Here is a 144,179-nt window from a genome sequence, read left to right as displayed (position 1 = left end):
AGCCCCTAGATGTGTGTTTAAATAAACCTTTCAAAGACCGTGTGCGGAGGATGTGGCATGAATGGATGTCATCTGGTCAAGCCCGACTAACAAAACTTGGAAATCTGATGAAGCCGGACATAGAATTAATTGCAAAGTGGGTTCGTGATGCATGGGAAGAGATTCCAGAGGACATGGTGCAACGCGCCTTCAAGAAATGTGGCATTAGTAATGCTATGGATGGCAGTGAAGACAGCGCTTTGTATGAAGACGACAGCAGTGGCGGTGATGACCAACTCAGTGATGATGACGACAATGTCTATGCTGATAACCTCTTACCAGCTGAAGCTGAAGCTCTGTTTGGACATACAGATGATGAGGAATCCAGTGACTTTGAAGGATTTCAACTCTTGTGTTTTAGATTGAGCTGAGGTTTTTGTACTTTTAAAGTGATTGCTGTTGCCATATTGGTTTTGTTGACCCTCTTTTGGACATACAGGGCTTGTTTAATGTTTTTCTTTTAAATAAATATTCAAAAACATTTAACCTAATGATTAGTGTTGAGCATTCCGATACCGCAAGTATCGGGTATCGGCCGATATTAGCGGTATCGGAATTCCGATACTGACTTCCGATACTTTTGTCATATCGGATACCGGAATCGGAAGTTCCCATCATGCTATGAGCCTGCTTGCTTTGATTAAGCCAATGGGAATCCTCCGAAGTGTGGGCACATCCTGTTAGGCATGTAGGCATGTTAACTATTGGCATGGCTGTGATTGGCTGCCGAAATGATGTCATGATGCACTATAAAAGCCACCGCAGCCGCCATTTCTGGTTCACTCTGCCGTGAATTCAGTTAGGGACAGGCTGCTGTAGAAGACTGTGAGAGACAGTTAGAAATAGCGATTCCACCAAACATCTAGTGCTTTACCCAGGCTACATAAACCACCACTGTAGCCTTCTTTGCCCTAGCAGCAGTGTTCACAGCTGTCTGCAAGGGCTGTGTGAGTGCAGCTCACGCTGTGGAGTGGGTCCTGCAGCCACGTCAGGCTGTAGGCCACCCAGTGTGATCACTGCTGCCTCATACATCTTTTAATTTTTGAGCTGCATTTTTTACATAATTTCAATCTAGTGTGCTTCCATCCGTATCCATATACGTTGGTTGCAAACACTAGTAGTAGACAGCGGAGCCTTTCTGCAGCCTTTCAGTGCTAGTGTCCACTTTGCTGCACTGTTCACGGCTGTCTGAGAGGTCTCTGACTGTGTGTGAGTGCAGCTCACGCTGAGTAGTGTGTCCTGCAGCTACGTCTGGTTGTAGGACGCTCAGCGTGCGTCAGTGCCTCACACATATTTGTATTTGAGTGCAGCTCATTTTTTCTTCTATTAGTGTGCATCCATCCGTCTCCATCTACGGTGGTTGCAAACACTATATAGGAGTACACAGCGGAGCCTTTCTGCAGCCTGTCAGTGCCAGTGCCCACTTAGCTGCACTGTTCACGGCTGTCTGAGAGGTCTCTGACTGTGTGTGAGTGCAGCTCACGCTGAGTAGAGTGTCCTGCAGCTACGTCTGGTTGTAGGACGCTCAACGTGCGTCACTGCCTCACACATATTTGTCTTTGAGTGCTGCTCATTTTTTCTTCTCCTATTAGTGTGCATCCATCCGTATCCATCAACATTGGTTGGTTGCAAACACTATATAGGAGTAGATAGAGGAGCCTTTTTTTCTGGCTTGTGCCCTGCTGGCGCAGCCAGATTAGTATTACCCAATTTTTTTGGAGCCTCATCTTTTGCATTGTAGGTTACCTGCCTGCATTGTAATAGCTCCAAAAAGTTGGTGATACTATCAGTTTCAATTCTTTGTTCACATACTTTGAGTTTGTTTCCAACAAAGAAACCACATAAAAAGTTCACCAAACACTACATTTGGAACTTGTGTAGGCCACATCAGCTCCTATTAAAGTGTAGTCCACACACACACACTTCATAAAATTAGTGTTTCTTGTACCTGTAACCAGCTGTTCAGGAATAAGCACACTAAGGCCCCCCTTTGTACTTTTCTGCCTATCTTAAGCAGTCTGGCAAGATGAAGAAGGCAGGGAGTAAGGCGCGTGGGCGTGGAGTTTCAGCAGGGAGAGGACGTGGGGATTCTGCAGGGAGAGGACGTGGGGATTCTGCAGGTAGAGGACGTGGGGATTCTGGGCCTGCTGCGGGCACCAGTGGATCAGCATCCCCCAGTTTTAGCAGGCAACAGTCCTTTATGCGCAGCTTTGTAGGACCTCAACGTACCCCACTGCTGCGGGAGGAACAAATTGAAGCCGTTGTCGGATGGATGGCAGCTAACGCATCGATTTCAATTACTTCCGCATCCTCTCAGGACCAGAGCACCGAAGAGCAACCATCTGTCTCTTCACCACCTGCCAAAGTGCCCAGGCAGTCAGAGAGACATGGACAGGAGCCATCACAGTCTCTACTTCTGTTCTCGGAATCTGTTGGCTTGGAAAGAGGGGGCCAGCCAAGCAGCATTCCTGAATGTGAAGAAGAGGGAGTATGCAGTGATGCGCAACTTCTTTGTCCCTCTGAATCTGAAGAGGCGAGTGGGCCAGTGCCTATGGTCAGCACACCTCAGTACGCATCAGATGATGACGAGACTCAGTTGCCACTTTCTGGTGCGTACGGTGCTGGCGAGACAACCCCGGAGAAGCAGCTGTTTGAAGAGGGGAGGGAAGATGATGAGGTCCTTGACCCATCATGGCGTGAGGAACAGGAAGGTGGTGGGAGCAGCTCAGAGGAAGAGATTCCCCTACCGGCCAAAACAGGAGGCAGAGGGAGGGGGAAGACTTGGTTGCCTGTACCCTCCACTTCGGCACCCGTTAGGAGCATTCCTCATTCCAAAGGCAAAACGGGCGCTCCCAAGACTTGCAGTGCGTGGTCCTTTTTTGACACAGTTGCAGATGACATTTGCTTTGTCAAATGCAAGCTGTGTCGTCAGAAAGTCAAAAGAGGGAGAAATGTCAGCAACCTCAATACCACAAATATGTGGAAACATGTGCGCACCAAGCACGAGTTGGAGTTGCAGAGACACCCTGAAGACGTAGGCCAACGTACAGCACCACCTACCACCTCTTCAGTTCGTGTTGGGGCCTCTTCCTCCAGCTCACACACTGCTGGTTCGGCTTCCTCACAGGATCGCCAAGGAAGAACCTCTGCCACTGTTGTCCGGAGACCCTGTCAGATTCCACCCATAGCAGCACGTTCCCATCCATCACAGCCATCGGTAGCACAGGCATGGGATAAAAGGCGCCCTTACTCGGCAAACCATCCCCGAGCACAGTCTTTGAATGCTGGCATTGCCAAACTTCTGGCAGTTGAAATGCTGTCATTCAGGCTGCTGGACACTGACACCTTCCGGGACTTAATGGCATTGGCAGTCCCCCAATACAACGTGCCCAGCCGCTTTTATTTCAGCAGGCGAGCCATCCCTGCCCTGCAGAAACATGTTGAGGGCAAAATAAAACATGCGCTACTAAACGCCGTTAGTAGCAAGGTCCACCTGACCACCGATGCGTGGACCAGTAACCATGGACAGGGACGATACCTTTCCCTCACTGCCCACTGGGTCAATGTTGTGGAGCCGGGTACAGATCTGGAGAGTGGCGCTGTACGTGTTCTTCCAACGCCACGGATTGCAGGACTCCAGTCTGTACACATAGACTCCTCCTCCTACTCAAGTTCCTCAGAAACAGCAGAGCAGGAGCCTGTTACGACCGATATGAGCACAGCCGTGGCCAAACGTCAACAGGCTGTACTCAAATTAATTTCTGTGGGGAATTGAAGCCACACAGCGCAGGAGCTCTGGAATGCTATCAAGCAGGAGAGCGATGTGTGGTTTGGGCCAGCGAATCTCCAGCCGGGCTTGGTAGTGTGTGACAATGGCCGAAATCTGGTGGCAGCTCTTGGCCTAGGCAACCTCACACACATCCCATGTCTGGCACATGTGCTTAACTTGGTCGTGCAGAGCTTTCTGAGGGACTATCCGGATCTTGATGCACTGTTGCACAAGGTCCGCATAGAGTGCGCTCACTTGCGGCGTTCCAGCAAGGCAAGATCGCGCCTCGCTGCTCTGCAGCGACGATTTGGCCTTCCGGAACATCGCATCATATGTGACCTACCCACCCGGTGGAATTCAACGTTACATATGTTGGAGCGGTTGTGTGAGCAGCAGGCAGCAGTCATGGAGTACCAGCTGCATCAGGCGCAAACAAGTCGCACTGTGCGCCGTTCACACTTCAGCACCATTGAGTGGGCCTCTATGAAGGACATCTGCCTCGTTTTGCGTGCCTTCGATGAATCCACGCGGATGGCGAGTGCAGATGATGCACTAGTCAGCATGACTGTCCCCCTTATCTGCCTGCTTCAACAAACACTGCAAGCACTAAGGGATGAGGTTTCGGAAGAGGTGGAGGATGAGGAGTCCCAAATGCCATCTGTTTCTGGACAGTCTGCGCTACGTGTTTCCTCACAAAGGCCTAGGCAGGGGACACTTTGTGAGGAGGATGAGGAGGAGTCGATGGAGGAGGAAGACATCTCTCCAGAGGAGGGAGGTACACAAACCTCTACTCAGTATGTACAGCGAGGGTGGGGTGATGCAGAGCAGGCCGAGGTCACGCCTCAAACAGGGGACAGCGGTACTTTGGCAGTTGGGAGTCTGCAGCACATGGTTGATTTCATGCTGCAGTGCCTGAGAAACGACCACCGCATCGCCCACATTCTCGTCTCGGCTGATTATTGGGTGTACACCCTCCTAGATCCTCGCTAACGGGACAGCGTACAAAGGCTCATACCAACGTTGAACCGGGAGCGTAAACTGCGGGAGTACGAAGAGTCACTGGTGCAGTCCATAATGTTTTCCATTCCACCCGACAGCATTGTTGCTAGTGCTTTACAAAGCAGCTCTGTGCGTCGAGGCAGTGGAGGAAACTCTGCACAAAGAGGGAGCAGAGGCAGCACCGCAGCACAAGGCAAGACCACTATGGCCCAAATGTGGCAAAGTTTTGTGTGTCCACCACAATTGTCTACACCATCAGCGACGCCTCGAGTCAGCAGGAGGCAACGCTTCCGTCAGATGGTGTCAGACTACATGTCTTGCCCTGTCGCTGTACTCCCAGATGGCTCTTCCCCCTTCAAGTTTTGGGTCTCTAAGCTGGATACATGGCCAGAGCTTAGCCAGTATGCATTGGAGGTGCTGGCTTGCCCTGCTGCCAGTGTATTATCGGAACGCATCTTTAGTGCCGCAGGTGGTGTACTAACAGACCGTCGCACGCGACTATCTTCCGATAATGTTGACCGGCTGACTTTTCTGAAAATGAACAAGGCCTGGATCTGCAAAGACTTTGCCATTCCTCTTACAGACTAAATTAGTGGTTGGCAACTGTATCCAGGTCTGCTGGTGTGTTCATTTTTCTACCACCTGAGCTATAATCCCTGTGCTTCAACACAGCCAGTTGTCGCTCAGATGTGTCGTCTGCACAGAGAAACACACTAGCTCCTGTGTTAGTGGGGTTCAGTAACGCCAGCTGATCCCCTGCTGTGTGGACGGCAAAGTCACCAGCTCCATCAACATTCAAACCACTACTGATTTTTAACCGTGCCCAACTTAGGTCTCTGGCTCCACTGTCTCTACTATTTCCCCTGGCCTCCAACCCCGCCATCTACATCTCTGAAGTGGCGTCAGCACAATCTACACTTGTTCCTGTGTTCCTGTGGCTCAGTCCCATCAGTTTATCCCCTGATGTGTGTCCGGCAAGGTCTCCTGCTCTGTCCACATTCCCATAACCAGTAGTGGGAATGAGGACAGAGCTGGCGAACTTGCCGGACAAACATCAGGGGATCAACTGACGGGACTGAGCACCAGTAACACAGGAACAAGTGTAGATTGTGCTGACGCCACTTCAGAGATGTAGCTGGCGGGGTTGGAGGCCAGGGTAAATAGTAGAGACAGTGGAGCCAGAGGCCTAAGTGGAGCATGGTTAGAATCAGTAGTAGTCAACAACCTCCATAAAAACCGCTGCCCATTGGCCTCTGCATGCGGCATGCGTAATCCTGGGCTCCAACAGCGTCAGTTGGTGTTCAGAAGTGTCGTCTCCACAGAGCCAAACACATTCGTTCAAGTGTTAGTGGGGTTCAGCACTGCCAGCTGTTCCCCTGCTGTGGAGATGGCAAGTCTCCTGCTGCCTACACCAGCCAAAATCCAGTAGGCCCCAGCCTGCTCCACGCCTGATCCTGGGCTCCAACAGCGTCAGTTGGTGTTCAGAAGTGTCGTCTCCACAGAGCCAAACACATTCGTTCACGTGTTAGTGGGGTTCAGCACTGCCAGCTGTTCCCCTGCTGTGGAGATGGCAAGTCTCCTGCTGCCTACACCAGCCAAAATCCAGTAGGCCCCAGCCTGCTCCACGCCTGATCCTGGGCTCCAACAGCGTCAGTTGGTGTTCAGAAGTGACATCTCCACAGAGCCAAACACATTTGTTCAAGTGTTAGTGGGGTTCAGCACTGTTGTGTGGATGGCAAAGTCTCCTGCTGCCTACACAGTCCTACTACTACTGATTTTTAACCGTGCTCCACTTAGGCCTGTGGCTTCACTGATCTTCGTATTTCCCCTGTCCTCCAACCCCGCCAGTTACAGCTCCGAAGTGGCGTCTGCACAATCCACACTTGTTCCTGTGTTCCAGGTGTTCAGTCCGGTCAGTTAATCCCCTGATGTGTGTCCGGCAATGTCGCCTGCTCTGTCCACATTCCCATAACTAGTTAACTGACCGGACTGAACACCTGGAACACAGGAACAAGTGTGGATTGTGCAGACACCACTTCGGAGCTGTAACTGGCGGGGTTGGAGGACAGGGGAAATACGAAGATCAGTGAAGCCACAGGCCTAAGTGGAGCACGGTTAAAATTAGTAGAAGTCTACAACCGATCTTAAAATTTCTTCAATGCAGCCTCAGCCTGCTCCGTGCTTGTCCCTGGGCTTCAACACAGCCAGTTGTAGCTCGGAAGTGCCGTCCACACGGAAAGAGACACTTGCTGCCGTGTCTCAGTGGGGTTCAGTAACGCCAGCTGTTCCCCTGCTGTGTGGATGGCAGTCTCTCCTGCTGTCTCCGCATTCCAAAGACAGTAGGCCTCTGCCTACACCCTCCTATTTCCTGGGCTTCAGCACAGCCAATTGTAGCTCGTAAGTGCCGTCCACTCGGAAAGAGACACTTGCTCCCGTGTCTCAGTGGGGTTCAGTAACGCCAGCTGTTCCCCTGCTGTGTGGATGGCAGTCTCTCCTGCTGTCTCCGCATTCCAAAGACAGTAGGCCTCTGCCTACACCCTCCTATTTCCTGGGCTTCAACACAGCCAATTGTAGCTCGGAAGTGCCGTCCACACGGAAAGAGACACTTGCTCCCGTGTCTCAATGGGGTTCAGTAACGCCAGCTGTTCCCCTGCTGTGTGGATGACAGTCTCTCCTGCTGTCTCCGCATTCCAAAGACAGTAGGCCTCTGCCTACACCCTCCTATTTCCTGGGCTTCAACACAGCCAGTTGTAGCTCGGAAGTGCCGTCCACACGGAAAGAGACACTTGCTCCCGTGTCTCAGTGGGGTTCAATAACGCCAGCTGTTCCCCTGCTGTGTGGATGACAGTCTCTCCTGCTGTCTCTGCATTCCAAAGACAGTAGGCCTCTGCCTACACCCTCCTATTTCCTGGGCTTCAACACAGCCAATTGTAGCTCGGAAGTGCCGTCCACACGGGAAGAGACACTTGCTCCCGTGTCTCAGTGGGGTTCAGTAACGCCAGCTGTTCCCCTGCTGTGTGGATGGCAGTCTCTCCTGCTGTCTCCACATTCCAAAGACAGTAGGCCTCTGCCTACACCCTCCTATTTCCTGGGCTTCAACACAGCCAGTTGTAGCTCGGAAGTGCCGTCCACACGGAAAGAGACACTTGCTCCCGTGTCTCAGTGGGGTTCAGTAACGCCAGCTGTTCCCCTGCTGTGTGGATGGCAGTCTCTCCTGCTGTCTCCGCATTCCAAAGACAGTAGGCCTCTGCCTACACCCTCCTATTTCCTGGGCTTCAACACAGCCAGTTGTAGCTCGGAAGTGCCGTCCACACGGAAAGAGACACTTGCTCCCGTGTCTCAGTGGGGTTCAGTAACGCCAGCTGTTCCCCTGCTGTGTGGATGGCAGTCTCTCCTGCTGTCTCCGCATTCCAAAGACAGTAGGCCTCTGCCTACACCCTCCTATTTCCTGGGCTTCAACACAGCCAATTGTAGCTCGGAAGTGCCGTCCACACGGAAAGAGACACTTGCTCCCGTGTCTCAGTGGGGTTCAGTAACGCTAGCTGATCCCCTGCTGTTTTGATGGCAATCTGTCCTGCTGCCTCCCAATTGACAGCACATCAGGCCTCAGCCTGCTAAGTGCTTGTCCCTGGGCTCCAACATCGCCAGTTGCTGCTCATAACTGACTTTGGCACGGGTACTCCCTCCTGCCCAGCTTGGTTCCAGCCCTGCCTGCTGTTTCCGGGAAGTGTCAATGTCAGTTTGCCACCCCAAGTTGCCATGTCGTGTTGCGGTTGGGTTAGCCGAGGCTAGGGTGCCAGCAGTTTAGGTGCTTCCTATGTGGACTGCGGGTTCTGGTAAGAAAGGCTTGTTCCGTAGTGCCAGTAGGACAAGCACCCCCTGTAGGACTGTGTGATTCGGTAACTGCGGCCAGCTTGCGGCATGCCAACTTTGCTTTTCAGGGGTAACTTCAGCTGCCCCTCCGGGTTCCAGCACCGTCAGCTGGTTCTCGGCAGAGCCTTTGGCCTAGGTGCCTCCATCTCGGTATCCGAGTTCCGGCAACTTCTGCTGGTCCTTGGTAGTGCTTTGTAGCACAGGTACCTCCTGCTTAGTAACAGGGTTCCAGCACCGTCAGCTGGTCCTCGGTTGTGCCATTGGCTCTTATTCCTTCTGCTGCCCCTCCGGGTGCCAGCACTGTCAGCTGGTCCTCGCTATTTCCATTTGCTCTTGCAGCTTATGCTACCCATCCGGGTTCCAGCACCGTCAGCTGGTTCTCGGCAGAGCCTTTGGCCTAGGTGCCTCCATCTCGGTATCCGAGTTCCGGCAACGTCTGCTGGTCCTTGGTAGTGCTTTGTAGCACAGGTACCTCCTGCTTAGTAACCGGGTTCCAGCACTGTCAGCTGGTCCTCGGTAGTGCCATTGGCTCTTGTTCCTTCTGCTGCCCCTCCGGGTGCCAGTACCGTCAGCTGGTTCAAGAGGACAAAGAACAGGAAGACAACCACCAAGATGCAGAACAACAAGAGAGAGAAGACAAAGAAGCATAAAAAAACAAAGCAGAAGAACATTAAGCATAAGACTAATACTCTGAGCAAATGATATTATCTTATTTATAAGCAGAAGAAGACTAAGCAGTGTATGGGGGTGAGTCCGTTCCTCCTCGTGGTGCCCCTGGAAAAGGCCAGCTGCTGCAGGCCAAACTGAACGCGGACAAATCCTGTTGTAAATCTTTTGTGACAGGCAGAATGGAAGGTGTAAACTTCTAACTTTTCTAGATAACAACTACAGGAATGCCTGACACAAATAAGAATATGATGAAGAAGAATAGGAAGAAGATGAAGAAGTTGAATATGTAGAATAATAATTGTTGAATAAGAAGAATATGAAGAATGTAAGAAAAGGAAGAAGAAGAAGAATGTAAAAAAAGGAAGTAGAAGAATTTAAAAAAAGGAAGAAGACGAAGAATGTAAAAAAAGGAATAAGAAGAAGAATGTAAAAAAAGGAAGTAGAAGAATGTAAAAAAAGGAAGAAGAAGAAGAAGAATGTAAAAAAAGGAATAAGAAGAAGAAGAAGAAGGTAAAAAAAGGAAGAAGAAGAAGAAAGAAGAAAGAAGAAGAAGACATACATGTCTGGCAAAATATAAATGAGGCTAACATAGTCAATATCTTTGTAACTCCTAACGTCTTTAAAAAAAAAGTTTAATTCCTGCTATTCCATTTGATTGGGCTAAACCTCTATGGCTTTAATGTCTCCTCCACCTCCCACAATACATTCTACATTATTCTTAGTTGTTTTTCTTCATGTAGAATTAACCTACAAGGAAAGAAAGGGTTTTTTTTAATTCCGATATTTTGGCCCCATTGACTTGCATTGGTTCCCGGTATCGGAATCGGCGATACCGATACTTTTTTTTAAGATCGGCCGATCCATTCCGATCCGATATTTTCAAGTATCGGCTGGTATCGCTTAACTCTACTAATGATGTCTCAATTAATTTTACTTTTATTCTTATCTATTTTTATTTTTGAAATTTACCAGTATCTTTGGCAATTCCCACCCTAGACTTATACTCGAGTCAATAAGTTTTCCCAGGTTTTTGTGGCAAAATTAGGGGGGTCGGCTTATACTCGGATCGGCTTATACTCTAGTATATTTCAAGATGCCAAATTTCAAGACGATCGAAAAATATTTAGAGGTTGCACTTTTATCAGTTTAATAAAAGTACGCCAAAAACAGATTTTCAATGTTAAGTATTTTTTATGTCTTGTGTATAAATAAGTTATTCTTCAGATTTTGTATTAGTCTAGCCTGATGAAGAGACCTGCGTAGTCTCGAAAGCTTGCAATGTGTTACCATCTTTTCAGTTAGCCATTAAAAGGTATCAATCACTGAGGACTCTCACTTCTAAATATTCTTCTATCTACTGACTAACACGGTACAAAGATATATATCTTTCATGTATTTTTTATTAGAAATTCAAACAATTAAAAACTTAGAATAATAGTGACAACAAACAGTAACATTGATAGGCAGTATCATACGTATTAAATGATTTACACTAATGTGCTGTGAAAGTTTCAACTCCTTCTTTTGTTCGCTTGGTGACAGCTTTTCTATGATACTCGACAACTCTTAACAAGAACTGTTTCTGTTGTTCCTCTCTGATTGAATTATTAAACTTCTTTATCAGAGCAATGCCCCTTTCAGCAGTGTCACTCACCATTCACCTTAAGAGCATTGATGGAGCTTCTTAGTGTATCACTGCAATATTCTTCTATGTCGTGGATCCCAAACAATTCAAAGAATGTCTTTGTTTTAACTTGTAACAAAATCGCTGAGATCTTTTCCTTCAAAAACTAGGATTTTACCTTCCAACTGTTTCAGTTCCTTTTTCTTTGCAGGTTTCATTCTTAAATTTTCAAATATCTTATCCTTCTCAGCCTGTCCGATACGTTCATCCAAAAATGCCAATCCTATGTTAGTTTCTGACAGATACCAAATGTGTCTCTTAAGGTACTGTCACACTTAGCATTGTACCAGCGATCCCGACCAGCGATATGACGCGGTCAGGATCGCTGGTACATCGCTAAGTGGTCGCTAGTGAGCTGCCACACAGGCAGATCTCACCAGCGACATCGCTGGGGATGGGGGTCGCTACTTACCTGTCACACTAGGCGATCCTGACGTCCTCCCGCCCAGCTCCACGCTCGTCTCTCCATAGGAAGCGCCGCAGGAAGCTGACGACGAGAAGCGGTCCAGGACGTTCTCGCGCGATCAGCGATAACCAGCGGGGGAGCGGGTCTTAGGTAAGTATCAGACACAGCGATCTCGCTAGCAATATCGCTATAACGTCACAAGTTATAGCGATATTGCTAGCGATATCGCTTAGTGTGACAGTACCTTTAGCTACTGTGAGGGCACTTTCTCTGACATCTTTATCTGGATAATACTGCAAAAGCTGTAGCATCTCCAAATCATTCTTTGGAGCCCATCGACTTTCAACTGCCTCGTGCCAAAAGCGGAAATATATTAGACAGACAAAACGTGCTACTTTTCTTATTCCTTTCAATTCGGTATTAGAAATATGCAATTGTTTAGTGAATAGCACAATTTTGAGTACATATATGGCCTTTTCCATCCACCTTGCTTCAGTCAGAGCCCCTGCAACCCTAAATTTGAAATCGTTTTCATCCCAACCTCAAGGATATAGAAGTGATAGTTGTAACCCACTCTCTATCTGAAACTTCCGCTCTCTATCTGAAACTCAACCTCTCCAAAACTGAACGCCTTCTGCTTCCGCCATCTACTAGCCTCCCTAAATCTGACATTTCCCTCTCCGTGGGTGGCACCATAATAACACCCCGGCAGCAGGCGTGCTGTCTGGGTGTTATGTTTGACACCAACCTCTCCTTCACATCCCATATACAATGTTTTGCCTGCTCTTGCCGCCTACACCTAAAGAACATCTCCAGAATTCGCCCTTTTCTCACCATGGAAACAACAAAAACCCTCACTGTCGCATTGATCCACTCCCGCCTGGACTACTGCAATGCTCTATTAATTGGCCTCCCCGCTACTCGACTTTCCCCTCTCCAGTCCATACTTAATGCAGCAGCCAGGGTCATCTATCTGGCTAATCAGTACTCGGATGCATCCGCTCTTCGCCAGTCCTCACATTGGCTGACCATCCATTATAGGATCCAATTCAAAGTACTTGTTCTCACCCACAAAGCTCTCCACAGTTCGGCACCCCCCTACATCTCCTCCCTCATTTCTGTCTATCGGCCTAGCTGACCGCTGTGCTCTGCAAAAGACTTTCGACTAACCTCTGCACTAATCCGCACTTCCCACTCCCGACTCCAAGACTTCTCCCGCGCCGCGCCAATCCTCTGGAATGCTCTACCCCAAGAAATTAGGACTATCTACAATTTGCACAGTTTTAGGCGCTCTCTCAAAACACATCTATTCAGAGCAGCCTATCACGTTCACTAGTCAAAGTCATTTTATGTGCAAGTGTGAGTATGTAGCCCATTCACTATCTCTGTCCCCCACCTTCTCAAGATGGCTGGACCATCATCATTGTAAATACACACCTGTACTTTTTATCTCCCCCACCTCATTGTAGAGTGTAAGCTCTCACGAGCAGGGTCGTCTTATTTTACTTTAATTACTGTATTGTTAACGCTGTTACTTATGACTTGTGTTTTGAAACTGTTAAACTGTAAAGCGCTGCGGAATATGTTGGCGCAATATAAATAAAGATTATTATTATTATTTTTTAATCTTCTCTTGGATGACTGCCATCTTTCAAGATATTGTTGAGGTAGTCCACCATTTTCACATGTTGTTCTTCTAGAAAACCTTGAATGGGATTTTCTTCATCTAACATTGTGAAATAGGGCTTCTTATCAACTGAATTCCACTGATTTTGGAACTTTCTGAAATTCTGGATGTCAGGACCACTTGATGGTATGTTACAACAGTTACCAAACACTCCTTTCAAGATTAATTCATAGGTGTGGTGGCGGCAAGCCAACCACAACAGTGGTCGCCCAAACTCAGTTTCAATTCTGATACATGCTCCTTGGATCATTCCTGTATTAAATGCAGTTGTATCGAAAGATATACCAATTGTCATGGTTAGGACATGGTTAATGTCCTGTTCTCACAGGGTTAACTTTTGCCAGCCTCTCTTTGGATCCGGGAGGGGTATTTATACTCACTCCAGACTAGGATTCCCTGTCAGCTATACTGTTATTCTGGCTGTGTGTCTGACCCCCCCTGGTGTGCGTGGATACTGCATTGCTTGTTTGATTCCCGTGTATGACCTGGTCTGTCCCCTCACTCAGTTCTCTGTCTCATGTTTTGGTATTATTGTCTTCTCCGGTTCTGACTTCCTGGCTTGGCTATTGTTACTCCGTTACCGTTTTCCCCTATTGTACCGTCCATTGCCCGTTCTGGTTTTCAGATCTATTGCTACGTCCTGACTATTCGCTCTGTCTAACCCTTTGGTACTGTCCTGCTATCTTGTGCTTTAACCCGGCTTGATATGGTTTTCGTCCCTGTCTATGCCCCTTGGTAACTTGTCCCGTAGTTACCTTTCTAGGAGTTTCCCTGCAGCTCCTAGCTCTGTGGATATGTGCAAGTTAGGATAAGATATGGGTTGAACTAGATGGACTTAAAGTCTTCCTTCAACCTTAAATACTATGTTACTATGTTACACTGGCCTGGGACTACAGCTCAACTTGTGGGGAGCTTCACCATAATGGCTGCAACCCACCAGAGGATCTGCATGCAGCGTCGGCCTAACACCTCACTTGCCGAACACCACAGGTGGCGTCACGAACTAACCATAAACTTTATTTCATTGTTCATTCATCCCCTTTTTTGCTATGGAGCCCCAGGGCCACGGACCGGGTCACAGCTTCCGTGACAACTCTGATTGAGATCAACAGGCTCGGTACCAAGTACCCCGCTAGGCCCTGGTGGGGTGCTCCTTTAGGGCTAGGGTTAGGGCTAGGGTTAGAATTAGGGTTAGGGTGAACTAGGATTAGGGTTAGAATTAGGATTAGGGATTAGGATTGGGATTAGGGTTGGGATTAGGGTTAGGGGTGTGTTGGGGTTAGGGTTGGAGCAAGAATTGAGGGGTTTCCACTATTTACCAACTTTGGGGGTCTAAAAATTGGGGTCTAAAAAATCACTTTTGTGGAAATAAAAAAGACTTTATTTTCACGGCTCTGCGCTTATAAACTTCTGTGAAGTGCTTGGGGGTTCAAAGTGCTCACCACACATCTAGATAAGCTCCTTGGGGGTTCTAATTTCCAAAATGGGGTCACTTGTGGGGAGTTTCCACTATTTAGGTACATCAGGGGCTATGCAAATGCAACATGACGCCCGCAGACCATTCCATCAAAGTCTGCATTCCAAAATGGCGCTCCTTCTCTTCCAAGCTCTCCCATGCGCCCAAACAGTGGTTCCCTCCCACATATTGGGTATCAGCGTACTCAGGACAAATTGCACAACAACTGTGGGGGTATGATTTCTCCTGTTACCCTTGTAAAAAAAAATTGGGGGCGAAAATATCATTTTTGTGAAAAAAAATGGATGTTTTATTTTCACGGCTCTACGTTATAAACTTCTGTGAAGCATTTGAAGGTTCAAAGTGCTCACCACACATCTAGAGAAGTTCCTTAATGGGTCTAGTTTCCAAAATGGGGTCACTTGTTGGGGGTTTCCACTGTTTAGGCCCATCAGGGGCTCTGCAAACGCAACATTATGCCCACAGACCATTCCATCAAAGTCTGCATTCCAAAATGGCACTCCTTCCCTTCCAAGCTCTTCTATGCGCCCAAACAGTGGTTCTCCCCCACATATGGGGTATCAGCATACTCAGGACAAATTGCACAACAACTGTGGTGGTATGATTTCTCCTGTTACCCTTGTAAAAATAAAAATTTGGGGGCGAAAAGATCATTTTTGTGGAAAAAAAATGGATTTTCTATTTTCACGGCTCTACGTTATAAACTTCTGTGAAGCACATGAAGGTTCAAACTGCTCACCACACATCTAGATAAGTTCCTTAAGGGGTCTTGTTTCCAAAATGGGGTCACTTGTTGGAGGTTTCCACTGGTTAGGCACATTAAGGGCTCTCCGAACGCAACATGGCATCCGATCTCAATTCCAGCCAATTCTGCGTTGAAAAAGTCAAACGGCGCTCCATCCCTTGCGAGCTCTGCCATGTGCTGAAAAAGTGGTTTACCCCCACATATGGGGTATCGGCGTATTTAGGAGAAATTTTACAACAAATTTTGTGGTTGATTTTCTCTTTTAACACTTGAGAAAATAAAAAAAATGGTTCAGAAGTAAATTTTTTGCAAAAAAAGTTAAATGTTAATTTTTTCCTTCCACATTGCTTTAGCTCCTGTGCAGCACATAAAGGGTTAATAAAGTTCTTGAATGTGGTTTTGAGCACCTTGAGGGGTCTAGTTTTTAGTATGGTGCCACTTTTGGGTATTTTCTGTCACGTACACCCCTCAAAATGACTTTAAATATTATGTGGTCCCTAAAAAAAATGGTTTTGTAAATTTTGTTGTAAAAATGAGAAATTGCTGGTCAACTTTTAACCCTTATAACTTCCTAACAAAAAAAAATTTTGCTTCCAAAATTGTGCTGATGTAAAGTAGACATGTGGGAAATGTTATTTATTAAGAAATTTGTGTGACACATCTCTCTGATTTAAGGGCATAAAAATTTAAAGTTTTAAAATTGCAAAATTTTCAAAATTTTCGCCATATTTCCGTTTTTTTCATAAATAAACACAAGACTTATCGAAGAAATTTTACCACTATCATGAAGTACAATATGTCATGAAAAATAATTCTCAGAATCAGGGGGATCCATTAAAGCGTTCCAGAATTATAACCTCATAAATTGACAGTGGTCAGAATTGTAAAAATTGGCCTGGTCATTAAACTGCAAACTGGCTCCGTCACTAAGGGGTTAAATAAACAAAAAACTTGATTTGCGAGTCTCAAAATTCAGAACTCATACTTTTAGTGACACACAAGCTTTAAGGTCCCGTTTCACATAGTGAGATAGCTAGCGAGATCACCTGCGATCTCACTACATGTGACACGCAGCAGCAACCGGCCCCCCTGCTAGATATCACTGGTCGTGCAGGAATGTCCTGGCCCATTTTTTTGTCGTCGGCGTCCCGCTGGCCAGCATGCATCGCTGTGTTTGATCGCTGGATCGTTGCTGCATCGCTGAAGAGATCTGCCTGTTTGGCAGCTTACTAGTAGTGTTGAGCATTCCGATACCGCAAGTATCGGGTATCGGCCGATACTTGCTGTATCGGAATTCCGATACCGACTTCCGATATTTTTTCAATATCGGAATTCGGCATCGGAATCGGAAGTTCAGTTGATTGACAGCCTGACGTCATCATGATGCGCGGTGTGTGCGCATCATGATGCGCCGTCATTTCGGGCCTTCCGGGGGTCTCTGCCGGCCTGCCGGGGGGCTGTGCCGGCCTGCCGGGGGGCTGTGTGGACTGCCCGGGGTCTGTACCGGCCTGCCGGGGGGCTGTGCCGGCCTGCCGGTGGTCTGTGCACCCTGTGGGGGTCTGTACCGGCCTGCCGGGGGGCTGTGCCGGCCTGCCGGTGGTCTGTGCACCCTGTGGGGGTCTGTACCGGCCTGCCGGGGGGCTGTGCCGGCCTGCCGGTGGTCTGTGCACCCTGTGGGGGTCTGTACCGGCCTGCCGGGGGGCTGTGCCGGCCTGCCGGGGGGCTGTGCTGATGTCCGGGGGTCTGTGCAAGCATCGTCCGATGGGACTACAAGTCCCATCTGGCGATGCCTGCTACCATGACAGTGATTGACACATTAGCCAATGATGGGACAGTAGTAGTCCCATCATCCGGCTAATGTGTTAAATGTTAAAAAAAAAAAAATACTACATACATACTACATGCATGCTACATACATACTACATGCTACATACATACTACATATATACTACATACATGCTACATACATGCTGCATGCTACATACATACTACATACATACTACATACATGCTACATGCATGCTACATGCATGCTACATACATACTACATGCATGCTACATACATACTACATGCATGCTACATACATACTACATGCTACATACATACCACATACATACTACATACATACTACATACTACATATATACTACATGCATGCTACATACATACTACATGCTACATACATACCACATACATGCTACATACATACTACATACATACTACATACATACTACATACATACTACATACATACTACATGCATGCTACATACATACTACATGCATGCTACATACATACTACATGCTACATACATACCACATACATACTACATACATACTACATACTACATATATACTACATGCATGCTACATACATACTACATGCTACATACATACTACATGCTACATACATACCACATACATGCTACATACATACTACATATATACTACATACATACTACATACATACTACATACATACTACATACATACTACATGCATGCTACATACATACTACATGCTACATACATACCACATACATACTACATACATACTACATACATACTACATGCTACATACATACTACATATATACTACATGCATGCTACATACATACTACATGCTACGTACATACCACATACATACTACATACATGCTACATACATACTACATATATACTACATGCATGCTACATACATACTACATATATACTACATGCATGCTACATACATACTGCATGCTACATGCATGCTACATACATACTACATACATACTACATGCTACATACATACCACATATATACTACATACATACAATACATTCATACAATACATACATAGACATACAGTACATATAACATAGAGTAACATACTTACCAATACTTGTCACATTGTTCCCCGAAGCCATTGTCTTTTCCGGAATAAATATTAACATAACAAACCACAAAAATACTCACCCACGATCCGAAGCAGTCCACGAGTGTGTCCCACGACGATCTTGGGTAGAGAACGGCAGCATCAGATGATGCTGCCGTTCTCTACGGGCTGCAGGAATCCAATGACGGAAGGTAGGTATCCTTCCGCACTGTATTCCTCCGCCACTTAAAAAAAAAAAAAGTCCCTAGTCTCACTTTATGCCATTGCTGTGTGGGAATGTTTTTTTACATTCAACACATTAGCCGGATGATAGGACTATTACTGTCCCATCATTGGCTAATGTGTCAATCACTGTCATGGTAGCAGGCATCGCCCGATGGGACTTGTAGTCCCATCGGACGATGCCTGCACAGACCCCCGAAGCCTGCACAGACCACCGGCAGGCCGGCACAGCCCCCCGGCAGGCCGGCACAGCCCCCCGGAGCCTGCACAGACCACCGGCAGGCCTGCACAGCCCCCCGGCAGGCCGGCACAGCCCCCCGGCAGGCCGGCACAGCCCACCGGAGCCTGCACAGACCACCGGCAGGCCGGCACAGACCACCGGAGCCTGCACAGACCCCCTGGCAGGCCGGCACAGCCCCCCGAAAGGCCCGTACAGACCCCAGAGAGGCTGTACAAGGGCAGGAAAGGGTTTTTCTTATTCCGATACCGGAAGTCCCATAGACTTGAATGGGACTTCCGGTATCGGAATCGGCGATACCGATACTTTTTTTAAAGATCGGCCGATACCATCCGATACGATACTTTGAAGTATCGGACGGTATCGCTCAACTCTACTTACTAGTGATCATTTAGTGACGCACCAGCAATCCTTACCAGGTCATATCGTTGTCGGGATCTCTGGTGCGTTGCTAAGTGAAACGGGTCCCTTACATTCAGAATTTTGCTTTTAGTTGCCCAACTAGCAATGAAGCCATTTACTTCTGAGCCTTCTTGTGTGCACTGTGTGAAAAAAAATTCAACTATTACGGTGCTATCACAGATCAATTAATTCCCAGTCACACTGAGTAGCTATATAGCTACAACAGCTCTGTATATAACACTTGAATCTTGGATTTCTATTCACAAACTGAGACTATCACTCTCATGTAAAATATATAGTAAATTACCACTGATGTAGTACACCACAATAGCATTAGGTCATTTTCTATTCTTATGCTGTATGCTCTGTATGCTCTGAGCTCCTATCTCCACAAAGTACAGGCATAAAATAGCATTCCTTGGCCAGCCCTTAATATTTATACTGGCTGGGATTGACCATGTGAACTTTTTTATGCAGGGTATTATGGGGACGCCATGCCTGATGCCTCACTCACACAAATGTGTAAATTGGATGAGTGCAATGCAAGAAAACATCTCTGCCCTTCACCTCTCCAAGCAAATCTATTTCAACACCCTCATCACCTCACTAGCAAATAACCCTAAACGTCTCTTTGACACTTTTTATTCTCTACTGAGCCCAAAAGTGCAGGCCCCAACCACAGATCTCCACGCTGACGATCTGGCCAATTATTTCAAAGAAAAAATTGACCATATCCGACAGGACATTATCTCCCAATCCCCTCATATCATGCACTGTCGTCCCTGCCCCACTGCATCTAGCTCATTCTCTGATTTTGAACCAATCACAGAAGAAAAAGTAATCAGACTCCTTGCATCTTCTGGCCCTACCACTTGCACCAGTGACCCCAATCTGTCACATCGCCTCCAGTCCCTTTCCCTTGCTGTCACCGCTCATCTAACAAAAATATTCAACCTCTCTCTCTCTCTTCCGGTATCTTTCCCTTTTCATTTAAGCATGCCATCAAGCATCCATTACTTAAAAAACCATCCCTCGACCAAAACTGTGCTGCAAACTATAGACCTGCAGTAGAAAATGATAACGGTCCTAGGAGTGCTGGAAATGAGACCAAGACAAGGATAATGGTGTTAAACCACAATGCGTTTCAACGGTTAAACCGTCTTCATCAGGTGGAAGTTTATTAAGGGCAAACAGGAAGGGGTATTTAAACAAATAGCAGCAAATCAAATTAATAATCAACAGGTCACATGATAAGAACAGATCACATAGTAAAAGACATGCCACATGGTAAAAAAACACAATAAGAAAGAGTAGATAAAAGTAAATAAAATAAAACCCCTAAGCCTGATTAAAATATGAACATAAAAAAAGCAAGGTGAAAGAGATAAAACAACATACAGTAAAAATGATGCGATATAGTAAAACATAAAAATAATATAAAATAAAATAAAATCATCTATTGACCTTTTCAATGGGTAGGTTTAACCCCTCAGGATCCCCCAACTTGAATATCCAAAAGCTTTCCCTGTTAATCAGGCTCCCATAGTGATCAGAAACATTGTCTGGTATAAAATCTATAACAGTTAATTTAAGAGATTCCAAGTTTTTCTGGTGCTTAGTTAATAATAATAATAATCTTTATATAGCGCTAACATATTCCGCAGCGCTTTACATTTTGCACACATCATCATCACTGTCCCCGATGGGGCTCACAATCTAAATTCCCTATTAGTATGTCTTTAGAATGTGGGAGGAAACCGGAGTGCCCGGAGGAAACCCACACAAACACGGGGAGAACATACAAACTCCTTGCAGATGTTGTCCTTGGTGGGATTTGAACCCAGGACCCCAGCGCTGCAAGGCTGCAGCGCTAACCACTGAGCCACCGTGTCGCCCTAAGCTTTGACAGGCTATGTAGTAATAAAACATTCATAATATTTTAACAATGTTTATTGAATCTTGCATGCATGGTTTGTATAGTGTGTCCTACATATTGGAGCCCGCAACCGCATTCTATTAGATATATTACAAATGTAGACTGACAGTTAACATGATAATTAATTTTATAACTTATATTAGTAGTATTAGATATAAATTCTTTAGCGCCATTTTTAACGAAATTTTAACGCAGACATTTTGCAGTTCTGCAAGCAAAACAACCGGGATTTTTTGTCGCCTGGGTCACAGATAAGGTACTGGGGCTAATAGCTGTATTAAAAGGTGCAACCAAGATGCGGAGTGTGCGACTACATCTATACCGTAAATTATTCTGGGGTGGGCACGGATGTGACCAGAGAGTATGGGGTCATCTTCCAATATAAATCAGTATTTTTTCAAAAGCTTCTGGATAGTCGCATGGGATTGGTTAAAGGTTGTAACTAAACTCCACTTGGTGAATTCAGAGGTCGGGGATTTAGCAACCTTATTAGTTTTGCTTTTAATCTTCTGTACACATTCATATTGAGACAATGTTCCTGTTTTCAAAAAGTCATCTTGGACCTATTTTTTAGGGTATCTGGATCGCCCTCCCAGGGCTGTGGGGTACTCGGTACCGGGCCGGTAGTTCAGAGGGAAGTGTCAGAGTAGCGGTGACCCGGTCCGTGGCCCTGGGTTTCCATGTAAGGGAGATGGAATGACTGGAATAAAGTTTATGAATAGGTGATTCGTGACGCCACCTGCGGCGTTCGGCAAGGGAGGTGTTAAGCCGATGCTGCAGACAGATCCGCTGGGACAGATGGTAGGGTGCAGCCAAGATGTTAGAACCCTCCACAGGCAGGGTTGCAGTCCCAGGGCAGATGAGATAGGGGTTGAGGAAGAGGGTGCAGTGCCAGGCACAGAGAGAGGGGTTGCAGAAAGTAGGCAAGGACACAGTGGGGTGCAGTTTCTTTACCTTTACTTGGCAAAGGCAGTCCAGGGTGCAGATTACAGGTGGCTCAGGAGCAGGCTAGCCTGGACGCAATTCAGGTATCTCTCTCAGCAGATGGGTTGTGTAGTCTCCTTTCTAGCGCAGTACTGAGATACACTGGAGTTCCTCCTTCTTGTTCTTATGGACTCTACTTCGCGTGGCAGACAGCCGTAGCCTCCTATCACTTCTGGCTCACTCGTCGCTGTTGTGCCTCCCAAGATTATGCGGGAATAGAGCATTTACAGCTTCCTTTTCCTCTGGTTTCTGTTGCAGGACCGTCAATATCCATACAACCTTGGAGACCAGGCTCCAGATCATGCGCGCTCGCTGGAACTGAGCTCTCCACTTTACTCAGTCCTCCAGCTACTCTCTATGCGTCCACACACTTCGCCCTCCTCACACTAACTGCCCATCTCCTTCTTGGCCCCCAGAGACAGCTCCTCCCCTCAGTTTTGGGTTCAGAGCTCCCTCTGCTGACCTGTAGTGGGAACTGTGTTGCATGCAGTGATTAACTGCCAGAGATCCCTTCATTGCTTCCAGGCATGACATCACACTCCCTGGAGGAAGGTGATGCCACTGTGGCGACCAGACTCCTGGGGGCGCCACACTCCCCCCTAGTGCAATTCAGCACTCCTGGGCTGAAAAAAAACCTATACAATATATAAACAAATAAACAATATAAGAGTACAAGATTTGAAAAAGAAAAAATTACAAAAACCAAAAGCTCAAAAAGAGTCCTATGACGATGCGTCAATGTCCATGGTCCCATTCCTGGGCAATTGGTGAACTATATACAAAGGTTCTTACAGAGTCTCTGTAGGCACAAAACTTAAACGTTACATATTTACATGTACAGGTTAATATTTACAGTACTTGCATAAATTACTTAGACACGAAACCTGAGAGGTGGGATACCCTGGGTACTTCGAACAGACCTGCATAGCTCTGGTGTAGGTAAACTGGGTAGTAGCCGTCTGTGAAGTCTTAGACTCACCATGGGCATGACAGATTCACCACTGGCAGGGCGAGGATTCTCTGGTTCCACTGCTGGTGTGGCATCTGCTGCCTGAATTTCCTGGTTTTCAGAGTTCTCTTGAGTCTCTGCTACTTCAGTTGCAGTAGGCTGGGGAAAGGTTAGGACAGGAACTACAATGGCTGGACCCATTGTCGTCCAGTTTGCAGGGAATTCTCCAAGCACAGTGCTGACCTTTTCTTCTTCCTCTGTGGGTTGAAGACTGTTTTGTTCTTCCATCCTTTCCTTTAGCTGATCAGGGCACAATTTCAAATGATCCCTCGATACTGCTGCTGAGGTTTACCCTCCATCCTTGCTGATAAGGCATACCTTGGCGTTGTCAAAGTTTGATGGTAAGACGGTGTAGGGTTCAGCTTCCCATTGGTCATCCAATTTATGCATCCTCCTTTTCCTCTTTAGGACTTGTTCTCCTGGTGACAAGGGAACTGCAAGTGCATTTTGATTATAGTGCTTCTCTTGTTTTTGTCTTGCTTGAGCTAGACTCTTTTCTACGGACTCTTGTACTCTATGGTACTGCTGTTGCCGTTCTGTATCCCAGTCAGCATCTGGTGATGTCACCTCCGGTGTCAAGATTCCCATATCCAAATCAATAGGCAGCTTACCAGGCCTCGCTCTCATCAGGTAGGCTGGTGTGCAGTTGTTGGAATTCACAGGAATGTGATTGTAGAGGTCTACAAGATCTGGCAACTTCTCTGGCCACAGATTTCTCTCTTCCAAAGGCAAGGTCTTCAGCAGGTCGATCACCACCTGGTTCATCTTTTCACACATGCCATTGGTCTGTGGATGGTACGGTGTTCTCCAGATCTTCTTGCAACCATACTGTGACGCTTCGGGGGTTTTGGCAGTGTCCGAGAGTGGACCCTCTTGGTCGCGGAACTGAGGCCCCCGGGGCGAGCGCACCAGGTGGAACCGACCCATATACAGGGACCGTTTGGGGCAGGCCCGTGGGGGATCAGACACCGCGACAGCTGAAACCAAGAGGGGCGGCTCAAAGGACCGGAGTGACCACAGGCAGGACTGGGAGACCGCACCGAGACCAAGGTGCGAGACGAGGAGACGTACAAAGCAAAAGTAACCGAGAAGATAAGGAAGACAGGAGGACAACAGGCTAGGAAACTGGACAGGAAGGGAACCAAACACAGGGAGTGAGTCAGAACTGACTACTAGGAGACACGGACCAGCAGGACGGTGGGCGGGCAGGGCAACCAGGAGAGGCAGAGACGAAAAGGCTAGGAAGAGTATAGGACAGGAGGAAAACCTATAGGAACCCTATAGGCGGCCAAATCAATGTATGGACTTCACACAATAACCAGGCGTCATCCCCTTATGGGAGACGCCTGATATATCCCCTGCTGGCAGGTTATTGGCTAACCGCTAATCGGCCGCCACCCACCGCAGGGTTAACCATCAGGACGGGCGCGCGCCCACGCCCTAGTGTGCATGTGAAGGCGGGGAGCTGCCCGGAAGCCAGCAAGAGGAGAAGCACATGAGCAGGAGGAAGGAGGGAGCGTGCGCGCTGCCGGGTGAGTGAGAGCTGCGGAGGGAGCCGGTGCCCGTGGGACGGCGGCGGCCATGGCCGCCGTTGTCACACATACAAGTTACAGCATTCCTGGAACACTTCTGCCTCAAAAGCTGGACCTTGATCGGTAAGCACTCCCTCAGGATATCCGTGTGGTCGACAAAAGTGCTGTTTGAATGCTTTGGCTGCGGTCCTGGCTGTTTGGTCCTTGACAGGCACTACTACCAGGAATCTCGAGTAGTTGTCAACGATGGTAAGAGCATAAATGTAGCCGGAGCGGCTTGGGACCAGCTACACATGGTCCAGGGTGACCAGCTCAAGGGGCTGTTTGGTTATTATTGGCTGCAAGGAGCTCGCTGGCTGTTACGGTCCTTTCTGCGCAGGTTACACTGTCCACACTCCCGGCACCAATTTTCAATGGCTTTCCTCATACCAGCCCAGTAGAATCTCTCCCGGAGCAAGACTTCCAACTTCTTCCACCTGAAGTGTCCAGCTCCATTGTGGTATGCTTCCAAGACCATTGATGCCTCCCTCTTCGAGACTACCACTTGCCAGACCAACTCATGAGTGCGGGCATTGATACTTCTCCGGCACAGTTTTCCTTCGTAGATGAACAGCCTGCCCCTTTCCTTCCACAACTGCTGGGTTTCTTCAGGAGCATCTGAATCTGGGCGTGAGTCAGCTTGTGACAGTAGCTCCTTCACCAGGTGGACTGCGGGGTCGCTATCCAGGGTTTCTGCCCAGTCATGGTGAGGCAATGGACTTAGGGTAGCCTCTTTCAGGATAGACCGTCTGTTTCTCACTCCTTGGGCACGTTGGGCCGCAATTGGCCGGTGGAAGGGCGGTAACTCTACTTCTTCAAGTGCCTCAGGGTCTTCTCCTGCATCTAGCAGATTAGGCATTCTGGACAGTGCATCAGCATTGGCATTCTTGTGCCCCACTCGGTACTTAATGGTAAATTCATAGTTAGACAGCCGAGCCATCCATCGCTGCTCCAGTGCACCTAGTTTTGCAGTTTCCAAGTGAGTCAACGGGTTGTTGTCTGTGAAGATGGTAAACTTGGCTGAAGCTAGGTAATGCTTGAATCGTTCAGTCACAGCCCGGACTATGGCGAGGAATTCCAGCTTGAAGGATCTGTAATTATCAGGGTTCCTTTCAGTGGGACGAAGCTTCCTGCTTGCGTAAGAGATCACTCTCTCTTTGCCATTCTGTACCTGTGACAGTACTGCTCTGAGTCCCATGTTGCTGGCATCCGTATACAGAACAAATGGTTGGTCATAATCCGGGTAGGCCAGAACTTCATCTCGCGTGAGAGCCATTTTCAGTCGAGTGAAGGACCTCTCTAGTTCCTCGTTCCATTCAACTGTAGAACTCTTATTTCGGGCTTTCTTGGGCTGGCCCACCAGAAGATTCTGCATAGGGGTGGCTATCTCAGTGAAGCCTTTGATGAACCTTCGGTAGTAGCCTACCAAGCCGAGGAATTGACGTACCTCATGGAGGTTGCTGGGCTTTTGCCAGTCCCGGATGACAGTGACTTTGTCAGGATCCGGTGCCACACCTTCTGCACTCACTACATGACCTAGGTACTGTACCTTGGGCTTCAGGAGGTGGCATTTGGAAGGCTTCACTTTCAAGTCAAAGTTGGACAAGGCTTCAAACACTTCAGCCAGGTGTTTCAGATGGTCTTCATACGTCCTGGAGAAAACAATGACATCATCAAGGTACAACAGGACTGTCTCGAAGTTCTTGTGTCCAAGACAGCACTCCATCAGCCGTTGAAATGTCCCTGGAGCGGTGCAGAGCCCGAATGGCATGTAGTTGAACTCGCAGAGACCCATTGGGGTGGTGAATGCTGTTTTCTCCTTGTCTGCCTCTGCCACGGGAACCTGCCAATACCCACTAGTGAGATCTAAGGTGGAAAAATAGTTAGCAGTTTTAAGTGCGGTTAATGAATCCTCAATCCTGGGTAATGGGTAGGCATCCTTATGTGTAATGCTGTTAATTTTCCGTTTTTCTGTTAATCAACACACATCCTCATGGTACCATCCTTCTTTTTTACAAAGACTATTGGGGCTGCCCAGGAGCTACAACTGTCCCTGATTACCCCAGCTTCCTTCATTTCCCTCAACATACTTTTAGCACACTGGTATTGTGTTGGGGGTATAGGCCGGTACCTTTCTTTAATGGGTGCATGGTCTCCAGTGGGGATATGGTGTTGAACCCCTTTTGCCTTCCCAAAGTCTAGGGGGTGTTTACTGAATACCCGCTCATACTCCTGAGTCACTCGGTAAACCCCATTCCTTTTGTATGAAGGGGTGGAGTCAGTCCCCACGTGCAGTTGCTGACTCCACTCTTCCAGCTGCTTTACAGAGCCATTGTCCTCCACCTGGTCGGATGAGGCCAAGGGCTCTGCTGCCTGTATTGCGTTGTTATTGACAGTAAGAAGCTTAGCAACTGTGGCATACCGAGGTATTGTGGCCTCCTCCTCCCCACAATTCAAGAGGCGTACAGGTACTCTCCCTTTGCGGACATCAACTATCCCTCTGGCTGTCAGGACAGTGGGTCGGCTGTTAGAGTACACTGGTTCTACCAATGCCTGGTAATCTTTTCCTCTGAGGCCTATGACTGCCCGACACCAAATCAACATTTCACACCTGGGGAGTATTGCAATGGGGAAAGAATCACTCACTCTGACGTTGCCAATTTCTCCGCCAGAGAGTTCTACCTGCTGTCTTTGCATCAGGGCCTTGATCTCCTTCTGCAGGACTCGTTGTTCACTGGAACCAGCAGTCTCAGCCACCTGTTGCAACAAGACAATAACCTCAGAAAGACAATTTTCAATCACATTGGTAACTAGAGTCATCATTGGGTTACATTCTCGTCGATCAATGTCTACAACTATCAGACCTTGAGATTTTAACTCTACTCTCCCCACTTTAATAGTAATCTCTTTACATCCTATCTGCGGCATAGACTGACCATTACTGGCAACTACTGTCAGTTCATCAGTTGGGCCACGGGTAAGTTCAGAGTCAGCCCAATGCCGCTTGTAAAGGATATACAGCATAGTGGTCAACTGCGAGCCAGTGTCCAGCAAAGCGTTCATGGGGATGCCGTCAATCACCACTGGGAGGACCGTTCGCCCTCCAACATACTTGGCTCGCCAGTTCCTTAGGCCTTGTGGTCCTACTCCTGGGGGTTGGCCCTCTGCCCCAGGGGTTACTCGTTTAAAGGACAGAATCTTGTGAGGTGGCCTGCCTTGTGGCAGTGACGACAGATGGGACGTCCGTTCTGGTCATAGCGATCGTTGTTTCTCCCTCGAAGTGGCGGGATCCTCTTTCGCAGCCACGGGACATCCTCTGGACTGGAGGCCAACTGGATCTTCTCCTTGGAGGACTCCTGCAGGGACTGCACGGTTTTAGCAAGTGCAACCATACCTTTGGTCAACTCCTGGACCTGAAGACGCAGCTCTGTAGATGGATCGTTGTCCAGAGTCAGTGCATCAGCCTCCACAGGGCTTGGAGAGAAGGATGTTGCCTCTTGATGGTATGTGATCGGTGGGCGCCTGGGGGGCGCTGGACGGCTGACAGTTGGCTCATGCAGTACCCGAATAGCCCTGTCCTTGAAGTCTGCAAAGTCCAGGTCAGGGTTTTGTAGGGTTATGATGCGCAGCTGTGCTCTGTGGGTACTGGATAGGAGTCCTTCAATAAACTGCTCCTTTAACAGTCTGTCGTCCTCTTTCACACTGTCTGGATCCATCTGCTTTATGTCTCGCAACGCCTCCTGCAGGTTAAGAGCATAGTCCCGTATACTGTCCTGCGCTCTCTGCTTACACCCAAAGAATCTCATCTTTATTTCAGCTGTAGTGCGAGTGTCAAAGGTGCTTCTTAAGGAATGTACGGGCGCACTGCTAATATACAGAAGTAACAATTGCCAGGGGGTGCAAATGGTCACATAGTAATATACTGTAGCAACAAGAAAAAAAAAAACTTCCCCTGACGAAGCCGTCTTGATACGGCGACACGCGTTGGGTTTCTCCCATTTGTTATCCTGCCGGCACTGGCACCTCGGTATGGGTCCCTCATGATTTTTATCATGTTCTGTTTCATACATGAGCTTTTACCTTCAGCTGTGAGAGGGCTGCTTTCATTCAGGCATATCTGCTCTTTCATCAGCATTTTCATGTCTGACATTCTGTAGCCTTTTATCTACACAGCTTTATTTTTTGCAGCTCCTCAGTTAGCGCGTTACTTTTCTCATTTTTATGGGATGGAATATTTTCTTGCACATTGTTTGCGTTATTTTCACTTCCATCTCGAACACTATGGTTGTTGCACATTTGGCATGGTTGTGTGGTATTTAGCTATTATGATTGATATGTTATCCGGCAAACTTTTCCTATCTGAGGGTCATTTACATGTTTGAATCTCTAATCAGGGCGATCTCATTAGGTTGCACACTATGAGGGGCATCTTGATGTAACTACATTGTCATACATTATTATGTGGATACGCCCATTTGTGTATGCCCTTTGTTACTTATCTTGTGTATGCCCTTTGTTACTTATCTTGTTGTTTATCCATGTTGATGGTATATATATGAGACTCTATTCTATTTTGTATGGACTAGGATATACAGTGGGATTGTTATTCATTTTTCTGCTTTTATGTGTTTTTAATGTAACATTATTGTTGTTAATAAAGCCTTCTCCTTGTATAATCATACATACTGGTGGTGTGCATTTTTCCATATGGTCCTTTTTTTTTTATTGTTGCTACTCAAAGGTGCTTCTTAGCTTAGCCAGGAACTTTTTAACAGTCTCTTTATCAGTGTCCTGCCAGGCTTTGACCGTCCGTGGCCCTGGGTGTCCATGTAAGGGAGATGGAATTACGGGAATAAAGTTTATGAATAGGTGATTAGTGACGCCACCTGTGGCGTTCGGCAAGGGAGGTGTTAAGCCGATGCTGCAGACAGATCCGCTGGGACAGATGGTAGGGTTCAGCCAAGATGTTATAACCCTCCACATGCAGGGTTGCAGTCCCAGGGCAGATGAGATAGGGGTTGAGGAAGAGGGTGCAGTGCCAGGCACAGAGAGAGGGGTTGCAGAAAGAAGGCAAGGACACAGCGGGGTGCAGTTTCTTTACCTTTACTTGGCAAAGGCATTCCAGGGTGCAGATTACAAATGGCTCAGGAGCAGGCTAGCCTGGACACAATTCAGTAGTACTCACATTACTGAGTTACACTGGAGTTCCTCCTTCTTGTTCTTATGGACTCTACTTTGCATGGCAGACAGCCGTAGCCTCCTATCTCTTCTGGCTCACTCGTTGCTGTTGTGCCTCCGAAGATTATGCGGGAATAGAGCATTTACAGCTTCCTATTCCTCTGGTTTCTGTTGCGGGACCGTCAGTATCCATACAACCTTGGAGACCAGGCTCCAGATCATGCGCGCTCGCTGGAACTGAGCTCTCCACTTTACTCAGTCCTCCAGCTACTCTCTACGCGTTCACACACTTCGCCCTCATCACACTAACTGCCCATCTCCTTCCTGGCCCCCAAATACAGCTCCTCCTCTCAGTTTTGGGTTCAGAGGTCCCGCTGCTGACCTGGAGTGGGAACTGTGTTGCATGCAGTGATTAACTGCTAGAGATACCCTTCATTGCTTCCAGGCATGACATCACACTCCTGGGAGGAAGGTGATGCCATTGTGGCAACCAGACTCCTGGGGGCGCCACATATCATTTTTGTAAAAAGCGCTGTTTTAAAACCTTAGCCTCATCATGGAAATCCTTATCTCTCGTGCAGTTTTTCCTGATGCGCCAATACTGCCCATAAGGGATGTTACAGATCCATTTGGGAAGGTGTCCACTATTAAAATTCAAGTAACTGTTCACATCCACCCTTTTGAAATGTGTAGTGGTGGAGAAACAGCCCTCAGCGTCAACATGTGCAACTAAATCTAAAAACTGAATTGAGGTGCGTGAAAAATTAGCTGTGAAGGTAAAACCCCATGAATTAGAATTGAGACTGTGAACAAATTCAAGAGCTTTCGATTCCGTACCTGTCGAGATTAAAAAGAGATTGTCTATGAAACAACGGTAAAAAACAAGTTTGCCATCAGCCAGGCGGGACTGCGCGATGAGGACGGACTCAAATGCCCCATAAACAAATTTGCGTAACTTGGGGTGAATCTCGTCCCCATCGCGCAGCCCTTCACCTGGCAGTAGAAAAATTGCTCAAAGGTGAAAATATTGATGTGTGGAACAAATTTAATGGCGTTTACTAGAAAGGTTCTTTGTAGTGCAGGCATTTGATCATCCAAGGACAAAAAATGTTTAACTGCCTCCACACCCCGGTCATGGGGTATATTGGAGTAGAGGACTTGAATATCCATTGCAATTGGGGACACGAGGGAAAGTATGAAGAATATCAATAAGGTCAGAAGAATCTTTAAGATATGATCCAAGACTAACAACATATTTCTGCAGGAATAAATCATCTACGAAATGTGATAAATTGCTGGTAATTGAATTGATACCGGAGATGATGGGGCGACCTGGGGGATTGGAGGGGTTCTTGTGTATCTTAGGTAAAAAGTAAAAGAATGGAATTCTATAAAGGGAGATATTGAGAAATCTGAATTCTTTCTTGTTAAACAGACCTGAGGAGTGGGCTCCTTCTATGAAACTATTATACTCAGAAAATTTTTAAAATCATTTAAAATTCTAAAACCCTCCTGGGTATACCAACTTCTGTTCATGACCACCACTCCCCCCCCCCTTTATCAGCATTCTTGATAATGATATCAACATTTTCCCTAAGGGATTTTATGGCCGCTTTCTCACCCACACTGAAGTTGCAATTTTTCTGTTTAAAAAAGGTAGAGACCAAACTTCTTTAAAGATGAGCTGCTGGAAAGTTTCGATGTGTGACCCTCTATGATGGAGGGGATTAAAATGGCTTGAGGTGGCTTTAGGGTTATCATGAAGAAAAGAATCAGCCACATCAATTAACATATTAGATTCTTGATTAGTTGGCTTATTCTTAAGCGGGAGTCACACACAGCAATCTCGCTAGCGATATCGCTGCTGAGTCACAACTTTTGTGACGTAACAGCGATCTCACCAGCGAGATCGCTGTTTGTGACAGCGATCAGCGAGCGGCCCCCCTGCTGGTATCGCTGATCGCTGTAAGAAACCTCTGGACATATTTTTCGTCGCTGGTCTCCCGCTGGCCAGCACGCATCGCTGCGTGTGACAGGCGGGAGACCAGCGATCAGCTGTAAAAAATAGAATTAAAATAAAAAATATTGTTATTCTCACCTTCCGACGTCCCGCGCAGCATTCCTCTCTCCACGCTCCGGTCCCAGTGATCCTTTGCACGAATGACCGCGGGACTTCGCAATCCCGCGAGACCGTGACTCTCGCGGTAATTCTCGCAAAGGAACACTGGGACCGGAGCGTGGAGAGAGGAATGCTGCGCGGGACGTCGGAAGGTGAGAATAACAATATTTTTTATTTTAATTCTATTTTTTACAGGGATGGCCAGCGATGCCGGGCGCTCGGCATCGCTGTGCTGATCGCTGGTGAAGCTGTCTGTGTGACAGCTCACCAGCGATCACATAGCGACTCACCAGCGATCCTGACACCTTGATATCGGTGTCGGTATCGCTGGTAAGTCGCTATGTGTGACTCCAGCTTTACCCTCAATCAAAAAATGTCTTTGTACTGTAAGTTTCCTGATAAAATCGTTAAAATCCAAATAAAGACTAAAGGCATTAAGCGGAGAATCTGGACAAAAAGATAGCCCCCGCTCGAGGATTGATCGATCTTTCATTGTTATTTAGAGTATAATCAGATAAATTAAAACTGCTGGAACAGTCATGATTTAAATCCACATTTGTTAATTGAGTAGTGGATTTGGGGGACTTCCATAGGTTTTTGTTGGGGGTTTTCCCTTGCCCCTACATCCTCTTGCTCTCTTTTTCTTTTTGACTGACTGCCCGATGCCAACTGAAAAAACAGTGATTTTAGTATTCTGCAAAATTTAATTAGAGGTAGGAGAAACCGATATAGCGCTAACAAAGGAAGAATCATGATGATTATTCCTCAGCAGACTAATTGGCTCAATAGTGTCAACTACTGGTAAAGTCAAGAGTGTATTGAGAGTGGTTGGCTCAATAGTACCAAATACTGGTAGAGTAGGGAGAGTGTTAAGAGTAACAGGGAGAGAAACAAAAGATGCGGATGGAGAGGTGAGCTGAGAGAGACCACCATCATGAAGAGTAAGCTGGGATAGACCCAAATAATGGTCCACCCCAGCCAAATTGTTATCAACACAAATATTATTCAAAAAATCCCCATTGTCCATAACCACCGACGAGATCACGTCTATTTCAGGACTCGATTGGGTAGTTGCAAGAACAGGACAAAGTGGGGGGGTGCTCTTTATCACTAAGGACTGGGGAATCAGAAATATTTGAATCATTGCTCTTAATTCTATTGTTATTAATGGTACTACCCTTCAAAATCTCTCTATGCTGTTCATAGTATAATTTCTGTTGTTTGTTTCTTAAACCCAATAAAGAACTAGGGGCATTGGAAGAAACAAAGGGATTTACTACTATAGGGGCAGGAGATTGAATAGACACATTAGTTTCCATGGGAACCACTTCAGTACCAGAGAATTGACCTTTTATATCCCTTAGAAATTTGGCTGCCTTTTTTTAATAAGGTCCTCCTCAAATTTATTTAGTTTAGAGAAGAGCTTATTATTCAGTTCACTAACTATAGACCTGTCTCTAATCTTCCCTTCATCTCTAAACTCCTGGAACGCCTGGACCACACTCGTCTTATCCGCTATCTCTCAGATAACTCTCTTCTCGACCCTCTTCAATCCGGTTTCCACTCTTTACTCTCTACTGAAACTGCCCTCACTAAAGTCTCTAATGATCTACTAACTGCTAAATCTAATTGTCACTACTCCATGCTAATTCTCTTGGATCTCTCCGCACCATTCGACACTCCATCGGCCTCAAGGACACCGTTCTCTCCTGGTTCTCCTCCTATCTCTCTGACCGTTCCTTCACTGTATCTTTTGCTCTCATCTTCCCCTTACTGTTGAGGTTCCTCAAGGATCAGTCCTAGGCCCCCTCCCCTTCTCTTTGTATACCGCCCCTATTGGACAAACAATGAATGTGTGGTTTGTTTGGCTGTTTTCTTGCTGAAGGGAGAAAGTTTACCTTTGAAATGGTGTATCGTGTGTGTGTATGGGGCGAAGTAATAAGCGAAAAAGCAGTGCATGTTTTCAAATTTCTTTATAGTGTGCTTTGAGGTACTGTGGTGCCACCTGCAGGTCATTTTTCCTTACTGCAGGTTTATGAAAATTAAAGTCTAAACTGTATTTTGTGATCAAATCGTGAATGTGTGGTTTGTTTGGCTATTTTCTTGCTGAAGGGGGCAAGTTTACCTTTCAAATGGTGTATCATTTGTGTGTGTGGGTGCAGTATGAACGGGGATTCAAAGGACTCACCGAATAAGAGTGTTTAGAAATAATAGAATAGATTATTATTATTGCACACTGACCAATGTTAATAAATGAGGCAATGCAGATCTGCAAGTTTTTCCTCATCTCTCATGAGCAAAAAATTGCAGCATGTTGTGAGTAGATGTGAGAATCAGATTGCACTCACCAATGCAAGTCTATAGGCATGAGAAAAAATTCTGACAGAACATGGACCATGCGTTTGCCGCCCGATTTTTATGCACACATCTTACTGGAAACCCAAACTTTCATCAGCCAAGTACTGTAAATAAACAGCTAGAATAGCATAGAATAGAATAGAATAGATAGATGTCCTGTAAAAATTTAATGACACATTTAATTGCACTAAAGGGTGTTTAACCTTATTTAATCCATTAAATTAATTTAAAAAAAATGATGTGGGGTCCCTCCTATTTTTTATAATCGGAAGTATAAAGCATACAGCTGCGGGCTTATGTTATCTGTCTGAGAAGGTTCCTGTTAATTGTGGCCTTTCTATCCCAAAAATACAAGCTCGCAGTCACCCCAGAATTGGCACATCGCATGAAATGCACCATTTCTGACACTTTGCGTGGCTGTTCCCGATTATCCTGGTGTTTTTTTTCTACAGTATCTATCTTTGTATATAAGATTGTTTTATTAGTTTTGTAGTTTTAGATTACATAGATAATTATAGTATGTAGAAGATGATGTTAAAAACACATTGCATACGGATTGTGGATACTAGGTGAAAAATTGCATTGTAGTCACATGACACTAGTCCTACTTTTCTGGAACAACATCGGATCAATATTTTTATATATTTTTTGCTAGTGTGACCCCAGCCTTATTGAGACTCAATCACTGTGTAAATTTGCGCAGTTCATATTCCGTATTTTTCAGACTATAAGATGCACCTTTTTCCTCCAAAATTTTGGAGGATGGTGGGGGATGCGTCTCATAGTCCAGATGTATCTTTTACATATGTTCCCTGTGGCTGGGGATAAGGGGGGGCAAGCAAGGGTGGAGGAGCGGGTCACAGGAGGCAAGAGCAGGTGCTGGGGCTAACATGTGTGTCGGCTGTTAAAGAGCATAAATATTCACTGCTCTCCACGTCCATAATTCCTCCCACCTCTATGCACTGCAGCCGATGCCGAGAGGTGGAAGGGACTATGGGAGTTGACAGCATGGAGTATGTTAGCCGCAGTCGCCGGCTTCCCGAAGCGACTTTGCGATTGGATGGATCCACTATTAAAGAAAATGAATAGTCACTGTTTCCTACACCCATGGGAGTGGAGAGCAGTGAATATTCATTTTCTTTAATAACGGGCACTTGTGATCGCTCTGCAGCAGCCGACGGCTGTGGCTAATACTGTGCCTGTTATTAAAAAAGATGAATATTCAATGCTCTCCACCCCCATATTCCCGGGCCTGGAAGCAGTGAATATTCTGGCAGCTGACCTTGCCGTGCCAAGTATCATCATGTGCTGCTTACATGCTGAAATCAGCTGATGGCATCAGCACAGGACACAGGTCTTCGAGGTAGAGAAGGGAAGGTGAGTAGAATTGTTTATTTTTTATGTATGCAGCGTGATGAGGGCCATGTATACCATGATGGGGATGGGGGCCATGTACACCAAAATGGGGATGAGGAGGCCATGTATACCAGGATGGGGATGAGGGGACAATGTATAACAGGATGGGGACAATGTGTTCCAGGATGGGAATGAGGGGACAATGTATACCAGAATGGGGATGAGGGGACTATGTATACCAGGATAAGGTTCATGGGACCATGTATACCAGGATGGGGATGGGGTCCTTGTATACCAGGATGTGGATAAGGGGACCATGTATACCAGGATTGGGATGGGGCTATGTGTATCAGGATGGGAATGGGGGGTCATGTATACCAGGATGGGGTCAAGTATACCAGGATCGGGGACTATGAACACCAGGATCGGGATGGGTAGGCCATGTATACCAGGAAGGGGCCATATATTCCAGGATGGGAGTCATATATGTCTGGATGGGCTATTACCCTTTTAACTGTGTCATCAGCAGATACTGTTGTGAGTTCATTTTCCCCTTCACCGTCGATGTCTGATGAACTCCCTCTTCTGGTGAAGGAAGGTAGTGAGGCTGATTACCAAACACCTGATCTGGTAGATGATGACTGGGTAACAGGAAATTCTGACTGGATATAAGGCAGCCGACACCCTTCAGAGTCGCTGGTGATTTCTCTGCTGGATTCTTGGAGACCAGTCTGATTCCTGCTTCCCAAGGATAAGTTTTTGCTCTGCTATTGAAGTTATTAGTTTTGTTTTGTTTACCTTGTTTATTGGAGTTCAGCCATCCCTGGTCGGGGGTGTGCTGAGTTCCATTTTTATCTCTGATCAGTTTGTCTCTTTGCTCTGTCTTCAGAATTTACCTGAGTGCTGATATAGTCTTTTTGAAGTCCTAGCGACTTCAGGGCCTGTTTTTCCTATCAGACGGTTGGGACATTTTTTGGTAGGGTTTTTTATGGATTGCAGACAGCAGCTTTTCTATCCTGTCCTTTTTAGTTAGCTTGGGCCCCATCGTTTTCTCAACCTATCTTTCTATCTGTGTTAGTGTTTTCATCTTGCTTCACCGTCATTATATTTTGGGGGCTGCCTATTGCTTTGGGATCTGCTCTGGGGCAGTTTAGATTTCCCCTTTCTTTCTTTAGGCCTATTTAGTTCTCAGGCTGTGTTCGAGGGGTCTAGGGCATCGTAGGAACCCCCCACGGCTACTGTTAGTTGTTGTGGATAGGATCAGGGGTCTGCAATCCGATAGCTACCAACCTCTCCGGTTTTCTGGACTTAGCTTGTATTTTTGTTTTTTCCTCCTTCGGTGACTCATTCATAACAAGATACCCTCCCCCACAACAGTACATTATGAACACATTGCTTCAATTTTTTTCCTATTTTCCCCCTCTAAAACCTAAGTGCGTCTTATGGTCCAGTGTGTCTTATAGTATATCAGTCGTCATGTATCGAAATATAATGTTCAAATTTACATGTAACTGCAAATTTCAGGAATTTCGACTCAAACTACAGAGTGGGCCATTTATATGGATACACCTAAATAAAATGGGAATGGTAACAGTTTTCTTGCGTAGGGTGTCTTGCATTGAAATCTGCTGCAATGACCCGGGTACTAGGTTCACCAGACATCAACACAATTTCTATCCGCTCCTCACGTGTTAACCTCTGCGACATGTCAATGGCTGTAAGCAAATAGAAACTTGTAAATAACTCACAAATAAAGTTACGTTAAAACCAAGCACACCATTGTTTTTCTTGTGAAATTCTCAATAAGTTTGATGTGTCACATGACCCTCTTCCCATTGAAAAAAATAAAGTTGGATCCAAATTGGCCGACTTCAAAATGGCCGCCATGGTCACCACCCATCTTGAAGGGTTTTCCCCCTCCCATATACTAATGTGCTACAAACATGAAGTTGATATCACCAACCATTCCCATTTTATTTAGGTGTATCCTTATAAATGGCCCACCCTGTAGATCCTCTGCAGATCAATCCATTCACCTCTACATGGTGTGTGTTGCCATATCTCTCTTCTTAGACATTTGTTTAATGGCTATGTTGAATACAAAGAGATTTTTTGGCTGGCAAATTCCATAACTTTGGCAGTATGTATTTTGTCAAATTTTCCATGTACCACTAGTATGACTCCATGCAGACTTGGTTTGTACCCAGTTGGACTAGCATATATAGTCCGGAAATCCTGGACACTGGAGTTAGACCAAACATGTTCATTATGAAGCATGCTCAGAATAATAACAACAATTGCAATTTTATTTTTATTCTGTCAAAGCTTGATCAAAGCTGCATTTTTTTTAGTTGGATGGAATAACTAAAAGTAACGTTCATAGAGATTTATGGTGATGCAATTTCAGTTCACTTCAACCAGGTAGGTGTTGTAGGTGTAGTGAAATATTGTGATACCATTCTATTTTAGTCCAATTATCCAGAATATTTTATAATCCAGCATTTATTAATGCCAAATGAAAAAATACTTTCCTGCATTTAAGTAACTCAGATCTGAACGCTCATTCAACTGTACAAATTTATTATAAAGGTGCACATTATGCTTCTTTATGGCACTATATAAACACCAATGTCTACCTCCATCGATCATTTTACTATTGCTCTGAGAGAGAAGGATACACAGGCGCAGTATTTCTATTTGTGTAATCAGGTTGCGGTAGCGTTGCCGTAACTTCAGGTATAGTTGTAGACACCACCATAGGCATTCGAAAATGACCAGCATTGAGAGTATTAATATGACCTTGTGGAAGCTGGTTACTATTTGCAAACTGAGCTGTGTTCACTGCAGCATTTTGGTTTTGGTAGTCATTTGCCATTATAATCACCTAAAACAAAGATAGACCAAAATATTCTTAATTCAAATTAATAATGGACAGCACAATTAAAATGTTATCTAAATTACCATATAAGGGAACTTATGAGAAGTCAGGGGTCATCAAGACTTATACGTTGTTGCTTACACACAATGACCAAACTTTTACCAATCAGCGATCGCTGACTGGTTGTTTGCACAGATAGACCAAAGCAGACAATGCACAGTGAGCGATTTATACTAGATTTCTCAGCACACATTGGCTGCCATTGTTCTCGGCAGTGTGAGTCCCGTTTACGCAGCAGGATGCAGCGCTGAGAATGATGGTCTTTCATACTGCATAAAAGATTACTTTATCCAAATGCCCCTTTAGGGAAGTCAAAAAAGTTACCACAAAAAAACACTACTAACCTACAGGTATCGGGTTAATCTGCAGGTTAATAGCACCTCCTGACGTAGCCCAGAGGATGAAACATGTGTCGAGGTTCCATAAGTCCTCCGTTGTATTGATCCCTGTCACTGATACAGCTGACAACATGACTACCGGTATGAATTATTTACATTAGGTACCGTTTGCATCTACCCCTTTATACTACAATTAATGTATTGCATTTGTTTGTACCGTATCTTATTAAGGAATATTAGCATTATCATGCTTATCTAACAAGGTAAATTGGTAATATAATATTCTCATCCTTTATGCTGCTGCTTACATTCTGCAGCTAGAGGTTTGTTTTGATTATACTCATACTCTATACTGCTAAAACACTGCAGCTGAATGGCAGTGTTCACAGCGATAGGGGCTAGTTAATTTCTACACTGATTAATATATAATCTAGTTATCTGTCTGTAGTTATAAATCACTCCTCCTGACAACTAACCTGTTGGTCTGACTAGCATTTGAAGTGTTGCATCTTACTCCAAGTCTCCAAACCATTATTGCGATATGCTGCTGCATCCCTATGCTATACAAGTGATCAGCCTGCAAAAAATGATAGTGGGACAAAATAAAAAAGTAAAAAAAAAAGTTTTGAAAAAATTTAAACAAATATTTTTTAAAAATAAATTAAAAAAAAAATCAAAATATATTGTACCCATGAATATACAGTAGGGAAAAAAATATTTAGTCAGCCATCAATTGTGCAAGTTCTCCCACTTAAAAAGATGAGAGAGGCCTGTAATTGACTTCATATTTAGTCCACAACTATGAAAGTCAAAATGAGAAAGCAAATCCAGAAAATCACCTTGTCTGATTTGGCAAGATTTATTTTTCAAATTATGTTGGAAAATAAGTATTTGGTCACCTAAAAACATATCTGGCTCTCACAGACCTTTAACGTCTTCTTTAAGAGGTTCCTCTGTCCTCCCTTTATTACCTAAGAACTTTCATGGAAACATTTGCCCATATATCAATTACTGACTATAGAAAAAGACCATATCATTATATCTAATGGACAAAAAAATCAGATGGACTATATATAGGGACAAACGTGATAATAATTGACACACAAAAGAAAGAAAAAATTGTGTCCTTATACTGTATATTGGATATTTCATATGTATGTATTTCTTCTTAAGTCCCCACTCCTTTCTTTTCTTGTTTACAATGCTGCTCTCTTGTGCATCATGCCCACTGCTGGCACGCACGTGCGCCGCAGCTCCTTGCATGCCTGTCAGCCTGCAGCGTCTCCAGTTGCCTTGGTGAGCGGTCATGTGACCGTGACGTCACCAGGCACCTGACGCTGACGCTGTACGGCGTCCTTGGTTGATGTGGAAACACGCGCGTCATGGGAGGCGGTTCCGGCGTTGATCCATGAGGTAGCAGCATCACTTACTCTATGACGACGGAGGGCGTTTCCAATTGATAGGCGGCAATTTGTTAGGGATCTTATTGGGCCATTTTGATCATGTGAGTGGGACTGTATCATTATTGGTGGACAGGGCTTTTTCATCCCTGCACTTCCACTTTCCCATCACCCCTTGAGAAAGGCCATCACGCTGAAACGCGCGTTGGGGTGGAAGCACTGGGTGGGCAGCCTCTGGTCTGAACAGGTAATGGATTAACACTTCCATCTCCATACTTATCTATACTATGAAATCTGTTCCTTGAATTATAGGTCAGTCGGGATTGATGCAATACGCATATGAGCATACATTGTAGCCGTTTTATTGAAATGTGATTTACATTCAATTTCTTTCCCCTGCTCCCACCCATGTGTGGTCCTTTTTGTGCCCTACATGTGCAACTTGGCTTGGATTTATGCCTTTCACCGTTGATCCATATATCCTGTAACACCTAATAAAGTATATTTTGTATTTTTTCATCAATTTTGGGACTTTCTGATCGTTTTTTCTTTCTGTTGTGTGTCCCCTCATTACCTGTAGTAATGGAACCTGTTTGAACTTGTTATCAGTATGAAAGACACCTGTCCACAACCTCAAACAGTCACACTCCAAACTCCACTATGGTGAAGACCAAAGAGCTGTCGAAGGACACCAGAAACAAAATTGTAGCCCTGCACAAGTTTGGGAAGACTGAATCTGCAATAGGGAAGCAGCTTGGTGTGATGAAATCAAGTGTGGGAGCAATAATAAGAAAATGGAAGACATTCAAGATCACTGATAATTAGTATTGAGCGATACCACCCGATATTGAAAAATATCGGATCGGATTGGATCGGCCAATATGAAAAAAGTATCGGGTATCGCCGATTCCGATCCAGGAAGTCCCATTCAAGTCAATGGGACAGAAATATCGGAATAAAAAAACCCCATTTCTTGCCTTGTACATCCTGTTTGGGAGGGGGGAAGAGTGTGGGCAGTGCGTGGGCAGACACTGTGCGTGTCTGTGTGTGCGGGCGGGGTCTGTGCCGACTGTCGGGGGCCTGTGCCGGCTGTCTGTGCGGGCCTCTCGGGGGTCTGTGCCAACTGTCGGGGGCCTGTGCCGGCTGTCTGTGCGGGCCTCTCGGGGGTCTGTGCCGACTGTCGGTGGCCTGTGCCGGCTGCCGGTGTTCTGTACGGGCCTCTCGGGGACCCTTGCCGGCTGTCAGTGGTCTGTGCCAGCTGCCGGGGGCCTGTGCCGGCTGCCGGTGGTCTGTGTGGGCCTCTCGGGGGCCTGTGCCGGCTGTCGGTGGTCTGTGCCGGCTGCCGGGGGGCCTGTGCCGGCTGCCGGTGGTCTGTGCGGGCCTGCCGGGGGTCTTGTGTGTGTGCAGGCATCGTCCGATGGGACTACAAGTCCCATTGGGCGATGCCTGCTACAATGACAGTGATTGACACATCAGCCAATGATGGGACAGTAGTAGTCCCATTATCCGGCTAATGTGTTGAATGTAAAAAAAAATAAAAAACAAATTACATACATACTACATACATACTACATGCTACATACATACTACATTCATACAGCATGCATACATACTACATTCATACTTCATATATACTACATTCATACAACATACATACATACTACATATATACTACATATATAATACATTCATACAGCATACAAACATACTACATACATGCTACATATATACTACATTCATACAACATACATACATACATGATACATATATACTGCATTCATACAACATACATATATACTACATACATGCTACATATATACTACATTCACACAACATGCATACATACTACATACATGCTACATATATACTACATTCATACATGCATACATACTACATACTACATACATGCTATATATATACTACATTCATACAACATACATACATACTACATACATGCTACATATATACTACATTCATACAACATACATACATACTACATACATGCTACATATATACTACATTCATACAACATACATACTACATACTACATACATGCTACATATATACTACATTCATACAACATACATACATACTACATACATACTTCATATATACTACATTCATACAACATACATACATACATACTACATGCTACATACATGCAACATATATACTATATTCATACAGCATACATATATACTACATACATACTTCATATATACTACATTCATACAACATACATACTTACTACATACTACATACATGCTACATATATACTACATTCATACAACATACATACATACTACATACTACATACATGCTACATATATACTACATTCATACAACATACATACATACTACATACATGCTACATATATACTACATTCATACAACATACATACATACTACATACATACTTCATATATACTACATTCATACAACATACATATATACTACATACATGCTACATATATACTACATTCATGCAACATACATACTACATACATGCTACATATATACTACATTCATACAACATACATACATACTACATACATACTTCATATATACTACATTCATACAACATACATACTACATACATGCTACATATATACTACATTCATACAACATACATGCATACATACTACATACATGCTACATATATACTACATTCATACAACATACATACATACTACATACTACATACATGCTACATATATACTACATTCATACAACATGCATACATACTACATACTACATACATGCTACATATATACTACATTCATACAACATACATACATACTACATACTACATACATGCTACATATATACTACATTCATACAACATACATATATACTACATACTACATACATGCTACATATATACTACATTCATACAACATACATACATACTACATACAGTACATGCTACATATATACTACATTCATACAACATACATACATACTACATACATACATGCTACATATATACTACATTCATACAACATACATACATACTACATACATACTTCATATATACTACATTCATACAACATACATACATAATACATGCTACATACATGCTACATATATACTACATTCATACAACATACATACATACTACATACATGCTACATATATACTACATTCATACAACATACATACATACTACATACATGCTACATATATACTACATTCATACAACATACATACATACTACATACATACTTCATATATACTACATTCATACAACATACATATATACTACATACATGCTACATATATACTACATTCATGCAACATACATACATACTACATACATGCTACATATATACTACATTCATACAACATACATACATACTACATACATACTTCATATATACTACATTCATACAACATACATACATACTACATACATGCTACATATATACTACATTCATACAACATACATACATACATACTACATACATGCTACTTATATACTACATTCATACAACATACATACATACTACATACATGCTTCATATATACTACATTCATACAACATATATATATACTACATACATGCTACATATATACTACATTCATACAACATACATACATACTACATACATGCTACATATATACTACATTCTTACAACATACATGCATACTACATATATACTACATTCATACGACATACATATATACTACATACTACATACATGCTACATATATACTACATTCATGCAACATACATACATACTACATATATACTACATTCATACAACATACAGTACATACATACTACATACTGCATACATGCTACATATATACTACATTCATACAGCATACATACATACTACATACATGCTACATATATACTACATTCATACAACATACATACATACTACATACATGCTACATATATACTACATTCATACAACATACATATATACTACATGCTACATATATACTACATTCATACAACATACATTCTACATACATGCTACATATATACTACATTCATACAACTTACATACATACTACATACATGTTACATATATACTACATTCCTACAACATACATACTACATACATACTTCATATATACTACATTCATACAACATACATATATACTACATACTACATACATGCTACATATATACTACATTCATACAACATACATACATACTACATACATGCTACATATTATACTACATTCATACAACATACATACATACTACATACATACTTCATATATACTACATTCATACAACATACATATATACTACATACTACATACATGCTACATATATACTACATTCATGCAACATACATACATACTACATACATACTACATATATACTACATTCATACAACATACAGTACATACATACTACATACTGCATACATGCTACATATATACTACATTCATACAGCATACATACATACTACATACATGCTACATATATACTACATTCATACAACATACATACTACATACTACATACATACTACATATATACTACATTCATACAACATACATACATACATGATACATATATACTGCATTCATACAACATACATACTGTATATACTACATACATGCTACATATATACTACATTCACACAACATGCATACATACTACATACATGCTACATATATACTACATTCATACAACATACATACATACTACATACATGCTACATATATACTACATTCATACAACATACATACATACTACATACTACATACATACTACATATATACTACATTCATACAACATACATACATACATACTACATACATACTACATATATACAACATACATACTACATACATACTACATACATACAACATGCTACAGACATACAACATACATACATACTACATACTGCATACATACTACATACATACTGCATACAATACATTCATACATTCATACATTGATACAATACATACATATAGACATACAGTACATATAACATAGAGTACATACTCACCATCACTTGTCACTTTGATCCCCGAATCCAGTGTCATCTAGGAAAAAATATGAAAATAACAAACAAGCCATATACTTCCTGATCCGCAGAAATCCACGAGGTTCCCATGCCGATCTCTCTTGGAGAACAGCAGCATCAGCTGATGCGACCGCTCTCTACGGGGCTCCTGGAATCCAGTGATGGGAGATAGGTATCCTTCTGCACTGTATTCCTCCGCCACTGTAAAAAAATAGTCCCTGGTCTCACTTTATGGCAAAAGCTGTGTGGGAACTTGCTCACACAGCAATGCCAAAAGTGATACTAGGGACTATTTTTTTATAGTCACTGAGGAATCCAGTGCGGAAGGATACCTACCTCCCGTCACTGGATTCCCGTAGAGAGTGGTCGCATCAGCTGATGCTGCTGTTCTCCACGAGAGATCGGCGTGGGACCCTTGTGGATTTCTGCGGATCAGGGAGTATATGGCTTGTTTGTTATTTTCATATTTTTTCCTAGATGACACTGGCTTCGGGGATCAAAGTGACAAGTGATGGTGAGTATGTACTCTGTTATATGTACTGTATGTCTATATGTATGTGTTGTATGAATGTATTGTATGTAGTATGTATGTAGTATGTATGTAGTATGTATGTATGTATGTAGTATGTATGTATGTAGTATGTATGTTGTATATATGTAGTATGTATGTAGTATGTATGTATGTTGTATGAATGTAGTATATATGTAGTATGTATGTAGTATGTAGTATGTATGTATGTTGTATGAATGTAGTATATACACTCACTGGCCACTTTATTAGGTACACCATGCTAGTAACGGGTTGGACCCCCTTTTGCCTTCAGAACTGCCTCAATTCTTCGTGGCAGAGATTCAACAAGGTGCTGGAAGCATTCCTCAGAGATTTTGGACCATATTGACATGATGGCATCACACAGTTGGCGCAGATTTGTCGGCTGCACATCCCTGATGCGAATCTCCCGTTCCACCACATCCCAAAGATGCTCTATTGGATTGAGATCTGGTGACTGAGGAGGCCATTTGAGTACAGTGAACTCATTGTCATGTTCAAGAAACCAATCTGAGATGATTCGAGCTTTATGACATGGCGCATTATCCTGCTGAAAGTAGCCATCAGATGCCTGTTCTTAGCTGAGAGGAGTGGTACCCAGTGTGGTCTTCTGCTGCTGTAGCCCATCTGCCTCAAAGTTCGACGCACTGTGCGTTCAGAGATGCTCTTCTGCCTACCTTGGTTGTAACGGGTGGCAATTTGAGTCACTGTTGCCTTTCTATCAGCTCGAACCAGTATGCCCATTCTCCTCTGACCTCTGGCATCAACAAGGCATTTCCGGCCACAGAACTGCCGCTCACTGGATTTTTTTTCTTTTTCGGACCATTCTCTGTAAACCCTAGAGATGGTTGTGCGTGAAAATCCCAGTAGATCAGCAGTTTCTGAAATACTCAGACCAGCCCTTCTGGCACCAACAATCATGCCACGTTCAAAGGCACTCAAATCACCTTTCTTCCCCATACTGATGCTCGGTTTGAACTGCAGGAGATTGTCTTGACCATGTCTACATGCCTAAATGCACTGAGTTGCCGCCATGTGATTGGCTGATTAGAAATTAAGTCTTAACACACAGTTGGACAGGTGTACCTAATAAAGTGGCCAGTGAGTGTATGTAGCATGTATGTAGTATGTAGTATATATGTATGTTGTATGAATGTAGTATATATGTAGCATGTATGTAGTATGTAGTATATATGTATGTTGTATGAATGTAGTATATATGAAGTATGTTTGTAGTATGTATGTATGTTGTATGAATGTAGTATATATGTAGCATGTATGTAGTATGTAGTATTTATGTATGTTGTATGAATGTAGTATATATGTAGTTTGCATGTAGTATGCATGTTGTATGAATGTAGTATATATGTAGCATGTATGTAGTATGTATGTATGTTGTATGAATGTAGTATATATGTAGCTAGTATGTAGTATGTACAGTCATGGCAAAAGTATTGACACCCCTGCAATTCTGTCAGATAATATTCAGTTTCTTCCTGAAAATGATTGCAAACACAAATTCTTTGGTATTATTATCTTCATTTAATTTGTCTTAAATGAAAAAACACAAAAGAGAATGAAGCAAAAAGCAAAACATTGATCATTTCACACAAAACTCCAAAAATGGGCCGGACAAAAGTATTGGCACCCTCAGCCTAATACTTGATTGCACAACCTTTAGCCAAAATAACTGCGACCAACCGCTTCCGGTAACCATCAATGAGTTTCTTACAATGCTCTGCTGGAATTTTAGACCATTCTTCTTTGGCAAACTGCTCCAGGTCCCTGATATTTGAAGGGTGCCTTCTCCAAACTGCCATTTTTAGATCTCTCCACAGGTGTTCTATGGGATTCAGGTCTGGACTCATTGCTGGCCACCTTAGAAGTCTCCAGTGCTTTCTCTCAAACCATTTTCTAGTGCTTTTTGAAGTGTGTTTTGGGTTATTGTCCTGCTGGAAGACCCATGACCTCTGAGGTAGACCCAGCTTTCTCACACTGGGCTCTAAATTATGCTGCAAAATTTGTTGGTAGTCTTCTGACTTCATAATGCCATGCACACGGTCACGCAGTCCAGTGCCAGAGGCAGCAAAGCAACCCCAAAACATCAGGGAACCACCGCCATGTTTGACTTTAGGGACCGTGTACTTTTCTTTGAATGCCTCTTTTTTCTCCTGTAAACTCTATGTTGATGCTTTTGCCCTAAAAGCTCTACTTTTGTCTCATCTGACCAGAGAACATTCTTCCAAAATGTTTTAGGCTTTTTCAGGTAAGTTTTGGCAAACTCCAGCCTGGCTTTTTTATGTCTCGGGGTAAGAAGTGGAGTCTTCCTGGGTCTCCTACCATACAGTCCCTTTTCATTCAGATGCCGACGGATAGTACGGGTTGACATTGTTGTACCCTCGGACTGCAGGGCAGCTTGAACTTGTTTGGATGTTAGTCGAGGTTCTTTATCCAACATCCGCACAATCTTGCGTTGAAATCTCTTGTCAATTTTTCTTTTCCGGCCACATCTAGGGAGGTTAGCCACAGTGCCATGGGCTTTAAACTTCTTGATGACACTGCGCACGGTAGACACAGGAACATTCAGGTCTTTGGAGATGGACTTTTAGCCTTGAGATTGCTCATGCTTCCTCACAATTTGGTTTCTCAAGTCCTCAGACAGTTCTTTGGTCTTCTTTCTTTTCTCCATGCTCAATGTGGTACACACAAGGACACAGGACAGAGGTTGAGTCAACTTTAATCCATGTTAACTGGCTGCAAGTGTGATTTAGTTATTGCCAACACCTGTTAGGTGCCACAGGTAAGTTATAGGTGCTGTTAATTACACAAATTAGAGAAGCATCACATGATTTTTCGAACAGTGCCAATACTTTTGTCCACCCTCTTTGTTATGTTTGGTGTGGAATTATATCCAATTTGGCTTTAGGACAATTCTTTTTGTGTTTTTTCATTTAAGACAAATTAAATGAAGATAATAATACCAAAGAATTTGTGTTTGCAATCATTTTCAGGAAGAAACTGAGTATTATCTGACAGAATTGCAGGGGTGTCAATACTTTTGGCCATGACGGTATGTATGTTGTATGAATGTAGTAATATATGAAGTATGTATGTTGTATGAATGTAGTATATATGTAGCATGTATGTAGTATGTATGTATGTTGTATGAATGTAGTATATATGTAGCATGTATGTAGTATGTATGTTGTATGAATGTAGTATATATGAAGTATGTATGTAGTATGTATGTTGTATGAATGTAGTATATATGTAGCATGTATGTAGTATGTAGTATATATGTATGTTGTATGAATGTAGTATATATGAAGTATGTATGTAGTATGTATGTTGTATGAATGTAGTATATATGTAGCATGTATGTAGTATGTATGTTGTATGAATGTAGTATATATGAAGTACGTATGTAGTATGTATGTATGTTGTTTGAATGTAGTATATATGTAGTATGTATGTAGTATTTTTTTTTTTCTTTTTTTACATTCAACACATTAACTGGATGATGGGACTACTACTATCCCATCATTGGCTAATGTGTCAATCACTGTCATTGTAACAGGCATCGCCTGATGGGACTTGTAGTCCCATCGGACGATGCCTGCACACAGACAAGACCCCCGGCAGGCCCGCACAGACCACCGGCAGCCGGCACAGGCCCCCGAGAGGCCCGTACAGACCACCGGCAGCCGGCACAGGCCCCCGGCAGCCGGCACAGACCACCGACAGCCGGCACAGGCCCCCGAGAGGCCCGTACAGACCACCGGCAGCTGGCACAGGCCCCCAACAGCCGGCACAGGCCCCCGAGTGGCCCGTACAGACCACCGGCAGCTGGCACAGGCCCCTGTCAGGCCTGTACAGACCCCCGAGAGGCCCATACAGACCCCAGACAGTCGGCACAGACCCCCCGCCGTCGGCTCAGACCGCGCATCATGATGATATCATTTCAGCAGCCAATCACAGCCACAACAGTGGCTCATTGCATTATGGGGACTTCCGATTCCGGTATCCGATATTGAAAAAATATCGGTACTCGGTATCGTAATTCCGATACAGCGAATATCGGCCGATACCCGATACTTGCGGTATCTGGAGCTCCACGCAAGATCTTACCCCGTGGGGTCAAAATGATCACAAAAACGGTGAGCAAAAATCCCAGAGCCACACGGGGAGACCTAGTGAATGACCTGCATAGAGTTCGGACCACCGTAACAAAAGCTACCTTTAGTAACACACTACGCCGCCAGGGACTCAGATCCTGCAGTGCCAGACGTGTCCCCCTGCTTAAGTCAGTACATGTCCGGGCCCGTCTGAAGTTTGCTAGAGAGCATTTGGATTATCCAGAAGAGTATTGGGAAAATGTCATATGGTCTGATGAAACCAAAGTAGAACTGTTTGGTAGAAGCAAAACTCATCGTGTTTGGAGGAGACAGAATGCTGAGTTGCATCCAAAGAACACCATACCTACTATGAAGCATGGGGGTGGCAACATCATGCTTTGGGGCTGTTTCTCTGCAAAGGGACTAGGACGACTGATCCGGGAACATGAAAGAATGAATGGGGCCATGTATCGTGAGATTTTGAGTGCAAACCTCCTTCCATCAGAAAAGGGCATTGAAGATGAAACGTGGATGGGTCTTTGAGCATGATAATGATCCCAAGAACACTGCCAGGGCAACGAAGGATTGGCTTCGTAAGAAGCATATGAAGGTCCTGGAATGGCCTAGCCAGTCTCCAGATCTCAAACGCATAGAAAACCTTTGGAGGGATTTGAAAATCCGTGTTGCCCACCGACAGGCCCAAAACATCACTGCTCTAGAGGAGATCTGCATGGAGGAATAGGCCAACATACCACCAACAGTATGTGACAACCTTGTGAAGACTTAGAGAAAACATTTGACCTCTGTCATTGCCAACAAGGGATATATAATCAGATATTGAGATGAACTTTTGTTAATGACCAAATACTTATTTTCCACCATAATTTAAAAAATAAATCTTGCCAAATCAGACAAGGTGATTTTCTGGATTTGTATTCTCATTTTGACTCTCATAGTTGTGGTCTACCAATGATGTCAATTACAGGCCACTCTCCTCTTTTTAAGTGGGAGAACTTGCACAACTGGTGGCTGACTAAATACTTTTTCCCCCCAAAGTATACATTTTTAAAAAATACGTATATACAGTTGTGCTGAAAAGTTTACATACCCCGGCAGAATTTTTGCTTTCTTGGTCTTTTTTCAGAGAATATGAATGATAATACCAAAGGTTTTTCTCCACTCGTGGCTAGTGTTTGGGTCAAGTCATTATTTGTCAAACTACTGTGTTTTCTCTTTTTAAATCATAGTGACAACCCAAAACATCCAAATGACTCTGATCAAAAGTTCACATACTGTCATGATCCAGTGTTGGATCTGGCGGTATTAAATTGCACTGGGTGAACTTTTTTTACTTTGGAAAGTTCCAAGGTGTCTTGACTGTCCCCGGTGGTGGTTAGCAGTATTGCACTTTAGGTTTTTGTGCACTTAATTAGGGATCAGGTGTTACACCCTATAAAGGTGTGCTAGAGGTGTGCAATCACTGCCTGTGATATTGCGAGATTGCTTTCACTTTGAAGTGGAGAGCCTGGATGAAGGATGGAGCTGGTGAGGAGTCCTGCGCAGCTTAGCCAGGGGGGATGTGTTTCAGCTATGGTGTCTGGACGAAGGGCTGGCATGGCGTGGTGGAGTCGCAGTGATGGTGTCAGCGGGAAGTGTCTGCATGGGCTGGTGGAGTGGCGACTATGGAGAGTGGCACTCACCATGTGGGACTTGGCCGCTGAGCTGGACTCAAGCATGCTCGACTTCGTGTCAGCAGCTGAACACTTCCTTGGGACTCTGGTACTAAGCAGCTGCAACTGGTGTTGGACTCTGCTCCGAGGCTGCACTAAGGTGAAGGATCCTGTTATGGTGATGGATCCAGGTGGAGGAGAAGATGCACTCAGGTGGAGGGCTCTGTTTCTAGGAGCGCACGCAACAGAGCAAAGCTAAGTGGTGTTTCCCCTGTATTGTCTCTTTCCTCATGTGTGTTATTAGTGCAGTGGTGGGATTAGTTTCCGCACCGACCTATTCCCTAGTGAGGGTTTAGGGTCAGGGCGAGCTAGGGCGTTGAGGTACGCGTGCGGCGCCCGGTGCGAAACCGGCATAGGGAACGTTAGGAGTGCAGGGACACTGGCTCAGGGGAGCTCAGGAGGTCTCCAATTCCCTTTTCCCTATTGCAGGGCCCACCATTGTTAAAGTTACCCAGGTTCCCCCCTTTATTATTCAAATGCGCCTTACTGGAGGCGGTGTTTCCAGATATTGTATGTATAACGTGTAATACCTAAATTCGCCAGGTGGAGGCGGCATTTCCACCTGCACGTTTTTATTATTTAAATTCGCCCCACTGGAGGCGGTGTATCCAGGGTCACGTGTGTTATGGGTTCGCCTTGCGGCATCATCTGCGTCCTGACACACGTGACCATGACACATACCCTGCTTATTTTGGCCTGATAACATGCACAGAAGTTGACACAAATAGTAACATTCTCACCTGTGAACTGTTTGCTTGTAATCAGTGTGTGTGCATAAAAGCTGAGTGCGTTTCTGGGATCCAGACAAACTCTTGCATCTTTTATCCAGCCACTGATGTTTCTGGATTGTGGGTAATGGGGAAAGCTAAAGAATTGTCAATGGATCTACGGGAAAAGGTAGTTGAACTGTATAAAACAGGAAAGGGATATAAAAAGATATCCATGGAATTGATAATGCCAGTCAGCAGCACTAAAACTGTGATTAACAAATGGAAAATCAGGGACTCTGTAAAAACAAAACCACGGTCAGGTAGATCAAGAAAGATTTCGTACACAGCTGCCAGGAAAATTGTTCGGGATGCAAAGAAAATCCCAAAAATAACACCAACTGAAATACTGGACTCTCTGAAAACTAATGGTGTGGCTATTTCAAGATGCACAGTAAGGAGGCACTTGAAGAAAATTGGGCTGCATAGTCGAGTTGCCAGAAGAAAGCCGTTACTGCACAAATGCCACAAAGTATCTCACCAACAATGCGCAAAACACACAGAGACAAGCCTGAAAACTTCTGGAACAAGGTAATTTGAAGTGATGAGACCAAAATTGAACTTTTTGGCCAAAACCATAAACGATACATTTGGAGAGACGTCAACAAGGCCTATGATGAAAGAAACTTCATTTCTACTGTAAATCACGGAGGTGGATCGCTGATGTTTTGGGGATGTGTGAGCTACAAAGGCACAGGAAACTTGGTCAAAAGTGAAGGAAAGATGAATGCAGCATGTTATCAGAATATACTGGAGGCAAATTTGCAATCATCAACCCGGAAGCTGCGCATGGGACATACTTGGACGTTCCAACATGACAAGGATCCAAAATATAAGGCCAAGTCGACCTGTCATTGGCTACAGCAGAACAAAGTGAAGGTTCTGGAGTGGCCATCTCAGTCTCCTGACCTCAATAACATTCAGCCACTCTGGGGACATCTAAAGCGCGCAGATCATGCAAGACAGCCCAGGAATTTACAGGAATTGGTTGCTTTTTGCCAAGAAGAGTGGGCAGCTTTACCATCTAAGGAAATAAAGACCCTCATCCACAACATCCACAAAAGACTTCAAGCTGTCATTAATGTTAGAGGGGTCAAGACATGGTATTAAGAAATGGGGTATGTGAACTTTTGATCAGGGTCATTTGGATGATTTGGGTTGTCATTATGATTTATAAAGAGAAAACACAGTAGTTTGACAATAATTGGCATCACCCAACCACTAACCATGAGTGGAGAAAAAGGTTTGGTGTTATCGTTCATATTCTCTGAAAAAAGGCTAAGAAAGCAAAAATTCTGCCAGGGCACAACTGTAAAAACAATAAAAGTACAAACATTTGGTATCACCAAGTCCAGAACAACCTTACCTATAAATCTGCCCCACTAGTTAACCCCTTTAGTGAACAACATAAAAAAATATAAATAAGAAAAAAGGCAAACAAAAATCCTTTATCATCACACTGCCGAACAAAAAGTGGAATGAAACGCAATAAAAACTTACAAACAAACATGGTACCACTGAAAATTTCATCTTGTCCCGCAAGAAACAAGCTGACAAGCTGACAGCTCCATCAGCAAAAAATTTAAAAAGTTATAGGTCTCAGAATAAAACGATGCAAAAATAATTATTTTTTCTATAAAATAGTTTTTATTGTGTAAAAGTAAAAGCGCCAAAACATAAAAGATATAAATGTGGTATCATTGTATCGTACTGACATGAAGAATAAAACTGCCTTATCAATTTTACCACATGCAGAATGACATAAAATGAAAAATAAAAAATTCCTGAATTGCTGTTTTTTGTTTATCCTGCCTTATAAAAATCGGAATAGAAAGCCATCAAAAAATGTCATGTGTTTGAAAATGGTACCAATAAAAACGTCAAATCGTCCTGCAAAAAACAAGTTTATGACAGCAGCCAAACATAAAAAAACTATAAATCTGGTATCGCTGTAATCACACCAACCCGAAGAATAAAGTCACCATATTGCAGTAAGGCTTGGCGCATTTATCCTGCGCTTACCTTGGAGTTTCTGTGTAAATTTCTGAGATACATGATTCAGTCTGCCCCCCCTGGAGGAAGAGTCCCTATAATGGGGAAGATGGAGGTACTGTGGATGCGGTCTGACCTGTGATACGGCGGTGTCTGTCTTTTTAGGCGTGCATAAAAGTGCAGTCAGCCACAGTTTTGTTCACTTCTGAAAAGAAGGACACTGCAAAACAGAGACCAGGCAGAGTCCAGAATAACTCTGCTGCCTCATTATAGGGAGTGGATCCCTTGGAAGTTTCATCTGAATCACGTCACTCAGAGATTTAGATGGAAACACCCATGTAAGCGGTCAGCGTAGAGCGATGGATAAATGTGATCTCAAGCGTTATGTAAAATATGCCTTACAAACGCTTCAACTTAATCTACATAAAAAACAAGCACACTCAGGTCTGTCATCTGTTGTTAACCAAAATATAGAGGTTTCCATGTTACTGGCAGTACAAAGGCTTTGGAAAAGGAAAGGACTCCTTGCTCCCCAAAAGAAATTCAGCAAATCCCAAGTCCAAACGTTATGCCCTCCCAAATTCTGCGCTCCTAAGCCACACATAGCGTCCACATGTTTTTCATTTCTGAAGTGTTTAGAGCTTAATTTATGGGTGCATGCCTCCAGAACCATGAGCTGGGCATAACGTACTGGTCACTATAAGGTACTGTGATCACTACAAAGGCAGATAACAATTTTCACTCAGCAACATTCATTGCTGCTTGTTTCTGGAAAACACCCATGCAGTCAAAATCATCACTACACCTGTAGATAAATTCCCAAAAGGGTATAATTTCCAAAATGGGGTCACTTGAAGGATGGATTCTGCTTTTCTAGCACTTAGAGGCTCTGTATATGGATTCTGCAAACTTTTCTAGGAAAATCTGCGCTCCACCAGCAAATAGCACTCTGTCGCTCTGAGTCTCTCTGTGTTTCTCTGTGTGGCTAAGCAGTACTGTTCAGCCACATATGGGTTAATGCCACATTAAGTAGACATTGCGGGACAAATTTTGGTGCCATTTTTACCCACTTCTTGTGTGAAAATGTAAAATCTGGGGCTAAAACAAAATTTTGGTGTTTAACCCCTTTACCCCCAAGGGTGGTTTGCACGTTCATGACCGGGCAAATTTTTACAATTCTGACTAGAGTTGAGCGATACCGTCCGATACTTCAAAGTATCGTATCGGATGGTATCGGCCGATCTTTAAAAAAAGTATCGGTATCGCCGATTCCGATACCGGAAGTCCCATTCAAGTCTATGGGACTTCCGGTATCGGAATAAGAAAAACCCTTTCCTGCCCTTGTACAGCCTCTCTGGGGTCTGTACGGGCCTTTCGGGGGGCTGTGCCGGCCTGCCAGGGGGTCTGTGCAGGCTCCGGTGGTCTGTGCCGGCCTGCCGGTAGTCTGTGCAGGCTCCGGTGGGCTGTGCCGGCCTGCCGGGGGGCTGTGCCGGCCTGCCGGGGGGCTGTGCCGGCCTGCCGGTGGTCTGTGCAGGCTCCGGGGGGCTGTGCCGGCCTGCCGGTGGTCTGTGCAGGCTTCGGGGGTCTGTGCAGGCATCGTCCGATGGGACTACAAGTCCCATCGGGCGATGCCTGCTACCATGACAGTGATTGACACATTAGCCAATGATGGGACAGTAATAGTCCTATCATCCGGCTAATGTGTTGAATGTAAAAAAAAAAAAAAAAAATTACATGCTACATACATACAACATGCATACTACATACATGCTACATTCATACTACATACTACATACATGCTACATTCATACTACATACTACATACATGCTACATACATGCTACATTCATACTACATAAATACTACATGCAACATACATACTACATATATACTACATACATACTACATATATACTACATGCATGCTACATACATACTGCATGCTACATACATACTACATGCTACATACATACTACATGCTACATACATACCACATATATACTACATACATACTACATGCATGCTACATGCATGCTACATGCTACATACATAACACATATATACTACATGCATGCTACATACATAGTACATGCTACATGCATGCTACATACATACTACATGCTACATACTACATATATACTACATGCATGCTACATACATACTACATGCTACATACTACATATATACTACATGCATGCTACATACATACTACATGCTACATACATACTACATATATACTACATGCATGCTACATACATACTACATGCTACATACATACTACATATATACTACATGCATGCTACATACATACTACATGCTACATACATACTACGTATATACTACATGCATGCTACATACATACTACATGCTACATACATACCACATACATACTACATACATGCTACATATATACTACATACACTCACTGGCCACTTTATTAGGTACACCTGTCCAACTGTGTGTTAAGACTTAATTTCTAATCAGCCAATCACATGGCGGCAACTCAGTGCATTTAGGCATGTAGACATGGTCAAGACAATCTCCTGCAGTTCAAACCGAGCATCAGTATGGGGAAGAAAGGTGATTTGAGTGCCTTTGAACGTGGCATGATTGTTGGTGCCAGAAGGGCTGGTCTGAGTATTTCAGAAACTGCTGATCTACTGGGATTTTCACGCACAACCATCTCTAGGGTTTACAGAGAATGGTCAGAAAAAGAAAAAAAATCCAGTGAGCGGCAGTTCTGTGGCCGGAAATGCCTTGTTGATGCCAGAGGTCAGAGGAGAATGGGCAGACTGGTTCGAGCTGATAGAAAGGCAACAGTGACTCAAATTGCCACCCGTTACAACCAAGGTAGGCAGAAGAGCATCTCTGAACGCACAGTGCGTCGAACTTTGAGGCAGATGGGCTACAGCAGCAGAAGACCACACTGGGTACCACTCCTCTCAGCTAAGAACAGGAAACTGAGGCTACAATTTGCACAAGCTCATCGAAATTGGACAGTAGAAGATTGGAAAAACGTTGCCTGGTCTGATGAGTCTCGATTTCTGCTGCGACATTCGGATGGTAGGGTCAGAATTTGGCGTAAACAACATGAAAGCATGAATCCATCCTGCCTTGTATCAACGGTTCAGGCTGGTGGTGGTGGTGTCATGGTGTGGGGAATTTTTTCTTGGCACTCTTTGGGCCCCTTGGTACCAATTGAGCATCGTTGCAACGCCACAGCCTACCTGAGTATTGTTGCTGACCATGTCCATCCCTTTATGACCACAATGTACCCAACATCTGATGGCTACTTTCAGCAGGATAATGCGCCATGTCATAAAGCTCGAATCATCTCAGATTGGTTTCTTGAACATGACAATGAGTTCACTGTACTCAAATGGCCTCCTCAGTCACCAGATCTCAATCCAATAGAGCATCTTTGGGATGTGGTGGAACGGGAGATTCGCATCAGGGATGTGCAGCCGACAAATCTGCGCCAACTGTGTGATGCCATCATGTCAATATGGTCCAAAATCTCTGAGGAATGCTTCCAGCACCTTGTTGAATCTCTGCCACGAAGAATTGAGGCAGTTCTGAAGGCAAAAGGGGGTCCAACCCGTTACTAGCATGGTGTACCTAATAAAGTGGCCAGTGAGTGTATATACTACATGCATGCTACATACATACTACATACTACATACATACTACATATATACTACATACATACTACATACATACTACATGCTACATACATACTACATGCATGCTGCATACATACTACATGCTACATACATACCACATACATACTACATACATGCTACATATATACTACATATATACTACATGCATGCTACATACATACTACATGCTACATACATACCACATACATACTACATACATGCTACATGCTACATATATACTACATGCATGCTACATACATACTACATGCTACATACATACTACATATATACTACATACATACTACATACATACTACATGCATGCTACATACATACTACATACATACTACATACATACCACATACATACTACATGCTACATACATTCATACATATATACTACATGCATGCTACATACATACTACATATATACTACATGCATGCTACATACATACTGCATGCTACATGCATGCTACATACTACATACATACTACATGCTACATACATACCACATATATACTACATACATACAATACATTCATACAATACATACATAGACATACAGTACATATAACATAGAGTAACATACTTACCAATACTTGTCACATTGTTCCCCGAAGCCATTGTCTTTTCCGGAATAAATATTAACATAACAAACCACAAAAATACTCACCCACGATCCGAAGCAGTCCACGAGTGTGTCCCACGACGATCTTGGGTAGAGAACGGCAGCATCAGATGATGCTGCCGTTCTCTACGGGCTGCAGGAATCCAATGACGGAAGGTAGGTATCCTTCCGCACTGTATTCCTCCGCCACTTAAAAAAAAAAAAAGTCCCTAGTCTCACTTTATGCCATTGCTGTGTGGGAAATTTTTTTTTTTTAAGTGGCGGAGGAATACAGTGCGGAAGGATACCTACCTTCCGTCATTGGATTCCTGCAGCCCGTAGAGAACGGCAGCATCATCTGATGCTGCCGTTCTCTACCCAAGATCGTCGTGGGACACACTCGTGGACTGCTTCGGATCGTGGGTGAGTATTTTTGTGGTTTGTTATGTTAATATTTATTCCGGAAAAGACAATGGCTTCGGGGAACAATGTGACAAGTATTGGTAAGTATGTTACTCTATGTTATATGTACTGTATGTCTATGTATGTATTGTATGAATGTATTGTATGTATGTAGTATATATGTGGTATGTATGTAGCATGTAGTATGTATGTAGTATGTATGTAGCATGCATGTAGCATGCAGTATGTATGTAGCATGCATGTAGTATATATGTAGTATGTATGTAGCATGCATGTAGTATATATGTAGTATGTATGTAGCATGTATGTAGTATGTATGTGGTATGTATGTAGCATGTAGTATGTATGTAGCATGCATGTAGTATATATGTAGTATGTATGTAGCATGTAGTATGTATGTAGTATGTATGTGGTATGTATGTAGCATGTAGTATGTATGTAGCATGCATGTAGTATGTATGTAGTATGTATGTAGTATGTATGTAGTATGTATGTAGTATATATGTAGTATGTATGTAGCATGTATGTGGTATGTATGTAGCATGTAGTATGTATGTAGCATGTAGTATGTATGTAGCATGCATGTAGTATATATGTAGTATGTAGTATGTATGTAGTATGTATGTGGTATGTATGTAGCATGTAGTATGTATGTAGCATGCATGTAGTATGTATGTAGCATGCATGTAGTATGTATGTAGTATGTATGTAGTATGTATGTAGTATGTATGTAGCATGTAGTATGCATGTAGCATGCATGTAGTATATATGTAGTATGTAGTATGTATGTAGTATGTATGTGGTATGTATGTAGCATGTAGTATGTATGTAGCATGCATGTAGTATGTATGTAGCATGCATGTAGTATGTATGTAGCATGCATGTAGTATGTATGTAGCATGCATGTAGCATGTATGTAGTATGTATGTAGTATGTATGTAGCATGCAGCATGTATGTAGCATGTATGTAGTATATATGTAGTATGTATGTAGCATGTAGTATGTATGTAGCATGCATGTAGTATGTATGTAGTATTTTTTTTTTTTTAACATTTAACACATTAGCCGGATGATGGGACTACTACTGTCCCATCATTGGCTAATGTGTCAATCACTGTCATGGTAGCAGGCATCGCCAGATGGGACTTGTAGTCCCATCGGACGATGCTTGCACAGACCCCCGGACATCAGCACAGCCCCCCGGCAGGCCGGCACAGCCCCCCGGCAGGCCGGTACAGACCCCCACAGGGTGCACAGACCACCGGCAGGCCGGCACAGCCCCCCGGCAGGCCGGTACAGACCCCCACAGGGTGCACAGACCACCGGCAGGCCGGCACAGCCCCCCGGCAGGCCGGTACAGACCCCGGGCAGTCCACACAGCCCCCCGGCAGGCCGGCACAGCCCCCCGGCAGGCCAGCAGAGACCCCCGGAAGGCCCGAAATGACGGCGCATCATGATGCGCACACACTGCGCATCATGATGACGTCAGGCTGTCAATCAACTGAACTTCCGATTCCGATGCCGAATTCCGATATTGAAAAAATATCGGAAGTCGGTATCGGAATTCCGATACAGCAAGTATCGGCCGATACCCGATACTTGTGGTATCGGAATGCTCAACACTAATTCTGACCACTGTTCCTCTATGAGGTAATAACTCTGAAACGCTTCCATGGATCCCACTGATTCTGACAAGGTTTTCTCGTGACATATTGTTCTTCATGTTAGTGGTAAAATTTCATTCATATAACTTTCGCAATTTTCCAACTTTGAATTTTTATGCCCTTAAATCACAGAGATATGGCACACAAAAAACTTAATAAGTAACATTTCCCACATGTTTACTTTACACCAGCACAATTTGGGAACCAACATTTTTTTTTGCTAGGAAGTTATAAGGGTTAAAAATTGGCCAGCGATTTCTCATTTTTGCAACACCATTTTATTTTTACGGACTACATCACATTTAAAGTCACTTTGAGGGGTCTATATGATAGAAAATACCCAAAAGTGGCACATTCTAAAAACTGCACCCCTCAAGGTGCTCAAAACCACACTCAAGAAGTTTATTAATCCTTCAGGTGCTTCACAAGAATTTTTTGAATGTTTAAAAAAATGAACATTTAACTTTTTTTCACAAAAAAATTAATTCAGGTCCAATTTTTTTTAATTTAACCAAGGGTAACAGGAGAAATTGGACTGCAAAAGTTATTGTGCAACTTGTCCTGAGTACGCTGATACCTGATATGTGGGGGGAACCACTGTTTCGGCGCATGGCAGAGCTCAGAAGGGAAGGAGCGCCGTTTGACTTTTTCAATGCAAAATTTGCTGGAATTCAGATCGGATGCCATGTCACGTTTGGAGAGCCCCTGATGTGCCTAAACAGTGGAAACCCCCCACAAGTGACCCCATTTTGGAAACTAGACCCCCCAAGGAACTTATCTAGATATGTGGTGAGAACTTTGAACCCACAAGGGCTTCACAGAAGTTTATAACATACAGCCGTACAATTAAAAAATCATATTTTTTCCACAAAAATGATCTTTTCACCCTCAATTTTTATTTTTTCCAAGGGTAACAGGACCCCAAAAGTTATTGTGCAATTTGTCCTGAGTACGCTGATACCCCACATGTGGGGGTAAACCACTATTTGGGCACATGGCAGAGCTCGTAAGGGAAGCAGCGCCATTGACTTTTTTGGCTGGAATTGGGATTGGACGTCATGTCGCGTTTGGAAAGTCCCTGATGTGCCTAAACTGTGCCTAAACCCCCCACAAATGACACCATTTTGGAAACTAGACCCCCCCAAGGAACTTATCTAGATGTGTGGTGAGCACTGAACACCCAAGGGTTTCACAGAAGTTTATAACGCCCGGGCGTGAAAATAAAAAAATCATATTTTTTCCACAAACATCTTTTAGTCCCCAATTTTTTTATTTTCCAAGGGTAATAGGAGAAATTGGACCCCAAAAGTTGTTGTCCAATTTGTCCTGAGTACACTGATATCCCATATGTGAAAGAAAACTACTGTATGAGCACACGTCGGGGCTCGGAAAGGAAGTAGTGACGTTTTGGAATGCAGACTTTGATGCAATGATCTGCCGGTGTCATGTTGCCTTTGGATAGCCCCTGATGTACCTAAACAGGAAACCCCCCACAAGTGACCCTATTTTGGAGACTAGACCCCCCACGGAACTTATCCAGATGTGTGGTGAGCACTTTGGTCCCCCAAGTGCTTCACAGAAGTATATAACGCTCGTGCGTGAAAATAAAAAAATCATATTTTTTTTCCACAAAAATGATATTTTTGACCCCAATTTTTTATTTTCCTAAGGGTAACAGGAGAAATTTTTCAATGCAGAAATGGCTGGAATTGAGATCAGACGCCATGTTGCGTTTGGAGAGCACCTAATGTGCCCAAACAGTGGAAACCACCCAATTCTAACTCCAACCCTAACCCCAACACACCCCTAACCCTAATCTCAGCCCTAACCCTAGCCCTAACCCTAACCCTAGCCCTAACCCTAATGGGAAAATGGAAATAAATACTTTTTTATTTTATTATTTTTCCCTAACTAAGGGGGTGATAAAGGGGGATTTGATTTACTATTTATAGCGGGTTTTTTTGTTTGGCAGCTGTCATACGCTAAAAGACGCTTTTTATTGTAAAAATAGTTTTTGCATCACCACATTTGGAGAGCTATAATTTTTACATATTTTGACCCACCGAGTCATGTGAGGTCTTATTATTTGCGGGACGAGTTGACGTTTTTATTGGTACCATTTTCGGCACGTGACTTTTTTTTATAGCTTTTTATTCCAATTTTTGGGACGCAGAATGAACAAAAACCAGCATTTCAAGAATTTCTTTTGGGAGGTGCGCTTACACCGTTCCGCGTATGGTGAAATTGCTAAGGCGGTTTCATTCTTCAGGTCAGTATGATTACAGTGATACCTCATTTATGAGTTTTTTTTATGTTTTGGCGCTTTTTTGCAATGAAAACAATTTTATATAAAAAATAATTATTTTTGCATCGCTTTATTCTGCGAGCTATAACTTTTTTATTTTTTCGCTAATGATGCTTTATAGTGGCTCGTTTTTTGTGGGACAAGATGATGTTTTCAGCAGTACCATGGTTATTTATATCCGTCTTTTTGATCGCGCGTTATTGCACTTTTTGTTCGGCGGTATGATAATAAAGCATTATTTATTGCTTTGTTTTTTATTTTTATGTTTTAAGGGGTTCGCTAAAGGTGTTAACTAATTGGACAGTTTTATAGGGCGGGTCGTTACGGACGCAGTGATACTAAATATGTGTACTTTTATTGTTTATTTTTTATTTCCAAAAATGAATTTATTTGGGAATATATATATATATTTTTTATTTATTTAGCGATTTTTTATAAATTATTTTTGAACTTTTTTAACTTTATTACACTGTCCCAGGGGGGGCATCACTGTCATGTGTGAGATTGCTGATCTGACACATCACACAGAGCTGTGACAGATCAGCGATCTGACACAGGCACTGCACAAGGCTTCCTTGAGACACCATGAGACACCATCACATGTTTCTCAACACAAGCAATGACTAGCCAGGTCTTTCCCCGGGAAAGAACAACCACGGGAAGGGCAGTCTCCAGTGAAGGAAACCACCTATGCCAAAGCATGGTATCCAGTTTCCTACTCCACACTGATGAGGGGCAATACCCCAAAACAGCTGTCTGTGGATGGTGTCTCCGCGGCTTGTCTTTTGCATGTTTTTGCATATTTCCCTTAAGGGATGGGGGCATTGCTCTAGAATCACTGTGTTGAGAAACATGTGATGGTGTCTACGCATTGTTGGATGTTGATCTCCATGAGTTCATTCATCCTCATTTTTCACATTCTTTTACTAGGCATTGCTCCTACTAGCCAGTTTCCTACTCCACACTGATGAGGGGCAATACCCCGAAACAGCTGTCTGTAGATGGATACCATGTTTTGGCATAGGTGGTTTCCTTCATTGGAGACGGCCCTTCCCGTGGTTGTTCCTTCCTGGTATCATGATGTGGTAAATGTTTTTATTGCTGTATTATCTGTTTGGTCTGCATAAGTCCTAGGGCATTCTGATCTTTTCATTACTGTTCTATCTTGGAAATTGTTTTCCCCTCTGTGATACTAGGGATCACTAGGGAAGTGAGGGATAGTCCTCGTTGACTGGGGGCGCCAATATCGTACTATTAGGGTGCCAACCTCCACGGATAGGAAGGTATCAGTTAGGCCTTAATGTAGGGCTATGCAGCACCTTATACTAGGTTTATTTTTTGACATTTTTTCAACGTCACTGGGAAGGTGTGTTTTTATGATCATTAATAAAATTGTGTTTTAAGGGGATTTTTATGTACACTAAGTCTTTTCCAATCTCCATGAATTAGTGATTTTTTCTTGTTCCTTCCTGGGGAAAGACCTGACTAGTCATTGCTTGCGTTGAGAAACATGTGATGGTGTTCCGTGGCTTGTGTTTTGCATGTTTTTGCATATTTCCCATAAGGGATGGGGGCATTGCTCTAGAATCAGTGCGTTGAGAAACATTTGATGGTGTCTCCGCAGTGTTTGATGTTGATCTCCATGAGTTCATTCATCCTCATTTTTCACAGTCTTTTACTAGACATTGCTCCTACTAGCCAGTTTCCTACTCCACACTGATGAGGGGCAATACCCCAAAACAGCTGTCTGTAGATGGATACCATGTTTTGGCATAGGTGGTTTCCTTCATTGGAGACTGCCCTTCCCGTGGTTGTTCCTTCCTGGGGATAGACCTGGCTAGTCATTGCTTGCGTTGAGAAACATGTGATGGTGTCTCCGCGGCTTGTGTTTTGCATGTTTTTGCATATTTCCCATAAGGGATTGGGGCATTGCTCTAGAATCAGTGCGTTGAGAAACATGTGATGGTGTCTCCGCAGTGTTGGATGTTGTTCTCCATGAGTTCATTCATCCTCATTTTTGGATCATGACAGACACATCTTGTTTAAACCTACCTTAAAGGGAACCTGTCACCAGTTTTGTCAAATAACAGCTAAAACTATCACCTTATTCAGTGCCTGTGCTGTATTCCACAAATGCTTATATAACCCCCTGACTCCCCCTGCATACCCCCGAAAACCTTTTTAAGTTCTCCCGTGCTGTATGACAATCTGGTCTGATGGGCGTGCTTTTGAGCCTCTCCATTCCTCTCCTTAATTGCTGCCCACTGTCATCCTTCTTTAGTTGATGTGGATGACACCTGGCGCCATCCACATTGCTGGGTGAAATCTTGCACCTGCGCACAGAAATCGCTGCTCGAACCTGTGCATTATATATTCCCCTACTGCGGGCAGAGCCAAAAACATGAGTGCACATGCGCCCGCAGTAGGGCAAAGCATAGTGACACAAGCCGTGACATCCCAGCAATGTGAATGACGTGAGGAGCCATCCACGTCAATTAAAGAAGGAGGACGGCGAGCTGCAGCTCGGGAGAGGGATGGAGAGGCCCAAAATCATGCCCATTGGACCGAACCAACCGGATTTCCATACAGCGCAGGAGAACTTAAAAAGGTTTTTGGGTGTTATACAGGGGGAGTCCGGAGGTAATATAAGCATGTGTAGAATGCAGCACGCGCGCTGATTCAGGTGATAATTTAGTTGTTATATGACCAAACTTTTGACAGGTTCATTTTAACATCTCCTGCCACAAATGAATTTGCCAGGACTAAAAGGAGCAGCAGCCAGAAGAGGCAGCAAAGCAGCTGTTATTTTTCATATATACCTACCCACCATATGTGATTTCAAGATACATACCTGTGGAGGTGACATGTTGCCTTTTTCGAGAGAACGACATCCAAAAGCAGAAACAGACACAGATACGCAAAACTCCAAGAGACTTGCAGCCACCAAAAAGGACAGTGTTACTTCTCTGAGAAACTTTAAAAAGAAGACAGATATAGAATCACAAACCCACAACTAACATGATAATAACCATTTGTTTTCAGCAGGACCTTTCACAACTTATGACTTCTCTATTTTTGTAAATATTTTGTTTTCATAAAGAACTGTACTGTAGTATATACTGTACATAGTAAATGTAGTATATAGTACAGTATATACTATATATACAGCTCTGGCAAAAAGTAAGAGACCACTTTCAAATGTTCAGTTTGTCTGATTTTTCTCTTTATAGGTATACTAGCTGAAGAGCCCGGCGTTGTCTGGGCATAGTAACCAACTGTGGTTAGTTATAACAAATTATAATGATTATATGGCACATAAAAACCATGCATCTAATCCTATCCTGTGTGATACTGACTGCTGAGCCGTGTATCTAATCCTATCCTGTGGGATACTGACTGTTGAGCCGTGTATCTAATCCTATCCTGTGTGATACTGACTGCTGAGCCGTGTATCTAATCCTATCCTGTGTGATACTGACTGCTGAGCCGTATGTCTAATCCTATCCTGTGTGATACTGACTGCTGAGCCGTGTATCTAATCCTATTCTGTGTGATACTGTCTGCTGAGCCGTGTATCTAATACTATTCTGTGTGATACTGTGTGCTGAGCTGCGTATCTAATCCTATCCTGTGTGATACTGACTGCTGAGCCGTGTATCTAATCCTATCCTGTGTGATACTGTGTGCTGAGCTGTGTATCTAACCCTATCCTATGTGATACTGACTGCTGAGCTGTGTATCTAATCCTATCCTGTGTGATACTGACTGCTGAGATGTATCTAATCCTATCCTGTGTGATACTGTGTGCTGAGCTGTGTATCTAACCCTATCCTATGTGATACTGACTGCTGAGCTGTGTATCTAATCCTATCCTGTGTGATACTGACTGCTGAGCTGTGTATCTAATACTATTCTGTGTGATACTGTCTGCTGAGCTGTGTATCTAATACTATTCTGTGTGATACTGTGTGCTGAGCTGTGTATCTAATCCTATCCTGTGTAATACTGACTGCTGAGCCGTGTATCTAATCCTATTCTGTGTGATACTGTCTGCTGAGCTGTGTATCTAATAATATTCTGTGTGATACTGTGTGCTGAGCTGTGTATCTAACCCTATCCTATGTGATACTGACTGCTGAGCTGTGTATCTAATCCTATCCTGTGTGATACTGACTGCTGAGCTGTGTATCTAATCCTATCCTGTGTGATACTGACTGCTGAGCCGTGTATCTAATCCTATCCTGTGTGATACTGGGCTCCCACCGCAGTCTGTGTCAGAGGGTGGTCTGTGTTGGCACGGTAATAAATTGTGTTATTTCCAGCTTTACAGAAGGACGATAACACCATAGAAATGATAAGAATAATAGGCCTCAGTTACCACAACTGTCTACAAAGAAAACTGTTTCTGATAGCAACCAATCACAGCTCATTTTTCATCTTTTAAACAGCTCAGGGACAGCGTGGCAAGTTTTGAGTGGCGACTTTTGTGTTTCGACTTTTATGTGGCGAGGTTAGTGTATGTGTGGTGAAATGTGTGCTGAGGGTGTTGAAGCACGTGGTAGTGTGTGGCACATTTTGTGTGTGTGTTCATATCTCGGTGTGTGGTGAGTATCCCATGTCAGGGCCCCACCTTAGCAACTGTACGGTATATACTGTTTGGTGCCATCGCTCTCATTCTTTAAGTCCCCCTTGTTCACATCTGGCATCTGTCAATTTGCCTCCAACACTTTTCCTTTCACTTTTTCCCCATTATGTAGATAGGGGCAAAATTGTTTGGTGAATTGGAACGCGCGGGGTTAAAATTTCGCCTCACAACATAGCCTATGACGCTCTCGGGGTCCAGATGTGTGACTGTGCCAAATTTTTTGGCTGTAGCTGCGACGGTGCGGATGCCAATCCCGGACATACACACATGCATACACACCAACATTGAGCTTTATATATTAGATTTATGAGTAAAATGTAAATTGTTCTTTTAGTCTATAAACTTCTGACATGTCTCCGAATTTCCAAGCACTAAATTTTGTATTTTTTGTTCTGACAAAGAAAAATGGCCAAAATTAAAAAAACAAAAACCAGTGCTTTCGGACCTCAAATAATGCAAAGAAAACAAGTTCATAACAATTTAGAAACAACAATACTAATGTTTTAACTCAAGAAGAGTTCAGAAATCAATATTTTGTGGAATAACCATGATTTTTAATCACAGCTTTCATGCGTCTTGGCATGCTTTCCACCAGTCTTTCACACTGCTTCTGGTGCAAAAATGTAAGCAGTTCTTCTTTGATGGCTTGTGACTATCCATCTTCCTCTTGATTATGTTCCAGAGGTTTTATTATATCTATATATATATGAGGCATCGTGATTACTCGCTAATTCCTTCCCCCTGCACAGTAGCTCCGCCCCCACCACATTACCACACATAATCCCGCCCCCACCACATTACCACACACAATCCCACCCCCACCACATTACCACACACAATCCCACCCCCACCACATTACCACATACAATCCCGCCACCCTCACCACATCAACACACACAATCCCGCCCCCCCACCACATCACCACATCAACACACACAATTCCGCCCCCCACCACATCACCACACACAATCCCGCCCCCCACCACATCACCACACATAATCCCGGCCCCCCACCACATCACCACACATAATCCCGCTCCCCACCACATCACCACACATAATCCCGCCCCCACATTACCACACCACACATAATCCCGCCCCCACCACATCACCACATATAATCCCGCCCCCCCACTACATTACCACACATAATCCCGCCCCCCCACCACATTACCACACATAATCCCGCCCCCCACCACATTACCACACATAATCCCACCCCCCGCCACATCATCGCACATAATCCCGCCCCCCTCCACATCACCGCACATAATCCCACCCCCTCACCACATTAACACACATAATCCCGCCCTCACCACATTACCGCTCATAATCCCGCCCCCCACCACATTACCGCACATAATCCGGCCCCCCACCACATTACCACACATAATCCCGCCCCCCACCACATTATCGCACATAATCCCCCCCACCACATTACCGCACATAATCCCACCCCCAACCACATTACCGCACATAATCTTGCCCCCCACCACAGTACCGCACATAATCCCGCCCCCACCACATTACCGCACATAATCCTGCCCCCCACCACATTACCGTACATAATCCCGCCCCCCACCACATCACCGCACATAATCCCGCCCCCCACCACATTACCGCACATAATCCCGCCCCCCACCACATTACTACACATAATCCCGCCCTCCACCACATTACCACACATAATCCCACCCCCACCACATTACCACACATAATCCCGCCCCCCCACCAAATTACCACACATAATCCCGCCCATTTAATTTAATTTACCACCTGCGTAAGCGCTATTGAATGTTGTCATTATTTACTTTAGTTTAATACCAGCAGCGTTAATTAGATAGCAGTGAGCATGCTGAGCGTTAGCTGGCTGGAAACAGCAAATATATACACTCACTGGCCACTTTATTAGGTACACCATGCTAGTAACGGGTTGGACCCCCTTTTGCCTTCAGAACTGCCTCAATTCTTCGTGGCAGAGATTCAACAAGGTGCTGGAAGCATTCCTCAGAGATTTTGGACCATATTGACATGATGGCATCACACAGTTGGCGCAGATTTGTCGGCTGCACATCCCTGATGCGAATCTCCCGTTCCACCACATCCCAAAGATGCTCTATTGGATTGAGATCTGGTGACTGAGGAGGCCATTTGAGTACAGTGAACTCATTGTCATGTTCAAGAAACCAATCTGAGATGATTGGAGCTTTATGACATGGCGCATTATCCTGCTGAAAGTAGCCATCAGATGCCTGTTCTTAGCTGAGAGGAGTGGTACCCAGTGTGGTCTTCTGCTGCTGTAGCCCATCTGCCTCAAAGTTCGACGCACTGTGCGTTCAGAGATGCTCTTCTGCCTACCTTGGTTGTAACGGGTGGCAATTTGAGTCACTGTTGCCTTTCTATCAGCTCGAACCAGTATGCCCATTCTCCTCTGACCTCTGGCATCAACAAGGCATTTCCGGCCACAGAACTGCCGCTCACTGGATTTTTTTTCTTTTTCGGACCATTCTCTGTAAACCCTAGAGATGGTTGTGCGTGAAAATCCCAGTAGATCAGCAGTTTCTGAAATACTCAGACCAGCCCTTCTGGCACCAACAATCATGCCACGTTCAAAGGCACTCAAATCACCTTTCTTCCCCATACTGATACTCGGTTTGAACTGCAGGAGATTGTCTTGACCATGTCTACATGCCTAAATGCACTGAGTTGCTGCCATGTGATTGGCTGATTAGAAATTAAGTCTTAACACACAGTTGGACAGGTGTACCTAATAAAGTGGCCAGTGAGTGTATATATATATATATATATATATATATATATATATATACACACACTGGGTATGGAAAGTATTCAGACCCCTTTAAATTTTCCACTCTTTGTTTCATTGCAGCCATTTAGCAAATTCAAAAAAATTCATTTTTTTCTCATTAATGTACACTCTGCACCCCATCTTTACTGAAAAAAAGCAGAAATGTAGAAATTTTTGCAAATTTATTAAAAAAAAATTGAAATATCACATGGTCATAAGTATTCAGACCCTTTGCTCAGAAACTAATATTTAAGTCACATACTGTCCATTTCCTTGTAATCCTCCTTGAGATGGTTCTACTACTTCATTGGAGTCCAGCTGTGTTTAATTAAACTGATAGGACTTGATTTGTAAAGGCACACACCTGTCTATATAAGACCTCATAGCTCACAGTCCATGTCAGACCAAATGAGAATCATGACGTCAAAGGAACTGGCCCCTCAGAGACAGAATTGTGGCAAGGCACAGATCTGACCAAGGTTACAAAAGAATTTCTGCTGTACTCAAGGTTCCTAAGAGCACAGTGGACTCCATAATCCTTAAATGGAAGAATTTTGGGACCACCAGAAGTCTTCCTATAACCTGGTCGTCCAGCCAAACTGAGCAATTGTGGGAGAAGAGCCTTGGTGAGAGAGGTAAAGAAGAATCCCAAGATCACTGTGGCTGAGCTCCACAGACGCAGTAGGGACTTTGGAGAAAGTTCCACAAAGTCAACCATCACTGCAACCCTCGACCAGTCGGGTCTATATGGCAGTGTGGCCTGATGGAAGCCTCTCCTCAGTGCCAGACATATGAAAGCCTGCATAGAGTTTGCTAAAAAACACATGAAGGTGTCCCAGACTATGAGAAATAAGATTCCCTGGTCTGATGAGACGAAGCTAGAACTTATTGATGATAATTCTAAGTGGTATGTGTGGAGAAAACCAGGCACTGCTCATCACCTGCCCAATACAATCCCAACAGTGAAACATGGTGGTGGCAACATCATGCTATGGGGGGGGGTTTCAGCTGCAGGGACAGAACAACTGGTTGCAATTGAAGGAAACATGAATGCAACCAAGTACAGAGATATCCTGGATGAAAACCTCTTCCAGAGTGCTCTGGACCTTAGACTTGGCCCAAGGTTCACCTTCCAACAACATAATGACCCTAAGCACACAGCTAAAATAACAAAGGAGTGGCTTCAGAACAACCCTGTGACCATTCTTGACTGGTCCAGCCAGAACCCTGACCTAAACCCAACTGAGCATCTTGGAGAGACCTGAAAATGACTGTCCCACCAATGTTCACCATCCAAATTCAAATTCAAAGAAGCTTTATTGGCAGGACTAAATACACATTAGTTTTGCCAAAGCAAGTGTACAAAAGGGAATAGGGATAGGGACTGTAGGGATGTTGGGTAGGTGCTGTAGGAAAGGTGGATTGGGGCTGATCCAGGATGGGGCTATAGAAGTCCATGGCATAGGGAAGGTGAATGGGGGGCATGGGGCAGATCCAGGATGGGGGCCATAGAAGTCCATGGCATATCATAGTTCTCTTTCTCGCAGTCTATGACATTCGCTCACATATTGCACTGCTATCTCCACTGCTCTCTCTTCTTTCCCCAGAAGGATATATATTTTCTCTTCCTCCTTCATGGGGATGAAATCCGGGAAGAGATGTGAGAGTCTCCTGAAGTGAGTGTCCCTCACTGCTGAGTATTTGGGGCAGTGTAGCAGGAAGCGGGTCTCATCCTCCAGGTCCTCCTGATCACAGTGTTGGCACAGTCTTTCCTCCCTGTGCTTGTAGCTCTGCCTGTGTCGGCCGGATTCGATGGCCAGACTGTAGGCACTGAGTCTATATCGGCTCAGGATCTTGCGGTCTCTGGGGTCTGGGAGTTTCTCCAGATATGGGGCCAGTCTGTAGTCTCTCTGTAGACATCCAACCTGATGGAACTGGAGAGGATCTGCAAGGAAGAATGGCAGAGGATCCGCAAATCCAGGTGTAAAAAACTTGTTGCATCATTCCCAAGACTCATGGCTGTATTAGCTGAAAAGGGTGTTTCTACTCAATACTGAGCAAAGGGTCTGAATACTTATGACCATGTGATATTTCAGTTTTTCTTTTTTAATAAATTTGCAAAAATGTCTGCATTTGTTTTTTCCAGTCAAGATGGGGTGCAGAGTGTACATTAATGAGAAAAAAATGAACTTTTTGAATTTATCAAATGGCTGCAATGAAACAAAGCGTGAAAAATTGAAAGGGGTCTGAATACTTTCCGCACGCACTATATATATATATATATATATATATATATATATACACAGGGTGGGGCATTTATATGGATACACCTAAATAAAATGGAAATGGTTGGTGATATCAACTTCCTGTTTGTGTCAAATAAGTATATAGGAGGGGGGAACTTTCAAGATTGGTGGTGACCATGGCGGCCATTTTGAAGTCTGCCATTTTGGATCTAACTTTATTTTTTCCAATGGGAAGAGGGTCATGTGACACATCAAACTTATTGAGAATTTCACATGAAGAATAATGGTGTGCTTGGTTTTAATGTAACTTTATTCTTTCATGAGTTATTAACAAGTTTATGACCACTTATAAAATGTGTTCAAAGTGCTGCCCGTTGTGTAGGATTGTCAATGCAACCCTCTTCTCCTGCTTTTGGCACACTGATAGCAACACCGCAGAAGAAATGCTAGTCCAAGGGGGTCAGATTCCTTGTAGGAATGCTCAGACCTGACACCCATAATGTGGTGGTGCACCATCTTGCTGGAAAAACTCAGGGAGCGTACCATCTTCAGTGCATAAAGAGGGCAACACATCATCATGTAGTAATTTCAGATATCCAGTGGCATTGAGGTTTCCATTGATGAAGAATGGCCCCACTATCTTTTTACCCCATATACCACACCATACCATCAATTATTGGTGTCAGGTCCGAGCATTCCTACATGAACAGTTTCCTGGAAAGTGGATTGGTTGTCGTGGGCCAGTTGAATGGCCACTAAGATCTCCCTAAGTGACCCCCTTAGACTTTTATCTTTGGGGTCATCTGAAGGCAATTGTTTATTCGGTGAATATATTAGATGTGCAGCATCTGAAACAACGGATACTGGAAGCCTGTGCTAGCATTTCTTCTGCGGAGAAGAGGGTTGCATTGACAATCCAACACAATGGGCAGCACTTTGAACACATTTTAAAAGTGGTCATAAACTTGTAAATAATGCATGAAAGAATAAAGTTATGTTAAAACCAAGCACACCATTGTTTTTCTTGTGAAATTCTCAATAAGTTTGATGAGTCACATAACCCTCTTCCCATTGAAAAAAATAAAATTGGATCCAAAATGGCCGACTTCAAAATGGTCGCCATGGTTACCACCCATCTTGAAAAGTTTCCCCCCTCCCATATACATATATATATATATATATATATATATATATACATATATATATATATATATATATACATAGTATATACTGTAGTATATAGTGTGCTGTTTTGATTTTCTATTTTATCTATCTATCTATCTATCTATCGTAGGCGGCCGATAAAAAATACTGGACGGAGTGTATATCTCTCCCCGAAAATTAAGCTGGTGAAGATATTAAAACTGGTTAGTACTGGTTGGTGCAGCAAACTAGGTATGGAGCTGTTTTATTTATGATAGTTCCAGGCCTGGTTTTATTGGAGTGATGAGGAGGATTTAGTGGGGGTACTCATCACTCCCACTCCAGCTTCAGTACGGCTTTTGCTGGAGGCTTAACCAGCTCAGCTGCGAGAGGTTGTCTCATTACAAACACAGAAAAAGGCTGAAGGAAAAGCTTTAGGCCGGGGTCACACTAAACAAAGAGAAATACGGTCTGTATTTTACGGGCGTAATATGGAGAAATGTTCCCTAAATGGTGTTCCGTATGTCATCCGTAATCAAGGTGTGGTCGTGTTTTTTGCACATGGAAGCATCCGCATGTTATCCATATGTCATCCGTATGGCGAGATTTTCTCGCCACCTTGCAAAATGGACATTTAACGATTTTAAGGCCTGCAAATTATTTAAATCATCAGCCTGCACCCTATTTATTGGCTCTGTAACAGGTGTCTGCCTCCATTTGGTCCATTTTTTACCTTGCCTTGTCTTGTTGTGTTGGTGTTGTTTGGCCAACATGACAGACACACTTAGTTTCAACCCAACTGAGCAGGTTCGCTTCAACTGGGTTTTGCCACACTGCTTCGGGCAGCCATACCCAGTGATTGTGGATCCGAGGAGGAGGAGACGTATGTGGGTCCTTCCACTTTTGAGGCAACGCCTTACAAAAGGTCATTTCCACCGTCTCTATTCTTCTCTGCGGACTCATCTAGAAAAATTCTACCAATATTGTCGCATGAGCCTGGCCACCTTTGATCTACTGTTGGAGACGGTGCGCCCTGGGATCACCTTTCAGGACATCAGGATGCACAAAGCTATATCTGCAGAGGAGCGACTTCTACTCACATTACGGTATGTATTCCTCAACCACATTCTCTATGTTCATGATGTCTCGCTCAAACTATGTTTCTTTTCTTCTCTGTTTAACATTTGTTGGCCTCATCTTATCCCAGATATATTTAAACTTACATACTACAATATTATGTGTAATATTAGCTGTATATTACGTAGCCATTATTCTTTTAAAAATGTGTGTGTTTGTACATATTTCAAATGAGACTGTGTTGTATTGATGGAGCTGTTATGTAGCTTCTTTTCTGAAAATCTTTTACCAATTGTTTTGTTCTCCAGCTTCCTGTCCACTGGCTTGTCGTATGCGGCACTCCATCACGAGTTTCTAATTGGAAGATCTACCATTTTTGGCATAGTCAGGTCTACATGTAGTGAAATATGGTCAAGACTACATCAAGTCGTCATGCCCGAGCCCAGGATGGAAGACTGGTTGAGGATCTCAAGGGACTTTGAGGCGCAATGCCAGTTTCCAAATTGTATTGGTGCCCTGGATAGGAAACATATCCGTGTGCGTAAGCCGCCGAACTCTGGCTCACAATTCTATAATTACAAACAATACTTTTCTGTTGTTTTGTTGGCTCTGGCCGACAGCCAATACAAGTTTATAATTGTAGACATTGGGGCCTATGGAAGGACGGGAGACTCTAGAGTCTTCAATACTTCCATTATAGGTCAGCGGCTACGCAACAACGAGTTGGATCTACCTCCACCATGCAAGCTACCAGGCTCTAATCAAGAATGTATCCCTTATGTCTTTGTGGCAGATGAGGCCTTTTAGTTAACGCGCCATGTAATGAGGCCATATCCCCGTCGCAACCTTGACCACCGGTGTAGAATATTTAATTTGCGCCTCTCACGTGCCCGGCGACTGGTGGAGTGTGCCTTTGGAAATATGTGATGAACGCAAGCAGGAGGCACACATTGTGTGCCAGGCAGTGCAGGAGACAGGAGCAGCGAGGACACATGGAGAAGGTGAGGAGTGTGTGTGCGTTTTTTTTTTTTAATATATCAGTGTGAGTACTGGACTGTGGGGCCATTCTCGGGGGGGGATGAGGTTATATGCTATGTGGTGCTGTTCTATATTCCATGTGTGGCTGGGCTATATACCATGTGGTGCTAGGCTATATACCATGTGGGGCTGTGCTATATACCATGTGGGGCTGTGCTATATACCATGTGGTGCTGTTCTATATTCCATGTGTGGCTGGGCTATATACCACGTGGTGCTGGACTATATGCCACGTGGTGCTGAACTATATACCACGTGGTGTTGTGCTATATACCATGTGGTGATGAGCTATATACCATGTGGTGCTGGGCTATATACTATGTGGCTGTGTTATAAACCATGGGGGGTACATTTTACATTATATTCTATGGGGGAGGCTGTGTTATATAATATGGGGGGCTGTATTATATTCTATTTGGAGCTACATTATATTCTATGGGGGGCTGTATTATATTTATTATATTCTATGGGGGGTTATTGCATCATACTCTATGAGGGGGCTACGTTATACTATATGAGGGGCTGCATTATATTCTATGTGGGTCTAGATTATATTGTATGGGGGCCTCATTATACTTTATGAGGGGGCTACATTTTATTCTATGGGGGCTGCATTATACTATATGAGAAGGGCTACATTGTATTCTATGGAGGGGCTGCATTATACTATGTAAGGGGTTGCTTTATATTCTATGGGGGGCTGCAATATACTCTATGAGGGGGCTGCCATATATTCTATGGAGGGGCTGCATTATACTATATGAGGGGGGCTGCATTATATTCTATGGGGGTTACATTATATTCTGTGGAGTAGCTGTAATATGCTCTAGGGGTTGGCTGCATTATACTATATGTGGGATGCATTATACTGTATCGAAGACTATGGGGAATACATTATCTGAAGAACTACGTGGGTGCATTAAAAACATTCCTAAGCCCCTTATCTGATCATGGACTCTATGTTGGAAGAAATATATGTACAGTAGAAAGAAACTAAAATGAAGTCAGTATAGATAAAAATTTAAATTCTGCTCACAGGGGCACTTTATTTTGTATGGAGCACTATGTGGTCCACATAATACTGTATGGAGCAATATGATGGGCACATTTTTTTGTATGGAGCACTATGCGGTGCCCATAACACTCACTATGCTCCGTTCCATTGGCCTCAAGGATACCGTTCTCTCCTGGTTCTCCTCCTATCTCTCCGACCGCTCCTTTACTGTATCTTTTGCCAGTTCCTCCTCCTCTCATCTTCCCCTTACTGTTGGGGTCCCCCAAGGATCGGTTCTAGGTCCCCTCCTCTTCTCCTTGTACACTGCCCCTATTGGTCAAACAATCAGTAGATTTGGTTTCCAGTACCATCTCTATGCTGACGACACCCAATTATACGCTTCTTCTCCTGACATCACGCCAGCCTTTCTAGAAAACACCGGCGATTGTCTAAACGCTGTGTCTAACATCATGTCCTCACTATATCTGAAACTGAACCTGTCAAAGACTGAACTCCTGGTGTTTCCTCCCTCTACTAATGTACCTATACCCGACATTGCCATTTCTGTGTGTGGTTCCACTATTACTCCCCAGCAACAGGCCTGCTGTCTTGGGGTCATACTTGATTCCGAGCTTTCCTTTGCCCCCCACATTCGATCACTGGCTCGCTCTTGTCATCTGCACCTCAAAAACATTTCTAGAATTCGACCTTTTCTTACCTTTGACCCTGCAAAACTCTTACTGTTTCTCTTATTCATTCTCGTCTCGACTATTGTAACTCTCTTCTAATCGGTCTCCCTCTTACCAAACTCTCCCCCCTCCAATCTGTCTTGAATGCTGCAGCCAGGATCATATTCCTCACCAATCGTTACACCGATGCCTCTACCTTGTGCCAGTCATTACACTGGCTACCCATCCACTCCAGAAATCAGTATAAACTTATTACCCTCACTCACAAAGCCCTCCATGGCTCAGCACCACCCTACATCTCCTCCCTTGTTTCAGTATACCACCCTACCCGCGCCCTCCGTTCTGCTGATGACCTGAGATTAGCATCCTCAATAGTCAGAACCTCCCACTCCCGTCTCCAAGACTTTACACGTGCCGCGCCAATTCTTTGGAATGCACTTCCCAGGTCAATACGATTAGTCCCCAATCCCCACATTTTTAAGCGTGTCCTGAAAACGCATTTATTCAGACTGGCCTACCACCCCAACACATTAACCTAATCTATCCCTGTGTGGCAGAGCCAAAAGTTTTACCATAACCAAGTTCCCCGCATCATGTTCCCACATGCTTTATGCCTCCATTAGCCCTCTGTGTCTGTACTGTTACACACTTAACATTATGACTGGTCCATACAATCAGGGTAACTGTTACCACCCACCTTTCGTGTCTCCCTCTTTCCTCATAGACTGTAAGCTTGCGAGCAGGGCCCTCTTTCCTCTTGGTATTTGTAATAATCTACTGTATGTGATTATTGTTATGCTGTAATGTCTATTGTCTGTACAAATCCCCTCTGAAATGTAAAGTGCTGCGGAATATGTCGGCACTATAAAAATAAAATTTATTATTATTATTATTATTATTATTATAACACTGTATGGAGCACTATATGGTGCCTATAATATGTTAAATATGTTATGGAGCACTATGTGGTGCCCATAATACTGTATGGAGGACTATACTGTCCGGTTTCTGACCTATTGTAGAATTTACAATAGATATCACTCATGTAATATAAGAAGTGAAATCTTTGGCATTGTATTATACCTATATTTCTCTCCAGTATCTATGCATCATGAATTGTGGTATGTGTTAAAGGGGCCCACTGAGACTCTTTTAAACGGGGCCCATGAAAACCTGGAGCCGGCCCTGCCGGCTACTCAGCATTTAGCACACTTAACCGCTGAGCATATCCTTCCAAGAAATTGTACATCATATGTGTGCCGAGGCTGTGACACTCTAAGGCCGGGGTCACACTAGAGAGAAATACGGACGAGTGAGAGGCGCAAAAACCACGCATTGCACACGGACCAATAATTCTCTATGTGTCAGCTCCCAACAGCCGTATATTTCTTGGGTGTATTTTACTGGCCGAGACAATTGCAGCATGCTGCGATTATCAGCGTATTACGTCCGTAATACACCAATGCAAGTCTATGGTTGTGAGAAAAATACGGATTACACACGGACCACACTTGTGACTTGCAAGAAATATGCACGACTTTGGCAGGTGACAGGAAATGGTCCAAGCAATTATCAGGAAGCTTAGACATGCTAATAAGCTCAAAAAGCGCTCCAGACACCCCGGAAGAAAGCCTCCACGGAGTACAGCATCATGGCATCCTACCTTAATGTGGAGATGCTAATTGTGCTTGTGCAGGAGCGCCCGGAATTATGGGACCAACGTGATGCCCATTATGCTGACCGGGCCAGAAAGGAGGTGGCATGGAGGCGCATATGTCGCCAAATGTTCCCCGATTTTGGTATGTATGTAGTATGTAGTATGTATGTAGTATGTATGTTGTATGAATGTAGTATGTATGTAGTATGTATGTTGTATGAATGTAGTATGTATGTTGTATGAATGTAGTATGTATGTAGTATGTATGTAGTATGTATGTATGTTGTATGAATGTAGTATGTATGTAGTATGTATGTATGTATGCTGTATGAATGTAGTATGTATGTAGTATGTATGTATGTTGTATGAATGTAGTATATATATGTAGTATGTATGTATGTTGTATGAATGTAGTATATATGAAGTATGTATGTAGTATGTATGTATGTATGTATGTTGTATGAATGTAGTATGTATGTAGTATGTATGTATGTATGCTGTATGAATGTAGTATGTATGTAGTATGTATGTATGTTGTATGAATGTAGTATATATATGTAGTATGTATGTATGTTGTATGAATGTAGTATATATGAAGTATGTATGTAGTATGTATGTATGTATGCTGTATGAATGTAGTATGTATGTAGTATGTATGTTGTATGAATGTAGTATATATGAAGTATGTATGTAGTATGTATGTATGTTGTATGAATGTAGTATATATGACGTATGTATGTATGTATGCTGTATGAATGTAGTATGTATGTAGTATGTATGTATGTTGTATGAATGTAGTATATATATATGTAGTATGTATGTATGTTGTATGAATGTAGTATATATGAAGTATGTATGTAGTATGTATGTATGCTGTATGAATGTAGTATGTATGTAGTATGTATGTTGTATGTATGTTGTATGAATGTAGTATATATGTAGTATGTATGTATGTTGTATGAATGTAGTATGTATGTAGTATGTATGTTGTATGAATGTAGTGTATATGTAGTATGTATGTAGTATGTATGTTGTATGAATGTAGTATATATGTAGTATGTATGTAGTATGTATGTTGTATGAATGTAGTATATATGAAGTATGTATGTAGTATGTATGTATGTATGCTGTATGAATGTAGTATGTATGTAGTATGTATGTTGTATGAATGTAGTATATATATGTAGTATGTATGTAGTATGTATGTATGCTGTATGAATGTAGTATGTATGTATGTTGTATGAATGTAGTATATATATGTAGTATGTATGTATGTTGTATGAATGTAGTATATATGAAGTATGTATATAGTATGTAGAATGTATGTATGCTGTGTGAATGTAGTATATTTGTAGTATGTATGTTGTATGAATGTAGTATATATGTAGTATGTATGTAGTATGTATGTTGTATGAATGTAGCATATATGAAGTATGTATGTAGTATGTATGTTTGTTGTATGAATGTAGTATATATGAAGTATGTATGTAGTATGTATGTTGTATGAATGTAGTATATATGTAGTATATATGTAGTATGTATGTAGTATGTATGTATGTTGTATGAATGTAGTATATATGTAGTATGTATGTAGGTTTTTTTTTTTTTTTACATTCAACACATTAGCCGGATGATGGGACTACTACTGTCCCATCATTGGCTAATGTGTCAATCACTGTCATCGTAGCAGGCATAGCCCGATGGGACTTGTAGTCCCATCGGATGATGCCTGCACACACTCAACCCCCGGCAGGCCCGCACAGACCCCCGGCAGGCCCGCACAGACCCCCAGCAGGCCCGCACAGACCCCCGGCAGGCCCGCACAGACCCCCGAGAGGCCCGTACAGACCCCGCCCGCACACACAGACACGCACAGTGTCCGCCCACGCACCGCCCACACTCTTCCCCCCTCCCGAACTGGATGTACAAGTAAAGAAAGGGGTTTTTTTAATTCCGATATTTCTGTCCCATTGACTTGAATGGGGTTTCCGGTATCGGAATCGGCGATACCTGATACTTTTTGGGTATCGGTCCGATCCAATCTGATCCTTCACGGTATCGGATGGTATCGCTCAACACTAGACTGTAATGGTGACGGCAGAGCAAGTGTGAGCTCTGCCTTGCACTTTATTACGGAGTGTATGCCTACAGGAGGCGGACACTCGCACACAGCCTACTACGTTTGAGTGTCCACTTCCTGTAGGTGTACACTCCAGAAATGATGCACGACATAGCGCACGTTCGCTCTGCCGTTACCATTACAGTTTATGGCCCAACTGGTGCACACACCCAGACCCGTTTTTGGGGTGGATTTTGAATGCATGCTCCAATGGGGATACAGAACGCAATGTGAAAGCACACTTATATGGACTGCTGTCATCTGTCACTGCCATGCTGCCCCACAACGCCCCTAACTCGTTAGAATATCAATCTATTATATATCTAACTAGCTGAAGAGCCCGGCGTTGCCTGGGCATAGTAACCAACTGTGGTTAGTTATAACAAATTATAATGATTATATTGCACATAAAAACATTTCACATCATATATTCAACACTACAGATTTGCAACACAAATTAGCTAAACGATTACCCAAGTATTGATAGTATTTTATTTTCAACTCATTCAAGAGCCTTTTGATAAACAACATGTATATCTGTGTATATAACTCTATCCTGTGTGATAATGTCTGCTGAGCTGTGTACCTAATCCTCTCCTGTGTGATACTTTCTGCTGAGCTGTGTATCTAATCCTATCATGTGTTACTGACTGCTCAGCCGTGTATCTAATCCTATCCTGTGTGATACTGACTGCTGAGCTGTGTATCTAACCCTATCCTGTGTGATACTGACTGCTGAGCTGTGTATCTAATCCTATCCTGTGTGATACTGACTGCTGAGCTGTGTATCTAATCCTATCCTGTGTGATACTGACTGCTGAGCCGTGTATCTAATCCTATCCTGTGTGATAGCTTCTGCTGAGCTGTGTATCTAACCCTATCCTGTGTGATACTGACTGCTGAGCCGTGTACCTAATCCTATCATGTGTGTTACGAACTGCTCAGCAGTGTATCTAATCCTATGCTGTGTGATACTGACTGCTGAGCCATGTATCTAATCCTATTCTGTGTGATACTGTCTGCTGAGCCGTTTATCTATTCCTATCCTGTGTGATACTGACTGCTGAGCTGTGTATCTAATCCTATCCTGTATGATACTGACTGCTGAGCCGTGTATCTAATCCTATCCTGTGTGATACTGACTGCTGAGCCGTGTATCTAATCCTATCCTGTGTGATACTGACTGCTGAGCCGTGTATCTAATCCTATCCTGTGTGATACTGGGCTCCCCCTGCAGTCTGTGTCAGAGGGTGGTCTGTGTTGGCACGGTAATAAATTGTGTTATTTCCAGCTTTACAGAAGGACGATAACACCATAAGAAAAATAGGCAAAATTGTTTGGTGAATTGGAACGTGCGGGGTTAAAATTTCGCCTCACAACATAGCCTGTGACGCTCTCGGGGTCCAGACGTGTGACTGTGCAAAATTTTGTGGCTGTAGCTACGACGGTGCAGATGCCAATACATATACACTTTTTCCCCATTAAGTACATAGGGGCAAAATTGTTTGAATTTGAACGTGGGGGGTTAAAATTTCACCTCACAACATAGCCTATGACGCTCACGGGGTCCATACGTGTGACTGCAAAATTTTGTGGCTGTAGCTGCGACGGTGCAGATGCCAATCCCGGACATACACACATACATACACATACACATTGAGCTTTATATATTAGACATCTTTCTATCATCTATCAATATCTTTAAATAACATTGCTTTATTACTTTTGTAAACTAGCTTGTAAAAGATTATGTTAAAAACACATTGGATACGGATTGTAGACAGATGCTAGGTGAGAAAAAAAATTGCGCACTCGCTTGACATATGGAGTGCGTCTGATACTCGCTAACTTTTTCTGGCTGAGAATCTGAGCGATATTATACACGCAGATGTGAGTGAACCCCAAAGCTTAGCATTGTTCTTTTCCTTAATTGTTCTGGGACGCCCTCACACACAGGGCTGTGGGGTACTCGGTACCGGGCACGATGAGCTTCAATGGAAGATGTTACGGCAGCGGGGACCCAGCCCGTGGCCCTGGGCGCCCATTGTAAAAGGGGAATGTTCAGTGTGCTTATGGTAGAGAAAGTTTAGAAGTGATTCGTGACGCCACCTGTGGTATTCGGCAATAGAGATGTAAGCCGACGCTGCAGACAGATCCTCTGGGACAGATGGTGTGGTGCAGCAGTGATGGTATAGCCCTCCACAGGTAGGGCTGTAGTCCCAGGGCAGTGTAGGTGAAGTGACACTTAGATGGTGTAGTGTCAGGCGCGAGGGAGGTAGCAGTGCTGGGCAGGTTGGCGCCGGAATAAGTTGAGGACACCAGGGCATGTAGTTCCAAAGCTTTACCCACAGTCTGTTGTGCAAACAGGTGCCCGCTTCCATGCCGTGTCCTCCGGGTTAGGGACTCAGTCAACCTCCAAGCCAGATGGAATACTCCTTTCCAACACTCCGCCAACATATGTGCCTTTTCTGAACGTCTCCTCTTATAGCGCCTTTGAGTGAAGTACTCCTAGTACTGAGTTACACTGGAGTTCCTCCTGTCAGATGTTCCTATGAACTCTACTAGTATGGCAGACAGCTGTAGCCTGCTTCGGGGACTCCTTGCCATTAAGTCCCGGCTCACTAATATGTTGCTGTTGTGCCCCCAAGTCTTGTGTGGGAATAAAGCGGTCACTACTTCTATTCCTCCGGTGTCTGCTGCAGGACCATTAGTATCCGTACAACCTCGGGGACCAGACCCCGGCCTTGCGCTTAGAACTTGAAAAGGGTTCTCTTCTAACCCTAAGCCTTGTTCTCTTATTCTCCTCACGTTCTGTGCTAATCCTTCTTCCCAGTGGAGAATCAAGCTTCCTTTCTCTGTCTCTTTCCTGTGCCAGCAGACCCAGATGACTGTGGCCTGCTGCAGCACTTCCTTCTTCCATCCCTCTCCCTGGGATCTTCTCTGTCTCACACTCTGTCCTTCTACAGTCATGGCCAAAAGTTTTGAGAATGACACAAATATTATATTTTCACATGATCTGCTGGCCTCTGGTTTTTATGTGTGTTTGTCAGATGTTTTTATCACATACAGAAATATAATTGCAATCATATTATGAGTAAAAAAAGGTTATATTGACAGTTAGAATGAGTTAATGCAGCAAGTCAATATTTGCAGCGTTGACCCTTCTTCTTCAGGACCTCAGCAATTCTCCCTGGCATGCTTTCAATCAACTTCTGGATCAAATCCTGACTGATAGCAGTACATTCTTGCAAAATCAATGCTTTTATTTTGTCTGAATTTGAAGGTTTTTGTTTGTCCACCCGTCTCTTGATGATTGACCACAAGTTCTCAATGGGATTAAGATCTGGGGAGTTTCCAGGCCATGGTCCCAAAATCTCTATGTTTTGTTCCCTGAGCCATTTAATTATCACCTTTGCTTTATGGCAAGGTGTTCCATCATGTTGTAAAAGGCATTGTTGATCGCCAAACTGCTCTTGGACGGTTGGGAGAAGTTGCTCTTGGAGGACATTCTGGTACCATTCTTTATTCATGGCTTTGTTTTTAGGCAAGACTGAGAGAGAGCCCATTCCCTTGGCTGAGAAGCAACCCCACACATGAATGGTTTCAGGATGCTTGACAGTTGGCATGAGACAAGACTGGTGGTAGCGCTCACCTGGTCTTCTCCGAATAAGCCGTTTTCCAGATGTCCCAAACAATCGAAACGGGGATTCATCAGATAAAATGATTTTACCCCAGTCCTCAGCAGTCCACTCCCTGTACCTCTTGTAGAATATCAGTCTGTCCATGATGCTTTTTCTGGAGAGAAGTGGCTTCTTTGCTGCCCTCCTTGAGACCAGGCCTTGCTCCAAGAGTCTCCGCCTCACAGTGCGTGCAGATGCACTCACACCTGCCTGCTGCCATTCCTGAGCAAGCTCTGCACTGCTGGTAGCCCGATCCCGCAGCTGAAACACTTTTAAGAGACGGTCCTGGCGCTTGCTGGTCTTTCTTGGGCGCCCTGGAGCCTTTTTGGCAACAAGGGAACCTCTCTCCTTGAAGTTCTTGATGATGCGATAGATTGTTGACTGAGGTGCAATCTTTCTAGCTGCGATACTCTTCCCTGTTAGGCCATTTTTGTGCAGTGCAATGATGACTGCACGTGTTTCTTTAGAGATAACCATGGTTAACAGAAGAGAAACAATGATGCCAAGCACCAGCCTCCTTTTAAAGTGTCCAGTGGTGTCATTCTTACTTAATCATGACAGATTGATCTCCAGCCCTGTCCTCATCAACATCCACACCTGTGTTAATGGAGCAATCACTGAAACGATGTTAGCTGGTCCTTTTAAGGCAGGGCTGCAATGATGTTGAAATGTGTTTTGGGGGATAAAGTTCATTTTCTAGGCAAATATTGACTTTGCAAGTAATTGCTGTTAAGCTGATCACTCTTTATAACATTCTGGAGTATATGCAAATTGCCATTAGAAAAAATGAAGCACTAGACTTTGTAAAAATTAATATTTGTGTCATTCTCAAAACTTTTGGCCATGACTGTACATCTTCACTCTCTGGCTGAATGAAAGACTGACTGACTCAACTCTTCCCGCTCTTTTGGTGTGAACTAAACTCCACCCACCTCCCAGCATGTTGCATGTTCCAAGCAGGGAGCCACCAAGGGGTGCTTTGCTATACTCCAAGCAGGGAACCGCCGAAGGTGCTTTGCTACACTACTTTGTGGTGTGGGGTGCAGATGTTGGAGTGTGGTCAGGTGTCTCCACCTTACCTGGATGGTGGGGCACCACACCTCAGGAGGAGGTGCAGTACCTCTGTGGCGACTGAGCCTCAGGGGCGCCACAGTTCCTCCTAGAAATGTACCATATATATGGAAGTACTAGACTCACTCCATATCAGAAAATATACAGTATGTGCTAAATAGTGTCTGCTCTTGTCAGTTTGATTCTTGGTTGAACAGATTATATTGCTGAATTCTATTTCTGATGTTAAAAAAAAATAGAAATAAACAAAAAACGAGATACAATTCTACTGCTTTATCAGTGTTCATTAATGATAAATAATTTGAGCATGAAATTATTTTTCTTTATTTTCTTTTACTCTGGCCAGGGGACTCTTATAGGCCAAAAAAAATAGTGTAATTGACAACTAGGCATATCCATACACAGTCTGACACCCATTTATTAATTTTATTGAATGACACGTGATACACAGTGCCCAATCAGCGCTAGCGTCATTGTCCCCGCCATCTGACGTTTTGAACAAGAGGAGGAAGTCAGATCAGCTGCAGACCTGACATCCTCTTTATGTTCAAAACGTTCGATGACGGGGAAAATGACACCAGCGCTGATTGTGCACGGTGTATCAAGTGTCATACAACCGCAGAAGAGCCTCGGAACCACAAGTGCCAACACTGCTGGAACGGCGCCTTCACGGGAAGAGAGTATAGGCTTTTTTAAAATTTTATTAGGGACAAATATTTGGATCAAGAAAGGTTTGTCCTAGTAGTGGATAATCGCTTTAATTTTCTCTCGGGTCTGGAGAAACCCTGGGGAATAATAAATGTAAAATGTAGAAATAAAAAAAAAAACAACTAATACCTCAATGTTCACCTTCATTGCTCACTGTCCCCAATAGAGTCCTCAGTGCATTTTCTAACTGCTGTGCGTTACATATTCACACTAGGCTTAAACTTCTTTGCATGCCTGTTCTAAGTGGGCAGCGAAGTTGTGATCTTAAGACATGCACTCTAGGCTGGGTCTAGTCACAGCCAGAAATCCTCACCTAACATAAAGATGTGGAGGCAGTAGGAATATGCGCCAAGGACCATTCTAGGGAGCGCTATTTAGCAGAGGTGGCCGGAGAAGTGACCAATGATCCCTTTATAGGCCAGTCGACTGACATTTTGCTGTCAGGGCTGGCGGAACGCACCAAATTATAAATAATAGTAGATGCATTCATAGCCCAGGGTCCACAGTGCAGAGGTGGTACACTGCTGCTAGGTAATGGCGGAAGAATAGAGCGGCGTGAAAACAGTCACACGTGGGTTACGTCACCCAGTGTGAACAGGAGCGAACTCTGTTGACTCACAGAGCCGCACAGCCGCTGAACGCAAATACCGGAGCCTGTTTAGCTCACAGAGCCTGGCCAAAAAGCGCACAGAAAGCGGCCACAGAACTCTACCCCAAAGACACGGGGTTAGAGTTCCTCTAGGCCCTCTGAGTGCACGGCATCGCTGCCGCGAATGCTGCTATAGACGCTGGCTACGGAGTGTGAAGCACGTGCACTGTGGCGTGCCGAGTCACTGATGGGGACTAATGCCTGACTCCGACTCTGCCCTACCTACACCTAAGCCTGGGCACTAGCAGGCTAGGCTGCACAACACATGCGTACCAAGAGTAGGGGTTTCATAATGAGTCAGTCACCAGAGACATTCATACGTGCATACATCACTCACTTCTCATAGTCTGAAAATACAGAGTATCCTAGTGCATGGCCGAGCGGCTATGCGAACCTTATATAGCCGCGAGCGTACGGGACCTTCCTGGCTTCTCGGATGGGCCAATCCGAACAGGAGCAGGACCTGAGCACGTGACCTTCGATCTCCAATGGGAGATCACTCCATGGGCATGCTCAGTGGCCCGACAAGAGGACGTAGTCCCTGGAGAATCTCGCTGCTGAGCAGCCTGCATTGCCATAGCTGTGCCAGAGGTGGCAGCAGCAAGCAAACCCTCCGAGGTGGTCTGGGCAGAGTGCCGGGACCGATGAGTTTGCTGAGCAACCTCCTCTGTGGCTGGGGAGGAATGGGAGACCGCCGGAGCAGGGCTCGGGATTCCCGCTGTGCAGCAACAGGAACCCGACGCCTAACATTACCCCCCCCTCTCTAAGCCTCGCTCTGCTCAAATTCTGCAATGAGAAGTGGAGCGTGGATGTTCTCCACTGGCTCCCAGGACCGAGCCTCTGGACCATGACCCTTCCAATCCACCAAATAAAACTATTTGCCCCGCATCATCTTGCATCCCACAATGACATTGACCTCAAACTCGTCAGACGACAGGTCTGATGTCTCGGCAGATGGCTCAGAAAACCGGGACATGTGAACCGGTTTAAGGAGGGACACATGAAACGTGTCAGAAATAGCCAAGTGTGGTGGAAGGGCCAGGCGGTAGACCACAGGATTGATCTGCTCGAGGAACTTGAAACGGCCAATATAGCGCGGTGCGAGCTTAGCGGATTCAGCCCTCAGCCTGATGTTTCGGGCAGAAAGCCACACTAAGTTGCCAGGGGCGAAGGTCAGAGCAGGACGCTTATGTGTGTCAGCGGAGGCCCTCATTCTCTCCTTGGAGGCCCAGATAGCATCCTGCGTGCGATCCCAAATGTCACGTGCCTCCACCGCCCAGTCTACCACCCTAGAGTCGGTGGATGGCACGGGGACGCGCGGATGCTGGCCGTAATTTAAGAGGAATGGAGTCTGACCAGTGGAGTTTGCCACAGCGCTGTTCAAAACGAACTCCGCCCACGGCAGCAAGGATGCCCAGTCATCCTGCCTGGCCGAGACAAAATGTCGCAGATATGTCACCAGGGTCTGGTTGGCTCTCTCAACCAACCCGTTTGTCTTGGGATTATAGGCCGAGGAGAGATTAACTCGATGCTGAGCAGAGAACAGAGCTCTCTCCAGAACCGAGATGCAAACTGAGGACCCCAGTCACTGATAATCTTATCCGGCATGCCGTGCAGGCAGAAGACATGTTTAACAATCAACGCTGCCAGGCCCCGTGCAGAAGGCAGCCGCGAGAGTGGCACCATATGCACCATCTTGGAGAAATGATCGGTGACTACCCAAATGATGGTGCTGCCACTGGACTTGGGCAGACCCACCACAAAGTCCATACCGACCATCTCCCAGGGCCTGTCCACTACCGGCAGGGGATAGAGTAACCCAGCGGGCCGCTGCCGAGAGGACCGATTCTGGGCGCAAGAGACGCACGCCTGAATATAGTCCCTGCCGTCACGGGCCATATGCGGCCACCAGTACGTCCTTGCCAGGAGATCAGAGGTCCGTTTGGTCCCAAAATGTCCCCCCACCCTGGACGAATGAGCCCAAGAGAGGACCTCCGGTCGCAGATGGGCAGGGACAAAAGTCTTGCCTGGAGGTACCGACTCGAGAGCAACCGGATTCACGGTCCTCAGGCTCTCCGATGGGGCTATCAACCAAGGCTCCTCCTCCGATGACACCACGGAGCAAGAAAGAGCGTCGGCCCGGACGTTCTTCTCCCCAGAGAGAAAATGCAGGGTGAAATGGAATCGGGAGAAGAACAAGGACCATCTGGCCTGGCGAGAATTCAGCTGCTGGGCTGTCTGTAGATAGACCAAATTTTTGTGGTCGGTGAACACCTGGAAAGGGTAGCGAGCCCCCTCCAGGAGGTGTCTCCACTCTGAGAAGGCCAGCTTCATTGCTAGCAACTCCCTGTCCCCGATGGAATAATTCCGCTCCGCTGGTGTGAAGGTCTTAGAGAAGAAGAAGCATGGGTGCTTCCGACCTTGCGAGTCCTTCTGGAACAGGACCGCTCCAGCACCGATAGAGGCATCCACCTCCAGAATGAAGGGCTTATCTACATCGGGGCGATGTAGAATGGGAGCGCTAGCGAAGTGGGATTTAATAGAAGCAAAGGCCTTGGAGACAGTTCCTGACCACAGTTTGGGGTTTGCACCCTTCTTGGTGAGGGCTACCAAGGGCGCTACCAAAGTTGAGAAATGGGGAATGAATTGGCAGTAGTAATTTATGAACCCCATAAAGCGCTGCACCGCTTTGAGAGAATGGGGTTCTTGCCAATCCATCACCGCCTGTAGTTTGGCAGGATCCATGGCCAAACCCTGGGCAGAGATGATGTAGCCCCGGAAAGGCAAGGACTCCTGCTCAAACACACATTTCTCCAACTTGGTGTAAAGGGAGTTTGCCCGCAGGTGATCGAAAACTTTGCGAACATCTCTCCAGTGGGAGTCAATATCTGGAGAGTAAATGAGAATATCGTCCAGATAGACTACTACCGAGGTGGTAAGCATATCCCGGAAGATATCGTTCACAAAGTCTTGGAAGACGGCTGGCGCATTACATAGCCTGAAGGGCATCACCAGGTATTCATAATGCCCATCTCTGGTGTGAAATGCCGTCTTCCATTCGTCCTCCTCATGGATGCGAATCAGGTTATAGGCTCCTCGCAGATCAAGCTTAGTAAACACTCTCGCTCCCAGTAGCTTATCGAACAGTCCCGATATCAGGGGTAGAGGATACTTGTTCTTAACGGTTATGGCGTTAAGACCCCTGTAATCAATGCACAGACGTAATTCTCCATTCTTCTTTTGGACAAAGAAGAATCCCGCTCCCGCTGGAGACACCGACTTTCTAATGAATCCTCTTGCCAGATTCTACCTGATATACTGAGACATGGCTTCTGTCTCTGGGAGAGATAGGGGGTAGACTCGACCCCGGGGAGGCTCAGCACCGGCCAAGAGGTCAATAGGACAGTCGTAAGGGCGGTGCGGCGGAAGGGTCTCCGCCGCCTTCTTGGAGAAAACGTCTGCATACTGCTGGTACGGCTTGGGAAGCGAGGAGAGATCTGCAGGAACCTCAGAGGTAGCGACCTGTACGCAGTCCCTCAGACACGTACCCCCGCAGGACTTGCTCCAACCGAGGATTTTTCCCGAGGACCACTCTATGTGAGGAGAGTGAGCTCATAACCAGGGCACTCCTAGGAGGACCTGGTCGATACCTTCGGGCATAACAAGAAGAGACAGCATCTCCTGATGAGAAGGAGACAGTGAAAGTCTCAGTGGAGCCATCTGGTGGGTGATTTGGGACAGGAGTATCGCACCATTCACCACTCTGATAGTGACTGGTTAAGGTAGCAGGACCAGGGGGATTGCGTGTTGTTGGGCGAAGGCAGACGACATGAAATTGCCCTCCGCCCCAGAGTCCATGCAAACCTCCACAATCAGAGTGGAAGAATTGAACTCTAACGCCCCTTTAAACAGGAGCTTGGAGGAGAAAGTCGCTGTGTCTAGTTGGCCCCCTCCGATAACCACTAGACGTTGGCGTTTCCCGACCGCTGTGGGCACTGGTTAGCAACGTGCCCAGTCTGCAGACAACGGAAACAGACTGGAGATACCCGTGCAGGCCGGGACTTGGACCCCGTGCGGGACACCTCCATGGCATCTGGAGGCTCGGGCGGCTGACCGGGAGATTCCAGCGGTCTAGCAAAATTTGGCACCAACCTATATCGTTGGCTGGACTTGGAGCGCTCCAACCCTCGCTCAGTGAAGCGAATGTTAATTCGGGTGGAGACCGTAATGAGCTCCTCCAAAGTGGTGGGTACCTCCCTGGTAGCCAGGGCTTCTTTGACATGATCAGCCAGGCCTCTCCAGAATATAGGTATGAGAACCTTATCTGGCCACTCCAGCTTGAAGGCCAGAGTTCTGAAGAGGATGGAATACTGGCTGACCAGAGACGGACCCTGGGTTAGGGCCAGCAACTGAAGTGCAGTGTCGTGCGTGACCCGAGGTCCCAGGAACACCTGCTTCAGAGTGAGCAGAAAATGGGTGGTACTCTGTACCAGGGGATCCCCACGCTCCCACAGCGGGGTGGCCCACTCCAAGGCCCTGCCCGACAGGAGGGAGATGATAAATCCCACCTTGGCCCGCTCAGAGGGAAATCATGTGGCCAGCAACTCCAGGTGAATGGAGCACTGACTCACAAAAACCCCTGCATGAAGCACTATCACCCGAGAACTTCTCGGGCAGCGGGAGGCGAGACAAGGTCGGGGCAGGGCTGGCCGTAGAAACACGGGCGACAGCCTCTGTAGCTGCTTGAACAGTGACCGAAGTAACATCCGCAGCTGAGGTGGAACACTGTAGCGCTGCCAACCTACCCTCCAGCTGCTGGATGTACCTGTGCAGTCGTTGTTCGTCCGCCATTACTAGCCAGACCCTGGCGCTAGGATAATGTTAGGGCTGGCGGAACGCACCAAATTATAAATAATAGTAGGTGCGTTCGTAGCCCGGGGTCCACCGTGCAGAGGTGGTACACTGCTGCTAGGTAATGGCGGAAGAATAGAGCGGCATGAAAACAGTCACACGTGGGTTACGTCACCCAGTGTGAACAGGAGCGAACTCTGTTGACTCACAGAGCCGCACAGCCGCTGAACGCAAATACCGGAGCCTGTTTAGCTCACAGAGCCCGGCCAAAAAGCACACAGAAAGCGGCCACAGAACTCTACCCCAAAGACACGGGGTTAGAGTTCCTCTAGGCCCTCTGAGTGCATGGCGTCGCTGCCGCGAACGCCGCTATAGACGCTTGCTACGGAGTGTGAAGCACGTGCACTGTGGCGTGCCGAGTCACTGATGGGGATTAATGACTGACTCCAACTCTGCCCTACCTACACCTAAGCCTGGGCACTAGCAGGCTAGGCTGCACAACATATGCGTACCAAGGGTAGGGGTTTCATAATGAGTCAGTCACCAGAGACATTCATACGTGCATACATCACTCACTCCTCATAGTCTGAAAATACAGAGTATCCTAGCGCATGACCGAGCGGCCATGAGAACCTTTTATAGCCGCGAGCGTACGGGACCTTCCTGGCTTCTCGGATGGGCCAATCCGAACAGGAGCAGGACCTGAGCACGTGACTTTCGATCTCCAATGGGAGATCACTCCACGGGCATGCTCAGTGGCCCGACAAGAGGACGTAGTCCCTGGAGAATCTCGCTGCTGAGCAGCCTGCTGTGCCATAGCTGTGCCAGAGTGGCAGCAGCAAGCAAACCCACTGAGGTGGTCTGGGCAGAGTTTCGGGACCGACGAGTTTGCTGAGCAACCTCCTCTGTGGCTGGGGAGGAATGGGAGACTGCCGGGAGCAGGGCTCGGGATTCCTGCTGTACAGGAATCTGACGCCTAACATTCTGCTGTATTAGAAAAAATCTGCATATTGGAGGATATGGATTTCTCTGACAATTGAGTAGAATTCAATCCCACTGAAATAAATGTACACATCTTAAAATTGTTATTTTATGGGAGATGGAAGTGTTCACTAAATCAGTCAAGAGAGGTAACAGGGTCACTGCAAGGCAGATAGCAACAGATTTTGAACTTATGTTGTGTAATATCACTTTAGGACCTCATTCAGACGTGTATGCAAATCAGTCTGATCACAGACCGCTAATGCCCATACTGGGCGTGGGTCTCCAGACTGGAGCATGAGTGCTTCATGTGTTTTTTTGAAGACTTGAGTCGGGAGACCCGTGGCTAGCTCGTGCTCTGACTGATTTGCACAGATATCTGAATGAGCCAATAAGGAAGTTGAGACACTTGTTAATCCTGCTGTGCTTCTTACAAGGTAGCTATAAAATAATAGCTATATACTCATAAAGCTGACTTGTGTGGCAGCGGAAAATAAAAAAATTATGATAATATGAAAGAAGGGATACAATTGTTAGAAACCATTGGAACCTGTTTGGAAGGCGCATACTTTACTGCATCGTACAAGAAGTATATGCACCAACCACAGGGGTCACCACCAATTCATATAGTGCAAAAATTAAAGTTTATTTAATTTCAGCAGACACTACATACAAACACTTGGTTAAAATCAATTAAAAAGTCTGAACCAAAAGCAGACATAGGACTAGAGACAAGCATCACTTTCACTGATGGTGCCTTGTATATCTGAGCAGTGAATTTGAGAAGATTCTGCTATTGAAGCCTCCACGCATGCGCACCTTACTTTAAAAGCGCTCTCTTGTGACTAGTACTAAAAGTACATTCATTGATATTTTCTTGCGGTTGCGCAGTTGCGCTTGTTATGTTTAGAATCTCCACGCATGCACACTCATTCTAACAGCGCATTCTTGTAATTATTGCTTAAGCACTTCTGCTTATATTACTCTGCGCCTGCACAGTGGCATGGACAGGACGCCGTCTCATTAAGTGTTGGTAAGCTGGTAAGACTTGTCAATTATTTTTAATATATATATATATATATATATATATCAGGTGTTGCTACACTACAGCAATACATTGACCTTGAGAAAGCCACACTTTTTTGTCGACACTCGTGGGTCCCTGATCCCATGTAACCCAGCTGTGTGAGCCCACTTGGGGGGTGTCTGGTATCACGGTTGGGGGTAGGAGAGAATTTGTCTATGCCTCCATGGCCTCCTTGTTGGTAATATGCTCTATTTGTCTGTCTTGAACCAATTTTGGTTGTATTAATCTGAGTGTCCCACGGTGTATGGCAATATAGCCCTGAGCACCATTTATATAATAATGTTTTTTGTAGTATGCTACTAGTGTATTTTGTATCCCTTGGGTAGGGTATATATATAAACAGCATGCACACAGGTAATAATTGAAGTATAGCAATACACATTCCTATAAATTGGGACTACATTAGTCAGAAAGCATTTGCACTTTTTTTTAGCACACCTATTTTCTGGGGACATGGAACCCTAAGTATTATACTGTATATGATTATGACCCATTTTCTTGTCTCTTGTCCTATGTCTGCTTTTGGTGCAGACTTTTTAATTAATTTTAACCAAGTGTTTGTATGTAGTGTCTGCTAAAATTAAATAAACTTATTTTTTTGCACTATATGAATTGGTGGTGATTCCTATGGTTGGTGCATATACTTTTCCTTGTATGTTTCCATATAGTCTTGTATGCATTAGGAGATCCCATATATTATGATATTTAAGATGGTGCCCGTTTACCTTGCATTTTGCTCCTTTACTGCATAGGTAAAGTCAAGGCCAAAACATTCTTCAACACAGGGTAACCAGGCATATAATTTATCTCAACTAATGAAAACTTCCTGCCATGCAATATTCCATTAAATGATATATTATGAAATGAAAACAAGTTTTGGATATACTTACAAAGACGTTGTCACTGTATATATCACACAAACCATAACATGGTGGGTTGTAATTATGAGCAGCATATGGAATGTCTGTGCAATACAGACCAATACCAGCTGAAGACACCAAGGAGCTCATAATGTTCATAGCCAAAGATGCTTGAATCTACCCAAAGAAACATAAATTATGGTTAGAAGATTGCATACTTTGCAATTGCAGGTTTATGACAAGAACTGTGACAGCTTGTGTTATTTTCAGCTCTGAATATAAAAAGTCTTTCACTGATGCATCTAGTAGACAACATTGGTAAATGTTGTTGAACTTGGACCAGTATAATTGGGTTAGAATTTGTGTGACCTTTTCAACCGTACCGAGGCTCCCAGTTAGAAGATGGCACAGTGATGGGAACATAAATGGCAGGATTAACTAGTAACAAGTTTATCTTAAAGGATATTGTAGGAAAGTTGTGTCCACATGTAAAATTTGTTGCAAAAAAATCAATGTGCGTTTTACTTACCCTCTCTGGGTCCATCGTTGAGTACCCACCATCGCCCCGGTGTCTGATTTGTGAGTGCCATGCCACATTGGCAGAGCCTCTGACGTGTCAGCACAGCAGAAACACCCATAAGTAACCCATTTTACAAACTACACCCTTCAATTAATACATCTGGGTGTACAGTTACCATATTGACACCACTGGTGTATCTGCCATGATCCAGGATGGGCTTTGTCTTTGGCCCGTCCTGGTCAGACAGGGGTTAATTGTTTCTGCCTCTCTCTTTCAGAGGGCGGCTATTTAATGCTCACTTGACCTAGGTCCGGTGTCTATACTCCTGCCCTCGGCTGAGTTAGTTGACCTCGTGCGTACGTGTGCCTTGTGCCTGATATCTTGCTTGCTTGTTTGGTTTTGACCCGATTCTGTCCCTGTTACGAGTTCTGCCTGTCCCTTTTACTGCGCTACCTCTCTGTGTATGACCCTCTGCCTGTGACTTGACTATTCTTTGCTCGTCCCTCTGGTACCGCACAGCCCTCTCCATGTACGAACCCTCGCTTGTCTGACCTGCGTTTGCCTCTCCTCTTCTACAGTTTCCCTGCAGTAGGTACATTATATCATCTGCAGCAGTAGGATGCTAAGCCCCACCCCTGAAGTCCCCTGATCTAGGTCCTGGGGCTTCCTACTATTTTCAGTGCCGCAGGTCCTGTCTGCCTGAATCGTCACTACTGTATTGGACCCCGCGCTCTCCCATAGTGTGGGTAAGTCACCCTGCTCGGTGTGGCAGTTTGCCAATGCCGACAGGGTCCTGACATTAGAGTCCTGACATTATTACTGACCGCTACCATTTTTTTTCTCGGCTCCCTTTCTCCTGTGTGTGTGATGGATCCTATGCACGTTCTTTCTGAGCAGGTAAAGCACCTGACTCAGATGTCTCAGAGACTCCTGGGGGAACAACTCGCCCTGGCTCAGTCTCAGCAGTTGATCGCTGACACTGTGCAGGGGGTTTTATCATCGGGAGCTCGGGATGTTACATTAATTTCCCCTGAGTCTCCGGTTGAGTTACCAGATACCTTTTCTGGAGATCAAAGGGAATTCAAAGTGTTCAAGGAGGGCTGTAAGCTTTTCTTTTCATTGAGACCACACTCTTCTGGGGATGAAAGTCAGAGAGTGTGGGTCATTATGTCTTTGTTAAGGGGAGCTCCCCAGGCTTGGGCTTTCTCCCTTCTGACCACTGCCCCTGAGCGTATGACTGTGGATGCATTTTTTGAGGCCCTGGGGCATATTTATGATGAGCCTGATCGGATGCACATGACTGAGGACAGGGTGATTTGTGTGTGCCAGGGGAAGCACTCAGCCGAGTGGTTTTGCTCAGAGTTCAGACGCTGGGCTGCTGAGGTCTGCTGGAATGATGTCGCCCTCCGGGGTTTGTTCCGTAGAGGCCTGTATGAATGTCTGAAGGATGCCTTGGCTCTCCACCCTCCGCCTGATTCCCTGGAGGACGCTATGACACAAGCCATCCGAATGCATCGCAGGCTACGGGCCAGGGGAGTGATGCAGATTAAAACCCCGTTATTTTCCCAAGGAATGGGAGCCAGTCCTACATTGGAAACCATGGAGATGGGAACCATTGACGTCAAGGAGAAAGAAAAGAGACAGTGGCGCTTGGGAAAATGCTGATTTCACTGTGGTGATTCCAGACATTGGAAAAAGGATTGCCCCTCCTGTCCACTGACCAGCAAGTGACTGAGCCCGGGTGATTGTCGTGGAGGTCACCCAGGCTCTCAGGTACCTTTTTCTCCATTTTCAAAAATGTTGTTGCAAGTGGAACTTTGTTGTTGGAGGGTCTCCACACCCACTTCTGCTTTTGTGGATTGCGGATCGTCGTTGAACTTTATTAACTCTGACTTGGTGTCCAGGTGTAAGTTAGGGACAGTTAGGCTGGAGACTCCTATCCACGTTGTTGCCATTGACAAAACACCACTGGCTAAGAATGACATCATAATTCTTACAGAGGAGTTTCTCTTTAAAGTGAGTTCCTTGCACCAGGAACATATTTCATGCTTTGTTATGGACAACCTGCCTGCGGGACTGGTGTTGGGGTTCCCCTGGTTACAATTTCATAATCCAGTGATTAATTGGGAATCTCAGGACATTGTTAAATGGGGTCCCTATTGTTCTGAAAAATGTCTTGCTACTGTGTCTGTGTTGTCCGTGGGTCTGGAAGGTATTCCGGAGTACCTAAAAGACTATACGGACGTTTTCTCTGAAAAAGAGGCTGAGGTTTTACCACCACACCGTCCATTTGTGCCATTGACCTGGTTCCAGGTGCTAAATTGCCCAAGGCCCGCTTGTATAACCTTTTGGGTCCCGAACGGGCTGCTATGAAGGAATACATTTCCGAGAGTCTTCGTAAGGGACACATTCGTCCTTCTGTCTCTCCCATGGCGACGGGGTTCTTTTTCGTAAAGAAAAAAGATGGTGGTTTACGCCCATGCCTCGATTTTCGAGAGTTATATAAGATAACTGTGAGAAATACGTATCCCCTCCCACTTATTCCTGATTTGTACAACCAGTTGTCCGGAGCTAAGTGGTTTTCGAAATTAGATCTATGGGGAGCATATAACCTTATCCGAGTCCAGGAAGGAGATGAGTGGAAAACTGCTTTTCTCACTGCTGAAGGGTTGTTTGAAAATTTGGTCATGCCTTTCAGTCTGACCAATGCTCCAGCGGTCTTCCAAAATTTCATAAATCACGTGTTCTCAGATTTTATTGGACGTTTTATGGTGGTGTATTTGGATGACAAACTGATTTACTATCCTGATAAACAGGCTCACATTGGTCATATTCGAGCAGTCCTCCAAAGGCTTCGGGAGAACTGTCTCTTTGCTAAACTAGAGAAATGTTTATTTTTTGTACAGGAACTGTCTTTTCTGGGGTTCATTGTGTCTGCTGAGGGGTATTGCATGGATCCTAATAAGGTGCAGGCCATTGTCGATTGGGTCCAACCTTGTGATTTAAAAGCTCTGTAGCGTTTCCTAGGATTCGCCAATTGTTATTGCAAATTTACAAGGGGGTTCTCACAGGTGGTTAAACCCCTCACAGACATGACTCAAAAGGGGGCCGATATCAAGAATTGGTCAGCCGCAGCGATAGCGGCATTTCAGTTTTTAAAAAAATGTTTCATGTCTGCTCCGGTTCTTATTCAACCGGACCCGTCTGAACCATTTATTGTTGAGGTGGATGCCTCAGAGGTGGGGATGGGGGCGGTATTGTCCCAGGGACCTGCCACTTTGACTAATTTGAGACCTTTCGCCTTTTTCTCGAAGAAATTCTCCCCTGCGGAGAGAAACTATGGTGTTGGGAATCGAGAACTTCTGGCCGTGAAGTTGGCCTTTGAAGAATGGAGGCATTTTTTGGAGGGGGCTGTCCATCCTATAACCGTAATTACAGACCACAAGAACCTAGCTTACATTGAGTCAGCTAAAAGGTTGACTCCTAGATAGGCTAGATGGTCACTTTTTTTTCCCGATTCCACTTCTCTATCACTTTTTGGCCAGGATCCAAAAATGTCAGAGCTGATGCCTTGTCACGCAGTCTAGATCCGGTTTCCCCCCCGAACCTCCATCCTCCATTCTTCAGCCCGGGGTGGTGTTGGCAGGTATTTCTAATATGTTGGAACGGGAGATTCGGGAAGCCCAGTCTCTTGCACCTCCGGCTAAGCCGGTGGATAAACTTTTCGTACCAGCTCACTTCTGTCTCAAGGTCCTCCGGGAGTTCCATGACTCAGTTCTGGGTGGACATCCAGGGATCTCGGCTACCCGAAAGGCCATTGCTAGAATATTCTGTTGGTCTTCTTTAGCCTCTGATGTTGGGGAATATGTATCTGCATGTGATGTTTGTGCCTGTACGGAAACCCCCCATAACCAGCCAGCCGGGGAATTAGTACCACTGCCAATTCCTGAGAGACCATGGACTCATTTGTCCATGAATTTCATCACCAACCTTCCCCCCTCCAAGGGTAATACCGTCGTTTGGGTTGTGGTGGACAGGTTTAGTAAGCAGGCACATTTTGCACCTTTGGCAGCTCTACCTAATGCGGAAACGTTGTCCAGATTGTTTGTTGAGCATGTGGTGCCGTTGCATGTGGTACCCTTGAATGTGGTGTCTGATAGAGGAGTACAATTTGTTTCCAGATTTTGGAGGGCATTTTGTAAGAGGTTGGGTATTGGTCTGTCCTTTTCATCCGCTTACCATCCAGAGACTAATGGGCAGACCGAGCGGACCAATCAGTCTCTGGAGCAAATTCTGCATTGCTTGACCTCAGCCCGACAGGATGATTGTGTACTGCATTACCTTTGGCCGAGTTTGCGTTTAACAACCACATTAACCAGTCTACGGGAACATCTCCCTTTGTCTGCAACTATGGGTTTCACCCTCATTTCGGAGAGTTTTCCCATTTGGACTCTGGGTGTCCTGGGGCGGATGAGACTATCCAGCGGTTGGGGGAGGTATGGCGGGAGGTCCAGAGTAACATTACGAAGGCCCAGGATAAATATAAGTTTTTTGCAGACAAAAAACAGTCTGTGGGGCTGGTGTTCCAGATTGGGGATAAGGTATGGTTATCTACCAAGAATATAAGGCTCAAGGTCCCCTCTGCGAAGCTTGGACCTAAGTTTATTGGTCCCTATGAAATTACCGAAGTGGTTAACCCGGTGGCTTTTCAGTTGCGTCTCCCGCCATCTCTACGGATCCCCAATGTTTTCCATAGGGCCCTTTTGAAACCTGTGAGGTCCTGTGGGGAGGGATCATCATCTTCCCCACCGCCAATTTTGGTAGACGGGCAGTCTGAGTATGAGGTGGAACGAATTGTTGACTCTAGGTTGGTCCGTCGTGCCCTTCAGTATCTTATACATTGGAAAGGCTACGGTCCTGAAGACCGGTCGTGGGTTCCTCTCGATCGGTTCGTGCGGATCAGTTGGTCCGGGCCTTTCACGCCAAGAATCCTGAGAGACCTAGGGGTCCAGTGGCCCCCCATTGAGAGGAGGGTACTGTCACGATCCAGGATGGGCTTTGTCTTTGGTCCATCCTGGTCAGACACGGGTTAATTGTTTCTGCCTCTCTCTGGCAGAGGGCGGCTATTTAATGCTCTCTTGACCTAGGTCCGGTGTCAGTTACACTCCTGCCCTCGGCTGAGTTAGTTGACCTCGTGCGTACGTGTGCCTTGTGCCTGATATCTTGCTTGCTTGTTTGGTTTTGACCCGGTTCTGTCCCTGTTACGAGTTCTGCCTGTCCCTCTTGTACTGCGCTATCTCTCTGTGTATGACCGTCTGCCTGTGACTTGACTATTCTTTGCTTGTCCCTCTGGTACCGCACAGCCCTCTCCGTGTACGAACCCTCGCTTGTCTGACCTGCGTTTGCCTCTCCTCTTCTACAATTTCCCTGCAGTAGGTACATTATATCATCTGCAGCAGTAGGACGCTAAGCCCCGCCCCCTGCAGTCACATGATCTAGGTCCTGGGACTCCTTACTATTTTCATTGCCGCAGGTCCCGTCTGCTTGAACCGTCACTACTGTATTGGACCCCGCGCTCTCCCATAGTGTGGTTAAGTCACCCTGCCTGGCGTGGCAGTTTACCGACGCCGACAGGGTCCTGACATTAGAGTCCTGACAGTGTCATAATGTTTTATACTAGTGCTCTCTGAAGAAAAAATAATCACATTTTTACCAGTAAAACAATGTTTTAGCAACAAATTTTTAGTTTTCAAAAGAGGAAATAGGAGAAAAGGAAATCACAATTTGATAGGTAATTTCTCCTTCTCAATATCCAATATGTGGTAGGAAACTATATTTGAGGCACAGTGCAAAGCTCAGAAGGGAAGAAGCGCTATATTGAAGTGGGAAAGATATATATCTTTCCCACTTCACACCTTGATACCTTTTAATGGCTAAATGAAAAGATGGTAGCACATTGCAAGCTTTCAAGACTACTCAGGTCTCTTCATCAGGCTCGACTAATACAAAATCTGAAGAATCACATATTCTTGATACCTTTTAATTGATACCTTTTAATGGCTAACTGAAAAGATGGTAACAAATTGCTAGCTTTCGAGACTACTCAGGTCTCTTCATCAGGCTAGACTAATACAAAATCTGAAGAATTACATATTTATACACCACACGGCAGAGAAATAACACAATAGATAAGACAAGTGACATGATGCAGAATTGTCATTATGGGAAACAGTTATGGCCATAAATATTGGAACAGCTCATAGATAAGGAATATGAAAGTTTTACTGTCCTCTGATTGATATGCCACTCCACACCATTACTGACCCCCTGCCAAACCGGTCATGCTGAAGGATGTTGCAGGCAACAGATCACTCTCCATGGCATCTCCAGACTCTGTCATGTCTGTCACATGTGCTCAGTGTGAACCTGCTTTCATCTGTGAAGAGCACAAGGCGCCAGTGGCGAATTTGCCAATCCTGGTGTTCTGTGGCAAATCCCAAGCATCCTGCACAGTGCTGGGCTGTGAGCACAACCCCCATCTGTGGACGTTGGACCCTCAGACAATCCTCATGGAGTCGGTTTCTAACCGTTTGTGCAGACACATGCACATTTGTGGCCTGCTGGAGGTCATTTTGCAGGGCTCTGGCAGTGCTCCTCCTATTCCTCCTTGCAAAAAGGCAGAGGTAGCAGTCCTGCTGCTGGGTTGTTGCCCTCCTACGGCCCCCTCCACATCTCCTGGTGTACTGGCCTGTCTCCTGGTAGTGCCCCCAGCCTCTGGACACTATGCTGACAGACACAGCTAACCTTCTTGCCACAGCTCGCATTGATGTGCCATCCTGGATGAGCTGCTCTGCCTGAGCCACTTGTGTCGGTTGTAGAGTTCATCTCATGCTACCACAAGTGTGAAAGCACAACCAACATTCAAAAGTTCTATGGTCCCCATCTGCAGAACCACTCCTTTATTGAGGGTGTCTTGATAATTGCCAATAATTTCCATCTGTTGTCTATTCCATTTGCACAACAGCATGTGAAATTGATTGTCAATCAGTGTTGCTTCCTAAGTGGACAGTTTAATTTCACAGAGGTTTGATTTACTTGGAGTTATATTCTGTTGTTTAAGTGTTCTCTTTATTGTTTTGAGCAGTGTATAACATTTGAAGTTTCCAGGGGGGCTTGATGGTTATAACAACATAAAGAAATATAACATGACTCTGGCTGGCCAGTCAGCTCTCTTCAAGGATATACCTTCTTTAAAAGGGTGGTCTTAATGCTCCATGGTCAAACTCCTCACACATTACAAATTTTTTGGACAAAGATACCATACTGCTTATTAATGCAACTATGGCATCTATTGGTTATTTCATAGAATAGAATCTCTAATCCAAAAAAAGATGAGAAAACAACATACAAAAATGGCATAAAAACGCAAAAACTTACCAAACTAATGGACTGCCTATTTTCTGCTGCTATTGACAAGGATCCCGAGATGATATACTGTTGAGAACAAAACCTGTTATAACTAGCCATTATGTATCATAAATTACATTTTTCATTTTAGAACATCCGCTGCATGCGGTCAAATTACATATACAATATTTTAATATTTATATGTAATGTCATTTTTTTTGCTGATCGTAATTAAACTTTTCATCTTAACAGACATATCTATTGCCTTTTAAATTTCAGCCAACCTGGTGATCATCAGGTCCTATGAGTCCATATTTAGAAACTTATCCATAAAATTGCAACATGGAAGTTGCCAGATGCTATATACTTTATTTCCCCTGTAGAGGCCAACATTGTATTGCAATGACAGCGCAGGTCTGCTACCACTTGAGCCAAATTCTCAAATTAATGCCAGGGTTACACTTGGGAAAGCCATGCAAGGATCTCACGTGAGTCTCTCACATCAATACCCGGCACTGCCGCCAGCACTCGGGACATAGAAATACATGCAGCCGCACACTCCGGTCCGAGTGCCAGTAGCAGTGCCGGGTATTGATGAAAGAGACTAGCGCGAGTTTCTCGCATTGCTCTCGCAAGTCTGACCCTGGCCTAAGATTGGAAATATTTTTTGATTGAGTTCTTTTATAAAGGTATAACATAAAAGAAATATAAAACGAGCGGACAAACCATTTATCCCTTTATTGTATACTTTGCAAGTATCAGGGAAATAAATATTTGACTCCGTAGTCAGTAAGAAGTCTACGTAGTTATAGAAATGTTGCTATGCATTTGCAATTTGTGTTCATTTTCCCTAGATGTCAGCATATAAAAATCAAAATGTTGCTTACAGTTTTTAAACTGAGCATAATCTGTAAACCGGGCATATTGCTTAGAGTTCATATAATGCAGAAATATATCTGAAAGGTTAGCTAAACTGATATGCACAGTCATTATCGCTGAAAAAGGTTTAGCTGTTTTTGCACTCTTGATTTTGAGATCTGCAAATTGGAAGTAAAAACATTTAAATATCCGATCCCTTCAGGGACGCCTAAATTCATGATACAAGGAATGCTTTTTTAGATCTAGATAAAAAAACAACAACATTGCGATAAGGGTAAGCTAAAGCATAACTAAGAACAAAACAATTTTCTGCAATAGCTAATTATCTTTTAAGACACTATTATAAAAATCGAAAATCTACTTACAAATGCAGCTCCCCAGTAGCTTACTCCGCTGTATGTGCTGATTGACACAAAGCTGTCTAAGGTAAATAATAGGACCGTTCCCAGTGATAGATATATTAGAGCCACCATGATTTGTACAGCCTGAATGAGAAAAGGAGATTGTTAGAGGAGCTGTATGTACATATTGTACCTTATAGGAAAATTAGCACAGTCATTTGAATAATCAAATTAAATATCATCAAAAAGTTTATTTAAATTCTTCAATACAAAAAGTGAAACTCATATTATATAGAGTCATTACAAACAGAGTGATCTATTTCAAGTGTTTATTTCTGTTAATAGAAAAAAAGAGGAAAGGCTTGCTGCAGTCACCATGTTGAGAAGGATATCAAAGTTGTTTTATCAGTGCGACAAAAAACTTTGATGAGGACATGCAGGCTAAGGAGGCATGCGGGGAGTGCAAGGATGGACGACGGCCCTTTTGCCTATAGAGATAAAAAGAAAAATAAGAACGGACCATGATACATAATGTAACTGATTTCATATCTTGCAGGACACAATGCATAGTTTATATCATTTTTTGCCCCTGTTCCTTTTTTTACATAGGCAAGACAATAAGACCTCTGACGACAAGATTTTGGGAACACTATCATTCTATCACATCAGGAAAAGGTTCTTTACACCTTATACAGCATATGAATGAAAAACACAATGCTAATCCTGAGCTGTTAAGATTTGCAGGTCTTGAAACAGTGCAATGTCCACCACAAAGTGGAAATCTTAATAAAATTCTGCTGAAATGTGAAGCACGATGGATCCTTTAGACTAATGCACAAGATCCATTAGGCTTAAATGACAGGATAGATTTATTGTTATTTTTGTAAAGAAATTTCGCATTTATTTATGCGTGGCTGTATTTTAGAGTTGGTAGTGAATTAATGTATTGTATGTTTTCACAATTGATGAATTTCACATGTGATGTCCCTGTCAAAACCTTGAAAAAGGAAATGACTTCACTCCCTCACTCACCTGGACCCGTTGAAGCGATTTACGCGAAACGGCAGTCATCCATCCTTTCACTTCCTGCATGCCTCCTTAGCCTGCATGTCCTCATCAAATTGTTTTGTTGCACAGATAAAATAAAACAACTTTGATATCCTTCTCAACGTGGTGAGTGGAGCAAGCTTATCTTCTTTTTTGTATTGATTATAGTAATGTTGTTTCTTTGCTGAGCACCGAATACCAGTTGAATATGCTGTGTTATTCAGTTTACTTAAAGGATCTGGCATTAAATGCAAAGTGTGAATATGACCATTCTGGTGCAGTTCACTTTTTCTCTTTTTCAAAGATTATTTCTGTTAATGTTGATGTTTGTTGCTTACAGCCAATGAAAACCCAAAAGTCATTATCTCAGGAAATTAGAATACTTTAGAACACCTGCTTGAAAAATTATTTTAAAATCTGAAACGTTGGCCTACTGAAATGTATTTTCAGTAAATGCACTCAATACTTAGTCGAGGCTCCTTTTGCATCAATTACTGCATCAAAATGGCATGGCATTGAGGTGATCAGCCTGTGGCTCTGCTGAGGGGTTATCGAAACCCAGGTTGCTTTGATAGCAGCCTTCAGCTTGTCTGCATTGTTGGGTCTGGTGTCTCTCATTGTCCTATTGCCAATACCCCATAAATTCTCTGTGGGGTTAAGGTCAGGCAAGTTTGCTGGCCAATCAAGCACAGTGATGCTGTTGTTCGTTAACCAGGTATTGGTACTTTTGGCAATGTGGACAGGTACCAAGTCCTGTTGGAGAATGAATTTTCCATCTCCAAAAAGCTTGCCAGCAGAGGGAAGCATGAAGTGCTCTAAAATTGCCTGGTAGATGGCTGCGCTGACTTTGGTCTTGATAAAACACAGTGGACCTACACCAGCTGATCACATGGCTCTCCAAACCATAACTGATTGTGGAAACTTCGCACTAGACCTCAAGCAGCTTGGATTGTGTGAAATGAAGTGAAAGTGAAATGCAAAATTTACTTTCATCTGAAAACACCACCTTGGACCACTGAGCAACAGTCCAGTTCTTTTTCTCCTTGGCCCAGGTAAGACTCCTCTGGCATTGTCTATTGGTCATAAGTGGTTTGACAAAAGTAATGAGACACTTGTAGCCCATGTCTTGGATACGTCTGTATGTGGTGACTCCTGAAGCAATGACTCCGGCAGCAGTCCACTCCTTGTGAATCTCCCTCAAATTTTTGAGTGGCCTTTTTTTAATCCTTTCAAGGCTGTGGTTATTCCGGTTGCTTCTGCTCCTTTTTCTACCACACTTCCCTTGAACTCAACTATCCATTAATATGATTGGATTCAGAACTATGTGAACAGCCAGCTTCTTTAGCAATGACTTTTTGTGTCTTACCCTCCTTGTGGAGTGTCAATGACTGCCTTCTGGACATCTGTCAAGTCAGCAGTCTTCCCAATGATTGTGGAGCCTACTGAGACAGACTAAAGGGTGTTTTACACATAGCGATATCGCTAGCAATATCGCTAAAGCATCACCGATTTGGTGACGCAGCAGCGATATCGCTAGCGATATCGCTATGTGTGATACTTACCTCCGACCGGCTCCCCCGCTGTCTGTCGCTGATGGCGCGAGATCGCACAGCTCCATTTCTCATCGGGCACTTCCTGCTGACGCCGACGAGCGACGCGTGGACGCGGACGGGAGGACGTCAGGATCGCCTCATCTGAAAGGTAAGTAACGACAGCTGTATCGCTGCTACATCGCTGTGAGATCTGCCTGTCTGGCAGCTCACTAGCGACCATTTAGCGATGCACCAGCAATCCTGACCGGGTCGAATCGTTGTCGGGATCACTGGTGCATCGCTAAATGTAAAGGGGCCTTAAAGGGAAGGTGCCGCATTTTTATATAATTTGCAAAAAAAGAGTAAGTAACAAAACATGTTGTTTCAGCAAATGTTGTACTAACCAGGATTTATGGTTTGTTTGTAATAATGTTTTAATGTAGCCACTGGGCGCTGCCATCTTGATTTGCAGATCTGTGGAGGACTCATACAGTCAGCAAATATGGCCGTCCCTGGACATAGGAGACTGTGGTCGGTTCCCGACCCACATTGCAGCCTCATTAGCAGTGAACTGGGCACGCTCCTGTGGGCTGCACCATTCACTGCTGTAGGTGTGGCTGGGTGCCATTTTACTGTAGCCCCAGTGCTATCTGCTGAGCTCCACTTTCTGCACTGTGCTTCCTGCTCCAGCTCCACTGTCCTCCTGCTCTGTCTCCGCCTCCTTACTCACAGCCCCAGTGATCTCCGGTAATCTGACACCTTCCCTTTTATGACAGCTTTTATGGCTGTCTGAGGAGGACAGTGATATATACAGCCCATAGTCTAGTGTATAATTGGGGGGGGGGCTGGAAGTTTCACCAGTGTGGGCATATCTGTAATACTGTCTTGGGTGATACTGCCTGCTGAGCCGTGTGTCTAATCCTCTCCTGTGTGATGCTGCCTGCTGAGCTGTGTATCTAATCTCCTGTGTGATGCTGACTGCTGAGCTGTGTATCTAATCCTCTCCTGTGATACTGTCTGCTGAGCCGTGTATCTAATCCTCTCCTGTGTGATACTGACTGCTGAGCCGTGTATCTAATCCTCCCCTGTGTGATACTGCCTGCTGAGCCGTGTATCTAATCCTCTCCTGTGTGATACTGCCTGCTGAGCCATGTATCTAATCCTCCCCTGTGTGATACTGCCTGCTGAGCCGTGTATCTAATCCTATCCTGTGTGATACTGACTGCTGAGCCATGTATCTAATCCTCTCCTGTGTGATACTGTCTGCTGAGCCGTGTATCTAATCCTCCCCTGTGTGATACTGCCTGCTGAGCCGTGTATCTAATCCTCTCCTGTGTGATACTGACTGCTGAGCCGTGTATCTAATCCTCCCCTGTGTGATACTGACTGCTGAGCCGTGTATCTAATCCTATCCTGTGTGATACTGCCTTCTGAGCCGTGTATCTAGTCCTCTCCTGTGTGATACTGTCTGCTGAGCCGTGTATCTAATCCTCCCCTGTGTGATACTGCCTGCTGAGCCGTGTATCTAATCCTCTCCTGTGTGATACTGACTGCTGAGCCGTGTATCTAATCCTCTCCTGTGTGATGCTGCCTGCTGAGCAGTGTATCTAATCCTCTCCTGTGTGATGCTGCCTGCTGAGCCGTGTAGCTAATCCTCTCCTGTGTGATGCTGACTGCAGAGCTGTGTATCCAATCCTCTCTTGTGTGATACTGTCTGCTGAGCTGTGTATCTAATCCTATCCTGTGTGATACTGACTGCTGAGCCGTGTATCTAATCCTATCCTGTGTGATACTGTCTGCAGAGCCGTGTATCTAATCCTCTCTTGTGTGATACTGTCTGCTGAGCCGTGTATCTAATCCTCCCCTGTGTGATACTGCCTGCTGAGCCGTGTATCTAATCCTCTCCTGTGTGATACTGACTGCTGAGCCATGTATCTAATCCTATCCTGTGTGATACTGTCTGCTGAGCCGTGTATCTAATCCTCTCCTGTGTGATGCTGCCTGCTGAGCAGTGTATCTAATCCTCTCCTGTGAGATGCTGCCTGCTGAGCCGTGTATCTAATCCTCTCCTGTGTGATGCTGACTGCAGAGCTGTGTATCTAATCCTCTCTTGTGTGATACTGTCTGCTGAGCTGTGTATCTAATCCTATCCCATGTGATACTGTCTGCAGAGCTGTGTATCTAATCCTCTCTTGTGTGATACTGTCTGCTGAGCCGTGCATCTAATCCTATCCCGTGTGATACTGCTCTCCTGAAATACTCTGTGCTGCTGTCACCCTGCTGGTTTTATGTGTGATCTACATGGTGGTATGATCTATATGGCGGCATTATGTGTGAAGTATATGGCGGTATTATGTGAGAACACTATGGCAGTATTATCTGCTAAAAGCATTCTAGGGTGGTTCTGGCTGAGCACCTGCACACGGGTCAGGGGTAATAGGTGCAGTCAGGGGAGGGCTGGTGAGGCAGCTGAAGAGAGGGGTCTCATTTTTATCATTACTGTATGGCTACATTTCCCCCACCCTGTTTCCCAGCGTCACCCCGGACTGCGCCTGTCGCCTCGCTTTCACACATCGCCAGGACAGGATCTGAGGAGGGGAATGGGGTCTTTGCATGCAAAGTCTGGATCAGAACAGGCCATCAATCAGCAGAAATGTTTCCTGGATTTCTGTGGTGCTGTCACCCTGCTCCTCCCCCATATATCTCCCTCTGTGACCCCCATAGACCAGCGCACTGCTCTCCTGAAATACTCTGTGCTGCTGTCACCCTGCTCCTCCACCATTTATCTCCCTCTGTGCCCTCCATAGACGAGCACACTGCTCTCCTGAAATACTCTGTGCTGCTGTCACCCTGCTCCTCCCTCATATATCTCCCTCTGTGCCCCCCATAGACCAGCACACTGCTCTCCTGAAATACTCTGTGCTGCTGTCACCCTGCTCCCAGAATCCTTCCTACCTGCCATCCTCAGTGACCGAAGACCCCATTCCTCTCCTCAGATCCTGTCCTGGCGATGTGTGAAAGCGAGGCGACAGGGGCCTGATATATGGTGGAAGGAGCAGAGTGTCAGCAGCACAGAGTATTTCAGGAGAGCAGTGTGCTGGTCTATGGGGGGCGCCCTGTTCGGTGCCAGGGATTGTACATAGAGTGCTGTGTTTTATACACATGGATGGACTGTCTGCTTGTCTGCTCCACAGAAATCCAGGAAACATTTCTTCTGATTGATGACCTGTTCTGATCCAGACTTTACATGCAAAGACAGTCAGTAACTTTGCAGGCCCCATCAAAATGGCTGATCACTGTGTTCCTAGATGTCATAGGTTTTTGTGCCAGATTTCAGTAGCTGCTCCCCCTAGTGTTAACAAGTGGAAATGCCAAACTTTTTAAAATTATTTTTCATATTTTGCAAAATTAAAAACAAATGATAATATTTTTTAAGAAAATGTAAACATTAATTCTTTACATTTTTTCAATTGCTGAAAAAAAATTTTTTGGATGGCACCTTCCCTTTAAGGAATCTTTTTAAATGCTTAGGAAGCTTTTGCAGGTTTTTTTTTTTTTCATTATTCTAATTTACTGAGATATTGACTTTTGGGTTTTCATTGGCTGTAAGCCATAATCATCAACATTAACAGAAATAAACACTTGAAATAGATCACTCTGTAATGACTCTATATAATATATGAGTTTCACATTTTGTACTGAAGAACTGAAATAAAGCACCTGTATGTATCATTTATAGCATGAGAAAATACTACAGGGTCTGTGTAGTTCAAAGCATGCTTGATTTAATTTTGAAAGGTTAAAGGGGTTGTCAGTGCAAACTGTCATGGTCTGCCTGGAATTTCTGTTACGGTCCTTCTAGGGTTAATCCTATGTGGCTTCTCTTTGGTTTGGGGAGGGCTATAAGTAACCGCACTGGTGCTATGCTTGTTGTCAGTGATACGTCCATTCCTGGCTGAGTAACTGACCCTTGTATACCTGTGTATATTGCCTGCTTCTGTATGATTGCTCTGTGTATGACCCGGTCTGTTTCCTGCTTGATATTCATCTGCTGATCCTGTACTTTCTGTGTTACTCTTGGTTCCACCCTGGCTACGTCCCTGACTTCCCGTCCGCCTGTTTCCCTGTTCCTGTGTTGCTCTCTCTGGCTTTGGACTTCTTGCTTGCTTCTTACCACTTTTTGTGTTACCCGCTTGTTACTGTGCTGCTCTCTGGTCTGACCTTGGCTTTACTGATTATTCTCCCTGCTTTGTTGCGTCCCACTATCCCTGCTAGGAGTTCAGCACTTAACTCCGCCCCCAGTCACTCCCCTAGTGGTAACGTGTTGCAGGTCCTGTTCCTCCTGCAGCATGCTTTGAGCTGTGTTCATATTTCACTGCAGCAGTTCTTGTGTTTCCCAGCATGTCTTTGGACATGCATACAGTCTCTGGTGGTGAGTCTGATACGGTGTCCATCACACAAACAAGTTATCACATTTCAACTGGAATCCACAGGATAGGTGATAGCTTGTTGATCTTGGAGGGTTCGACTGTTGGGACCTGAACCAATCAGCAAAATGGGAAACTTTTATCCCTGCCAGAATTTAGCAGTAGAACGCAGGTGCGGCCTGTGCTCCATTCTTTTTTTTATGGGGCTGTCCGCTGCTGCACTTAGATAGGCCATCAACATGAGATTGGTTGACGTCTGACATCAAGTACCACCATTGATATGCTATTTGCTCTGACATGCTGATGGTCTTTACCAAGGAAAGCAGGGCTCACAGGGCTTTAAAACTGCAAAAACTCTTGCTGTGGCTCTTATTCATTCTTGTCTGGATTACTGCAACTCTCTACTGATCTGTCTCCCTCTAAATAAACTTTCTAATATACAATCCGTCATGAATGCAACAGCCAGGGCTGTATTTCTGTCCAGCCGCTACACCGATGTCTCCACCTTATACCATTACACTGGTTGCCCATTTGTAACAGAATACAATACAAACTTCTCTCACCCACAAAGCTTACCACAGCCCTGCATCACCCTTTATCTCCTCCCTCATCTCTGTTTATCACCCTACCAGTGCTCTTTGTTCTGCAACTGATCTAAGACTAACACCCTCCAGAATCCAAATCTTGCACAGTCGTCTCTTGGGCTGCGCCAGTTTTCTAAAATATGAAAACTGTATCTTGAGAGAGATAGAGAACTAAAACTTTAGTGGCACCTATTGGTCGAAGCAATCCTAAAAGTCAATATCGACTCTAACGAGCCTTGCCATATGACAAGATAAAAGCAAACCAGAATCTCAATTTGCCGACACTGTGTTTTGGGGTATTGCCCCTCGTCAGTGCAAATTATGAGATCTGATTTGGCTAGGTGAGAGGCTTAAGACTGATCTAAAGAGTAATGTTTCTCCTTGTGGAGATTGGCAAGGTCTGTCATGTCGGAGTGAGGAGACTTAAAGTCCATGAATGCATGCATGTATGCATGGCGGGCATCAACAAATTTCCACTGATAAATACAAAAGAGAAAGTAGCAAGGTTTTCTATCCCTTTAACCTCCACATATTTATGCATAACTGTAAGAAAAACTTACCCCAAGTGCTTTAGGTTGCCCTTTAAGGAATTCATGATGAAATCTTCCTAGTTGCTGTATTGGTTGACCTGTGGTTGGCACAGTGTATGGATTCTGTGCATTATATAAATTACTTTGTCTTTGTGGCATCACAATATAGGGGCCAGTCACAGTTGGTATATTTGATGCCATTACTCAGTTGTGTATCTTCCAGGCTCCTGTATTACAAGATAGTATTATGGTTTCAAAAGAGTAAGAAAAAGATTTGTGGGTTTGATTACTATATTAAAATTATGACTTGCTATAACTATGATACATACAGGTGTGTCTCACAAAATTAGAAAATCATCAAAAAGTTAATTTATTTCAGTTCTTCAATACAAAAAGTGAAACTCATTATATAGAGTCCATTACAGAGTGATCTATTTCAAGTGTTTATTTCTGTTAATTTTGATGATTATGGCTTACAGCCAATGAGAGCCCAAAAAATCATTATCTCAGTAAACTCAGTAAGAATGATTAACAAAAAAGTCTGTTTCAGTAGGATCCATAATCATGTGGAAGACTGCTGACTTGACATGTCCATAAGGAAGTCATTGACACACTCTACAAGGAGGGAAAGCCAAAAAGGTCATTGCTAAAGTAGCTGCCTGTTCACAGAATGATTTATCCAAGCATATTAATGGAAAGTTGAGTGGAAGGAAAAAGTGTGGTAGAAAAAGGAGCGCAAGCAATAGGGATAACTGCAGCCTTGAAAGAAAGGATTGTTAAGAAAAGTCCATTCAAAAATTTGGGGGAGACTCACAAGGAGTGGACTGCTGCTGGAGTCATTGCTTCAAGAGCATCCCCACAAAGACGTGTCCAGGACATGGGCTACAAGTGTCGAATTCCTTGTGGCAAGCTACTCATGACCAATAGACAACGCCAGAAGCATCTTACCATGGGCCAAGAAGAAAAAGAACAGGACTGTTGCACAGTGGTCCAAGGTGTTGTTTCAGATGAAAGTACATTTTGCATTTCATTTGGTATTCAAGGTCCCAGAGTCTAGAGGAAGAGTGGAGATGCACACAATCCAAGCTGCTTGAGGTCTAGTGTGAAGTTTCTACAATCAGTGATAGTTTAGGGAGCCATGTCATCTGCTGGTGTAGGTCCACTGTGTTTTAGCAAGACCAAAGTCAGCGCAGCCATCTACCAGGAAGTTTTGGAGCACTTCAACAAGCTTGTTGATAGAGGGAAGCATGGAGATGGAAATTTAATTCTTCAACAGGACTTGGTACCTGTTCACACTGCCAAAAGTACCAATACCTGGTTTAAAAACAACAGTATATTGCTGTGCATGATTGGTTGGCCAGCAAACTTGACTGAACTTAACCCTATAGAGAATTTATGGGATATTGTCAAGAGGAAGATGAGAGACACCAGTCCCAACAACGCAGACAAGCTGAAGGCTGCTATCAAAGCAACCTGGGCTTCCATAACACCTCAGTAGTGCCACAGGCTGATCACCTCCATGCCACGCCGCATTGATGCAGTAATTGATGCAAAAGGAGCGCCGACCAAGTATTGAGTGCATTTACTGAACATATATTTCAGTAGTCCAACATTTCTTTTTTTAAAATAATTTTTCAAGCTTGTGTTATAAAGTATTATAATTTACTGAGATAATGACTTTTGAGTTTTCATTGGCTGTAAGCCATAATCATCAACATTAAGAGAAATAAACACTTAAAATAGATCACTCTGTTTGTAATCACTCTATATAATATATGAGTTTCATTTTTTGTATTAAAGAACTGAAATAAACTAACTTTTTGATAACATTCTAATTTTGTAAGAAGCACCGTTACCTCCTTTGACCTGGAGCTTGCTTACCTAAAATTAAAGGGTTGTATTTTGGGCACAGATATTATTAAAGAAACGTAAAGCCTATTAGAAATGAAGAAACTTCATAATTAAATTGATGTTTACATTCTGCTGTGTTCCTGAGCAGTCACATGTGATGAATCTAATGTGACCTCCAGCTACTAACAGTTGAAACCAGAAGTTTACATACACTATATAAAGAGACACATAATAAGCATGTTTTTCTCAATATCTGACATGAAATCAGAATAAACCTTTCCCGTTTAAGGTCATTAAAGATTACCATAATTATTAATATTTGCCAAATGCCAGAATAATGAGAGAGAGAGACTGTTTTAAGACATTTTTACTTACTGCAAAGTCAAAAATTTATATACTTTTCATTAGTATTTGGTACCATTGCCCTTAAACTGAATGACTTGGGTCAAATGTTTGGGATATCCTTCCACAAGCTTCTCACAATAGTTGGAATAGGTTGGAATTTGGGCCCATTCCTCCTGACAAAACTGGTGTAGCTGATCCAGGTTTGTAGGTCGCCTTGCTATCACATGTCTTTTCAGCTTTGCCCATAAATTTTCAATAGGATTGAGATCAGAGATTTGTGATGGCCACTACAAAACAATGACTTTGTTGCCCTTAAGACACTTTATTACCATTTTGGCAGTTTGCTTCGGGTCATTGTCCATTTTAAAGACCCATTTCTCCCGAAGCTTTAACTTCCTGGCTGATGTTTGGAGATGTTGCATCAGTATTGCCACATAAACTTATTTTCTCATGATGCCATCTATTTTGTGAAGTGCATCAGTCACTCCTGCAGCAAAACATCCCCACAACATAATGCTGCCACCCCTGTGTTTCACAGTTGGGCTGTTGTTCTTAGGCTTCAAAGCTTCTCCCTTTTTCCTCCAAACGATACCTATGGTCAGTATGCCCAAAAAGTTCAATTTTAGTTTCATCAGACCACAGTACATGGTTCCAAAAATTAAGGTCTTTGTTCCAGTGTGCATTTGCAAACATTAATTTGGCTTTTTATGTTTCTTTTTTCTGACAGAATGGGCTTTCAGCCCATGTTGATACAGTACTCATTTCATGTTGGATATTTACACTATCTAGCTTCTACCATAATCTTCACAAGGTCTTTTGCTTTTGAACTTGGCTTGATATGCACCTGCCGGACCAAAGCACGTTCATCTCTGGGACACAGAACCTGTCTTCTTCCTGAGTGGTATAATGACTGGACATTCCCATCTTCTTTGTACTTGCATATAATTGTTTGTATAGATGAACGAGGCACCTTCAGGTATCTTGAAATTGTACCCAAGGATGAGCCAGACTTGTGCAAGTTCACAATTCTCTTCCTGATATTTTGGCTGATTTTTGTAGACTTTCCCATGATGCTACACAGTGGTGTGTTTCAGGCGTGCAATACATCCACAAGTATGTTCCTAATTAAGTCAGATGTTGCCAAAAAACTTATCAGGAGCTTCCACACACATGACGTAATCATATGAGAAGTCCAGACTTGTTTAAAGGCATAGTAAAATTAGTGTATGTAAACTTTTGACTTTGCGATAAGTAATAAAAATGCATTAAAACATTCTCTCATTATTTTGGCACGGAAAGATAATTGTTGAACATGCATACTTAATATATAATCCTTCAGCGTATGAAAGAATGCTAATCACCCAATGAACGAGCAAAACGTGCTCACTGTGGTGCCTCGTCCTGTGTAAAAAGGAGTAGCACTGCTGACAACAATGGCATCCTATGAGCGCTGAGAAATCTATTACAGATAGTTCAGTGCGCATCATTTACTGCAGTTTGTATGTGCAAACAGACTATTAACTGATTGCTGGTTGGTAATGGTTTATCGATCAACAGTCCTTTAGTGCCACTGGTCATCTGTGTAAACGGACCCTTAGGTGGTGTAGATACTGAATAAATATATGCATCAGTAACTTACAGCTGACATTTCATCTGATTAGAGCCATTTTCTTTGTTTCTTCTCTATCTTGTTAAACCATCTAGTCGACAGCAATAATCTCCTGGCTGCAAGTGTAACTAATATTCAGATACATAATCCACACACAAAAAAAGTATGTATGAATTTAAAATTGAATCAATTAAAGTATTAATGACACTGGTCAACAGCATTTTTGGTGCCAAAAATCATCATGATGATTTTTTGGCTCTCTCCACACCATTGGAACACCAAATTTGAAGCTTTTTCTTTGTCCTTTGCTCCATTTTCGTAATAATTCGATACATGCTTTGCACACTATGTGTGGTGCCCAAAACTTGTCTTGGTCCCCAAGCATAACCCCAAAATAGGCAAAATACACTTTTTTTACGAAGTCTGTTATGTTTCTTCTATGTTTTGGCAGTGTATATTCACCACAAATGTAACAGAATGAGTCTGGATCGTTAAGACAACTTCTTCATGATGAGTTCATGCTTTTCACTGGAAAACAGACAACAACATAAAGTTAGTGCAAAAATCAAGCTATGAACAAACTTTTAGAACACTAATTAACACAAAACTATATTGAGAACTGCTCAGTTCAAGTACTAATCCAAAGAAATTAATGAGATGATGCGTCGCATTTACCAACAAGTGCTATAAATAAGATACCAAAAATCTCAAAAACTTGAGCCAATCTGGCAAAACTGATGACATATTCAGAATCAGCACCCCAAAAATACCCCAAATTCATTAAAATATTTTGGACACCAGAAAAAAAAATTTTTTTCGTTGACCTGTGTTATTGTTGATGTATTGAATAAAATTATCCACTTCTGTTTCAGTATCTTTCCAGATTACAATCAGGTCATCTATATAGCATTCATAAAATTCTAATTTTTCTGTAAAAGGATTGGTATCATTGAAAAGAAAATTGCCGTCCCATACTGCCACCTCTATGTTAGCTAATGAAGGTGAAACCCCCCATGCTAACTCCCTGTGTTTATATGAAAAACTGACCAGCAAAGGAGAAATAGCTGTGTTTAACAAGTAGAGATATGCGAACGGGTTTGGAAAATGTTCGCCAATTCAAGTTCGGCATGAACCTAGCACATTCAGAATCCTGTTCGCTTTCACGAGCATTTTTACTCAAAGTTGACAAAATTCGGTCACAGTTCGGTAAATCATTACGTTTCCACTAATGCGTTTGTTCTTACATTGGCTAGGATAGTGGTGCCGTATGATGAGTTGAGGTGACATGTTTGATGAGGGGAGGGTGTGTGGAGAGGTTAAAGGAGTATCTGAAGAGATTGCAGCAGTGCTTTTTTTTCACTTAACTTTATGTGTGTTGATTCCGACAACCAATCAGGGCGCAGAAACCATCCACAACGTCATGACACAAGGTGTCCTGTGATTGGCTGCCGAAGTCACATGTCCCTGGCTATATAAAAAGTGGACATCTTGTTATGCTGGCGCCATCGTCTTCATTGTCAGAGAGCGGGGAGGTCGCTCTTGCGCTAGTGCTGCTCCTGAAAGTGAACTTGTCAGCTAAATAGATCGGATTTGCCTATCCTGTCCTGTGAGCAATCGATCTTCCAGCATCAAAGCAGATTGGGCAAAAATTGTGAAGCAGTCTCCGAAGGCCCCATTTGCTACTCCAAAACGTTTGTGATAAAATGGTGTTTCAGTGGCAAATCAGAAGGCTAGATTTCCACTGAAAAATCATTGGGTAAGTGTTGTTCAGGGACTATATCTGAGAAACTAAATAGTGATTGTTCATTTAGTGACAGGTGACTGACAGCTGTGGGAATAAGGTTACAATACAGTAGGTTATAAGCGGGAAGGCTACTTACAACATGAGTGCTAAAAAGCAAGGTCATGGTGGAAGAGGGAAAAGGCTTGATGTTTTACATGTACATGGGCTAGCTGTTAATATGAATGAACACTCAACTGAACAAACACCGTGTCGTCCTATCCAAAGATCACTGACAACATCTGTTACTGGCCAGCCTACTCGACTCCCTTTCTTTGGCAGCGGTACGCCTTGTAGATGAGGCTTAGAGCATGTGCTACAGTGGATGGCAAGTGCTGCATCAAGTGGCCTCTCGTCCTCTTCCGCCACTTTAATATCACACCCAGTACAATCCTCAGAGGGGGCACCCCAATCACTCTTACTTCCCCCTGCGTTAAACATTTCCAAACGCCCATCTGACTGTAGGGAGCCTCAGATGGACCATTCTGCAGAGCTGTTCACACATTCTATTCCATGGGTATCAGAGATCTTCTACGAAGAATGGATAAACTCCTGGTAGGGGGCAGATGTTAGAATGAATGGGCTCCTGGTAGGGGCAGATGCTAGAATGGATGGGCTCCTGATAGGGGGGCTGATGTTAGAATGGATGTGCTTCTGGTAGGAGGGCAGATGCTAGAATTGATGGGCTTCTGGTAGAGACAGATGCTAGAATGGATGGGCTTTTGGTAGGGGGCAGATGCTAGAATGGATGGGCTGCTGGTAGGAGCAAATGCTAGAATGGATGGGTTGCTGGTAGGGGGACAGATGCTAGAATGGAAGGGCTCCTGGTAGGGGCAGATTATAGAATGGATGGGTTCCTGGTAGAGGGCAGATGCTAGAATGAATGGGCTCTTGGTAGGGGGCAGATGCTAGAATGGTTGGGCTCCTGGTAGAGGGGCAGATGCTAGAATGGATGGACTCCTGGTAGGAGAAGATGCTAGAATGGATGGGCTTCTAGTAGGGGCAGATGCTAGAATGGGTATCACAGTTCTGCTACGAAGAATGCATGGGCTCCTGGTAGGGGACAGATATTAGCATGGATGGGCTCCTGGTTGGGGGCAGATACTAGAATGGATGGGATCCTGGTAGGGGAAGATGCTAGAATGGATGGACTCCTGGTAAGGGCAAATGTTAGAATGGATTGGCTCCTGATAGGGGGTAGCTGTTAGCAAGGATGAGCTTAGATGCTAGAATGAATGGGCTCTTGGTAGGGGCAGATGCTAGAATGGATGGTGGAGCACTCTGGAATGCCTGCTCCACCTGCAATAAGCTTAACATGATTCCATTACAATGTTTCGGCTTCTTTTCACTTTCACCCCCATACTACTCTATTTTTTTCCTATCTCCTGTAATCCCCCCACCTAGCAAGGAACTAGTCATTTCCCCCTCCATCCTCACCAGCCATCTCAACTCCTCCTCACAACAATCCTTTTTCTCCAGACACACACGGCCACATTATGTCTTATCCTGCTCTTACCTTCTAACGCTCTGCTACTCCTCATTGCTGGCGATGTATCCCCAAATCCTGGCCCTCCTCAACACATCCCCACACTCATTTCTAACTCTCTGCCACATTCTTCTACACATTTTTGGAATGATGATAACCTCATACCTATTCATCCAGCCCCCATTCCCCAGGTCCCCCTACCTGGAGCACTATGGAACGCACGCTCTGTCTGCAATAAACTGTTGTTTACCCATGACCTCTTTAACACCAACAATCTCTCCTTCCTTAGCATTGCTGAAACCTGGCTCACCCCCTCTGACTCAGCCTCTTCAGCTGCACTTTCTTATGGCAGACTCAATCTCTCTCACACCCCTCACCACAGCAACAAACGTGGTGGAGGAGTTGGCTTGCTCCTCTCCGATACCAGCTCCTTTACCCCAATTCTGCTACCTCCCTTTGCTACTCTTCCCTCGTTTGAGGTGCACTCCGTCCACATCTATTCCCCCTCTAACCTTCAGCTGGCTGTCATCTACCACCAGAACCAGCCATCTCCACCATTTTTGACCACTACACCACTTGGCTACTTCATTTCCTTTCTGCTGACATCCCCACTATCATCATGGGTGACTTCAATATCCCAATAGATGCTTCCAGCCCAGCTGCCTCTAAACTTTTATCGTTCAACTGTCTCCTGTGGCCTCACTCAATGGTCCTCTGTGGCCACTCACAAAGATGGTCACACACTGGACCTTATCTTCACCCGCCTCTGTTCCCTTACTAATCTCATTAACTCACCCCTCCCCCTGTCTCACCACAACCTACTGACATTCTCTTCCCTCTCCTCTCCTAGTGCGCAACCCCCACTCCACAAACTAACTCACACTCGCAGAAATCTCAAACACCTCAATTTACAATCACTCTCTGAGTCCCTTCTCCCTCTTACAGACATAGCTTCCTTACATTACACAGATGCTGCTGCCACTTTTTATAACACCACAATGACAACAACATTTGCTTCGGTCACCCCCTCACACATAGCAAAACTCATACAATGAGCAGGCAGTCCTGGCTGACCAGCCTGACCAAAGAACTGAGACGGGCTTCTAGGGTCGCTGAGCGGAGATGGAAGAGATCCCGCTCTGCCAAGCATTTCATCGCATACAAGCAGTCCCTCGCCAACTTCAAACTTACTTTTCATCTCTCATATCCTCTCTGTCTCACAACCCTAAACATCTTTTCAACACTTTCAATTTTCTACTCCGTTCCCCAGCACCTCCTCCCTCTTCTCTCAATTCTGCTGAAGACTTTGCCTCTTTCTTTCAGCAGAAGATCAATAACATCAGAGAAAGCTTTCGCCAACAGCTCCCAGTGCTCCTCCTCTTAACTGCTCAGCCCTGTAATTCTAAAACCAGCTTCACCATGACAGAAGATCAGCTCTCCACCCTTCTGTCTAGATCACATCTTATCACTTGCATGTTTGACCCGCTCCCATCCCACCTCATCCCTAACCTTGCCACAGTCTTCATCCCAACCCTAATACATCTCTTCAACCTTTCACTTGCAAATGGTGTCTTCCCCTCATCCTTCAAACATGCCTCAATCACACCCATCCTCAAAAAACCCTCCCTTATGCCTCAAAACTACTGGAACAGCATGTCCATCTTGAACTGTCCTCCCATCTTTCCTCCTGCTCCCTCTTTGACCGATTACAATCTGGCTTCTGACTGCATCACTCAACTGAAACTGCCCTAACTAAAGGCACCAACGAGCTACTAACTGCCAAGAGCAAGTGACACTACTTTGTCCTCCTTCTCCTGGACCTGTCTCCTGCCTTTGACACTGTGGACCATTCCCTCCTGCTACAGATTCTCTCATCTCTTGGCACCACAGACTTGGCCCTATCCTGGATCTTGTCATATCTAACAGACCGAACATTCATTGTCTCCCTTTCCTACACCACCTCCTCACCTTGCCTCTTGTCTTTCGGTGTTTCCCAAGGCTCAGTTCAAGGACCCTTACTCTTCTCCATCTACACCTTCGGCCTGAGACAGCTCATAGAATCCCACGGTTTGCAGTATCATATCTACACCGATGACTCGCATATCTACCTATCTGGACCTGACCTCACCTCCTTACTGACCAAAATCCCACAATGTCTGTCTGCTATTTCAGCTTTCTTTTCTGCTTGCTTCCTAATACTGAACATGGACAAAATAGAATTCATCATCTTTCCCCCATCTCACTCTACCCCTCCACCAGACCTATCCATCAATCTCAATGGCTGCTTACTTTCCCCAGTCCCGCATGCTCGGTGCCACGGGATGTTCCTTGACTCTGCCCTCACTTTCAAGCCACATATCCAAACCCTGGCCTCCTCCTGCCCTCTCAAACTAAAAAAAAATTCCTGGCTCTGTGCATTTCTTGACCATGAAGCCACAAAAACACTAGTGCACGCCCTTATCATCTCCCGCCTTGACTACTTCAACCTCCTACTCTCTTGCCTTCCCTCTAGCACTCTGGCACCTCTCCAATCCTTCCTACACTCTGCTGACTGACTAATCCACCTGTCTCCCCATTATTCCCCAACCTCTTTCCTATGCCAAGCCCTTCACTGGCTTCCTATCATCCAGAAGCTCCAGTTCAAAACCCTAACTATCACATACAAAGCCATCCACAACCTGTCTCCTCCATACATATGTGTCCTGGTCTCCAAGTACTTACCTACACGCAACCTTCAATCCTCTCAAGATCTCCTCTACTCCCCTCTTATCTCCTCTTCCCACAACAACATACAAGACTTCTCCCTTGCTTCCCCCATACTCTGGAACTCTCTACCCTATCACATCAGACTCTCGCCTACCACAAAAACCTTCAAAAAGAACATGAAGACCCACCTCTTCCGACAAGTCTACAATCTGCAGTGATCCTCAGTCTACTAAACCGCCGCACAACCAGCTCTACCTTCTCATAGTGTATCCTCACCCATCCCTTGTAGACTGTGATCCCTCGTGGGCAGGGTCCTCTCTCCTTCTGTACTTTTGTGTGCCTTATTTTGCTCATGTTTATTGTACTTGTCTACATTTGCCCCTTTTCACATGTAAAGCGCCATGGAATAAATGACACTGTGGTAGAGAGAATGCACCAGATCTGGGACCAAGTGGTGGATAAGTTATCTCTCTCCCAGGAAAAGGCCCAGCGGTTTTCCAACCGACATAGGACCATTGGTCCCCAATTTAAGGTTGGTGATATGGTGTGGTTATCATCAAAAAATATTGCTATGAAGGTGGCTTCTCCTAAGTTTAAGCCTAGATTTATTGGACCTTACAAGATTTTGGAGATTATTAATCCGGTCTCTTTTCATTTGGCTCTTCCTGTCACATTTAAAATCCATAATGTGTTCCATAAATCTTTGTTGAAGAGGTTTGTTGAACCTGTTGTTCCGGGGGTTGCACCTCCAGACCCTGTATTGGTTGAAGGTAACATGGAATATGAGGTAGAGAAAGTTCTGGATTCCCGTCTGGCTAGACGGAGACTCCAGTATTTGGTTAAGTGGAAGGGTTATGGTCAGGAGGATAATTCCTGGGTCTCTGCCTCTGATATTCATGCCAAAAGATTGGTGAGTGCCTTTCATCGGGCTCACCCTGATCGTCCTGGTGGCGTGGTTGAGGGTTTGGTGACCCCTCCTCAAGGGGGAGGTACTGTTGTGAGTTCATTTTCCCCTTCACTACTGAGGCCCGAGGAACTCCCTCTTCTGGTGAAGAAAGGTAGTGAGCCTGATTGTCAAACACCTGGGGCTGATGATGATGACTGGCTGAGTGAAGATAATGACTGGATATAAGGCTGCCGACGCCCTTCTGGCTTGCGGGTGATTTCTCTGTGGACTTCTAGGAAACCAGTCTGATTCCTGCTCATCTAAAGCTAAGATTTCTGCTTTGCCTTTTTGCATTAGTGTTTTGTTTTCCTTGCTTTTCTGGATTCTGCCATTCCCTGCTGGGGTGAGCTGAATCTCCTTTTGCCTGTTGCTCTGTCTTCAGAATATTCCTGAGTACTGACATAGCTTTTTTGAAGCCTAGCGTCTTCAGGGCCTTTTTTACTGTCAGTTGGTTGGCTCTTATTTTCATAGGGTTTTTCACGGATTGCAAACAGCAGCCTTCCTGTCCTTTCCTATCTAAGCTAGCGTGGGCCCCATCTTTGCTCAGTCTATCTTTCTGTCTGTGTTTTGTTCTTTCTTCTTGCTTCACCGTCATTATATGTGGGGGGCTGCCTTTTGCTTTGGGGTCTGCTCTGGGGCAGTTTAGATTTCCCTTTCTGTCTTTAGGCTATGTAGTCCTCCGGCTGTGATCGAGGGGCCTAGGGCATCGTAGGAGCCCCCCACGGCTACTGCTAGTTGTGTTGATAGGTTCAGGGGTCTGCAATCCGATAGCTGCCAACTTCTCTGGTTTTCTGGACTTAGCTAGCATTTCTATTTTTGCCTCCTACGGTGACTCAATCATAACACTCCTCACCTGTCACCCATGTCCACCAACATGTGCACCCCCGCAGAAGCCTCGCAGACTTAGACACCCACAAGCTCTCTGACTCCATTCTACCACTGGCATCCATATCCTCAATCCATGACACAAACAGTGCCACACACTTCAAAAATAAGATCGACCAAACAATTCAACTCTTCATTGTTCAACCACCACAACCCCTTTGAAAGACCAATGCCCAAACCCCATAACCTCACTCTCCAATATCACTGAACGGGAGCTTTATTGTCTTGTCTCCAAATCCCACCTCACCACCTGTACACTCTACCGCATCCCATCCCATCTCCTCCCCAACCTCACCACCACTCTTATCCCATCCCTAACCCACCTATTCAACCTATCACTAACTTCTGGTACCTTCCCTTCTGCTTTCAAACATGCCAAAATCACACCTATCCTTAAAAATCCAACCCTCGACCCAACCGCTATGTCCAGCTATCACTCAATATTGCTGCTACCATTTGCTTCCAAACTCCTGGAGCAGCACGTCCACGCTGAACATTCCTCCCACCTCTCATCTAACTTGCTCTTTGACAATCTACAATCTGGTTTCCGCCCCCATCACTCCACTGAGACAGCCCTGACCAAAATTACTAACGACCTACTTACAACCAAAGCTAACGGACAATACTGTATACTCCTCCTTCTAGACCTGCCCTCTGCTTATGACACAGTTGACCACTGCCTCCAACTACTGATCCTCTCGTCCTTTGACATCAAAGACCTCGCCCTATCCTGGATCACCTCATACCTTTCCAACCGCACATTCAGCGTCTCCCACTCCCACACTACCTCCTCATCCCACTCTCTCTCTGTTGAAGTCCCCCAAGGCTTTGTTCTAAAGGGCATGTCACACTAAGAGATATCGCTAGCAATATCGCTATAACTAGTGACGTTATAGCGATATTGCTAGCGATATCTCTGTGTCTGATACTTACCTCCGACCGGCTCCCCCGCTGGTTATCGCTGATCGCGCGAGAACATCCTGGACTGTTTCTCGTCGTCAGCTTCCTGTGGAGCTTCCTGCTGTGAGGACGAGCGATGCGTGGAGCCGGGCGGGAGGACGCAGGATCGCCTCGTCTGACAGGTAAGTAACGACCCCCGACCCCTGCGATGTCGCTGGTGAGATCTGCCTGAGTGGCAGCTCACTAGCGACCACTTAGCGATGTACCAGCGATCCTGACCGCGTCATATCGCTGGTCGGGATCGCTGGTACATCGCTAAGTGTGACAGTACCTTAAGACCCCTACTTTTCTCAATCTATACAGTTGGCTCCCTTATCTCTGTAGTAAGCTCAGTCCTGCTCCCATATCTCTGTAGTAAGGTTGGTTCTGCTCCGTTATTTCTGTAGTAAGCTCTGTTCTGCTCCCTTATCACTGTAGTAAGCTCGGTTATGCTCCCACATCTCTGTAGTAAACGCCTTTCAGTTCCCTTATCTACGTAGTAATCTTGGCTCCGTTCTCATATCTCATTGACTGGGCACTGGGTGAGTCTTGTGAGTGTGGGGGGCAGGTGATCATGGGGCTGTTTCACAAGTCTTTGAATCCCCAAGGCTTGTAGGACAGACATCTGTATCTACAGTTCCTCCACTGCTTCTGCCTCCTCCTCTAGGACCTCCACCTGTTACCTATACCTCTCCCTTAATCAGACATGCATTTCAACAGTGAAAATAGAATCTCCTCCACCTCCATACGAAGGCCATGTGCGATAACGTTGCAAACCTGTTGGCGGCCCTAAGCCGTGGCAACCTCAAACACGTGCCTTGCATGGCTCATGTTCTCAACCTGGTGGTACAGTTTCTCCACCACTATCCTGACCTGGATGCGCTGCTGCAGAAAGAACAGTTGCTGTGTACTCTCTTCCCACAATCACACCCCACATGTCATTGACTTGCATTTCTACAGAAATCACAATGGAATTCTACTGTGCACATGTTGCAGCAGCTGTGTCAGCAGCGATGAGCCCTATTGCAGTATGTCCTTTTGTATAGCCTGGGCCAACACAATACAGAGTGAGCACAGGTGATGGACCTCTGCACCCTTCTGCACAGTTTTGAAATGGCTAATAAGATGGTTATCGCTGACAATGCCATCATCACCATTACTATTCTGGTCATCTACATGCTCTTTGCTCTTTGAGGTGATGGTCCCAGGGGAAGAGGTGGAAGCAGAGAAGGATGTGAAAGGGATAACAATATCTCTAAGTTCCAGACTATAGTCGAACAGGTTGGTGCCATGGGAGGGTGGCTTACAACAATCAACGGGGAACTCATGGTACCAGACAAACTGTTAATGAAGATGCAGGAGCAACAGTCAGGAGATGAAGAGCATAATGATCTGCTCTCTGTTGTCCATGGTGGGAGGGGACGGAGGAAGCAACCTTGAGTGTTACTCCGCCACCAACACACCATAGACTTGGACCTCATGGAAGTGCCCGACACATGAGTGTCATCTTGCTCTACCATCTTCAATACAGTGCCCGTATTCTTAGGGTTAGAAATAGTGCTGACTACTGAGTTGCCACTCTGTTAGATCCATGGTACAAAACTAAATTTAGCCAGATTATTCCTACCTGGAAAGGGATGCGCGCATGCTGGAGTATCGAAACACGCTTGTAGACAATCTTAAGAGTGGTTTTCCCCAAGACAGCAGTGAGGCACCCAGTGTACATCCCAGTTCTAAATGTCCAACCTTGGGAACATCAAGGCATCATCGCAAAAACATTAGCAGCAGTGTAAGTGGCATAGGCAATTACTGTGGGTCGTTTAACAAATTTTTGAGACCAGCCCGTGCACCAGCAGAACAGAGTACAAGTCTGACATGTTGTGAATGAATGGTGCAGGAGTATCTGGAGCTTAATATAAATTCCATCGGGGGTGTTTGGACCCCTTTGCATTTTGGTCTTCAAAAATGGAAGAGTGGCCTGAGCTCACCTGTCACACCTTGGATGTTTTGTCATGCTCGGCAGTCAGCGTTCTCTCAGAATGTGTCTTCAGTTTTGCTGGTGGTGTGCTGGTCCAGACCCTAATACCTCATGCATGGCCCATAGATGACTGCTGCTGTGTCATTATAAAATGATCTACCTACCTGTGTTACTATCCTTACATTTTTCTTCCAATAGTAGTCTATGAAACTGATGTTTGTGCCACCTGAGTGTGGCTGGGAAACTAAAAAAAAATTGAGCTGTTGCATGAGGTATCTGGGCTCCCAGCAAAGAAGGCTTAGATCGCTATCTTAGCCACCAGGTCCTCATTGAAACGTTAATTCACAGCTGTAAATGGAAGACAATTTTGTGTGGGCAAAAAAGGGATAGTTAGATAAGTGTTATGAGGTGATAGGCCATTTAAAGAAATGCGGACTAAAAAGCAATCAAAAATGGCATGTGCCCGAAAATGGTACCAATAAAAACGTCAACTCATCCTGCAAAAAACAAGCCCTCACATGACTCTGTGGGCCAAAATATGGGAAAATTACAGCTCTCAAAATGTTTTGACGCAAAAACTATTTTTTTGCAATAAAAAGCGTCTTTTAGTGTGTGGCAGCAGCCAAACATAAAAACTCGATATAAATCTGGTATCGCTGTAATCACACTGACCCGAAGAATAAAGTTGCCTAATTAATTATACTGCATGAGGAATGGCGTAAAAAATAAATAAAGCCAATTCTTCACCTGCTGTTGATATTTTTTTCTGCCTCCCAAAGATCACAGTAAGGCTCAGTGCACATTTATCCTGAGCTGTGCGCTGAGCTCTTGCATCGGGGTTTCAATGTAAATCTCTGAAATACGTGATTCAGACGGAACCTCTAGTGGAAGATTCTTTATAATGAGGCTGATGGAGACACTATGAACGCCGTCTGACCTGTGATCTGGCGGTGTCTGTCTTTTTAGTATTGCACAAAAGTGCCATCGGACACAGTTTTGTGCACTTCTGAAAAGAAGGACACCATTGAACAGAGGCCAGACGGAGTTCAGAGTAACTCTTCTGCATCATTACTGTGAAAGGATCCCTCGGGGATTGGCCTGGTCATTAACGTGCATACTACCTTCGGGGGTAAAGGGGTTAAGGTTCCCAGTCACTTCAATGGATAGCAAAGTAAGAAAATGTGTATTCATAATCGATATTTTAAAATAAATTGATCTAGCCATTGCTGAGTTATTTAAAGAAGTTAACTAAAAGTTAATGTAATTTCATGATGTATTAATTTTTAAGTACCCACAAAAGGATGACGTTTTCTGCAGTTCACTCTTCAGCTTTGTTGTGTAGAATGGAATAGAACAAGCCGGGTCAGGCACAATATAAGGCCCCCTTCACATGTCCTTGTTTCCGGAATGTGTGGCATCCGTTTTCACATGTACCGGAGACACATACACATGCACACCCATTATAATCTATGAGGCTATGAACATGAGTCACCGGGTCATGCTGCCCTCTGCATGATTCGGTAACTATGATGAAGGGTAACGTTACTTATGTCACTGCTGTTCAGGTCCCCTGGGTCTCACACATCATGACCTTGCAGTGGCTGTTTTCAGGGACTATGGAGCTTCAGAATGAGCCTCCATAGGCTTTGTAAGAATGATTCAAAAGACTTCACTGGATTTTCGTGGACTCCGTTGGACGTGCGTGGGAACTTACTTTTTCCTAAATAAAGTGGTGAACGAGGGAAAGTGTCTCTTTTATTTCTCTGTGTATTGTGTGTACGTTCTTTCAATTCGCTGAACTACATTGAACCTGTGTGGGATTTTTTTTTAATAAAGTGGTGAACCAGGAAAAGTGTCAGGTGGTGTTTATTTGAATAAAATATTTTTGTGTTTTTTTATTACAGAGTTAGTAAGGTGGTTGTCCGATCGACACCGCAACACTACTAATATCAGTGCATCATGCCACCTGCGTTTTTGGACAATTCACAGCTGACCTCAACCTCAAACCCCATTACCCCGATTTCCACCGCAGCAGGGCAAGGGCAGTTGTGACGACTGAAGGCAACAAAGCAGAATTGGAGCATCTCCTGATGCACCACTTCTGGGGCGGCTGCACGTTTGTATTTTTAGGCTGGGAAGGGCCCAATAACCATGGACCTTCCCAGCTTGATAATCTCAGCTCACAGTTGACCGCCTTACATTTGCTGGTTACCAAAAATGAGGGTCACCCACATATTTTTTTTCATTTACGGTACTTACTTATTAAATTAATGCATGTACAGAATCTAATGCATGTAGATATCTATGTCTCAATCTTTGCACATCTTTAACACCTAAAAATCTGTAATTGCATTCTACATTCTATGCCGGTAAGTGTCATACAGAGGCACGTGGATGGTACACGTACACACGCAGGGCAAAAAAAAAAACCAGCATGAATAGTAAAAACAAACCATGTCGTATACTATTTTTTAAGAGGATGTGTGAAGAGGCCTAATGGGCAGGAGTCCATCTTATCCTGAAAACTGTTTTAATCTAAGAATATTTTTGACTAACAGGGTCTCACAGGAGAGTTCAAAATATTTGCAAGCCAATTAGACGTTGATTTTTTTTTGCCCAAAACTGAAAAAGTTTAAAAGTAATGCCTTAACACCTTTTTAATATGACTGAATGTATTCAATGCTGCCAGGGGGTTCACATAGCACTGGGATAGTATGAACTGAGCTGCAGCAGCTGGTATCAGAGGTAACGTTTAACTCATTTAACACCATAAATGTTATGGTCAAAAACTGCAACAACTAAGCGGCTCCAAACAGTGAGGGGTTGTCCATTTCTCCATGAATGTCTAATTGAAGTTCACACTGATAGATATATAATACATTGCAATTTCAGATTAAAGGGGTCGTCCCGTCAAAACCGGCAGGTCTGTAGTCACTCTAATTGACTGCAGACTTATGAATCTCTCCAGTGCACACTCAGTGAGCTGCGGGAATTCATCGGTTTCAGACCCAGGACCAAAGGGTATGTTTGTGTTATTCACACCCTTGGCCACAGGGCACGGCTTTGCTCCATACAGTTGTGTTGAGCCAAGGCCATGCCCCGTCTAGTAATACTGTCATATGAACATGGTATCTCATCTGCAGGCAGGATGTTATTGAGCAAGAGAAACTAATCATATAGCTATACATTTTAGTGGAAACATTTTCAGTAAACCTTGCATTTTATTTATTGAAATCCCAGATATTTGTATGCATGAGTCAAGTGTTATCAGTCCTATCAGTCTTTCCTGTATGACTGTGCATTCTGAAATAGCTGTCAATAACTGAAAAGGACCGACCACTGGACTATATACATACAGGCACTAAGGATTTCAATGAGTCGTTCTGCTCAGCTTCTCCTTCTCTACACCATGCTGTCCAGAAATCAAACTGCATGTGCAAAGAGACAGGTTCCCTTTAAGCAATTGTAGAGCCAGCGATGTGGGCAACCACGATATCACCTGAGAACCTTACAGGGGTGCAAGTGCCAAGGGCACTGGACTTTATTTTCCCATTCCCGACTTCGTTCCGGAGGTGATCGATTTCATGTGTGCTGTACTTGGACAATGAAAAGGATGCTTTATTTAACGTGCCTAGGTCTCTGTCTCACTGGCAGAAACTCCGCTGCCTTTCATTATACAAGATATTTTCATGCAATCCATTATTTTATTACAATTATAAAGTAATAAATGCTCAACATAAATTATTATCTCTGTTCTGCTTATTTTTCATCTCTTCAAATATGTGTTCTAACTTTAACAACGTAATCAATGTCTAAATATCTTTTGTATGGGAGCTGCTCTCCAAAGATGCCTAACCAAACATTCACGGCCCAAACATATGGAATACATTAGGAAAAGTGCTGTATACTCACAAATATGTGTTGTGCTTGGTTTCTAATGTGACTCTGGTCTCCCAGTTTCCACTTCTTATAAGAGAAATTGGAGCCAGGCCTTATCAGCAGAAGCGTCATGTTATGGTTGTACACACCTTTTGATTTCTAATCTGTAATTGGTTGCTTTCAAAAATTGACATCATGTTTTATGATTATTCAGCATGTCATAAACTAAGGTGGGGCATTGTCATGATAAAGACTTGCGTTAAAGCCTGTACTATATGCAGGGGTGGATTAAGGGTAGCCAGGGCCCGGGGCAGTTCAGACTCTGTGGGCCCCCCTCATCACGTGACGGGGGTCACGATATACCTGAAATAGATTATTCCAGAAAAATTGTTGCTGAGTGAAGCTATAACCTGTCAAACATCCATTGATCTAGTTAATTTACCCTTCATTTAGGAAAGGAAAAAAAAATTAATAAAAAATTTAAGCCATAGTATTGAACAGTCCAATTTTAATCTGTAAACAAGATTGACAATTTTCACAGGTTTCTCATCAAAAGTGCAACTTAAACAGTGGAAAATACATTGAAATTGTCACATTCCTATTACAATACAGTCATATCAATGGCAAAAGTTTCAAATGCATAACTTATATAAATATTACTTATACACACACATTTACCAGAAACTATATATTCAAGTATCCTCTGAAAATATCTAAAATCAAGTACAGCACCATTAGTTTCAGGTACATCAGTACTACGCCATGTTCCAAATTATTATGCAAGTGTTCTTTTTCAGTGTCATGGGGGGGTTTTTTTGTCAATGAAATCCATTGATGGTATACACTCACTGGCCACTTTATTAGGTACACCTGTCCAACTGTGTGTTAAGACTTAATTTCTAATCAGCCAATCACATGGCGGCAACTCAGTGCATTTAGGCATGTAGACATGGTCAAGACAATCTCCTGCAGTTCAAACCGAGCATCAGTATGGGGAAGAAAGGTGATTTGAGTGCCTTTGAACGTGGCATGATTGTTGGTGCCAGAAGGGCTGGTCTGAGTATTTCAGAAACTGCTGATCTACTGGGATTTTCACACACAACCATCTCTAGGGTTTACAGAGAATGGTCCGAAAAAGAAAAAAAATCCAGTGAGCGGCAGTTCTGTGGCCGGAAATGCCTTGTTGATGCCAGAGGTCAGAGGAGAATGGGCATACTGGTTCGAGCTGATAGAAAGGCAACAGTGACTCAAATTGCCACCCGTTACAACCAAGGTAGGCAGAAGAGCATCTCTGAACGCACAGTGCGTCGAACTTTGAGGCAGATGGGCTACAGCAGCAGAAGACCACACTGGGTACCACTCCTCTCAGCTAAGAACAGGCATCTGATGGCTACTTTCAGCAGGATAATGCGCCATGTCATAAAGCTCGAATCATCTCAGATTGGTTTCTTGAACATGACAATGAGTTCACTGTACTCAAATGGCCTCCTCAGTCACCAGATCTCAATCCAATAGAGCATCTTTGGGATGTGGTGGAACGGGAGATTCGCATCAGGGATGTGCAGCCGACAAATCTGCGCCAACTGTGTGATGCCATCATGTCAATATGGTCCAAAATCTCTGAGGAATGCTTCCAGCACCTTGTTGAATCTCTGCCATGAAGAATTGAGGCAGTTCTGAAGGCAAAAGGGGGTCCAACCTGTTACTAGCATGGTGTACCTAATAAAGTGGCCAGTGAGTGTATATTAAGTGACTGTTATTACACTGACTGTCATTTGCAACGACCATTTAGGAAAATCAGAGAAAAAGAACATTTGCATAATAATTTGGAACATGGTGTAATACAGTACACAAAATACCATATACCAAACACTAGATAAAGTCTTTGATACAAGTAAAAGTAATTCACAAAGTCTGATGAAAGTCAGTATTCAAATATATTATCAGGATGCTTTTCCCACAGTAAACATTCCCCCTCCCTCCTTATTTCTATATGCATTATAATCATCTTTTCCTGCTTTGGGTAACATAACGCTTTTAATTTATGTGTCATCGGAATGTAAAACCCTCAATAAGCCTTTTTTTAGCCTAAATTAACACAATTTTTTCCTGCATTTCTTTGCGCTGTATTCATCAATTATTTTGGATACGTCAAGGGTTTTCAAAAGTTTGCATTCAATGCTTAAAAGAGAAAGATGGTTTAACCGCTCTTGGCCCATTTGGCTCCTTAGCTCATTTTTTATTCTTTTGAGTTTGGAAAAAGACCTTTCGCCAGTACAGTTTGACACCATCATACTCAAATATATCCTGAGTATAATTTCAGTGTTACAAAATGTCTGAGTTAAATTATGTTCGTGTAGAAGTAGGAACAAATTCAGTTCAGACAATACGTTTTTTCCTGTCTTCTCTCTTATAAAGGAGGTGGATAAAAATGTTGAAAACTGAACTAGCTCTGTTTCGGTTGCACCAGGCATTAGGTCTTCAGGATATGAACAAACAAGATTGCTTCCAGCCTCTTTAATCTCCAATGGAGAAAGTTTTGACAAATTAGACAAAAAGCCAAATTTGGAGCAAACATCTGAATATGCTCCAAGACGTTGGCACAGGCCACTCATTAGATTGTCTATGAGACCAAAAAAAACTTCAGTTTTGAATTTATCCCTTGGGGATAACACAATTGCTTCGGAGTTACCATCATCATACTGACGATTTCTCTTCCGAAATCGATGTACCGAAGAATTATACATATTAAGGCCACAAATGTTGACAGCCTCATTTTCATATTTATCAAACTCTTCTCTCAGACTCTTGACAAAGTCTAACAAAGACTGAAGTAAAGCCAAAACAGTATTTAAATTTAAACCTGCCTCTTGAAGGGACAAATTGGTTTTATGAAACCGATCCAAAATTGCATGCCATACCACGAGAATAAAGGTTGAATCAAGTTCACTTAACTTCTCACCCAAAGCCTCTGCCTCATTTTTACATGAACTGAAGTCTGGATCTGTAATCATGCTGTGTAAAAGATTACATATTGGCTCGTAACCTTTGTACAAAGCCAAAACTGCCTCATATCTTGCGGACCACCTTGTGGCAGAAAGCTGTTTTACAACTGGTAGCCCAAGGGGTTTTAATTTGTCTACCAGCACTCTCCATCTCCCAGTAGATGACGAAAAAAAGACATAAAGGTGTTCCAAAACATTGAAAAATCTGAAAATTTCTGGAATACTTTCAGCACAATTTTTCCCTACCAGGTTAAGGGAATGGGCCGCACAAGGAATGAATGTGGCATAAGGACATACATTCCTGACATGTGTTTGGACCCCATTGTATTTTCCACTCATATTGGCAGCATTATCATAGGACTGGCCACGGCAATCTTTAATATTGATATCATTTTTAGATAGAATACCAACAATCAACTCTGCTATTTGTTGGCCAGTGTGACCAATAACAGGAATAAATTCTAAAAATCTTTCAACAGGTCCAGAAGGCAAAACATAACGGACAATAAATGTTAGTTGGTCACAGTGAGAAACATCTGGTGTAGAATCCACAGACAGTGAAAAAAATTTAGCTTTCTTCAATTCCTGCACAATAAGTGAGAGGACATTGGTTCCTAAAATCTGTATCAGTTCCTCACACACAGTCGAAGACAAGTAAGATGTATGCCCCCTGCCTTTATTTGCATGTAGCTTTATATGTTCATCTAGGAATTCATCCACATTCGCCATTACTTCCATGAACCCAAGATAGTTCCCATTGTGAGAAGAACCAATTGTTTCATTTTTCCCCCTAAAAGGAAGCCCTCTTTCAGCAAGGAACATTATAACTGAAAGGGATCTCTTTAAGACTTTACGCCAGTATATTTTTTCGCTTTCCATTTGCAAAAGCACCTGACTGTCTAACCGAGATGTTGTCTGTTGTCTGCTCACTACTGACAGGACAGCTTGTTTGTGGATCTCACTACATTCATGCCTAACTAGCCTGTCCTCACCATGTTTCCAATCATTAAAACCATATGTAAATGCACAACGCCTGCTAGAAAACAGTTTACATGGAAAACAGAACAATTTGCCTTGAGATGGTGAATAGCATAGCCAATTTCGTGATGAAATTTCATTAGTTTTGGGGTTAACATGTGTGAAGCATTTTTTATTACAGTACCTATGATGGTTACCAGTGGTAAGCACAGCAGAGTTGTGCAAGTCTGCCTCAGAATTTTGGAAAAAAGTAGCTCCTTAAGCAATGCAATATTCTTGCATTTCTTTTGAAATGTGTTCACCCCACAGCCCAATATCTGATGCACACTCTGAAACATCCTCCACCCCTTCCTGAGCATGCTCAATTTCATCCATTACATTTTCTGTCTCTCCATCAGGTTTTTGGGGCAATGTAATTAAAGAATTTGTGTCATCAGATGAGTGACATGGAGTCGGAGATGTATATTTATCACAGCTGTTGTTATTTACATCAACTTGACTTGGCTCGTCAGATTCTGTAGATTTCCTTTTAAAGAAAGTCTCTAACTTAGGAAATCTCTTCGTGCATTTGTTGAGTTCTCTGTCGTAGCTCTTTTCTTTTCTGAGCACCCGATTTGTGTAAAGAATGCATCTAGGGGCATAGGATGACACAGTGTAAGAGAAGGAATCATTTAGTAAACTAAACATGGATGCTGTGTCAGCCTGTGTGTGTTTTTTGTGAAGAACTTACAGTTTGGCTGGTACTTTCCAGAGGAAGCGCACAATGGTATGTACTTGAGTATTGAATACCTAAAAGAAATAAAGCAAGAACTATAAGGCCAGTTTCACATCACGATTTTGTGGCTGTCCGTGGGGATCTGAGTTTTTGCAAGATCCCACAAACAGCCACAGATCCACACGGATCCCTGCATTCAGATGGCAAATAGCCACCTGTATCCGAGTCTATGCAGGTTCCGTGTGGATCCTGTGGTCCCTGTCTCTCCCTGCTCCTGCCTCCTCCATCTTCTTCCCTCCTCTCCTTTATCCTCTTCCCTGTTCTATTCCCTATCCTGCCATCTGTTTTCTCCCTCCGTGTGTTAAAAAAAAAAAATCTCCTCCTGGAGGATACATCACCTTCCGCCGACTCCGGGGATGCCACAGTCTCCATCGAGGCTAAAGGACCTCTGGTGATGTCACAGAGCCGATCACATGACAGGTCAGCTGATCGCCCCTGTGACATCACCAGAGGTTCTTCTCCCCTGATGGTGACAGTTGCATCCCCGGAGCCAGCGGGAAGGTGATATATCCTCCAGGAGGAGATTTTATTTTATTTTTAAACAAAAAGAGGGGAGAGAACACGGGACAGGATAGGGAATAGAAGAGGGAAGAGTAGCGGGGCGACAGAATAGAATAGCAGGGGGGGGAGCAGAATAGAGGAGATGGAGGAAGGAGAACAGGGAGGACACGGACAGACAGGGCTCACGGAGCCGACATCAGATCTGAGGTAAACTCTGATCTGATGTCCATAGGCTCACATTTTATCGGTGGTCGGATCGGCACGGATCCGATGCTGTCCAATTTGAGGCACGGACACCAAATCGCAGCAGGCTACGATTTTGTGTCCGTGACTAAATTGGACAGGATCGGATGGTGCAAAAATTGGATGCCAAAAGGCACACATCCTATCTGATCTCCATAGGGGTACATGGGAGCCGAATTCAGATCCGAGTGTATCCGATATGAAACGGATACACTTGGAAGCTCAGAAATCATGATTTGAAACTGGCCTAAGTTTCTAATATCTGTATACACCTAATGGCTTTGGTGTGTGTACGTGGTATGAGCATACACTTACTAGAAAGTTGCTGGGTCTCTGTTCCTCTTTAGCTTTGTCTTTATCCAGCAGCTTCGTTCTTTGTCTTGCCTCCTGACCCCTTTCCCTTCATTATTCAAGTCATGAGAAAAGTTCCTGTAGATAAAAGACCCCAAAAAGATAACGTTAGTGGAAGAACGAGAGACTCAAAAAAATAGACATCACAAAACAATACGCGACGCTCACACAGTGTGCATTTCCCGCGATTTTGTGGGCATGCGTTTTGCGGCCGCGCTCATTAGCACAGTTAACAAAAGTGTGGCACCCCTATGGCGAGGCGCCACAGGGGGGTACTGCACCCCAAGTTGAAGGTGCAGTGCCTCTCTAGTCACAGGTGGAGGAGGGAATTGCAGAGTCTGGAATACAAGGGGAACATTAGCTCAGCAGTATTCACCTTTTGTATCTGGGACTGGTTATACAGTAGGTCCTGGGGGCGTGGACCTTAGCTGAGTGGGTGACGTGACACTGGGTGGACCAATGTGCAAGCAAGAATTTTGGACTGGTAACAGGTTAGAATACAGGGCGCTAGATTTTTACAAGTTATTTATTCTGTGTACAGGAGCATTCAGGGCATAATAGCCTGCGTCTTATAATGCAGCATCAGCGTGTGCACGAGGCCTTACAAATACTGAGGTAACAACTCACCAAATACTCAGCGTGTGCACGAGGCCTTACAGATACTGAGGTAACAACTCACCAAATACTCAGCGTGTGCACGAGGCCTTACAGATACTGAGGTAACAACTCACCAAATACTCAGCGTGTGCACGAGGCCTTACAAATACAGAGGTATCAACTCACCAAATACTCAGCGTGTGCACGAGGCCTTACAGATACTGAGATAAAAGCTCACCAAATACTCAGCGTGTGCACGAGACCTTACAGATACTGAGGTAACAACTCACCAAATACTCAGCGTGTGCACGAGGCCTTACAGATACTGAGGTAACATCTCACCAAATACTCAGCGTGTGCACGAGGCCTTACAAATACTGAGGGACAAACTGACCAAATACTGAACATCTGCACAAGACCTTACAAATAATAAGTTACAAACTCACCAAATACACAACGTGCACACCCACTACCCCTCCATCCTTGTATAGACATGTGAAATACCTCTACATGCTGAATGTGCCCCACTATGTGGATATTTTGCTTGACTAATGTATGTATGTATGTATGTATGGACTCCATGCATACATGATCCAAGGAAGATGGCCACTTAAGAGTGGCACATGATACAGCATGTACAGCAATTTCACATGCTTTTGTGTTATCCAAGAGGGGGGGCACAGTTTACATGGGGTACATTTGCCCCATGTAGTTTCACGACAGACAGTCCTCTGTCCCGTATTGTCTCCTCACCCTCCCTCACCACTCCACTGATTAAGGGGGCCTTTCACATCAGCGGTTTAGCTTATGTGTGGCCATTCCAGCAGGTGGCGCCAGTTCATCCGCCTAACGGCCGACTTGCAGCCCAGATGCGGCAAGCCCCATGCGTTGTCTATGCGGCTAGCGGTCTGGTGCAGCAAATGCAGTTCTGTCGGGTGCGTCAGATCTGGCACGGCCGCGAAAAAAAACCACAGCTTACAGCGTTTTTTTTTCGCGTCCGCAAGTGCCGGATCTGCCCAGTTAGGCGGACGATCCAGCACATGTGGTGTCACCTGCCGCAAACATCAGCTAAACGCTGATGTGAAAGCAGCCTTAGTTAAGCCTCTTTAACATCATTGATTCTTTCAAATTGCGGCAGATCCAGCAGATTTACCACATCTGCTGCCTAACGGCTGCACTTGCCGCACACATGTGGCAAGCCCCATGCATTGTCTATGGGGCTTGCGGTCAGGTGCGGCAAGTGCGGTTCTGCCAGATGCGGCAGATCAGGCACTTGCGTTCGTGAAAAACAACGTGGTCAGCAGCAGTTTTCCTTCACTGTTGCAAGTGCTGCATCTGCTGCATCCGGCAGAATTAAACTTGCCACACCCGACCGCAAGCCCTATAGACAATGCATGGGGCTTGGCACAAGTGCGCCAGAAGTGCGGCCATTAGGCAGCAGATGTTGTGAATCTGCCGCAATTCGAAAAAAATTCAGATGTGAAAGGGCCGTAAAGGATCCGTCACACACAGCGATATCGCTGGCGACATTGCTCCTGCGTCACGGCTTGAGCGACATTGCCAGTGCATCGCTGCGTGTAACAGGACGATTTCAACCCTGATAAGTTGGTGGTCGGAGTTGACAGGTTTCTGTGCATGTTGGGGATCCTGGCGATATCAACTCCAGCAACCTGGCGCATCGCTGCGTGTGACACCGCAATAGCGATCTAAGAGGCAACTCTGCAGAGGAAGTGCCATGATAAAGATAGCTACCGGAATCGCCCGCAGGATCGCTGGATCACTGAACGCAGCTCTGCGCGCAACATCGCAGGAGAGTCTTCAGCGACTTCTCCTCAGCGATGTTGCAGCGATGTGCGCGTTCATGAGATCTCCAGCAACATCGCGGCGTGTAACGGGGCCTTTAAGCTGGGTTCACACTTGCAGACGCTCCACAGCGTTCTGTGGAGGGCATCTGCAAGATGTCCGCAAGCCAACCGCAGGCCCATCTGTATCATGGGACGCACGGTGTCTGCCGATGGCTGCAGACAGCAAGACGTTCCCATTGCCGGCAATGAGTGATTTGTGCGCATGCGGATGCTTGCGCACAAATCACATACTCTCGAGAACACGACATGTCACATTCTCAGCGTGGACGAGAGTGTGTGATTTGTGCACAAGCATCCGCATGCGCACAAATCACTGATTGCCGGCAATAGGAACGCGCAGCTGTCTGCAGCCACCGTGCGTTCCATGATACAGATGGAGCTGCGGTGGGATTGTGGATGCCCTCCGCAGAATGCTGCGGAGGCATCAGCAAGTCTGAAGCCAACCTGAGTACACAAATCATTTAATTACTTAGGATTCTTTTTTTTTTTTTTACACTCAATGAGTCTGAGAGACTGAAACTGAGTCCTCTCTGTCATTCAGCAGCCACCAGGAGGTCTGGCTGGCAGCAGACAGTGCACACAGAGCACTGCCACAGGCAGCTGCTGCAGCAGGGCAGGACTAGTCAGGAGGACTGATCACTCACTCACTTTCCCTGTGCTGCGTGTCAGCATTGGGGGATGGACAGTACCTCTCTCCTCAGACTCCCTTTATTGCAGGCTGAGGCGACGGCCCAGGAGATAACAGGAGATGAAGGTCGGCGGGTCACGGGCGGCAATGAGTCACAAGTTAGTCTCAGACTCAGTCAGCCTGTCTGCAATTGCCAAGGAAGTGTTTTTCTGCCCTGGATCCTCCTGGAGCAGGACTCAGAGGATCCCGGCAGAATCAAGCAAGCAGCACAGCCAGGAGCAGGTTGTCAGCACTGCAGCAGCCAGCTCTCCTCAGTCTTCAGATCCTCTATGGCCGAGTGAGGTAAGACTGAGGCGGGCTGCGCATCTGACTGTGCCTCACCTCGCGGTCTTTTCAACGTCCTCTGCACGTCGGACTCGTACGTCACGTGACGTCATGACGTACGGTCTCGTCTGTGCAAGAGGAAGAAAGGGGCGGGGCGGAGCGGAACTGTCAGCCTAAGAGGTCGGTCGGTGCAGTCGTGTGGCGTGCGGTGGCGGATTATAATGGGGCAATTTACTGGCCTGGACTGTGGGCCCCTTAACCCCACTGGGCCCGGGGCAACTGCCCAAATTGACCTCATTATAATCCGCCACTGACTATATGATCAAAGGCTAAATATTAAAAGGCTCATCAACACAAGCAGATGGTCAGAAGACTCCTGTTTCATGTTAGTTTTAGTGACCGAATGACCATCCAGTAGCAATAAAACATTTGTTGATTTATAAAAATAAATGTGTGGCGCCCCTGAAGCTCAGTCGCCACAGAGGTACTGCACCTTCTCCTAAGGTTAGTGCCCCACCACCTAGGTAAGTTGGGAACTCCTTTCAACGCTGCAACACTCGCATCCCACACAACAGGGTAGTTCGGCACAATCACATTGAGGGTTCTCTCTCCTCCTAGACATTAGGAGTGCCTTTGGTGGTTCCCTGCTTGGAACACTGGATGTGCTGGGAGGTGGGTGGAGTTGAGATCCATATAAAAGGTTGGGAAGGTTTAGAATTACAGATCAGATCAGTCTGAGGAGTGGAGTCTGGAGGTCAGTCTGACAGGAGGTCAGGCGGGAGGACAGTCAGTCAGGAGAGTCTGAGAACGGGTCCGAGGAGAAGGAGTGCTGCAGCTGCCTCAGTGATCTGAGCCAGCTGGCACGGGAAAGGAACAGAAGGAGGAAGACGTAGAACTGCAATCTAAGCTTCCATAAGAGAGAGAAGGAACAGTGCGGAACGAAGGAGTAGGAGAACAGAGAGGAGTTGTGGGTCGAAAGAGGAACCCTGCCTATAGGTTCTCAGCGCAAGGCCGGGGTCCGGTCCCCGAGGTTGTATGGACGCTTATGGTTCTGCAGCAGACACCGGTGGAGTAGTTGGCTGTAAATGCACTACTCCCATCTAAGACTTGGGGCACAACAGCAACTGAATAGAGAGCCAGGACTCCGGAGAAGGGAGTCCCCGAGAGAGGCTACAGCTGTCTGCCATACGAGTAGAGTTGTTAGGAACATCTGACAGGAGGAACTCCAGAGTACCACGGTACTGGAGCTCTTCACACCTTAAGGTGCAATAGAGGAGTCGTTCAGGAAAGGTACATGTTGGCGGAGTGTTGGAGAGGAGAATCCTGACTTGCCCGGGAGGTTGATTGAGTCTCTGCCCCGGAGGACACGACATGGAGGCAGGCACCAGTGTGTACCTCGGACAGTGAGTAAAGCTTTGGAACTGCAAACCCTGGTGTCTTCCATTCATTTGTGCGCTAACACCGTCAGCACCGCTACATCTGGGTACCAGCATTCCTCACACCGCCTGCGCCTATCCTCATCTATTGCAAATACATTGCCCTGGGGTTACAGCTTCACCTGTGGGGAGCTACACCATGTTTGCTGCAACACACCATCAGCCCCAGAGGATCTGCACGCAGCGTTGGCTTAACATCTTGCTTGCCAAACACCACAGGTGGCGTCACGAACCATTCCACTTAAACTACATCACATTCCACCATTACTTGGGCGCCCAGGGCCACGGACCGGGTCACCGCTGCTGTGACACATCCCACTGACACCGGCCCGGTACCGAGTACCCCACAGCCCTGGGAGGGCAACTGAATTTGGCGTCACAAACAGGATGACGAGACCCGATACCATCGGGTTCTGTGCACCTGAAATTTGTGAGACTTTGAACTTTTGAAAATGTGTAGAAGACCTGATTTCATAGACTGTAAAATGGACATTAGAAATGGCCGCTGGTGCGGAGAAGAAGGGCGTGAAGAGATGGGAGGTATTAGGAAAAGACCGCGAAGAGTATTGGGCCTTCCCTGCCTAAATTACTATGTGACAGCAACATGGCCCACCCCCCAAGGGGTTCGTATACTGGCTTGGTATGGAGGCACTGGAAGAAGATGCCGCCCCCGGAAGGAGGGGCAGAAGAAGCCAGTGGCGGGAAAGGGCCCGAGGCAGGAAGAACGCCAGAACGCCATTTTGGAGAGTGAGGGAAGGAGGCCTGCGGAGCGCGGGGAAACGGATCTCCCTGGCACCATGGCTGAAGGCTCCGACCCAATCTCAGAGATGAACCGCTGGCAGCTGGAAGAAGAAATAGTCGAGCTGACCACCCGGCTGCAGCTGAGACAGTACCAGATGATCCTATTCTAACTATACACCTGACAAATGCTATTGAGAACTCTTCTATTAGAAGTGGAAAGGAAGAACAGGAAGAACAAAGACAAAAGAATCTAATTAATAAAAATATTGGAGAAAGAGAAACCAATCACAAACTAAAATGTTTCTATACTAATGCACAAAGCATGGGCAACAAACAAGGAGAATTGGAACTACTAACGCAGGAAAAGAAATATGATGTCATTGGAATCACTGAAACTTGGTGGGACAATACACATGATTGGAATACAAGACTAAAAGGATACAACTTATTTGCAAGAAACAGACTTGATAAACGAGGAGGAGGTGTCGCATTGTATGTTAGAAACGCGTATATCTGCACAGAGATTGAAGCTTCAGAGACTGGGAGTTCTGTGGAAACTGTTTGGGTAAGAATACAAGGACAGAACAATGGAAAGGACACCATTGTAGGCATTTACTACAGGCCACCTGTGCAAGCTGAAGATATGGATGAACTCTTTATGCATCAAATGGCCAAGTTCTCCCAAAAATATGACATAGTTGTCATGGGAGATTTCAACTATCCAGACATTTGTTGGGAATCTCTCTCAGGCAAAACTAACAGGTCAAGGAAATTCTTATCCTCTCTTGCTGACAACTTTATCTTCCAAAAGGTAGGGGAGAAAACAAGGGGAACTGCTACCTTGGATCTAATCCTTATAAACAGGGAGGAAATGGTTGAGGAGGTAAAAGTGGCTGGGACCCTAGGAGTTAGCGACCATGCTATTTTAGAATTTTGGATAACTAGAGGAGGAAGACCTGTGAAGACTCAGACGTCAAGGTTAGATTTCAGAAAGGCAGATTTTAAGGGATTCAGAAAGAGAATTGGAGGGATCCAATAGCTGGATATCCTTAAAGACAAAAATGTCCAGGAAGGATGGGAAATCTTGAAAAATGAAATTCCCAAAGCACAATTGTTAACAATTCCGAAAAGAGGGAAGAATAGGAAGCATTTAAGGAAGCCAGGATGGATGAACACAGAACTTAAGCACATGCTAAAAAGGAAGAAAAAAATGTTTATAAAATGGAAAGAGGGAGGCATATCTAAAGAAGAATATAATGCTGTCTGCAGAACCTGCAGGGCACAAATCAGATTAACTAAAACAGAAAGATAGTGAGGAAACACTTAGCTAACCTAAATGAATTCAAGTCTCCAGGTCCAGATGAATTACACCCCAGAGTACTGAAGGAGATAGCAGAAGAAATTTTTGAACCCCTCTCCATAATCTTTGAAAATTCTTGGAGAACAGGAGAAGTGCCAGAAGACTGGAGAAAAGCAAATGTTGTTCCTATCTTCAAAAAGGGGAAGAAGGTGGACCCAGGCAACTATAGGCCGGTGAGTCTGACTTCTATACCAGGAAAGATCTTTGAACAAATTATTAAACAACATGTATGTCAATACCTGGATAAGAATGAAGTGATTAAACAGAGTCAGCATGGGTTTGTAACTAATAAGTCATGTCAGACTAACTTAATTTCCTTCTA

General features: G+C 44.5%; 1 protein-coding gene across 1 annotated transcript; it reads right to left on the bottom strand.

Annotated features, from left to right (window-relative positions):
• Positions 1-38,156: 38,156 nt before the first annotated feature.
• LOC141073593 (membrane-spanning 4-domains subfamily A member 4A-like) lies at positions 38,157-131,148 on the bottom strand. The gene is made up of 7 exons (XM_073560880.1): positions 131,087-131,148; positions 112,680-112,876; positions 104,554-104,673; positions 103,340-103,396; positions 95,413-95,559; positions 65,931-66,053; positions 38,157-38,477 (listed from the first exon to the last, which is right to left on the bottom strand). Exons 2-7 carry the CDS (start codon positions 112,848-112,850, stop codon positions 38,247-38,249), a joined length of 849 nt encoding a protein of 282 aa, XP_073416981.1. The 5' UTR covers positions 112,851-112,876; positions 131,087-131,148; the 3' UTR covers positions 38,157-38,246.
• Between the last annotated feature and the right edge of the window lie 13,031 nt (positions 131,149-144,179).

The sequence above is a fragment of the Dendrobates tinctorius genome, unplaced genomic scaffold (genome assembly GCF_039654945.1).
Source record: "Dendrobates tinctorius isolate UK_male_01 unplaced genomic scaffold, ASM3965494v1 ptg000308l, whole genome shotgun sequence".
Lineage (NCBI taxonomy): Eukaryota > Metazoa > Chordata > Amphibia > Anura > Dendrobatidae > Dendrobates > Dendrobates tinctorius.
Note: the sequence above shows the minus strand (reverse complement) of the source record. Positions and strands in the feature narration are given on the sequence as shown.

Excerpts from the sequence above, each read along its gene's own strand:
- LOC141073593 (XM_073560880.1), bottom strand. The coding sequence starts at position 112,850 with ATGGCATCAAATATACCAACTGTGACTGGCCCCTATATTGTGATGCCA. Across the intron at positions 103,397-104,553 it reads GCTACTGGGGAGCTGCATTT|TATATCATCTCGGGATCCTT; the intron begins GTAAGTAGATTT and ends TGTTCTCAACAG. Across the intron at positions 95,560-103,339 it reads ATAGGCAGTCCATTAGTTTG|ATTCAAGCATCTTTGGCTAT; the intron begins GTAAGTTTTTGC and ends TTCTTTGGGTAG.